The sequence below is a fragment of the Athene noctua genome, chromosome 25, assembly GCF_965140245.1.
Source record: "Athene noctua chromosome 25, bAthNoc1.hap1.1, whole genome shotgun sequence".
Taxonomy (NCBI): domain Eukaryota; kingdom Metazoa; phylum Chordata; class Aves; order Strigiformes; family Strigidae; genus Athene; species Athene noctua.
Window position 1 is genome coordinate 19,747 of NC_134061.1, and position 142,188 is coordinate 161,934.

At 43.7% G+C, this 142,188-nt stretch overlaps 6 protein-coding genes across 14 annotated transcripts in view; 4 read left to right on the plus strand and 2 right to left on the minus strand.

Annotated features, from left to right (window-relative positions):
* Nucleotides 1-30,553: 30,553 nt before the first annotated feature.
* Nucleotides 30,554-50,521, minus strand: LOC141970460 (G protein-activated inward rectifier potassium channel 1-like). Of its 4 annotated transcripts, none has more exons than XM_074927095.1 (5): nt 50,421-50,521; nt 49,626-49,781; nt 43,581-44,760; nt 36,898-37,114; nt 30,554-35,052 (listed from the first exon to the last, which is right to left on the minus strand). In XM_074927095.1, exons 3-5 carry the CDS (start codon nt 44,229-44,231, stop codon nt 34,478-34,480), a joined length of 1,443 nt encoding a protein of 480 aa, XP_074783196.1. In that variant the 5' UTR covers nt 44,232-44,760; nt 49,626-49,781; nt 50,421-50,521; the 3' UTR covers nt 30,554-34,477. The 4 variants fall into 4 exon arrangements, 3 of the variants coding, with proteins under 3 accessions (XP_074783196.1, XP_074783197.1, XP_074783198.1); XM_074927096.1 differs by lacking the exon at nt 50,421-50,521 and adding an exon at nt 49,889-50,169; XR_012635189.1 differs by lacking the exons at nt 30,554-35,052; nt 50,421-50,521 and adding an exon at nt 38,864-38,944 and having other exon boundaries at nt 37,001-37,114; nt 49,626-50,169.
* MPP3 (MAGUK p55 scaffold protein 3) lies at nt 50,245-76,329 on the plus strand. Of its 5 annotated transcripts, none has more exons than XM_074927093.1 (19): nt 50,245-50,367; nt 53,339-53,449; nt 54,005-54,123; nt 54,954-55,031; nt 56,098-56,178; nt 56,682-56,819; nt 57,752-57,833; nt 59,443-59,528; nt 60,961-61,035; nt 62,015-62,211; nt 63,869-63,933; nt 65,100-65,120; nt 66,828-66,869; nt 67,298-67,462; nt 68,099-68,179; nt 69,536-69,629; nt 70,385-70,493; nt 71,377-71,499; nt 72,366-74,278. In XM_074927093.1, exons 2-19 carry the CDS (start codon nt 53,425-53,427, stop codon nt 72,543-72,545), a joined length of 1,761 nt encoding a protein of 586 aa, XP_074783194.1. In that variant the 5' UTR covers nt 50,245-50,367; nt 53,339-53,424; the 3' UTR covers nt 72,546-74,278. The 5 variants fall into 5 exon arrangements, with proteins under 5 accessions (XP_074783194.1, XP_074783193.1, XP_074783192.1 ...); XM_074927092.1 differs by having other exon boundaries at nt 72,363-74,267; XM_074927091.1 differs by lacking the exons at nt 50,245-50,367; nt 53,339-53,449 and adding an exon at nt 50,410-50,617 and having other exon boundaries at nt 72,366-76,329.
* On the minus strand, nt 59,550-86,130 carry LOC141970462 (ras-related protein Rab-18-B-like). 2 transcript variants are annotated; one of them, XM_074927098.1, is made up of 7 exons: nt 85,960-86,130; nt 85,831-85,886; nt 85,612-85,673; nt 83,137-83,209; nt 82,058-82,176; nt 81,115-81,181; nt 59,550-60,033 (listed from the first exon to the last, which is right to left on the minus strand). In XM_074927098.1, exons 1-7 carry the CDS (start codon nt 86,109-86,111, stop codon nt 59,849-59,851), a joined length of 714 nt encoding a protein of 237 aa, XP_074783199.1. In that variant the 5' UTR covers nt 86,112-86,130; the 3' UTR covers nt 59,550-59,848. The 2 variants fall into 2 exon arrangements, with proteins under 2 accessions (XP_074783199.1, XP_074783200.1); XM_074927099.1 differs by lacking the exon at nt 59,550-60,033 and adding an exon at nt 76,490-79,259.
* A 43-nt stretch (nt 86,131-86,173) lies between these two features.
* On the plus strand, nt 86,174-98,511 carry DUSP3 (dual specificity phosphatase 3). The gene is made up of 3 exons (XM_074926766.1): nt 86,174-86,361; nt 93,518-93,744; nt 97,217-98,511. Exons 1-3 carry the CDS (start codon nt 86,240-86,242, stop codon nt 97,420-97,422), a joined length of 555 nt encoding a protein of 184 aa, XP_074782867.1. The 5' UTR covers nt 86,174-86,239; the 3' UTR covers nt 97,423-98,511.
* Nucleotides 98,512-104,264: 5,753 nt separating this feature from the next.
* Nucleotides 104,265-109,687, plus strand: SOST (sclerostin). The gene is made up of 2 exons (XM_074927024.1): nt 104,265-104,900; nt 107,731-109,687. Exons 1-2 carry the CDS (start codon nt 104,684-104,686, stop codon nt 108,150-108,152), a joined length of 639 nt encoding a protein of 212 aa, XP_074783125.1. The 5' UTR covers nt 104,265-104,683; the 3' UTR covers nt 108,153-109,687.
* Nucleotides 109,688-138,794: 29,107 nt separating this feature from the next.
* The window catches only part of MEOX1 (mesenchyme homeobox 1), a 7,948-nt gene continuing 4,554 nt past the window's right edge, over nt 138,795-142,188 (plus strand). The window contains exon 1 of the mRNA XM_074926892.1: nt 138,795-139,375. Coding sequence (XP_074782993.1) covers nt 138,925-139,375 — 451 coding nt within the window. The 5' untranslated portion in view covers nt 138,795-138,924. The remainder of the gene's footprint in view (nt 139,376-142,188) is intronic.

Genomic DNA, 142,188 nt, shown 5'->3' on the forward strand with positions numbered 1-142,188 from the left:
CTGCCTGCCGGGCTCCCTCCCTCTTGCAGCCTGCCGGGCTCCCTGCTTCTTGCAGCCACGCCTCCCCGCCGGGCTCCCTGCTTCTTGCAGCCACGCCTCCCTGCCGGGCTCCCTGCTTCTTGCAGCCACGCCTCCCTGCCGGGCTCCCTGCTTCTTGCAGCCACGCCTCCCTGCCGGGCTCCCTGCTTCTTGCAGCCACGCCTCCCTGCCGGGCTCCCTCCTTCTTGCAGCCACGCCTCCCTGCCGGGCTCCCTCCTTCTTGCAGCCACGCCTGCCTGCCGGGCTCCCTCCCTCTTGCATCCTGCCTTATTCCCTCCCTCTTACATCCTACCTGGCTCACTCCCTGCATCTTGCAGCCTGCCTTCCTCCCTCTTTCAGGTTGCCTGTCTTCTGCCTCCCTCCGTCTTGCAGGCTGCCTGCCTCCCTCCGTCTTGCAGGCTGCCTGCCTCCCTCCGTCTTGCAGGCTGCCTGCCTCCCTCCGTCTTGCAGGCTGCCTGCCTCCCTCCGTCTTGCAGGCTGCCTGCCTCCCTCCGTCTTGCAGGCTGCCTGCCTCCCTCCGTCTTGCAGGCTGCCTGCCTCCCTCCGTCTTGCAGGCTGCCTGCCTCCCTCCGTCTTGCAGGCTGCCTGCCTCCCTCCGTCTTGCAGGCTGCCTGCCTCCCTCCGTCTTGCAGGCTGCCTGCCTCCCTCCGTCTTGCAGGCTGCCTGCCTCCCTCCGTCTTGCAGGCTGCCTGCCTCCCTCCGTCTTGCAGGCTGCCTGCCTCCCTCCCTCTTGCAGGCTGCCTGCCTCCCTCCCTCTTGCAGGCTGCCTGCCTCCCTCCCTCTTGCAGGCTGCCTGCCTCCCTCCCTCTTGCAGGCTGCCTGCCTCCCTCCCTCTTGCAGGCTGCCTGCCTCCCTCCCTCTTGCAGGCTGCCTGCCTCCCTCCCTCTTGCAGGCTGCCTGCCTCCCTCCCTCTTGCAGGCTGCCTGCCTCCCTCCCTCTTGCAGGCTGCCTGCCTCCCTCCCTCTTGCAGGCTGCCTGCCTCCCTCCCTCTTGCAGGCTGCCTGCCTCCCTCCCTCTTGCAGGCTGCCTGCCTCCCTCCCTCTTGCAGGCTGCCTGCCTCCCTCCCTCTTGCAGGCTGCCTGCCTCCCTCCCTCTTGCAGGCTGCCTGCCTCCCTCCCTCTTGCAGGCTGCCTGCCTCCCTCCCTCTTGCAGGCTGCCTGCCTCCCTCCCTCTTGCAGGCTGCCTGCCTCCCTCCCTCTTGCAGGCTGCCTGCCTCCCTCCCTCTTGCAGGCTGCCTGCCTCCCTCCCTCTTGCAGGCTGCCTGCCTCCCTCCCTCTTGCAGGCTGCCTGCCTCCCTCCCTCTTGCAGGCTGCCTGCCTCCCTCCCTCTTGCAGCCACGCTTGCCTGCGTCACTCTTCCAGCCATACCTGCCTCACTCCCTCCCTCTTGCAGCCATGCCTGCCACACTCCCTCCCACTTGCAGCCATGCCTGCCACACTCCCTCCCTCTTGCACCCTGCCTGCTTCACTCCCTCTTCCAGCCACGATTACCTGACTGCCTGCCTCCCTCCATCCTGCCTGACTGCCTGCCTCCCTCGCTCTTCCATCCTGCCTGACTGCCTGCCTCCCTCGCTCTTCCATCCTGCCTGACTGCCTGCCTCCCTCCCGCTTCCATCCTACCTGACTGCCTGCCTCCCACCATCGTGCATCATGCCTGCCTGCCTGCCTCCCTCCCTCCTGCTGCATGCCTAGCTGCCTCCCTCCCTCTTGCAGCCTGCCTGCCGGGCTCCCTCCCTCTTGCAGCCTGCCTGCCGGGCTCCCTCCCTCTTGCAGCCTGCCTGCCGGGCTCCCTCCCTCTTGCAGCCTGCCGGGCTCCCTCCCTCTTGCAGCCACGCCTCCCCGCCGGGCTCCCTGCTTCTTGCAGCCACGCCTCCCCGCCGGGCTCCCTGCTTTTTGCAGCCACGCCTCCCCGCCGGGCTCCCTGCTTCTTGCAGCCACGCCTCCCCGCCGGGCTCCCTGCTTCTTGCAGCCACGCCTCCCTGCCGGGCTCCCTGCTTCTTTCAGCCACGCCTCCCTGCCGGGCTCCCTCCTTCTTGCAGCCACGCCTCCCTGCCGGGCTCCCTCCTTCTTGCAGCCACGCCTGCCTGCCGGGCTCCCTCCCTCTTGCATCCTGCCTTATTCCCTCCCTCTTACATCCTACCTGGCTCACTCCCTGCATCTTGCAGCCTGCCTTCCTCCCTCTTTCAGGTTGCCTGTCTTCTGCCTCCCTCCCTCTTGCAGGCTGCCTGCCTCCCTCCCTCTTGCAGGCTGCCTGCCTCCCTCCCTCTTGCAGGCTGCCTGCCTCCCTCCCTCTTGCAGGCTGCCTGCCTCCCTCCCTCTTGCAGGCTGCCTGCCTCCCTCCCTCTTGCAGGCTGCCTGCCTCCCTCCCTCTTGCAGGCTGCCTGCCTCCCTCCCTCTTGCAGGCTGCCTGCCTCCCTCCCTCTTGCAGGCTGCCTGCCTCCCTCCCTCTTGCAGGCTGCCTGCCTCCCTCCCTCTTGCAGGCTGCCTGCCTCCCTCCCTCTTGCAGGCTGCCTGCCTCCCTCCCTCTTGCAGGCTGCCTGCCTCCCTCCCTCTTGCAGGCTGCCTGCCTCCCTCCCTCTTGCAGGCTGCCTGCCTCCCTCCCTCTTGCAGGCTGCCTGCCTCCCTCCCTCTTGCAGGCTGCCTGCCTCCCTCCCTCTTGCAGCCACGCTTGCCTGCGTCACTCTTCCAGCCATACCTGCCTCACTCCCTCCCTCTTGCAGACAGCCTGCCTCACTCCCTCCCTCTTGCAGCCATGCCTGCCACACTCCCTCCCACTTGCAGCCATGCCTGCCACACTCCCTCCCACTTGCAGCCATGCCTGCCACACTCCCTCCCTCTTGCACCCTGCCTGCTTCACTCCCTCTTCCAGCCACGATTACCTGACTGCCTGCCTCCCTCCATCCTGCCTGACTGCCTGCCTCCCTCGCTCTTCCATCCTGCCTGACTGCCTGCCTCCCTCCCGCTTCCATCCTACCTGACTACCTGCCTCCCACCATCGTGCATCATGCCTGCCTGCCTGCCTCCCTCCCTCCTGCTGCATGCCTAGCTGCCTCCCTCCCTCTTGCAGCCTGCCTGCCTCACTCCCTCCCTCTTGCAGCCTGCCTGCCTCACTCCCTCCCTCTTGCAGCCTGCCTGCCTCACTCCCTCCCTCTTGCAGCCTGCCTGCCTCACTCCCTCCCTCTTGCTGCCTGCCGGGCTCTCTCCTTCTTGCAGCCACGCCTGCCTGCCGGGCTCCCTGCCCCTTGAGGCATGCCTGCCGGGCTCCCTGCCCCTTGCGGCCTGCCTGCCGGGCTCCCTCTCTCTTGTATCCTGCCTCATTCCCTCCCTCTTGCATCCTACCTGACTCACTCACTGTCTCTTGCAGCCTGCCAGCCTCCCTCTTGCAGCCACGCCTGCCTGCCTCCATCCCTCCCTCTTGCAGCCACGCCTGCCTGACTCCATCCCTCCCTCTTGCAGCCTGCCTACCTCAATCCCTCCCTCTTGCATCCTGCGTTACACACGCCCTCCCTCTTGCAGCCAACTCTGCCTCCCTCCCTCCATCACTCTTGCAGCCTGCATCCCTTCTGCAATCATGCAGCCTCCCTGTCAGCCTGCATCCCTCTTGCAGCCTGCCTTACTCCCTCTCTCCCTCTTGCACCCACGCATGCCTTACTCCCTCTCTCCCTCTTGCACCCACGCATGCCTGCCTCCCTCTCTCCCTCTTGCATCCAAGCCTGCTTGCCTACCTACCCTACCTCTTGCAGCCTCCACTTTTTTTCCTGGCCTCTACCTCTCCCCTGGCCTCCCACACACTATCAGCCTCCCACCTCTTTTCAGCCTCCTTTTTTCTGGCCTCTACTGCCCTCCAGCCTCCCACCTCCTTTTGGCCTCCCACCCCTTTTTGGATACCGCAGTTTTCTGGCCTTTATTTCCCTTCCAGCCTCTCTTTTAGGTTCTTTGCAGCTTTTCTGCACTCTTTTTAGTGGTGCCTTGATGTTCTCTTTGAAGAATTGAATCGATGGAAGAATTTGAATCTACTGATGGCTTAATCTCTCTCTCTGTTCTTCACTCTTCCTGTCGATTCTCAGGCTCCAACTCTCTGTACTTCTGTCTGTTGCTCTTGTTGGTTCCAGGCCAGCATCCTACTCCCTGTCTCTCTTTCTTCCACGGTTGTGTCCTGCTCTCTGGCTCCCTGTTGTTCAAGTGTCTTCTAGATGACTTCCTGAATGCCACCCTCTTGCAGCCATGCCTGCCTAACTCCCTCTTCCCACAGCTCATTTACTCTGTCTTTGTACTCTCCACTCATCATTATCTCTCTTCCTCTCTCTTGCTCCCTGACCCTCTTCTTCTTCCAACATGCGCCTGCATGTCTCCCCCTTCCTTTTCTACTGATTTCACCATCTCTAATTCCACTAAGGCCTCTCATCCCTTTTTGGCTTCCCAGACTTTTTCAAACACTACTGCCTATCAGAACGTGCACCACCTTCCAGCATCCCCTTTTTCCTGGCAGATAGTTGCCCTGTGGCATCTAGGCCTCCACTTTCCTGCAGCCTGCCAGTCATTTTGCTCCTTCCACTCTATTTTGGCCTCCACTTTTTCCTTCCTTTCACTTACTGCAAACCTGCCTCCCTCTTGCAGCCTGCCTGCCTGCCTGCCTCCCCTTGCAGCCTGCCTGCCTGCCTGCCTCCCCTTGCAGCCTGCCTGCCTGCCTACCTCCCTCTTTCAGCCTGTCTGAATCCCACCCTCTTGCAGCCATGCCTGCCTCCATCCACTGTTCTGGCAGCTTGCATGACTTCCTCCCTCTTGCTGAAAGCCTGCCTGCCTCACTCCCTCCGTCTTGCTGCCATGCCGGCCACACTCCCTCTCTTTTGCAGCCTGCCTGCCTCATTCCCTCTTGCAGCCATACCAGCCTGCCTACCTCCCTCCCTGTTGCATCCTGCCTGTCTGCTTCCCTCTTCCATCCTGCCTGCCTGACTGCCTCCCTCCCTGCCTCTTGCATCCTGACTGCCTGCCTGCCTGCCTCCTGCTGCATGCCTAGCTGCCTCCCTTCTTCTTGCAGCCTGCCTGCCTCACTCCCTCCCTCTTCCAGCCTGCCTGGCTCCCTCTTTCTTGCAGCCACGCCTGCCTGCCGGGCTCCCTCCCTGTTGCAGCCACGCCTGCCTGCCGGGCTCCCTCCCTGTTGCAGCCACGCCTGCCTGCCGGGCTCCCTCCCTTTTGCAGCCTGCCTGCCGGGCTCCCTCCCTGTTGCAGCTTGCCTGCCGGGCTCCCTCCCTGTTGCAGCTTGCCTGCAGGGCTCCCTCCCTGTTGCAGCTTGCCTGCCGGGCTCCCTCCCTGTTGCAGCTTGCCTGCCGGGCTCCCTCCCTGTTGCAGCTTGCCTGCCGGGCTCCCTCCCTGTTGCAGCTTGCCTGCCGGGATCCCTCCCTGTTGCAGCTTGCCTGCCGCGATCCCTCCCTGTTGCAGCTTGCCTGCCGCGATCCCTCCCTGTTGCAGCTTGCCTGCCGCGATCCCTCCCTGTTGCAGCTTGCCTGCCGCGATCCCTCCCTGTTGCAGCTTGCCTGCCGCGATCCCTCCCTGTTGCAGCTTGCCTGCCGCGATCCCTCCCTGTTGCAGCTTGCCTGCCGCGATCCCTCCCTGTTGCAGCTTGCCTGCCGCGATCCCTCCCTGTTGCAGCTTGCCTGCCGCGATCCCTCCCTGTTGCAGCTTGCCTGCCGCGATCCCTCCCTGTTGCAGCTTGCCTGCCGCGATCCCTCCCTGTTGCAGCCTGCCTGCCTCCCTCCCTCTTGCTACCTGCCTGCCTGCCTCCGTCTCGCAGCCTGTTTGCCTCCATCCACTGTTCTGGCAGCCTGCATGCCTTCCTCCCTCTTGCTGAAAGCCTGCCTGCCTCACTCCCTCCGTCTTGCTGCCATGCCGGCCACACTCCCTCTCTTTTGCAGCCTGCCTGCCTCATTCCCTCTTGCAGCCATACCAGCCTGCCTACCTCCCTCCCTGTTGCATCCTGCCTGTCTGCTTCCCTCTTCCATCCTGCCTGCCTGACTGCCTCCCTCCCTGCCTCTTGCATCCTGACTGCCTGCCTGCCTGCCTCCTGCTGCATGCCTAGCTGCCTCCCTTCTTCTTGCAGCCTGCCTGCCTCATTCCCTCCCTCTTCCAGCCTGCCGGGCTCCCTCCCTGTTGCAGCCACGCCTGCCTGCCGGGCTCCCTCCCTGTTGCAGCCACGCCTGCCTGCCGGGCTCCCTCCCTGTTGCAGCCACGCCTGCCTGCCGGGCTCCCTCCCTGTTGCAGCCTGCCTGCCGGGCTCCCTCCCTGTTGCAGCCTGCCTGCCGGGCTCCCTCCCTGTTGCAGCCTGCCTGCCGGGCTCCCTCCCTGTTGCAGCCTGCCTGCCGGGCTCCCTCCCTGTTGCAGCTTGCCTGCCGGGCTCCCTCCCTGTTGCAGCTTGCCTGCCGGGCTCCCTCCCTGTTGCAGCTTGCCTGCCGGGCTCCCTCCCTGTTGCAGCTTGCCTGCCGGGCTCCCTCCCTGTTGCAGCTTGCCTGCCGGGATCCCTCCCTGTTGCAGCTTGCCTGCCGGGATCCCTCCCTGTTGCAGCTTGCCTGCCGGGATCCCTCCCTGTTGCAGCTTGCCTGCCGGGATCCCTCCTTGTTGCAGCTTGCCTGCCGGGATCCCTCACTGGTGCAGCTTGCCTGCCGGGATCCCTCACTGGTGCAGCTTGCCTGCCGGGATCCCTCACTGGTGCAGCCTGCCTGCCTCCCTCCCTCTTGCTACCTGCCTGCCTGCCTCCGTCTCGCAGCCTGTTTGCCTCGCTCCCTCCCTCGTGCATCCAAGCCTGCCTGCCTCGCTCCCTCCCTCTTGCAGCCACGCCTGCCTCGCTCCCTCCCTCTTGCAGCCACGCCTGCCTCGCTCCCTCCCTCTTGCAGCCACGCCTGCCTCGCTCCCTCCCTCTTGCAGCCACGCCTGCCTCGCTCCCTCCCTCTTGCAGCCACGCCTGCCTCGCTCCCTCCCTCTTGCAGCCACGCCTGCCTCGCTCCCTCCCTCTTGCAGCCACGCCTGCCTCGCTCCCTCCCTCTTGCAGCCACGCCTGCCTCGCTCCCTCCCTCTTGCAGCCACGCCTGCCTCGCTCCCTCCCTCTTGCAGCCACGCCTGCCTCGCTCCCTCCCTCTTGCAGCCACGCCTGCCTCGCTCCCTCCCTCTTGCAGCCACGCCTGCCTCGCTCCCTCCCTCTTGCAGCCACGCCTGCCTCGCTCCCTCCCTCTTGCAGCCACGCCTGCCTCGCTCCCTCCCTCTTGCAGCCACGCCTGCCTCGCTCCCTCCCTCTTGCAGCCACGCCTGCCTCGCTCCCTCCCTCTTGCAGCCACGCCTGCCTCGCTCCCTCCCTCTTGCAGCCACGCCTGCCTCGCTCCCTCCCTCTTGCAGCCACGCCTGCCTCGCTCCCTCCCTCTTGCAGCCACGCCTGCCTCGCTCCCTCCCTCTTGCAGCCACGCCTGCCTCGCTCCCTCCCTCTTGCAGCCACGCCTGCCTCGCTCCCTCCCTCTTGCAGCCACGCCTGCCTCGCTCCCTCCCTCTTGCAGCCACGCCTGCCTCGCTCCCTCCCTCTTGCAGCCACGCCTGCCTCGCTCCCTCCCTCTTGCAGCCACGCCTGCCTCGCTCCCTCCCTCTTGCAGCCACGCCTGCCTCGCTCCCTCCCTCTTGCAGCCACGCCTGCCTCGCTCCCTCCCTCTTGCAGCCACGCCTGCCTCGCTCCCTCCCTCTTGCAGCCACGCCTGCCTCGCTCCCTCCCTCTTGCAGCCACGCCTGCCTCGCTCCCTCCCTCTTGCAGCCACGCCTGCCTCGCTCCCTCCCTCTTGCAGCCACGCCTGCCTCGCTCCCTCCCTCTTGCAGCCACGCCTGCCTCGCTCCCTCCCTCTTGCAGCCACGCCTGCCTCGCTCCCTCCCTCTTGCAGCCACGCCTGCCTCGCTCCCTCCCTCTTGCAGCCACGCCTGCCTCGCTCCCTCCCTCTTGCAGCCACGCCTGCCTCGCTCCCTCCCTCTTGCAGCCACGCCTGCCTCGCTCCCTCCCTCTTGCAGCCACGCCTGCCTCGCTCCCTCCCTCTTGCAGCCACGCCTGCCTCGCTCCCTCCCTCTTGCAGCCACGCCTGCCTCGCTCCCTCCCTCTTGCAGCCACGCCTGCCTCGCTCCCTCCCTCTTGCAGCCACGCCTGCCTCGCTCCCTCCCTCTTGCAGCCACGCCTGCCTCGCTCCCTCCCTCTTGCAGCCACGCCTGCCTCGCTCCCTCCCTCTTGCAGCCACACCTCCCTGCCTCGCTCCCTCCCTCTTGCAGGCTGCCTGTCTTCTGCCTCCCTCCCTCTTGCAGGCTGCCTGTCTTCTGCCTCCCTTCCTCTTGCAGGCTGCCTGCCTGCCTCCCTCCCTCTTGCAGGCTGCCTGCCTGCCTCCCTCCCTCTTGCAGGCTGCCTGCCTGCCTCCCTCCCTCTTGCAGTCTGCCTGCCTGCCTCCCTCCCTCTTGCAGTCTGCCTGCCTGCCTCCCTCCCTCTTGCAGTCTGCCTGCCTGCCTCCCTCCCTCTTGCAGTCTGCCTGCCTGCCTCCCTCCCTCTTGCAGTCTGCCTGCCTGCCTCCCTCCCTCTTGCAGTCTGCCTGCCTGCCTGCATTACTCTTGCAGCCAGCCTGCCTCACTCTCTCCCTCTTGCAGCCAGCCTGCCTCACTCCCTCCCTCTTGCAGCCAGCCTGCCTCACTCCCTCCCTCTTGCAGCCAGCCTGCCTCACTCCCTCCCTCTTGCAGACAACCTGCCTCACTCCCTCCCTCTTGCAGCCATGCCTGCCTCACTCCCTCCCTCTTGCAGACAGCCTGCCTCACTCCCTCCCTCTTGCAGACAGCCTGCCTCACTCCCTCCCTCTTGCAGACAGCCTGCCTCACTCCCTCCCTCTTGCAGACAGCCTGCCTCACTCCCTCCCTCTTGCAGCCATGCCTGCCACACTCCCTCCCTCTTGCAGCCATGCCTGCCACACTCCCTCCCTCTTGCACCCTGCCTGCTTCACTCCCTCCCTCTTGCAGCCACGATTACCTGACTTCCTCCCTCCCTCTTGCATCCTGCCTGAATGCCTGCCTCCCTCCTTCTTGCATCACGCCTGCCTGCCTCCCTCGCTCTTCCATCCTGCCTGCCTGCCTGCCTCCCTCGCTCTTCCATCCTGCCTGACTGCCTGCCTCCCTCGCTCTTCCATCCTGCCTGACTGCCTGCCTCCCTCGCTCTTCCATCCTGCCTGACTGCCTGCCTCCCTCGCTCTTCCATCCTGCCTGACTGCCTGCCTCCCTCGCTCTTCCATCCTGCCTGACTGCCTGCCTCCCTCCCTCTTCCATCCTGCCTGACTGCCTGCCTCCCTCCCTCTTCCATCCTGCCTGACTGCCTGCCTCCCTCCCTCTTCCATCATGCCTGACTGCCTGCCTCCCTCCCTCTTCCATCATGCCTGACTGCCTGCCTCCCTCTTGCAGCCTGCCTGCCTCACTCCCTCCCTCTTGCTGCCTGCCGGGCTCTCTCCTTCTTGCAGCCTCGCCTGCCTGCCGGGCTCCCTGCCCCTTGCGGCCTGCCTGCCGGGCTCCCTCTCTCTTGTATCCTGCCTCATTCCCTCCCTCTTGCATCCTACCTGGCTCACTCACTGCCTCTTGCAGCCTGCCAGCCTCCCTCTTGCAGCCACGCCTGCCTGCCTCCCGCTTCCAGGCTGCCTCACTGCTGCCTGCCTCTCTTTTGCAGACTGCCTGCCTCCCTCCCTCTTGCAGCCACGCCTGCCTGCCTCCATCCCTCCCTCTTGCAGCCACGCCTGCCTGCCTCCATCCCTCCCTCTTGCAGCCTGCCTACCTCAATCCCTCCGTCTTGCATCCTGCGTTACACACGCCCTCCCTCTTGCAGCCAACTCTGCCTCCCTCCCTCCATCCCTCTTGCAGCCTGCATCCCTTCTGCAATCATGCAGCCTCCCTTCAGCCTGCATCCCTCTTGCAGCCTGCCTTACTCCCTCTCTCCCTCTTGCACCCACGCATGCCTTACTCCCTCTCTCCCTCTTGCACCCACGCATGCCTGCCTCCCTCTCTCCCTCTTGCATCCAAGCCTGCTTGCCTACCTACCTACCTCTTGCAGCCTCCACTTTTTTTCCTGGCCTCTACCTCTCCTCTGGCCTCCCACACCCTATCAGCCTCCCACCTCTTTTCGGCCTCCTTTTTTCTGGCCTCTACTGCCCTCCAGCCTCCCACCTCCTTTCGGCCTCCCACCCCTTTTTGGATACTGCAGTTTTCTGGCCTTTATTTCCCTTCCAGCCTCTCTTTTAGGTTCTTTGCAGCTTTTCTGCACTCTTTTTAGTGGTGCCTTGATGTTCTCTTTGAAGAATTGAATCGATGGAAGAATTTGAATCTGCTGATGGCTTAATCTCTCTCTCTGTTCTTCACTCTTCCTGTCGATTCTCAGGCTCCAACTCTCTGTACTTCTGTCTGTTGCTCTTGTTGGTTCCAGGCCAGCATCCTACTCCCTGTCTCTCTTTCTTCCACGGTTGTGTCCTGCTCTCTGGCTCCCTGTTGCTCAAGTGTCTTCTAGATGACTTCCTGAATGCCACCCTCTTGCAGCCATGCCTGCCTAACTCCCTCTTCCCACAGCTCATTTACTCTGTCTTTGTACTCTCCACTCATCATTATCTCTCTTCCTCTGTCTTGCTCCCTGACCCTCTTCCAACATGCGCCTGCATGTCTCCCCCTTCCTTTTCTACTGATTTCACCATCTCTAATTCCATTACGGCCTCTCATCCCTTTTTGGCTTCCCAGACTTTTTCAAACACTACTGCCTATCAGAACGTGCACCACCTTCCAGCATCCCCTTTTTCCTGGCAGATAGTTGCCCTGTGGCATCTAGGCCTCCACTTTCCTGCAGCCTGCCAGTCATTTTGCTCCTTCCACTCTATTTTGGCCTCCACTTTTTCCTTCCTTTCACTTACTGCATGCCTGCCTCCCTCTTGCAGCCAGCCTGCATGCCTGCCTCCCTCTTGCAGCCAGCCTGCATGCCTGCCTCCCTCTTGCAGCCAGCCTGCATGCCTGCCTCCCTCTTGCAGCCAGCCTGCATGCCTGCCTCCCTCTTGCAGCCAGCCTGCATGCCTGCCTCCCCTTGCAGCCTGCCTGCCTGCCTACCTCCCTCTTTCAGCCTGCCTGAATCCCACCCTCTTGCAGCCATGCCTGCCTCCCTCCACTGTTCTGGCACCCTGCATGACTTCCTCCCTCTTGCTGAAAGCCTGCCTGCCTCACTCCCTCTGTCTTGCAGCCATGCTGGCCACACTCCCTCTCTTTTGCAGCCTGCCTGCCTCATTCCCTCTTGCAGCCACACCAGCCTGCCTATCTCCCTCCCCGTTGCATCCTGCCTGTCTGCCTCCCTCTTCCATACTGACTGACTGCCTCCCTCCCTTCCTCTTGCATCCTGCCTGCCTGCCTGCCTCCTGCTGCATGCCTAGCTGCCTCCCTTCCACTTGCATTCTGCCTGCCTCTCTCCCTCTTGCAGCATGCCTGCCGGGCTCCCTCTTTCTTGCAGCTACACCTGCCTGCCGGGCTCCCTCCCTGTTGAAGCCTGCCTGCCGGGCTCCCTCCCTGTTGAAGCCTGCCTGCCGGGCTCCCTCCCTGTTGAAGCCTGCCTGCCAGGATCCCTCCCTCTCGCAGCCTCTTTGCCTCCCTCCCTCCCTCTCGCAGCCTCTTTGCCTCCCTCCCTCCCTCTCGCAGCCTCTTTGCCTCCCTCCCTCCCTCTCGCAGCCTCTTTGCCTCCCTCCCTCCCTTTTGCATCCAAGCCTACCTGCCTCCCTCCCTCCCTCTTGCAGCCATGCCTGCCTCCATCCCTCCTTCTTGCAGCCATGCCTGGCTCACTCCCTCCCTCTTGCAGCCATGCCTGCCTCACTCCCGCCCTCTTGCAGCCATGCCTGCCTCACTCCCTCCCTATTGCAGCCATGCCTGCCACACTCCCTCCCTCTTGCAGCCTGCCTGCTTCACTCGTTCCCTCTTGCAGCCACGACTACCTGACTGCCTGCCTCCCTCTTCCATCCTGCCTGCCTGACTGCCTCCCTCCCTCCCTCCTTGCATCATGGCTGCCTGCCTGCCTCCCTCCTGCTGCATGCCTTGCTGCCTCGCTTCCTCTTGCAGCCTGCCTGCCTCACTCCCTCCCTCTTGCAGCCTGCCGGGCTCCCTACTTCTTGCAGCCACGCCTGCCTGCCGGGCTCCCTCCCTCTTGCAGCCTGCCTGCCTCACTCGCTCCCTCTTGCAGCCTGCCTGCCTCACTCGCTCCCTCTTGCAGCCTGCCTGCCTCACTTGCTCCCTCTTGCAGCCTGCCTGCCTCACTTGCTCCCTCTTGCAGCCTGCCTGCCTCACGGCCTCCCTCTTGCAGCCTGCCTGCCTCAGGCTTTCCCTCTTGCAGCCTGCCTGCCTCACGCCCTCCCTCTTGCAGCCATGCCTGCCTCCCTCCACTGTTCTGGTAGCCTGCATGCCTTCCTCCCTCTTGCTGAAAGCCTGCCTGCCTCACTCCCTCTCTTTTGCAGCCTGCCTGCCTCACTCCCTCTTGCAGCCACACCTGCCTGCCTCCCTCCCTCCCTCTTGCAGCCTTCCTGCCTCACTCCCTCCCTATTGCAGCCATGCCTGCCACACTCCCTCCCTCTTGCAGCCTGCCTGCTTCACTCGTTCCCTCTTGCAGCCACGACTACCTGACTGCCTGCCTCCCTCTTCCATCCTGCCTGCCTGACTGCCTCCCTCCCTCCCTCCTTGCATCATGGCTGCCTGCCTGCCTCCCTCCTGCTGCATGCCTAGCTGCCTCGCTCCCTCTTGCAGCCTGCCTGCCTCACTCCCTCCCTCTTGCAGCCTGCCGGGCTCCCTACTTCTTGCAGCCACGCCTGCCTGCCGGGCTCCCTCCCTCTTGCAGCCTGCCTGCCTCACTCGCTCCCTCTTGCAGCCTGCCTGCCTCACTCGCTCCCTCTTGCAGCCTGCCTGCCTCACTCGCTCCCTCTTGCAGCCTGCCTGCCTCACTCCCTCCCTCTTGCAGCCTGCCGGGCTCCCTACTTCTTGCAGCCACGCCTGCCTGCCGGGCTCCCTCTCTCTTGCAGCCTGCCTGCCTCACTCGCTCCCTGTTGAAGCTTGCCTGCCTCACTCGCTCCCTCTTGCAGCCTGCCTGCCTCACTCGCTCCCTCTTGCAGCCTGCCTGCCTCACTCGCTCCCTCTTGCAGCCTGCCTGTCTCACGGCCTCCCTCTTGCAGCCTGCCTGCCTCAGGCTTTCCCTCTTGCAGCCTGCCTGCCTCACGCCCTCCCTCTTGCAGCCATGCCTGCCTCCCTCCACTGTTCTGGTAGCCTGCATGCCTTCCTCCCTCTTGCTGAAAGCCTGCCTGCCTCACTCCCTCTCTTTTGCAGCCTGCCTGCCTCCCTCACTCCCTCTTGCAGCCACACCTGCCTGCCTCCCTCCCTCCCTCTTGCAGCCTTCCTGCCTCACTCCCTCCCTCTTCCAGCCTGCCTGCCTCTCTCCCTCTTGCAGCATGCCTGCCGGGCTCCCTCTTTCTTGCAGCCACGCCTGCCTGCCGGGCTCCCTCCCTCTCGCAGCCAGTTTGCCTCTCTCCCTCCCTCCCTCTCGCAGCCTGTTTGCCTCTCTCCCTCCCTCCCTCTCGCAGCCTGTTTGCCTCTCTCCCTCCCTCCCTCTCGCAGCCTGTTTGCCTCCCTCCCTCCCTCCCTCCCTATCTCTCGCAGCCAAGCCTGCCTGCCTCCCTCTCTCCCTCTCGCAGCCAAGCCTGCCTGCCTCCCTCTCTCCCTCTCGCAGCCAAGCCTGCCTGCCTCCCTCTCTCCCTCTCGCAGCCAAGCCTGCCTGCCTCCCTCCCTCCGTCTTGCAGCCATGCCTGCCAAACTCCCTCCCTCTTGCAGTCTGCCTCCCTCCCTCCCTATTGCAGCCATGCCTGCTTCACTCGCTCCCTCTTGCAGCCACGAGTACCTGACAGCCTGCCTCCCTCCTCCATCCTGCCTGACTGACTGCCTCCCTCCTTCCTTCATGCATCATGCCTGCCTGCCTGCCTCCCTCCTGCTGCATGCCTAGCTGCCTCCCTTCCACTTGCAGCCTGGCTGCATCACTCCCTCCCTCCTGCAGCCTGCCGGGCTCCCTCCTTCTTGCAGCCACGCCTGCCTGCCGTGCTCCCTCTCCCTTGCAGCCTGCCTGCCTCACGCCTTCCCTCTTGCAGCCTGCCTGCCTCACGCCTTCCCTCTTGCAGCCTGCCTGCCACACGCCCTCCCTCTTGCAGCCTGCCTGCCTGCCTGCCTCCCTCTTGCAGCCTGCCTGCCTGCCTGCCTCCCTCTTGCAGCCTGCCTGCCTGCCTACCTCGCTCTTGCAGCCTGCCTGAATCCCACCCTCTTGCAGCCATGCCTGCCTCCCTTCACTGTTCTGGCAGCCTGCATGCCTTCCTCCCTCTTGATGAAAGCCTGCCTGCCTCACCCCCATGCATCTTGCTGCCATGCCGGCCACACTCCCTCTCTTTTGCCGCCTGCCTGCCTCACTCCCTCTTGCAGCCACACCTGCTTGCCTACCTCCCTCCCTGTTGCATCCTGCCTGCCTGCCTGCCTCCTGCTGCATGCCTAGCTGCCTCCCTTCCTCTTGCAGCCTGCCTGCTTCACTCCCTCCCTCTTCCAGCCTGCCTGCCTCTCTCCCTCTTGCTGCATTCCTGCCGGGCTCCCTCTTTCTTGCAGCCACGCCTGCCTGCCGGGCTCCCTCCCTGTTGAAGCCTGCCTGCCGGGATCCCTCTCTATTGCAGCCTGCCTGCCTCCCTCCTTCTTGCTACCTGCCTGCCTGCCTGCCTCCCTCTCGCAGCCTGTTTCCCTCCCTCGATCCCTCTTGCAGCCATGCCTGCCTCCCTCGATCCCTCTTGCAGCCATGCCTGCCTCCCTCGATCCCTCTTGCAGCCTGCCAGCCTTCCTCCCTTTTGCAGCCTGCCTGCATGTCTGTCTCCCTCTTGCAGCCTGCCTGCCTCACTCCTTCGCTCTTGCAGCCATGCCTGCATGTCTGTCTCCCTCTTGCAGTCTGCCTGCCTCACTCCTTCCCTCTTGCAGCCATGCCTGCATGTCTGTCTCCCTCTTGCAGCCTGCCTGCCTCACTCCTTCCCTCTTGCAGCCTGCCTGCCTCACTCCTTCCCTCTTGCAGCCTGCCTGCCTCACTCCTTCCCTCTTGCAGCCTGCCTGCCTCACTCCTTCCCTCTAGCAGCCTGCCTGCCTGCCTACCTCCCTCCCTCTTGCAGCCACGCCTGCCTGCCTCCCTCCCTCGCTCTTGAAGCCTGTCTGCCTCCCTCCCTATTGCAGCCTCCACTTTTTTCTGGCCTCTACTTCCCCCTGGCCTCCCACACCCTGTCAGCCTCCCACCTCCTTTCGGCCTCCCACCCCTTTTTGGATACCGCAGTTTTCTGGCCTTTATTTCCCTTCCAGCCTCTCTTTTAGGTTCTTTGCAGCTTTGCTGCACTCTTTTTAGTGGTGCCTTGATGTTCTCTTTGAAGAATTGAATCGATGGAAGAATTTGAATCTGCTGATGGCTTAATCTCTCTCTCTGTTCTTCACTCTTCCTGTCAATTCTCAGGCTCCAACTCTCTGTACTTCTGTCTGTTGCTCTTGTTGGTTCCAGGCCAGCATCCTACTCCCTGTCTCTCTTTCTTCCACGGTTGTGTCCTGCTCTCTGGCTCCCTGTTGTTCAAGTGTCTTCTAGATGACTTCCTGAATGCCACCCTCTTGCAGCCATGCCTGCCTAACTCCCTCTTCCCACAGCTCATTTACTCTGTCTTTGTACTCTCCACTCATCATTATCTCTCTTCCCCTGTCTTGCTCCCTGACCCTCTTTTTCTTCCAACATGCGCCTGTAGGTCACCCCCTTTTCTTCTGATTTCACCATCTCTAATTCCACTACGGCCTCTCATCCCTTTTTGGCTTCCCAGACTTTTTCAAACACTAATGCTAATCAGAACGTGCACCACCTTCCAGCATCCCCTTTTTCCTGGCAGATAGTTGCCCTGTGGCATCTAGGCCTCCACTTTCCTGCAGCCTGCCAGTCATTTTGCTCCTTCCACTCTATTTTGGCCTCCACTTTTTCCTTCCTTTCACTTACCGCAAACCTGCCTCCCTCTTGCAGCCTGCCTGCCTTCCTGCCTACCTCCCTCTTTCAGCCTGTCTGAATCCCACCCTCTTGCAGCCATGCCTGCCTCCCTCCACTGTTCTGGCAGCCTGCATTAATTCCTCCCTCTTGCTGAAAGCCTGCCTGCCTCACTCCCTCTGTCTTGCAGCCATGTCAGCCACACTCCCTCTATTTTGCAGCCTGCTTGCCTCATTCAATCTTGCAGTCACACCAGCCTGCCTACCTCCCTCCCTGTTGCATCCTGCCTCATTCCCTCCCTCTTCCATCCTGCCTGCCTGACTGCCTCCCTCCCTCCCTCTTGCATCCTGCCTGCCTGCCTGCCTCCTGCTGCATGCCTAGCTGCCTCCCTTCTTCTTGCAGCCTGCCTGCCTCACTCTCTCTCTCTTCCATCCTGCCGGGCTCCCTCTTTCTTGCAGCCGCGCCTGCCTGCCGGGCTCCCTCTTTCTTGCAGCCACGCCTGCCTGCCGGGCTCCCTCTCTCTTGCAGCCTGCCTGCCGGGCTCCCTCTCTCTTGCAGCCTGCCTGCCGGGATCCCTCTCTCTTGCAGCCTGCCTGCCGGGATCCCTCTCTCTTGCAGCCTGCCTGCCGGGATCCCTCTCTCTTGCTACCTGCCTACCTACCTGCCTCCCTCTTGCAGCCTGTTTGCCTCGCTCTCTCCCTCTTGCATCCAAGCCTGCCTGCCTCCCTCCCTCTTCCATCCTGCCTTACTGCCTGCCTCCCTCCCTCCTTCTTGCATCATGCCTGCCTGCTTGCATCCCTCCTGCTGCATGCCTAGCTGCCTCCCTCCCTCTTGCAGCCTGCCTGCCTCACTCCCTTCCTCTTGCAGCCTGCCTGCCTCACTCCCTCCCTCCTGCAGCCTGCCGGGCTCCCTCCTTCTTGCAGCCACGCCTGCCTGCCGGGCTCCCTCCTTCTTGCAGTCACGCCTGCCTGCCTCACTCTTTCAGCCTGCCTCACTCACTCCATCTTGCAACAATGCCTGCCTTACTCCCTCCCTCTTGCAGCCATGCCTGCTTCACTCCCTCCCTCTTGCAGCCATGCCTGCTTCACTCCCTCCCTCTTGCAGCCATGCCTGCTTCATTCCTCCCTCTTGCAGCCATGCCTGCTTCACTCCCTCCCTCTTGCAGCCATGCCTGCTTCACTCCACTGTTCTGGCAGCCTGCATGACTTCCTCCCTCTTGCTGAAAGCCTGCCTGCCTCACTCCCTCCGTCTTGCAAACATGCCGGCCACACTCCCTCTCTTTTGCAGCCTGCCTGCCTCATTCCCTCTTGCAGCCACACCTGCCTACCTCCATCCCTCCCTGTTGCAGCCTTCCTGCATCACTCCCTCCCTGTTGCAGCCTGCCTGCTTCACTCGCTCCCTCTTGCAGCCACGATTACCTGAGTGCCTGCCTCCCTCTTCCATCCTGCCTGACTGCCTGCCTCCCTCCCTCCCTCCTGCTGCATGCCTAGATGCCTCCCTCCCTCCTGCTGCATGCCTAGATGCCTCCCTCCCTCCTGCTGCATGCCTAGCTGCCTCTCTCCCTCTTCCATCCTGCCTGCCTGCCTCCCTCCCTGTTCCATCCTGCCTGCCTGCCTCCCTCCCTCCCTCCTTCTTGCATCATGCTTGCCTGCCTGCCTCCCTCCTGCTGCATGCCTAGCTGCCTCCCTTTTTATTGCAGCCTGCCTGCCTCCCTCCCTCTTGCAGCCTGCCTTCTGGGCTCCCTCCTTCTTGCAGCCACGCCTGCCTGCCGGGCTCCCTCTCTCTTGCAGCCTGCCTCCCTGCCTGCCTCTTGCATCCTCCCTGCCTCACTCCCTACCTCATGCAGCCTGCCTACCTCACTCCCTACCTCATGCAGCCTGCCTACCTCAATCCCTACGTCATGCAGCCTATCTACCTCAATCCCTACGTCATGCAGCCTATCTACCTCAATCCCTCCCTCTTGCAGACAAGTCTTCCTGCCTGACTCACGCCCTCTTGCAGCCTGCATGTCTGCCTCCCTCTTACAGCCTGCCTGACTACCTGCCTCCCTCCTGCTGCATGCCTAGCTGCCTCCCTTCCTCTTGCAGCCTGGCTGCCTCACTCCCTGACTCTTGCAGCCTGTCTGCCTCCGTCCCTCTTGCAGCATGACTGCCGGGCTCCCTCCCTCTTGCAGCCATGCCTGACTGCCGGGCTCCCTCCCTCTTGCAGCCTGCCTACCGGGCTCATCCCTCTTGCAGCCTGCCTCCCTCACTCCCTCTCTCTTGCAGCCATGCCTGCCACTCTCCCTCTCTCTTGCAGCCACGCCTGCCTGCCTGCCTCCCTCTTGCAGCCTGCCTCCCTCCCTCTGTCTGGCAGCCTCCACTTTTTTCCTAGCCTCTACACCCCTCCTGGCCTCCCACCCTTTTTTTTGGCCTCCGTTTTTTTCTGGCCTCTACTGCCTTCCGGCCTCCCACCTCTTTTCAGCCTCCCACCCCTTTTTGGATCCCCCATGTTTCTGGCCTGTTTTTCCCTTCCAGCCTCTCTTTTAGGTCTTCTGCAGCTTTTCTTCACTGCCTGCATTCGTGCCTTGATGTGCTCTTTGAGGAATTGTATCGATGGAAGATTTTGAATCTGCTGGTGGCTTCATTTCTCTCTCTTGTTCTCTCTTCTGTCTTTTCTCACTGTCCACCTCTCTGTCCTTCTCTCTGTTGCTCTTGTTGGTTCCAGGCCAGCCTCCTACTCCCTGTCTCACTTTCTTCCGCAGTCGTCTCCTGCTCTCTGGCTCCCTGTTGCTCATCTCTCTTCTAGATGCCTCAGTGCTGCCTCCTCTCTTTCCTGATCCCTCTGGCCTGTACCCATCGCTGGCTTGATGCTCTTTCTCCACCTCTCTGCCTCGGTGCTGTCCCTCTTCTCATCTCTCGGTTGCTAATGTTTCTTTCTCCATCACTGCCTCGCTGCCTGTCCATTTTCTCTTCTTCTCAGTCCTCCATCCTCTCCCAAACATTTTGCCTGTAGAGATCCATACCTCTCTCTTTCCCGGTATAAACCAGTGCCCAGCTCCCTGTGCTGTTCTCTCCTGCTCTGGGGCCTTTTCCCCTTTCACCTTGTAGCCCGTCCCGATCCCTCTCCCTTTCTCCCTCTCTCTCTCTCTCTCACCCCTTCAATCCCTCTGCCTTCTTGACCGTCTCCTGCTCTCCCTCCTGACCACCTTCCTTTCACCCCACGCTTAATTTCTCTCTTTCTCTCTTTCTAGTCTCCACCTATCATTATTTCTCTTTCTCCTTCTTGCTCCCTGACCCTGATTTTCTTTCACCATGTGCTGACAGGTCTCCTCCTTGGTTTTCTAGTGATTTCTCCATCCCTTATTCCCCCACGGCCTCTCACTCCTTTTTGGCTTCCTAGCCCCTTTCAAACTCTAATGCCCATCAGAACTCGCACCCGCTTTCGGCATCTACTTTTTCTGGCCTATGTTTGCCCTGTGGCCTCTTCTTTCCTGCGGCCTCCCACCACATTTCAGGGCACCCTGAAATACTGCCCCCAAAAGACTCTCCTGAAAAATCCTGAATGCAGAGCTGTGTGGCACAGCGAGTGCTGTGCTGTTCTCCTGAGTACTGACCCATGCGGTGCAGGCAGTGCCGGGCTGTTCTGCAGTGCTGGAGCCGTGCACTACAAAGAGTGCTGCACTACTGTTTGGTACCTGGGCCTAGCCAGAGCTGTTAGAGATAATCGCAGAGCCACTGTCAAAAAAGATGGATTGCAACTGTTGCCATAACATCGATGAAGAAATCCTGAACCTTAGACGAACTTTGCTTCATTATAATACCAAAACACACCTCCTGGTGGAAGGCTGCCCGCTTCTAGCCGACTGGTGGGTGGTGGGCGACGGGCGGCTGCTCACCCTCCTGCCCCTGATGCTGCTCCAGCACCCAGTAGGGGCGGGGGCCATGTGGGGCACAGGGGGGTGGCCATGGGCTGGGTGCTGTGGGTCACTGTTAGGTGCCCTGGGGTGGGTGCCGTGGGTTGCTTTGGGTCACTGTGGGTCCCTGGGGCGGGTGCTGTGGGTCTCCATGGGTCACTGTGAGTGCCTGGGGCGGGTGCTGTTGGTCGCCATGGGTCGCTTTGGATCACTGTGGGTCCCTAGGGTAGGTGCTGTGGGTCATTGTGGGTCTCTGTGGCTCACTGTGTGTCCCTGCGGTGGGTGCTGTTGTTCACTGTGGGTTGCCATGGGTCACTGCGTGTCCCTGGGGCGCATGCTGTGGATCGCCATGGGTCGCTGTTAGTCACTGTGGGTCCCTGGAGTGGGTGCTGTGGGTCACTGTGGGTGCTTGGGGCGGGTGCTGTGGGTCCCTGTGTGTCCCTGGCACGGGTGCTGTGGGTCGCTCTGGGTCACTGTGGGTCCCTGGAGCGGGTGCTGTTGCTCGCCGTGGGTCTCTGTGGGTCACTGTGGAACCCTAGGGTGGGTTCTGTGGGTCATTTTGGGTCTCCGTGGCTCACTGTGGGTCCCTGGGGCGGGTGCTGTGGGTCACTGTGGGTCCCTGTTTGTCCCTGGGGTGGGTAACGTGGGTCCCGGGGTCGCGTTCTGTGGGTCATTGTGGGTCGCTGTTAGTCACTGTGGGTCCCTGGAGTGGGTGCTGTGGGTCCCTGTGGGGGCCTGGGGCGGGTGCTGTGGGTTGCTGTGGATCACTATGGGTCCCTGGAGTGGGTTGCTGTGGGTCCCTGGGGCGGGTGCTGTTGGTCACTGTGGGTCACCGTGTGTCCCTGGGTCACGTGCTGTGGGTCATTGTGGGTCGCTGTTAGTCACTGTGGGTCCCTGGAGTGGGTGCTGTGGGTCCCTGTGGGGGCCTGGGGCGGGTGCTGTGGGTTGCTGTGGATCACTATGGGTCCCTGGAGTGGGTTGCTGTGGGTCCCTGGGGCGGGTGCTGTTGGTCACTGTGGGTCACCGTGTGTCCCTGGGTCACGTGCTGTGGATCGCCGTGGGTCGCTGTTAGTCACTGTGGGTCCCTGGAGTGGGTGCTGTGGGTGCCTGGGGCGGGTGCTCTGGGTTGCTGTGCGTCACTGTGGGTCCCTGGGTCAGGTGCTGTGTGTCTCCATGGGTCACTGTGGGTCCCTGGGGAGGGTGCTCAGGGTCGCTGTGGGACCCTAATCCTAACCCTAACACTAATTTCAATCTAACCCTAACCCTAGGTCCTAACCCTAAACCTAACACTAATTGCAGCCTAACCCTAACTCTAAACCTAATCCTAACCTTAAACCTAACCCTAATACTAACCGTAACCCTAGGCCCTAACCCTAAACCTAATCCTAAACATAGGGTCTAAACCTAACCCTAATCCTAACCCTAAAAATAATTTCACCCTAACTCTAAACCTAACCATAAACCTAGGTCCTAACCCTAACCCTAATTGCACCCTAACCCTAAACCTAACCATAAATATAGGCCCTAAGCCTAACCCTGATCCTAACCCTAACACTAATTTCACCGTAACCCTAAACCTTACCCTAACCCTAACACTCGGTCCTAAACCTAAACCTAACCCTAAAACTAATGGTAAACGTAGGCCCTAAGCCTAACCTTAATCCTAACCCTAGGTCCTAACCCTAAACCTAATTCTAAATGCACTCTAAACCTAATCCTAAACCTAGGCCCTAACCCTAAGCCTAATCATAACACTAATTTCACCCTAACCCTAACCCTAGGTCCTAAACCTATTCCTAACTCTAAGCCTAACACTAATTTCACCCTAACCCTAAACCTAATCCTAACCCTAAACCTAACCCTAATGACACCCTAACCCTAATCCTAACAGTAACCCTAGGCCCTAACCCTAATTGCACCCTAACTCTAACCCTAACCGTAAACATAGGGTCTAAGCCTAACCATAATCCTAACCCTAACACTAATTTCACCCTAACCCTATACCTTACCCTAACCCTAATTCTAACCCTATCCCTAACCCTAACTCTCACCCTAAGCCTTGGTCCTAACCCTAAACCTAACCCTAATTGCACCCTAACCCTAATGCTAAAACTAACCGTAAACATAGGCCCTAACACTAACCCTAACACTAATTTAAATCTAACCCTAAACCTTATCCTAACCAAAACTGTAAACCTAACCCTAACCCTAATTGCACCCTAAACCTAAACCTTAGCCTAACCCTAACACTAGATCCTAACCCTAAACCTAACCCAAAGCCTAACAATAATTGCACCCTAACCCTAAACCTAAAGCTAACCGTAAACATAGGCCCTAATCCTAACCGTAAAACTAATTTCACCCTAACCCTAAACCTTACCCTTACCCTAACCCTAATGGCACCCTAACACTAGGCCCTAATCCTAACCCTAACCCTACGAACTAACCCTAATCCTAATTGCGCCCTAAACCTAGCCCTAAACCTAACCCTAAAGGCTACCTAAACCTAACCCTAACCCTAGGCCCTAACCCCTATACTTAACCCTAAACTTAGCCCTAACCCTAACCCTAATGGCCCTAACCCTAATGCTATCCCTAATGGCGCCCTAACCCTAACCTAAACCTCAGCCTAACCCTTACCCTCACCCTCACTCTCACTCTAACCCTAATGACCCTAACCCACCCACCACTGGAAAATCATCAGCCAGTGAGGAGTGAACAAGGAATTATTTGCTCAGCTCTGGTGACAATTGGCTGTTGCTAGAGTTATTCTGACACATTGTTTTGCAGAACATCTGTTTCCACTCCAACTCCTTTAACTTTCAGATGTGAAAAACAAAAGCACATTTTCATGCCATTGTCTCCCATCTTCAGTTGGCAACATTTGGGTGATTATGAAGTTATTGTTATGCTGGATGATGTTTGTCAGTTAATATTTTCCTATCATATCTATTTTTAGCTGCTCATTAGTATTACTTGGAGCCTCTCCTATAAATCTTTTAAACATTTATAGCACATCTCAACAATTCATCAAATGGAGCCAACCTCCAAGGAAAGGAAACCGAAACCACTTCCCCCTGCTCAGCTGAATGAGATTCAGATCCTTGTCTTTTAAACTTAACATTTTCCCATCTGCTCTTTATACACACCAGACCTTTCGCTCTGCACCAATATTTTATTCTCCATTCATAACTTTTTACTTCCCTCCAGAGGTTTCCTGATACTTTTAGTCTGCTGGACTCATAGAAGACTTGGATTTTGGAGGATTTCCCCCTCCCCCGCCTCCACTGAAGGGGAAAAATAATCATTCAGCAATGAATGGCCACTTTTCATTACTCATTCACAAGAGAGACACAGCATGATCCCAGGGCTGGACTAAAAGACACTTTTCTTTGCCATTCTCACACAAGGAAAACAGTATTTTATCAGAGACTATTCGAACTAAGGATATTTGGAAAATTAAATTTACTTTTTACACTCTGTTCTATTCAGTGACTTGCATTTCTAATACTCTGTGTGTGCATGTATAGCTATCCATCAGCTGCACAATTTTTGTAGCTGTGACCATGCCTGGAGGTACCAGTGTGATTTGGCCAGGTCACCCATGCAGGGAACATTTCTAAAGGGTTCAGTCTATAATGACTGATGACAAGATGATTTCAAGAAATCAGCACCAGAAGATGTTGCCTGGCCAAGAGTTTTGCAAAAGAAAAATCTCCACTCGTGAAGAAACGTCATCCCCCCTGTCAGTTGGCTGCTGGGATAGGCTACACAGCAGCTCCTGGCTGGTGGGACCAAACACTGCCCCAGGCCAGGGGAGATTGCTCTCCTGCTCCTCGGCTGTCCTGGGGAAATCCCAGCCTTGCATCCTGTGCACATTTGAAGGATAAGCAACACATTTCTCAGATGCAGCTGTTAATTGTCTGTATGCAATTAGCTGATACCCAACTGGAACACATAACTGATTAAAAATCAGATGGACCATCTTTTTAATTTCCTACATATTTGAATCAATCAGAAGAGACATCACATAATAAGAAATTAAAACCGTACCAAGGAAAACAGTTCTGGCATGCATGTCTTACAAGTCTTACAGAATGGCTTTAATTTAAAGAGCTCATCTGATCAGGCAAATAGTTGTATGTTGGTTTTTAGGGAGGTACGGAGTGCTCAGGAGAAGGCAGTAACAGTACAGAGTATTTAGATTTTTATAATTGCTTTCCATCAATTCACGCAATTCTTCAATTCACCTGATGTGTTTTCCTACTGTCTATTTTCTGAGAAAAAAAAAAAAAAAAATTAGTTTAGGCTCAGTTACAGCTCCATGTAGTTACAGCCTGATTTTATGATCACTATAACCTGCAGCAGGTCCTCCAGTTTCTAACCCATCCTGCTTTGCACAAGACATACGTCAACTTACCTGCATCTCTGCTATCCCAGATCCTTTTGGTCATGTATCAGTGCCATAGCAGTCTGTCTGGCCAGTCATCCAAAAGCATTTCAACAGGCAAATACTAATAGAACTTTTTTTAGGCTAGTCATGTGGACAACAGTCATCCCAATGCTCAGAAATACCTGCCTGTCAATAAAGGTGTTGGCTTGCTAAAAAAAATAAAGAAATACGTTTTGGGCCATTTGGAAAAAAAAAAAAAAAAACCTAGGAGGATGAAAATTCTGTATATTCTAGTAGTTATCCCATGCAATGTACTGCAAGAGCACTTCTGGAGTGCTGTGATTGTCCTGACAGAATATCGCACTGTGGAATTATCAGCTCACAATGTGGAACAGATATTTTTGGGGCATAAAAGCAAACTGTGCAGCCACAATGACTCACAGAGATGAGAGATTACAACCCAAGCAAGTCAAAGAAAGTACCATCATACCAGGATCCCCTCCCCACCCCAACCATTCTTCCCATGAAGTGTGCCAAATCCCTTACAATTCTTTCAAATTAAAACATAAGATTAAATTGAAGATTGACACAAACTACAAGGTTCAAATATTATCCAGATTTCCCTTAGCACTAGACACTTACAGATCTGGGATCTTAAAGTTTATTATTGTAATAGCAACCTTGGATCCAGAATCACAGCTAGACTCAGAGACTAGTACAAATGACCCCTGTATCTACCTAAGCTAGAACTGTATTTCTGACAGCCCCAGCTGTTCGGAACTCATGTATCACCCATCCACACCCTTTCCCATTGTGGGAATGTCTTTATAAAGCATAGGATTTTATTATTATTATTTGTCTCAAGGTTCATTGTTTTCATTATTTTCTTGACAAGAGCAATAATCTTATATTCCTCCTCCTCTCCCCTGCCAAGGAAAGCTAAGATTCTCTGATAGATTTAGGAGTGTGTACCATGTTATGAGACATGAAAAAAGCTATGAGAGCTAGAGTACTGCCACCTGGTACACCACAGCCATTCCTAGGGCTAAAGCAGCCTGGAGCACATGCTGTTTCATTTACTTGGCTATGCCTTAAAATGAGCAGTGTCAGGGAAGGATGTATATGTACATATGTATTACAGCATCTTCAACATCCATGACATTGGAACATTTAACAAATCTCTTCCCTTCCCAGCAGCTCCAAGACCTGCTCTGCCAGCTTTGGGAAGGGACAGTCCTTTGTGAGCCATCAGTCATACTAAGATCTCTACTCAAACTGAGATGATTCCCACCAGAAAGAGGAAATTTGACCAGGTCCTGTGTTATCACATACAAACTGATGGAACAAATCTGTATCTCAATTTGAAGGGGATCATTTCTTAACAGAGCCATAACCAATCTATTTATTTATTTATTTAAACATCTGGAAAGCCCATATAATAATACGATTTATACAAGGCTTTAGTCTTTCGAAGGAAGATTTAGCTACATTAGCCCATAAGATACGTGAATTGCCCGGTTTGGAAGCTATCCTTTTAGCAGTGGTGTATACACATACTCACATGAGAGTCTGGTTGCCAAAGCAGGAGGAAAGTTGCATGTCATTATAAATTAAAGTTATAAGATGAACTACTGCATAGTCTAAAGGCACCCACCTGTAACAATGAAAACATAATTCTTCTTGGTAACTAATGGCATAAAGTTTCCATAGCATCAAGAAATATAACTCAGAAACAGAAAACACTTGCAATACACACTTAACACTAGCAAAATGCAAGAGACAGGCCCCACAACACAGCTGGGACCATGAGCTTGCAGCAGCCTGGTGTGTGCCAAGCCACCATGCCTCTGTGCTTACCTTTATATCTTTCTCAGATACTATTGCTCAACCCCATGGGGGCAGAGGGATATTCTGCCTAAGCACAACAGCTGCATGGCTGCAGGGTGACTAAAGAGAGAGAAGAGGAGGACAGGACGTAGCAGGGACCACAGGAGGACAGGCACCCCAAGTTGCTCCCATGAGCTGCAACTCATCTTGTCCAAAGGCCTGAACTCCAACCAGAGTGCAGTGATGCTTCGCCCACGTTGTTTCTCACAAACATTAATATGGGCTTGGGGTTTCCACTGTCCTGTCATGGCTGCCTACAGGATTTGGAGTTCAGGCTGAAGACTTCTAGTAATTTCTGCCACGGCAGCATAGCAGGGCTCTGGAGACACCAGCAGTATTTATAACAGCCTGAAAAATTGTACCTCTTCTCACCAGCTGAACCAGTTCCCTGAGCTGAATGCTACAGCTGATTGAGAGAAGACTGTCGTATACCATCACAGCTAAATTTACTGCTGATCCTCAAGATCAGGATGTGCTGACTGCATTGTGACAGCAGTGTCTAAAGGGAGGTCATCTTAATTTCTAAATTTTCCCTCTAGGAACAAGAGTGTCTTCTGCATCTGCACTGCTACATTTCTTTCTATTTATAGGCTTGAACCCTGTGATGTAATCTTCCTATTTGTTTCCAAGGAAACAATATTCAATGTATTCTACTTTCAAGTTTTTCTTCCTTTAGGTTACTGTGATGGTTTGACTCTGGCTAAATGCCAGGTATCCACCAAGTCGCTCTATCACTCCCCCCCCCCCCCTTCCCCTTGTTTTCGCAACAGGGTAAAGAGGTGAAAAAAGATAAACTAACCCTTGTGGGTGAAACAAAAGCAGTTTTAATATAAGCAAAGCGAAGCAAAGGTCCGTGTGCGGAAGCAAAAGCAAACAGATTTATTCTCTACTTCCCATGAACAGGCACTGTCGGGCCTTCTCAGGAAGCAGGGCTCCAATATGTGTAGTGGTTGCCTCGGCGGACCAAGGGTGACCCCACCCCCTTCCTCCTTTCTCCCAGCTTTATACTGAGCAGACGTCACATGGTATGGAATATCCCTTTGGTCGGTTCGGGTCAGCTGTCCTGGCTGTGTCCCCTCTCAAGATCTTGCCCACCCCATCCCACTGAGGGAAATATCAGAAAGAGCCTTGGTGTTGTGTAAGCCCTGCTCAGCAGTAGCCACAACACCAGGGTGCTATCAACACCCTGCCAGCTCCCAGCATAAACCACAGCACCATGAGGGCTGCTATAGGGGAAAACCAATTCCAGTTCAGCCAGACCCAGTACAGTTACCCACCTCCCCCGCTCTCTCCCTCCCTTTTTAAAGAGATAAGTCAATAGATAAAAACCTGTACTTACTTATCTCTAGCATGCAGCATAGCTGTCTCTTTCTAAAACCAGGCTTATTCATATCATTAAAAAATTCAAGACATTTCAAAAATATGCCTAGGAATAATTTTATGCAGTGTTTATACATATTACTTTTCTGATAGTAAATGATCTATAATTGCAATAGCCAGCAACTCCTATTGATAGCTCAATTTTCTCAAAAATTTGAGTTCTGCATCTCATCTCCAAGTCCTCTTTTCCTGGAAATATTCTCTCACTGACAACCCATTCAGCTTTCCCAGTTTTACTCATCAAGCTGGAGATCCTGACAGCCAGTCCTGTCCCCAGCTCTCCCCTTCTGGTGGGAGGGCATCACCTGACACCTCTCTGCATGCTCTGCTCTGCAGGGTGGTATTCTCAGGTTTATTGTGGCTCTGAGTTCATTTCATTCACATGAAAACCCTCTATGTGAATGTTCTTTTAAAACAATTGGTTGCCACTTCACTGACAGTTAAGAAAACGCAGGAGACTGAATCCATAATTTATACTGAAATCAGCATCTGTAACAGCTGGAATAAAGTGCATTGAATGAATTCTTGGAGAAATGGGGATGCTTTGGAAGTGCAGTGGGCCAAGCCAAAAGCTTTCCTTAAAGTTCTGAGTGAGAGTGTGTTTATGTAGATGGGTTGAAAGGTGTGGGAGAGACTGGCTGATTTCACAAAAAGAGACTATTTTAACACTGCATAAAAATTAAAAGTAGCAATGCTCTAAATGTATTTGATTAATTCTGACTGGGAAACATTTTTATTACTCATGACTTGTGCCTTCATGATATAAAACAGTAAGTGAGCTGGACTGATGATCATCTGCTCTACAAACAGTGAAGTTACAGCCAGAAATTTTTAGGACTACCCATCTTGGAACATAAAAGGACAGGTAAAATCCTATCCAAAAAGCTGCAGGAGGCCAAAAAAGGAGGCTGGTAGGGAAATAGAGGCCAGTAAACTGTGGTAGCCAAAAAGGGGTGGGAGGCTGGAGGGCAGTAGAGGGCAGGAAAAAAGTGGAGGCTGACAGAGGGAGGGAGGCTGAAAGAGGGAGGGAGAGTAAATCAAACAGGGAGGGAGGCTAAAACAAAGAAGGAGGGAGACTGAAAGAAACAGGGAGTCTCAATAAGGGAGGGAGGCTCATACAGGGAGGGAGGCCGAAACAAACAGGCAGGGAAGCTGAAACAGGGAGAGAAGCTGAAACAGGCAGGGAGCCTTAAAGAATCAGGGAGGCTCAGACGCGGTGGGAGGCTCAAACAGGAGGGAGGATTAAAGAAACAGTGAAGGGAGCCTCACACAGGGAGGTTGGGGGGACGTAGAGTCCAGGAAAAAGTGGAGGCCAAAATGGGTTGGAAGATGCAAAAAGGGTGGGAGGCAACAGAAAAGTAGATGTCACTGGGAAAATATAGTCCAGGAAAACGTAGATGCCAAAGAGGGTGCGATTTCTGATGGGCATTAGAGTTTGAAAAGGGCTGGGAAGCCAAAAAGGGGTGAGAAAAAGCTGTATCGCGTCACGCCTCCACACTAGCGTTTCCGCCGCTGCGCTTGCGCCTTGTCTACTATCGACATGCGTATGCGCGATGTCTGTATCGCCACCGCCCATGTACGCCAGAGGCTTCGCGGCCGCGCTTGCGCAGTGTCTGATTCGCCGCCGCGCATGCTCAGTTGTTCTGGTGTCGCCGCGCACGTGCCGTGCCTCTGCCCCTGTCGCGCATGCGCAGTCCCTATGCAGACTCCGCGAACGCGCAGTCCTGGGGGCGCCGCCACGCATGCGCACTCCAAGGGGCCGCGGCATCCCCAGTGCAGGAACGGAGAAGCCCAGCGTCAGCACGGCCTCTGGAAGAGGGAAAGAGGCAGCAGTGACCATTAGTGTCGTGGATCGCCCCTAGCACTTTCCCAGGGGCTTCACCAGCGTTGCCGTTCCGCGCTCTGCGCTCCGAGCGCGGCGGCACTGCCCCGCCGGCCCCGCAGCACCGAGCGCATCGCCGGGACCGGCCGGCGGGGCGGGGGCGCATCACGTGCCACTGCGCATGCGGCATTTCCGCGCTGCAGTACCGACGTCTGGCCGCCTGGTGGCACCATCTCCCCATTTCTCCTCTGAGCATTTCCCGGAAGCAGAAGTGACGCCCCGACCATCCCAACGCGGCACCTGCTCCCCGGGCGGACAGGGCTCGTCTTCCTCTGGCCCGGCAGCGAGCAGCAGGCGCTGCAGAGAGAGCGCTCACACAAACGGGGGAGAAACCTGGAGTGGACACGGCAGGGGGGTCTACGTGTAGGTGGAAACGCGTGTGAGGGGACAACGGGTGGGGGTGACCCGCACCAGGGGGTCCACCCCGGATAACCCGCAGCAGATCACTCACCTGGGACAACCTCAACAGATGATCCACTCCGGAGAACTGAGCCGCACCAGATAATCCACACCAGAGAAGAACTCCCAGCAATGCCCCTCAAACAGCTAGTGCCTCATCCCAAATTTTTCCCAAATTCAGTCTAGGTTGTTTGTTGGGTTTTTTTTTGCTTTTCTGTAGTACAGAAATCAGCGGTTTTTTCTTTTCCGAAATACTCCATTTTGGGTTTTTTCAGCACCTCTCCACAACATAAAAATTGGTGCTTTTTTGTTTTGTGCATGAAAATGGTGGTTTTCTGCTCTCCAGCTGCACAAATCCAGGCAGATTTGGCTTTCGGAGGAGCCCTAAACTGAAGGGTTTTTTCCCCCCATTGCAGACCCAGGATCAGGGGGGTTGGGGTATTTTTGTGCCGTGGTAGCGACCCCTGCTCTGCCTGCAGGACCCTGTAGGGGACAGGCCCAATTTGGAGGAAATCGGCCCCAGACTGGAATGGAAAAGGAAAAAGGAGAAGGGAGAGCAGGCAGCTTCTGAAAGTGCTTTTATATCTTCAATATAGAGATATTTTAGGGGGTGAGGCCAGAGGGGAGATTAAATCCTTTCTATGACCAGGGTTTCTTTGCATTTTACCAGTCTTACAAGACATTTACACTTATGTATCTATTTATACACATATATTGATTTAGGATATATCTATATTATCTATTTCCACTTACAGAATATCTATCTAGACATACATATTTGCACACACACATATCTATTTACACTTACATAGAGTATCTATTTAGACTTAGCTGTTTACACTTACATCTATTTAGACTTAGATATCTATTTAGACTTACATATAATCTCTATTTAGATCCCATATAAGCTACCAACAGCCCTGAGAGTCCCTGACAATGCACCCCTCAGATACAAACCTCCTTCTCTCAGGCGCACTGTCACAGGTTCTTGCCGCGTCAAAGGGACTGCAGGAGCCACAGCCAAGAGTACAAAGAGTAAACCAATCACTTATTAGTCATTACACATAAATAACACTTGGGATTGAGATTTCACAGGGCTTGGTGCCATTATGCTTTCACCTTCTGTGAAATCTGAACAGTTGCTACTGGACTGGCATTCATCAGTCTGGTGGGGAACAGTCAGCTCCTGCCATTGCCCTTGATGTGGCAAGTCACCAAGTGGCCATCAGCCTCCCTTGAGCTTTTTCCTTTGGGGATGGAATTAATTTCTGGTAGTTGAGAGAAAATTGCGTCTGTCTGTGCTTAGACTAGCAGCCTGAAAGCACATTTCACACCTCTCAGCTCCTTGCCACCTCACCGGTCTGGTACCATGTGTCATGCCTGTACAGCGTCAAACCAAGACCTCAGAGCACAGAACTGAACGCTGGGTGACACAGGAGAAAGTTTTTGTCATGATCTTGACCACCTGCATTGCCCAGCACCAGAAGTCACGAGGCGGGTGGTGGGTGGCCACAATGCACAGATGGTGTCTCAGCCAGCCGCCCCGCTGGCCGTCATCCCTCCGATGCTGTGCTGGCGCAGCACATGTCACTGGAGACCCTGGCTGCAGGGTTCCATTTGTAGCCACAGAGCAGGCTCAGAGCCGGGCCACCTGCTGAAAAAGCAAGGGCATGTACTGCTCCCTGCTCCTGCTCGGTCCATCCTACACGATCCTGGAGCTGGGGGATGGTTTGCTCCCACCTGCTTTCCAGTTTGGGGCTTGATCCACCCCGTCATCCGGCTTCTGGTGATGGCACTGGTGACCCCTCGGTCACACACGGCTCTGCAGTCGCCGGGGGCCCCTTGGTGCCCTCCTGGGGCCACGCAAAGTTGGCTGTGCTCTTCCTCCTTGCCCTCTTGTATCTCTGGGCACCCTGTCATTTTGCTTGTTGTGCCATTTTACTTTCCTACTCCTTCATCCTTACTCTCTTCCAGAGCAAATACAGTCCTTGAGGAGTAAGGGTAATAGTAATAGTGTTAGGAGAGATGCGCGCTGCAGCCGTCATTCTCAGGAAGACATCCTTTTGCTTCACACAGTAGGAAGAGAGTCGCCATAGGGTTCCCAGAACTACTTCTGATAATTATTTTTGTCACAGCAGGCATTGCAGAAAACCACCACATGGTTTGCAAGCTCTTCCATAATACATTTAGAGCATGAAGATTCTGCTTAGCATTGAGACCGGTCTACAGGCAAGTCTTGGGAGGCCACAATTAAATCTTCTCTGTAGCTATAGGAGTAGTCCAGAACTGGGAAAACTGAAAATAGCTTAGGACCATCCTCCAGAATAAACAGCAGCCCAGAATACTACTGCCTTATGTGTCTGACAGCTGCATAACATGTGCGAAAAAAGCAGATGCAGGGTACTTTTGCTCATTGTTTCTGTGTCTATTAGAAATGCACTCTGAGCTGACTGACTCGCAGGAACGCTCGAAATACAAGGTGGATGTAAATTTATTTTATACTAATTTTGGCTGTTCTGAAGAGTGGGGAGAGTCATCATCCACCAAGACGTCATGCTGTCATCTGAATATCCCATACTAATACATTTAATAAATGAAAATACAGATTTCAGCACATATATAATGTTGAAATTCACGTTGAAAACAAACAAGAAAAACAACAAGTAAATCCTACCTGTTTAAAAAAATACCACTTTCCAGTTCCACACTGTAGTCAGGAGATCAAAAGATAGAAGTAGCAATTTATGCAAGCTGAGCCATCCCCAGCTTGGATATATCACTTCACCTCTTTTTTCTAGTCATCGAGGCATGTGTCGCCAATCGATATGGCCACGACCCCTTTTAAATTTGACCAAATTCTGTCCATGTAACAGGAGTGCTCTGCTAGTGATAAGCACCCTGTATGCTGAGTGACAGAACACTGCATTTTACAAAACAGCAAGTTCTGATTATGCTTGCTCACCACCAACTGGAAAAAAAAAGACCTCTTTCACAGATTGAGATGGGACAGCAGAACAGCTTAATAGTAATGCAATTATTCTGAAGTGTAGAACTGCAGGAAATCTCAGAAAGTCAAAGTCTAGTTCTCACCATTTCATGATGATCGGTAAGGCAAACAGCAGTCTCAGTTATGCAAGATCTGTTTTAAAACTATAAAAGCATATTTCTCTCTTGTTCAAGGCCAGTCACTTAGAAAAAGCTGTACAACACTTTAAAGACATACTGAATAGCAAAATACCAACACCTCTGTATAAATATTCACTGACATCATTTTGGTCCCTTCTACAGATAAGGTTGCCATCTTCCAGTGATGATCTTCTAAAATATTCATTCAACAATTCAAAGTAAATCACCATTACTACCAGAGGCAATTTGAGAGAATGCTTCATTAGGCTCCAAACCATGGAAGCCCTCTCTCAGCTGCACATTTAACATGCTACAGATCTGAGCTGCCTTTTCTTTCAGTATCTTAATATATTTATGTTAAAACAGAGTTCTACCCTGCAATAAACTGCATAATCCCATAAATGTCAAATCTACAAAATTGAGAATCATACATAAAAGAAGGCAAATGTAACAAAAAAAAAAAAAAAAGAGCAACATCAAAGACCCTAACATCATTAGTAAAACTCTGAGATGTGTACATACTATTGTCCACTCCTGTAATGACAGAGCATTATCTAGTGCTTTGCTTTTGTTTACTTACAATGAGTCTCCAAAGTAAAATTTCATGAATTTGAGGTATGAGACATACCATTAAGTTGGGATCACAAGTTCTCTTCACAGTCATTAAAATTCAACATGTGATCCCCCTGATCAAATGCTGGGGTCTAATTTTGGGCAGGATAAACGATCCTTGTGTTTACGAGAGCTTGTGTGAATCAAATGACACAAATGACTATTGCAAACTGTAAAGTAAAGGAAGCCTTTACTTTAATGACAATGAACGAGATTCGCAGGGCACGGAGCTGGCATGCCACAACCACTGAGAAAGAAGGACGCGTGGCACTAGGCTGAACAGGAATGCCACCTTCCAACGGACTCACTGAGAGAGAACTGGACTACAGCTGAGCAGCATCACAGTTTCTTCCTGTGTTCTGCTGTTCTACAGATGAGGAACGGTCCGAGATCTGAGCTGCACAAAATTGTGTTTCATCTGGTTTTACATCCTTTTTGGCTTGGTCTCTGAATATTTCACTCTGCAGCCAAGGACCTGGTCCCTGCTTCATGAAAAAGCATATGCTTTATGGAAGACAATGTAGATTTGCAACAAGCATGCTGATAAATACCTTTAGGGCAGCTAGCTCTTTGATGTAACGGTCCTTACTGCCCCTCAAAATGCTATTATGTTACCTAAGTTGGATCTGTACAGAACAATGATACAAAAAAAGATCGTTCTTCCTGAAAGGGGCAAAACCAAATTATGAATTTACTGTAAGACTTACTGTAAGACTCTTTCGGGTCACCAGTCTTGAATTTTATCAGCCAACATCTCCTGTTGCTTCTGCTCTTAAGAGAGGCAATCAGAGTTCATTTTTCAAAGTTTGGCAGGAAAATTATCTTCCAGCTTCATCTCTAGAGCGCACATACTTTGAGGGTTCTTCTGTAACTTTAGATCACTGGTAGACTGAGTCAAAGCCTCGTCATTTATTTGTAAGGCTTTCAGCTGTATCCTGTCATCACTGTCTTCACTGTTAGAGATAGGACGTATTTCTTGAATGTTCAAGAGATCTCCCATACTGCAAGTCTCCTCTGTGTTACTGGAACTCATTCTCAGGGCTCTTCTTGGAAGGTCTTCCTTTCTCAAGTTAATCTTCTGAAGTTTAAAAGGAAGCTTGTTTTTCTCTCCTGCAGTATCAATACAGTCAAGTGAACAAACCTGTTCTCTTCTGGTTTTGTTATTATTGCCAGGACTATTCAAAGGAGATGATAGGGACAGGTTTTCTTCTTGCTCTTTAACACTGTAAGGAGGAGTAGGGACTTCAAATGTAGCATGAAACTGAGAATAATCAACACGGAAAAAGCCATCTTCTAGGGACATTACTGGGAGGAATCTGTGACCCCAAAGAACTTCATCTTCTGTATAGGAGGTCCTAGCTTGACACGTCATTCCTACAGAAACAGAGACAAGAGCGTGACGTTCTAATGTGAGTGAGTAGACCGGCATACGAAACAAAAAATATAGCATAAGGCTGACAGATAAAAATCCATGATAGCCCATAAGCTAACAAATTTATAGATTATAAAATGGAGTGATTCTTCCTAGTCAATCTCCTGACAGGCAATGGAGCACCTCTAATTGGTCGACTAGATTTTTGTGTAAATATTGGATTAAATACTGCAGACTCACACCAAGCAAGCAACTTCTGATAGAAGTAAAATATTAAATTAGGACAGTATTAGCTCACTAGCAAGAACAATCTTGTAGTTTGTATGCAATACCATTTCTTGGAAGTCACCTTGGGAGAAAGGAACGTTGCTTGGCAGAGGCTTACAGAATTCTCTGGCAAAGATTGGGTGTGGGGGTAGCAAAGCTAAATGAAAAATTTAATTCTCCTTCTATAGGCTAGACTACATTTTCTCCTGATATGTCAAGACAAAAGCTGTGCAGGGAGCTTGCAGTTGTCTTCCATGCTAAGACACAGGTAGCACTGTAAAGCTTGTAACAGAATTTGTTCCACTTAGTGCAAACATACATCATTGACAGAATTTATGTGTGAAGTGACAGCTAAAATGTGTTCTAACCAAGCCAACAACAGTGCTGATTAGAATTAATACAAATATCCCAGGTGAGTAGAGCTTTAAGACCTCCTGTCATAGTACTCTTCAGAGGCAGAATTAGCAGTCAGTAAGCCCAAACTCTGATTTGCTTTCCAATTACTGCTACATTAGTTCTCAGACAAGTGTAAAATGTTTCACTTGTGATACCCAATTAGGTAATTGCATGAAATGTGGTTATGAACACGTGCTTATGTAAGATATATGGTTCAGTTGCAGGATGAAAAGAGGCTTCTGTGGGGATCTAGACTGACGCACTTGACATGAAAGAGGGTTTTGTCCCGGTGGATTGTGTGTTTAGGGCTCAGTGCAGGACATGGATAGTATGTGGTCAGTTCCATTTCCTGTCCAGCATGAGATGATTGCACTTGGCTGTGCAAAAAGGACATTACTGTCTCTAAGACAGGAACCAGGCAATCAGTAATTTTGTTGAAAGGATGAAAATACTCCTTGATTAATCAAGGTTTAACAAATCCTCAAAAGAAGGGAGAGGAAGATCAGAGTATCAATGAACGTACTGAATGATTTGGAGTTTAACAGTACACATGGATCCTCGATGCAGATCTTTTTACGTAACTGCAGTGTGCTGTCACAGCATCCATTAAAGAATTAAGTCCCCAAAAGACAAGGCCACAAAGTGAGCTGTTGTCTGGACAATGCCATATCAAAATTAAAAAAAAAAAAAAAGTTAAAAAAACCAAATCCCAGCTCACATTTGCTGATAACCATGTGTTGCTACAATCTTTGTGACTATGCAGTCTGCATTTGTACTGTAAAACTGAGTTTCTTATTTTGGATTCAATTTAATATAAGGTAGGTTGAAAGTCATTTTGCAGCACCAGCAACTTTTAAAGTTCAGTGTTCTTTCAGAGAGCTGGTCCTTAAAACAGGAGTCTTACAAGGGTATCATACTCTTCTACATGCCATACTCAAAAAGTGGCGGGATGCATCTCTTCCTGAACGTACTGGTCACTTTGGGCATCAGTAACGCAGAGCCCTGTGGGGAAAGGAGGTCTCCTCTTGACTGGTAAAGGCCACTGAAGCTCTGTAGCGTATGGCAGGATATTCTGGACCATCCCTGATTAGCATCCCAAAAGGATTAACACCTGCCTCACTAAAAATATCAGTACTGAAAACAAAGATTAAAAATTAGAGCATGCATATTATTATAAATCTTACCAGTAGTCTCAACAATTCCTTCAAGGATGACAACTATTTCAAATTGCTCGCTTCTTAGTGATCTTTGTGACAGACAAAAAAATGGGCTCTTTGAATTAATTTCATGACAGATGGTTAATGGGGAAACTAAAAACAGCTGGTCAGCTCCAGTTCCAAATCCAACATCCAGTTCACACTGGTCTAGCGGCAGAAATTCTCCCTCCGGTGTCTGTCGGGACTAAAGATTAGAAGATGATTTAGCAATCACTGTGTGAGGCAAAACATGAATTCAATGCAATGAAATTTCAGCCTCCCTCTTTCATGACATCATCTATGTGTTCGGTCTGAGGTCTTCATAATGGAGATAAAAGTAATGCTAAACACTGTAAGACTACTACACATGACCAATTTTGACTTTTATTAGCATGCCACTAGATCTCATCATCATCTACAAACTTTACTAGGATATAGATATATATTTTGACAAAAACTTTGGGTACCAGACTACATGCCTTATAACAGACGTTCACCACAAACATCTGTATCAAAAGTTCCCATTAATGAGACCAAAATCTACAAGCCAGGCGCATTTCAATCCGTTGCCCAAATTCACATTTCATTATTTTTATATGTTACCAATTTTTGTTTGGGAGATACTGTGATGTACTAACTCAAAGGTAAGCATCATAGTAATTGTACAGTACGGCTGGTGACATTTCCATAAAACCATCTGAATCAATATTAACGATGCTATCATCCCTTGCCAGTCTGCATGTATCACCTAGTGTATGTTGATCTTAATAATGAACTTATGATCACTGTTAAGCTAAGTGCCGCATTTTTATTCATGTCATTACACAGGTCCATTAAAAATAACTTCCCCCTGCCCCATAGTGTTCCCCCCAAATCTTCCTGGTACTTAGAGTATAACTAAAAATTACATCAGCTGGCCAGGCAGCTCCTCAGCTGATTGCTTTAAAAGTCTCTGGTGGAAACTGCCCATTAAAATTAGAAGCTTTGCAGAGCCTATTTAAAATCCTTTCTGCTTATTACTTGATTAGAAAGCACTTAACTCTTTAAGAAGATGACTACAGTTATAAATTATAGACTACTCCGTAGTTACTAAATAGTTTTAAATGTGTTACATTGGTACTGACAAATGTATTGGTTCCATTGCTTGGAAATGCCATCCATTATTCCCGAGAGCAAGCCAAAGCTAGCAGTTTTGCCGCTGACTTATATCTGATCGGTATTCTTTTAAGAAAGTTTCTCTCTTTAAAAAAATTCCCTAAGCAACAAGCATACCTTCAGATTGTCTCTCCACCTGTATCTTAAAAACGCTGCATTTTTAATTGCCTGGTATTTACTGGCGATTACATAACCAGTTGGGTAGCTGGTAGAGCACAGCTCCTTATTAAATACAACAGATTATTTCATTTGTGTGCTATGTGTCTGTTTTTCTGCTGAGGAAAAAAAAAAATCTTCCTATTTAAATAACCAAGTTCTCCCTCACTCAAAAGTCAGTTTCTCCACTAACAATGAGGACAGGGAAAGTATCAGCTGATTGCTTGTAAAAGTATTCTTACGGATTATTTGTGCTTTGAAAGGTTAAAGGCAGTACTATAATATAAAAGCTATCAAAACCACTACTATGTATCAATTGTGACCGTCTCTTTTATAAGCAAAGGTGTAATAAAACTACCGCAAAAACATTCTTTCTCTTCTCCCGAGGGAACCTGCTGAACTAAGCTGCAGGCTACACCACTGCTTTTGTTGCCTGGGTATTCTTCTTTCAGCAGGTGCACAAATTGGTTGGCAACATACGATCTCTGCTTCAAGGTAACAAGGCTCAACATGAGCTCTATGAACCAATGTCTAAAACATCACATTTCCCCAAAGTTTTATCAAATACAATTACCTAGACAAAGATGTGCATATTTGCACAAACTACTGCCTGAATGACTTAAGAACTGTTTCATCTACAAACCATTTTTCTTTGTGGAAGAGTCTTCGATCAAATCCACTCAATAGTAAACAAATCCAGCGAGGATGATTAGAGGTAACAGATCTGGGAGAAAGCAAAAGGTTGTGTTTGAGGTATTCAGTATCTTACATACAGGACTGCTTTATTCAGGGCATGGAGAATTTTTTAAAGAAACTTATTTGTTAAATAACAAAAAACTAACCTGAATTAAGATAGCTTAGCAGCCCTATAATATGTTAAGACTCCTAGACAGGGACCTTTGTTGCATATATATAGCTTTACTCAAAGGATCACAAAACAAAGCAGAGGACTATAAATTATCAACAGTAAATTTGGAAGGAACACTTGTGATTCTTTATTTTGACCACCTGTGTAACACAAAATCAAATGTACTCCACAGATTAATACATGCTTGAACAAGGGCACAATTACTTAGAATTGCCCCATTTCAAATGTGGCCAGAGATGGAGAATCCAAAAGCCTAGCTGAGTTCTTCCAAAGGTTAACTGCCTCACAGCTAAGGAAAAAAAAACACTCCTCCTGTGACTGGATTTTTCCACCTTTAACTTTCTGCCACTGGATCTTTGTCTTGTTTCTTATTACTAGGCAGAATTCCATTGCATCATCGCTTAGTCGGTTTTCGTGTCTGACCAAAAATTTTATGCCCTTCGAGTATTTGCTCCTATCCTTTTCATTTTCCGTGCTTCTCCAAACCCTGTTGTTTATGCACATCCTTCTTTAACTGGACACAATGCAGTTTTATTATTATTAACCTGCTTTCAGTTTACTTGTTTAGAGAACTCACATAATTATGTTTGGATACCCAGGTGGACTAATTAAGCACTGGAGCAGAAAATGCAGGATGCAAAAGATAGATGACCACCGAGCTTAATACTGCAGTACGTTGTAGAGAAACTCAGAATCTAAGAAATGCTAAACTGGTACGTACTTGGGAATCTAGATGCTAAACTGGTACATTCTAATTTGCCATTAAGTGCTACTGTATTTTCAGTTCTAGTATTCGAGAGGAAAAACCCTGATCGCACCTACCTACGCTTATGCCCCACCCTTAGACTAGCAACTTGCAAGAACGTTTATTATATATTACATTGCTGAAATAATATGAACTTGTTACTTTGATACCACTGTTAAAGAATTGTATGGTTTTTGCTAGTGACACTATACCTGGAGTTGTTGTTTAGATATTTCCCAGGATGACTGCTATGTTTTAATATAGTCCAGTTGCTCCAAACTGTAAATAAGACCTGACTGAGCTGGGCTCGTTCAGATGGGAGAAGAGAGAGCATAAAGGGGGATCTAATAGCAACCTTCCAAAACCTAAGAGGAAGGTATTCAAGAAGATGGAGCCAGGCTCTTCATAGCAGTGCATAGCAGGAGCAAGAGAGACAACAGGCAAGTTGAAACTATAGAAGTTCAGGCTTGATTGAAGAAACATTTGTCCATCATGAGGACAGTTAAGCAGTGGAAGATCTTTCCCAGCAAGGATGCGCAGCCTTTGTCCTTCAAGGTTTCCAAAACTAGACTGGAAACAGCCCAGAGCAATCTGGTCTGACCTCCTAACTCACCACACTTTGAGCAAGAGGTTGGACTACAGACCTCTCAAGACCCCTTCCAATGTGAATGATTCTATGATATTAAAAATTGTATCACATGCACCTTCTGCACATCAATGAGATCACAATATAATGGATCTTCTTACTTACTTGCAATGCCTGTCATCTGCCATTTGTGAACTTTCTATTATAATTGTTTGCTTTCAGCTTATTCAAAGCTGTTAATTAGTACAGCTCAAAGAACAGGTGCCTGCTGGTCATAGCCCCAAGTGCACTGGCTCTATGGCTCTATGCTTCACAACTGTCTTTTCAAAACTATTGCCTAGCACATGTTGAAAACAGGCTATGACAATTTTACATTTCTCAGCTTTCTGAATCTAAACATCCTACGCTACTAGCTGAAATACTTTACATACCACCTTACACACCAACACTATTATGTTTATCAGTGATATCTGTAGTCCCGTCAAGAGCAGATCAAAATAGGTATCAAAACTAAGTTTTAACAAACCAATACTGATCACCATGTGGTGGATGCTGGTTACTGCCACTATCACCAGATCATTCGGCCATACTAGTGATGTATGAATTAACAGGCAGAAAATTACAGTCCACTGTGACGCTGAAAAGGCCAGGACCTTTCCACATTTCACTAACTACACATTTTCAGCAGCTAGTTCCGACCAGCTTCTTTCTCTTTACTGCCTCAGAAGCCTGCTTATTCCTGTTTCTAGAGCACTGAATTAGAAAGACTGGTTTCTGGAAACGTTTTTGCTGAAACACAGACACTTAGTCTTGTAACTGTTTTCCAAACTCTCCACGACTCAGTTCAAAAAAGGGCCCCAGACTTTTCCATGACATCAGTATGCCATGCTGCTGGGCAGTCCCCTGGACCAAAAAAAGAAGCCAGCACAGTGTGGTGGTACCACTGTAATCTACCAAATATCCTAGGGCATATATCATGCTTCCAGTAAATGCCATTCAGACAGACTCAGATTGGTGTGCTTTCATTACAAAAGTAAATCCTCAGCGTTCCATTGGTCCAACCAAAACACTATGTTCACTACTAAATATGTGTCCTATCTCAAGTACAAAAGGGTGATAAGACATATTTCTTCACATTCTTTCACTGTGACACAAGTAAAAAAATTTCTAGCTATGTGATTGGCTGCAGAAGCATAACAAGATCAGCTGTCAACAGCACTGCAGACAGTACAGTGGAAAGAGCACAAATCACAACTAGGCAGAACTCACTGAAGATCAACGGTAAGCAAGTTTCAGCACATTCACCAGAAGTTTACAGGACACAAAAAGCTACTTCAAAGCAGCTGACGTAAACTCACACACTGCCAGAAAGGCCACTATGACTGCTGGAATGGTGTGTCCAGTTCAAGGGGCACCTTAACAAACCAAGGAGGATTTACAGAAAGACACGGGAAGTAATACCACACCTTGTAATGAGGACTGAGGGGGCAGCTACTACACTTTCACTTCTAAATTTCCCTGTGTCCATAACTTATATTTGCCAAAGGTCACAAAGCAGCTTGAAGACAAGTCATGAGCGTGATGACCGTTGGAAGGAAATCAACTATTACTCACTGATACACTATCTTGTCTATGAAACAGCTATCATAAGATGAATCAGTCAAGCAGGTCCATCAAATGTTCTTATGTTTTCTGTTCCAATCATCTGCATACCAGCACTGTGTAGCAATAAGTTTATCAGCAGAAAGTGCACCAGGTTGTGTGTTCCACGTTTTATTTCAAAAGTCTGTAACAAATCACTGTCACTGTAAAAAACACACAACTGTGACACCGCTTTTATTCCACTTTGACTTGCATTCCATCTTGGATGATGGACAGAATTAAATGCCTCAGCAGAGGCTTTCTGCTCATTTTTAATAGTTAGAGATCAACAAAAATCATGGTTTAGCTGGCTTTTCGATTCCTACCAAAATTGGTCCATTGTAAATCCTGACAGCTTGTTCTCATATATAAATATCCTACTTCTTTTTGAATCTTAGAAGATTCTCCATTTAAAATGGTATTCTGAGACAAGAAAAATTAACAGCTCGGTCAGCTGTTCTGCACAGAAGGAAACCAACCTTTCACATTTACCATTGTCCCATCACCTACTGTATCATGCTTGTTTCTCCAGATTATTAAAATGGCCGAACAGTTGCTTCAAAGAGAGGATTACCGTAGAGAATATAGAACATTTAAAACATTCAAATGTGATATTCTCAAATTAACATTGTCACTGGGATTCAGGTTCCAATGCTCCCCATCAAGCATGCTCCCATGAAAAGACATAGCTGCTATGAGCTGCTACATTGCTTCATCTCGGCATGCCACACACAGTGTTTTCCTTCCATTGTACTCATGCCTGATGTATCTTCCAGAATTCTGTGCCCAACAAACTCTACTGTCTCCTTATGATTACTTTTTTTTGTTATGGCCTCCTTTGAATTCCAGTTTTCTTGCATTCTGAATTACGCTGACCATCGCCAGTGATTAATAAATAGCTACTTGTGACAGTGAAAGGGTCTTTCTACTGAAGGACCTGCACAATCCCTCTAAAATGCTGGGAGGCCACTGCCTGGAACCATGGGGTAAGGAACTGCAAGTATAAGCTCTCCAGGTTTCCCTGAGAGGAAGAGGAGGTCGAGGTTGATCTTTGTCCTAATTTAACGTCACCACAAATCAATTTCTTATTCCCAGCTGAGACCTGTTAAGGGAAATGCCTTAGTATCCCTCCCTGTAGTTATCCTGTATGTAGCCTGACACATCCATCCTAACCAAACTGGCCTCCTGTCAGCCTCACAATCCACTGGCATGCCCCTGGGAGGTCTCTCATGAGACCATCTTTTCCACTACGCCTGCTTCGCTCTTTCGTGGTTCCTACTATTGACAGCCGCAGCAAATTTTTCCAAAGTCTGTCATACTGCCCCAGCTGCATCATCTTGCACATGCGCCAAGGGACAGGGCAGGGCAGAGCCCACCAGCAGGCAGCAGCAGGGGCTGCATAGGGGAAGCCCCATGCTACCCATACTATGGGTACATGGTTGCACTTGGCCTGTGCCCTGCTCGCATCACCCACTGCAACTCGGGTGCCCCATCCCACCAGCTGTTGCGCCAGGCCTCACCTTGATCAGCTTGCAGCGGATCTGGGCAGACACCATATGGCTGTTGCGGAGGTTGCCGACACGGAACATGAGGCAGAGCTTGCCATCCCGCTGCGAGACGACTGCAGCATGGCTGAACATGAGGGTCTCAGCTCGCTTCTTGGGCTGGGACATCTTGATGAACATGCAGCCAATGAGGAACGCATCAACGATGGAGCCCAGCAGTGACTGGAAAAGGAAGAGCACTATGCCCTCTGGGCAGCGCTCGGTAATGTAGCGGTGCCCGTAGCCAATGGTGGCCTCGGTCTCTATGAAGAAGAGGAAGGCAGAAGGAAAGTTGTACACGTTGGCCACACACGGACTGTAGGTGTCATCGTGCGCCCGGTGCAGGTCACCTCGCAGGTAGGCGATGCCCCACCACATCGAGGCCATGACCAGCCAAGCGACTGTGTAGGTCAGCAGGAAGATGAGCAGGTTCCAGCGCCACTTGAGGTCCACCAGTGTGGTGAAGAGGTCGGACAGGTAGCGGCTGCTCTCACCACCCAGGTTCCCGTGTTGCACGTTGCAGCGCCCGTTCTTGTCCACAAAGCGCTGCCGCTCTCTGCGGGTGCCGCTGCGAGCCGGGCCCACCGCCTGGTACTCGTCCCCAAACTTCCTGCGCACAGTTGACATGCTGCCGGCTGCCAGGCCCTCTGCGAGCACGGCGAGGACGCGGCGGGGCGCGGCGGCACCTCGCCGCGGGCGCGAAGCAGCCGTCAGGCGCGGCGCCGGCCCCCGGGAAGGACCGCACCCTGAGGCCCGCCGAGCGGCAGTCGGCCGCCGCCAGTGCGTTCCGCTCGCCGGCAGCGCGGGGAAGATCCGGCAGAGCAGCCAGAGGAGACCGAGAACGCGGCGGCGGCTCCGCGCAGCCGGCGGGTGAGAGGGACCGGGAGAGGAGCGGGGGCAGAGCCGGGCGGGCCCCGGGGGAAGCGGAGGGACGAGTGTCACCCCCGGGCTGGGCGACGGGCCGCCGACCTCTTCTTGCTCCGAGCCGACTGAGGTCCGCGCCTCTTCCGCGCTCGGAGACCCTCGGGCGAGCGTGAATGAGTACAAACGCCGTTTCACCGTCACACCCTGGTAGCGGAGTTCAGGCTGCCGGAGATTGGATGTATAATGTCAGCGGCACCGAGTCATCTGCCGAGAGGCCGTGCTACGGGCAGCGCTAGGGATTTTAAAAGGAAATCGTGAGATAGGTCAGCTCTTAAAGAAAGGAACGCAAAGATGCTAATCCTCAATCCACATTTTAAAGAAACTCTTCCAAGAAACCAGGCTTAGTCCATCGGAGTTAGACCGTAATGACCACTATCCATTCTCACCACTGAAGTAGCAGAGAAGCTGCTTGAAAGACTGTTCCCTAGAAGCTTAAGCAATTTCAATGCAGCTCTCGTGCTTCTGGATAGAAAAGATCTGAAATCAGCAGTGCTAATTACTAATAGCATTAGAAGCTCAAAGTGGGGCTATGTGGCCGAATTTCCCTCCAACTCCCCTTATTATTTTTAATGTTGTTTCTCAATCAGTACTAGAATTTAATTCTCAGTTATATAAGAACTGTAGTATGATTCAGGTCAGTCATTTCGACCCTTAATTTTCAGCATTACAAAACCGCAGCCCGCAGTTACTGAGTTTTTAGAAAGTAAGTTGGTAATAACTAGCGATTGCGTTTTGCTTCACTTCTAGAGTAAGAACTGAATAAACTATTAGTCTGTCTGAAGTCTAATTTCAGTATTCTCACCAAACACTAAAGCATAAGCAAGTATTTTTAAGATGTTCGTGCTATGTCTTGACATTACTTCACGTGCCTAGCCGCAGTAAGTGCTCTGTGGTATTTCAGGAGCTGTATTTCCCAGAACTCAAGAGGATTACGGTTTTCTTTCCTCCAATTTCCTGCCAATCAAGCATATAATTTTCTCTGCAAATATGTGAAGCAGATATCAGATCAGCCGAACAATTTGAGATTAATTTCACTCGTCAACCAAGCTTAATAAAAATACTTCCTCATCCCTAAGCATCTGTTAGCAGAAGAGTATTATCATTTTGGTATTTCCTGCAAAAGGACTACAGCAGTGGAGTCGGTGAGAAGGCACCTTCCCTCTCATTTATTTTTTAGTGGTGTGTCTCTAGGCATGTGCCCACTGGTTAGACAGTTTCTTAATACTCAGAAGGGGGAGACGGTAACAGAAGTCTACTTTCTAACTCTACATTAATTTTTAAAATCATATATTGTGTCTTTCAGGGAGAGGTTTGCTATCTAGCACACACTGAAAAGAAATTTGATTACCTTGCTGTACAAGACACAAATATCCAGATTTGGTAATTCCACACTCCTTCCTTGCAGGTTAAGCAGATGATGCCAAGCCTTATCACCAAGAAGTGCCTGATGGCTTTTGTCATGTGTTTTCTATGCTACATGGTGCAGTGAGGTGGAGAGAATACACAGCTCACATCAGTGTTTCAGCACAGCTGGTCCAGCACTGTACAGATGCTGCAGCTTCTTGGCTCTCAGCAGGGCTCATCAGTCCGTATGTAGTACCACAGTAACAGTTACACTCCCATTCTGGAGCCAATTCAGACTTTGCTAGGTGCACAGCATACGCCCAATTTTTAAATCCTGCTCCGCTCCTGGGGAATAATGTCTGCATTTCTTTTATTGTTCTCTAACTGTGCAACATTTTCAACCACCTTGTTTTCACTCACCTATCTCCTCGAAGTAAAAAAACAAAAAAGAGACCCAAAAACTCTCAAATGCCCTCAACCAACCATTTCCAGAATAATCTGCAAGAGCTAAGCACATCAGCCTTAACAGTTTGATGATTCTTAAGACATACACTTGGCTGCATCAGTACATGCTGGATGTTATTGACGTAACTCCTCTTCCTCGACATCCATTCTTTAACTCTTCCTCACTCGTGTGCTACATCTAGAGTACAAATACATGGGGAGGGGGAAACATTTTGGGGTTTATTTGCTATCAGTGGCATAAACCTCAGCTTAACTGGACTCCTTTCAGACACGCAGAACAGACTACGGATGATGTACAGTTTGAATTCCCTTTAACATAAATCTTTGGCTTAGTAGGGAGGTGCACTGTTAAGCAAAGTGGCTACTGACACTGTACAATTCTGATACATCTTAGCCTATCCAAACAGTAATACGCTCATTATGAATTTTTGTTTACCACTACAGGTAGTAGCATTACTGCTGCCTGCAGCAGTGAAGGTGTATTCCAAGATAGCATGAGTTCTGTCTGTACTGCTGTGTAAACAGTACCTCAGGGTACACTGGAGGTTAATTAGCAGAAGACCCATACTGCTTACATGCAGACACCATGTTCAATTGTGAGATGACCTGATGCTCTTTTGTTCATAGGAGGAATATTGGGTTTGCCCATCACGGGAGCACCTTCCTCAGATTTCCTCCTCCTGATCCCCCTACCCAGGTTGCACATATTAATCATGTGGATACATCCTGACCTTCAACTGTACTAGCTGCTTTTCATAATGTCAGGTAGAAAGTAGGAGCCTGGGTCTTCCTGGACAAACTCCTGTGTTGCTTACTGCCAGGGCAGATGGGATTTGTAGATAAAATACAAGGCTAGTAGTGATGTGCAGTCACATCTTGGGATAACATAGATGTGTATCGTGGAGCTTGAGTATACATTACTAATGGGCTGGTCTTTCAAAACAGGAGTCATGTTCCTATTGAAAGAGCAAACTTGTTAAACTCAGTCTGACTGAGAAAATCCCCACTGCCTGGAAATATCTCTTTCATGACATATGAAAAAGAAACCAAAAAACCAACTACTCCTGTCAGTCAGTAGAATAATTTATGTTCACTCACCTGCTGCAAACAAGTTATTGATTTATGCTTCCAGTGTTAGTAAGGATGGTTTGTACCCAAGAATTCCAGTCGGTAGCCTTCGTTTGCCAAAAGATAATTTTACAGAATTGTTTTTCTTATTTTATGTTAACTGCATATCAACATAGCACTGAGTAACTTGAAGTCTTTCAAGATTAGACATAAGAAAAATTCTACAGATGACTGGTCACAAACTGAATAACCCTGACTGTGTTTTCCAAATCATTTTGATTTTTGATGCATTTTGATGGCACACACTGGAAAAGATGTTATCTATAAGTAAAGTGGGTATGATGGAGGCCAGTTCTGCAGAATCCATAGCAATATTTCAATCTGACTCAGCTACTGCTGAAAAAAAACAATATAGGCAATACAACTCTTCTAATTCTAGCCAAAGGATTTATCAGATTGTGAACTTTGGATCTTTTTCAGGTTGTTTTCAACCTGACACTAGTGTCTGAAAACATATTCATCTGAGGTTCAAAGATTTTTATCTCCTAGATCTTAAGCGGACTTTCTTTCAGAAACTGGATTTTGTCATTATTTTACTAAAAGCAGACAAAAGACACGCTTTCACTTTATAAATACTTGCTTACTTTCTGTTTGAAAGGGTAGTTGTCAGGAGAAAGAGCAGTCTTTAAAAAGGCAACGCATTCACCTTCAAAATTTTAAGTTCTCCATTTCTGTAAGAAAATTCTGCACGTAAGAATACTCTGCGTGACTGACAAATCACAGAAACAGTACCCCACTAGCGACAGGTTTTTTAATACGGGTTTCTTATCTCCCTGCACAATTCTTCCCTCAAAAAAAAAAAAAAAAAAAAAAAAAAGTAGTTACTAAATACATTAAATCTTTACAAAATACAGTTGTTTAAAAGAAAACCCTCCCACTTCATGCAATAGTCTACAGTATTTCAGAATCATGTTTGCATTCAGTGATGCAATCAAAGCATGGTAGTGTAAGTTTAAGACTCCTATAACTGCACAGAACCAAAAACTAATTTGTAGGGTTTTGTGTTTCATGGGATTTTCATTCTGCTTGTTGTTTCTTTTATTATTTTTTCCTTGTAAAATAGTAAGTGAAAGTTGTTTCAATAAAAAAAAGTCCAAGGATACAAGTAAGAGCATTTTGTTTGATTTTTTTTTTTCTCCTGGTAACTGCACCAGACTGGTAAAGTATTACTAGCTGTTCTTGTATTGATTAACTTATATCTGAATAAACCAGCCAATCCTGTATGCATTTAGTAATATTGCTGACATCATATCTGCAAAACCACAGACTAAACCCTTAACCCATCTGCAGTGAAGAACTAACTGTAAAGAAGTAGATTTGCCAATAACATGTGTAACTGTAACTTGACTAAAGACACTGTATTCATGTATCCATTTTTACACATGAAAGGAAAATCTACTTAACAATGATCAAAGCGGTCTACTGACAAGTCTGCACGTCTTTTTCACTCTATTTGACAAATTCTGTAAGTTTTCCTATACTTTTACAATCACAGCAGTGATTGCTGCAGATGAAAGCACTGCTGTTTGTACCCTGGCTTGGAATAAGGAAAATGTTATTTTCTTTCACATTAATCTTTGTTCAGGTGAACGTCAGGAGAATACTTGGAAGAATTTCTTCTTTAATTAGTCACCATAATGACATATCACTAATGAAGAGCTTTGGAGAAATTAGTATTTAATTATACATTAAATTCTATAAAGCATAAAATTATCATCAATGTTTAGTAAATACTTTGATAAATAGCTTGGTTATTCTTTCCAGAGTAATTTTCTGTGCTGCACACTAGCCTTTATATACATATATATTTTAAAAGGATGTTTTACTCCTAAGAGCCTGACTGACCAAATTAGCTATACTCCTAAATTATTACTTAGTACTGCATCCGGTAAGTGGCTAATAGATCGTCTTATCCTTACTGAGGAGAACTTTTAAGGACTGAAGAGCTAGAGAGTGTACTCTGCAAGCTAAAACTCGTGTTCCTAGCTCATCTTACAAATAATACAATTTTTCCCCGAGAAAAAAAAAAAAAAAAAAAAAAAAAGCGCTACCTCTGTAGAGCCTAACGGATCTTCTGCCATACTGCTGTGATTTTTATTAACCGTCTTTTTGCCTCTCCATTGCTACCCATTTTACTTTACTGAATACAGCTGTCTTTACCTTTAAGGCCTGGGTCGCTTCTTGTCCGTGCCCCTGCCCGCTGTCCTATGCGATCAGCCTGTGAGATTCTGCACCAAACGTCCACCAGCACGATTTGCCCCCCGGTATTTCTGTGTATGCTCCAATGCCGCGTCCCCCCTCTTGGGATGAATCCCCCTATAAAAAAATCCAGAAAGCCACTGCAGTGTCCTCCGAGGCCACAGCACACCTGACCGCTGCTAGCTACGGGACTGACGGCTACGCTCACCGCCATCAACACTCACTCCCCACGGGTGACTTCAGGAAAGGGGGCTCTGGAGCCCGGCTGGCGCAGAGCAGGGCTAGGTCGCGGCAACGGCCCAGGTCGGTATAGCGCCCCGGAGGGCCCCCGAGCTCCCCCGGAGGGGCGCGGGGCCCGTCACGGGAAAGAGCGTGTGGCACCGCCACCTCTGGGGCGAAATCCCTCGCTCGCAGCCGCTGGGCTTGAGGGTGCGCTGCCGCCCCGACTCTGCGCTGCGGTTTCGCGGCGAATCCCCACCGCTGCACTACGAGCCAGGCGCGCCGCAGCCGGCCCCGGCTAGGCTGGGCGGAGGGAGGGAGGAAGGGAGGGAGGCGGCGCGTAGAACGGCTGCAAGGGCGCATGAGCGAGGCGCGCAGCGGGCTGCAGGGACGCGAGCAGCAGGGAGCTGCTCCGCCGCCTGCCGGGGCAGACAGGCAGCTAGCACCGCACGGGCCCGGGCTTCGGCCCGCAGCCCAGCCGCAGGTAACGGTCGCCCGGCGGCAGCATTGCTCCCGGAGCGCGGCGCGGCTCCGTACCTGCAGAGGCGGGTAGGGCGACGCCATTTTGTAGCCGGGCGGGGCCGCGCCGGGCTCTGGCGCTGCCTTTGAGGCGCTGGCCCCGGAGTGGTGGGAGTCCGCTATGGTCTGCCTGTCGGGCTCTGGCCGAGGGCTCGGGGCCGTGCCTGGCGGAAGCCCTGCGCAGTCCTCCGGATGGCGGAGATGGAACAGGAGAGGTGCTGGCCTGGGGAATGGGTCTGTAGAAGGACGGCGGGCGGGCGGGCAGCCCAGCCCGGGGCGTAACTTAGCGCCATGCGCGTTGGGCGGTGGCTGGGGCTGTGAGGAGGGTCGGCCGCGCTGGCCTCGCCGCCGGCTGAGTCGTCGGTGCGCACGGAGAGCTCTTTTCGGAGCGGGAGAGGCCTGACCCGGGCAGCCGGTCCGCTTCGCCGTGCTCCGCCCCTCGGGTTCCCGCCAAGCCCTCAGGTCGCCTGAGGGGCGTCCGGCTGAGCCCAGGCCGCCGGCCCACGGGCGGCGTCCGGTCCCGAGCGCGGGGCCGTGGCGTTGTTACCCGGAAAAGCGGATTCTTGTGGCGTGGCCGGTGTGGGAGCTCGGACGAAGCACCGGTCCCCGTGTTTCGTTTGGCCATCGGAGCAGTTGCTCTCGTAGTGCTAAAGTAGGGATAGTCCCAGTGAAAGACATTCAGTCACGTTTTGGACGCTTATTGTACACAAAAAGAAAGTGAGGAGAAATCCTCTGTCACAGCTGTCAGCTGTGATCTTGTTAGCATGCAGATATATTTTCCGACCTAATCATTGGGGTGATGTCCTGGAAAGATGTTAAAATGAAAGTGCTTTCAAAACTGCAATCTACCGCTTTGACCAATATAGCTGGATTGCAGAAACTTTATGTTGTATTAGGCACACTAGGTTTATTTTCTGAGGTAATGGTGTTACGCCAAAGCATCTGTTTAATCTGCTTCTTTGACCCCATGCAGAGTATCAGTTTATTTAGCCCTTTCCCAATATTAATAGTCCAGGAAGGTGGCTCAAATGTTCTGTCTTGCAAACAGCTGGGCAAGGATAGGTGTGAAAAGTGAATTATGGTTTAGGGTAGATATTTTTAAAGAGGAAAAGTCTATTTGGATCTATTCATAATACAATGATGAAAGGATATTTTGAGCTCCTCTTGCAAAATATCATATGCTGGGGCTGAATTTAATACCTTGAAGCCAGCCCTGAGCATTGATACGGAGCATCCGGGTGTCATTACTGAATATGGAATGCTTTCAATTCTTTTGAGTGTTCGTTCCAATCAGTCCTGGCTAACAGGATTTTTACAGAGCATGGGAAATGCCTCTAGGGGAAGCTTCCATTTTGATTTCTGTGCCTAACTCATTCATCAAATTCTGGTGCTCCTGAGTTTACTTTTGGGGTGTTGAGATGTTAAAACATGTATTTTCCAGATTCCCCTGTGGGATGCCTTTTCACTAAGAGTCTGGAAAATAACTTGGGTTTTCTTGGGGTTTGGTGCTAAATAAGTTTGACTAATAAGCACACATTGTTATAAAGAGTACACAATTAAAGTTCCCTTTCTTGATAATTAGAGGAGTCTTTAAATACATGTCAAATGAGATGCAATAGTGAAGGAACCAGAGCTGTTGAATGAATTGCCTATATGTTTCTTTCAGCATGAAGTATGTGGGGGGGTGTGTGAAATGTTTATTTCTTCAAAGCAATAGGTAATAAAAATCCTTCTGAAAATTCATTAAATAAATGTGTGGTATATGTAATACACAGGAGTACGATCCGTGGATTAGAGTGAAATTTCAGCACTTTCAGTTCACTTGCTTAAAGAACTCAATTATGTTTTGATACCCGGGTGAACTGATCAAGCATTGGAGTAGAAAGTATGGGGTGCAAAAGACAGGTGACTTTTGAGCTTAGTATTTCAGTATGTTGCAGAGAAACTTGGGAATCTAGAAAATGCTGAACTGGTATATGCTAATTTGCCATGCACTACTATGGTATTTTCAGACAGCTAATCAAAATGGAATTGAATTACAAAACCATCAAATTTGTGTCATGTGATAAAAATGTCAGAGATTTATCTATAAAGAGAAATGCAAGGAGCATCCTTTATTGCATTTAGCAAAGAGTTGGAGTGTGCCACATTTCTTTCTAATCCTTTTTGTGTGCTATTATGGCTGTTTATATTTCTGCAAGCATTTTATGAGCATGACCGGGATTTTAAATGCCCTGGAACACACAAAGTGTTTCCTCTTGGACTGGTGATTATAAGCATAGATTCCATTTTTCAGTTTGAAATGAATTTGCTCTGGAGTCATTTGCTCTTGATGACAAGAAAAATCAGCAATAGAATCATCTAATGGAATTTCTGAGCAATGGAAGTAGCCTTATTTGTTGTAGCATCCCTAGTACCCATGACAAAGGTTTGTGGAATGACACTTCTGCTAGCTTTACTAAATTGCACGTAGTTGTAGCACGTCTGCATCAGAATGCTCTGGGGGATGTAAATTCCTTTGAGGCGTGCTTTTAGGAAGCCCTGGAACATCTTATTGTGACAGCGTCTTCTTGCATGCTCTCTCTATTCCTGTGCATACTGTTTATTGGTGCTTTATCGGTGCTTTTAGACATCCATTCTGCAGCATCCTTTTTTCTGCCTTTTCAGACAGTTACTTAGGCCTTCTAAAACTATCTTGAGAATAGAATACGGAAGCATCTGCTCGCTTCAGCATCAGTTTTATCCAAGATACCGTATGGTTATTATATAACATATTTTTCATGTTGTTACTTGCGTAGCAGAATAACTGCAGAACTCTGCCTGATTCAGTTTAAACTGGACATTTGAGAGAAAAACATACTAGGAACTTACTATTTTTATGTAATTGACATTTTTCTCACATGCTTGAGCTTAGGTATTATCTTTGCTCATTTTAGGACTGCCTCTGAATCGCAGTCCAGAAAGAAGAAACAATCGTGTTGATTTAAGTTGAACATTTGTCTCTAAGATTAAGAACAAAGCCATGCCAGTGCTTTCGGAAGACTCAGGTAACTAATCTGCATGCTTTCAACAGATCAGTGACTGAAATCTTAGTGTATGTGTTCCACACAGGAAACTGATTCAAACTGGAGTTAAATAAAATGGAATTAAAATAGTTCAACTAGATTTCTTTAGCAGTTAACCTAAAAGCATACAAGGAAGGTGGAGTATAAAAAAAAAAAAAAATAGAGCTGATAACTGTGCAACAAAGGAGGGAGTTCAGTCATTTTGCAAGTCATCTGTGGCATTCCAGTAACCCAGAGTTTGTTGGAGGGCTAGCTGTTCTAGAAACAACGGATGATTAACATGAATGAGGAAACTTCAGAAGTAATGTCTTTAAAAATACACATTGTTTTGGTAGCTTAATATATGTTACATCTTAAACTGTGTTTGCTGCTTAAGAAGGAAGCGTTACAAAATGGGTGGAAGATAAGCATAAGTCTCTCTGCAAACTTGATGATCACCAAGATGGTACCCAAGTAAATGTAGCTAATGTTAAGTCTGCAGTAGAAGGTGCCATGAGATGTGCTATCTAAAAAGCTTTTGTTCTGTCCTAAATTTAGGATTGCATGAAACTTTGGCCCTTTTGACATCTCAGCTAAGACCTGATTCAAATCATAAAGAAGAAATGGGATTCCTTAGGGATGTCTTCAGTGAAAAGAGTCTCAGCTATCTGATGAAGGTAAAAGTGCATTTATGAACGTACCTTTTCCTTACAGGTTACCGATTCTCTGTTCACTGTTCACTGTTAGGGGAGGCAGTGGGTCTGCCGAATGCCTGACAGAGAGCTAACAGTTTGACCTTGACCAGCTTGTTGTGTACCCCTGAGCAGCTGGAAAAGTCCCGGAGGAGCGCTGTGTCAGCCTGAGAAAGGAACTGAAGATAAGGAGAAAGAAGAAAAATACTGTGTTTGTCAGATACCTGAACAGTGGGGGATTTCAAGAAAAGTATTACAATAAAGTAATAGACAAACAAACAGCCATGTAACCAATGAGAATGATGTATGGATAAAAGGATAAAGTATATAAGATATGAGAGGAGTAATAAAGATGGCTATTCTGCTGCAAAAACATTGTTGTGTCCGTCTCTACCGCGACAGTTCACTTTGCCAGAGATTTTTTTTAATATACTGACCATAGCATGTATTTATTTAAGCACAGACATTAAGAACATTTGTTGACAACTAACGTATGGTGTTCAGAAAAGCTGTTTCTCCGTTGATTGTCAAAATGCAGATACAGTGCCCTGTAGCTAAAAAGCAGTGTGAAATATCTTCACTTTTGCTCTTATGCTGCTGAAGTCTTGCCAGATTTTCTGTCAGTCTGTGAAACTAAGGTGAGCAAGAAGAAAACTAAAAGACTCCTAAACAAAACAAAAATAACTCTAAGAAAGGATATTTTTCTGACACTTGCCTCAGAAAAATTATTTTCCTTAAATATAAAAATATTCCATTGTAGGTATATTTAGGAAGTTTTGTATCTCTAAGTAATATACCTGAATAATCTTTTTCAGATTCATGAAAAACTCCGTCATTATGAAAGACAGAGTCCAACTCCTGTTTTACATAGTGCAGCGGGATTGGTTGAAGATGTGAGTAAAAATTCTTGTCTCCTTATTTAAGTCTGCTTTTCTAACAGATCAAAGTCCTTCTCTGCAGGGCTGCTCTCAATCAATTCATCCCCCAGCCTGTTCACAGAGCAAAGCTGTATCTTAGATTTGTTTGTAAGATGCCACATGCCTGAAAAAGTGAAATTTATACTGCCTTTGACAACTCTAAGTGGGTTATGCCTGTTTCCTTCCAAAGTGTAGAAAAGGGCTGTGAAAGGTTTCAGAGCTAGAATTCCTTCCTTTGCAAAGCCACTGCCCCATCTTAACCTGCAGCATAACCCCTCTCACCTTTCCCACAAATAGCCTAATGCCTCCTTAAAAGTTTTGGCACTGCTGACTGTCAAATCGTACAAAATTACTGTCTTCTAAACAAGCCAAAGAAGCAAGTAGAGAAGTTTTATATAGGACTATATGACTTTCCTATCTAGAAGCCTTTACAGGGAAAGGAAATCTCTCTTGCCTCAACTCCTTCTCTCTTTTCTCTCTTACTCTCTCTTCCCCCCCCCCCACTTTCTTTTCCCATGAAACCAGCTTAGTCCAAGAGTGCTTCCATTATTTCTCTAACCTTTTGTTTGGAAGGCCTGAGACTCCAGGACATATTTTGGTATCTAGGCATTGCAGGGGAACAAGGGAACTTACGTTGCATGTTCCACATGGGTAATGCTACCTGCTTACAGAGAGGGTTAACCTCCTTTATCATAGTACAAGCACAAGAGTGTTGTTTTACATATCACTTGCGGATTCCTTATAGAATTTAAAATTTTAGAACACTTTCCTGAAATTGTATTGGTGGAATCACTCTTAAAATGTATGCTTAGGGGCTAGGATCCTGATTACTGATGATGTCTTTCTGCGTTTTCTAATAAAAATAAAACAGATGAAGAAGCTTTCCTTTCTTTTAGGATTCATGCTCTATTGATTGGGATTGTTTTTCACCTGTACACACTACTTTGAAGGATGATAGAAGTTAGCAAACACTCACTTGCAAATATACGATCTTGCTTGGTGGAGTCCTTTTATTTTGAGGTGATTCATTTTTATTTTAAAGGTAATAGAAGAATTGCAGACTGCACCAGTGAATAATGAAGAAAAAGAACTACTTCAGCTGTTGTCAACACCACATCTCAGGGTAAAGATACCAGAGACCTTAACAGAATTTCTTTGCAGCATTCTAGTGTAATGGGAAAGTTACATTGGAGAGTCCCTAAGAGAAAGGAAAAACCTTCTACAAACTGTAGTTCTTTTGCACTGATTTCCTGCACAGGCTTTAGGATGTGAAGGAGATTGAGAAGATGCAGCATAGGTGTTTCATGCATAATGTACCATGTTGTTTTCTCTCCCCCGCCTTAATGTTTTCTGAGGGAGCAGAAAAGGATACCATTTCTCCATTTTTTGCTTTCCACAGTTGACCTCCATTCTGTAGGATGGATTTAGGCTGAGCTTTTTTTATTGTCTGGATTTACTTTAAATATCAACATATACCAATAGGGTAAGATAATTGCTACTTTTTTTTTTTTTCTGGATTTATGGTGTGGGAAGGGAGATTTAAGTTTGCTATAATGTTGAAAACATGAGAACTGGAAACTGTAATATTGCCCCATTACATTGCTGGTTCTTATTTCCTTTATGCAGGCAATGCTTGTAGTACATGACACTGTAGCACAGAAGAACTTTGACCCAGTCCTTCCACCTCTACCTGATAACTTTGATGATGATTTTGATGAGGAATCAGTGAAAATTGTTCGGCTAGTGAAAAATAAAGAACCCTTGGTACATATAAGATAATTCATCTCTAGTCATAAAACTCTAGTGAAAAAGCGTTATTGTGAGTATGGGAGAGATACTTGAAGATGTCATCAAATGGTCTGTGAGAACTAGGAGTGTTAAACTTGGTAAATAACACCTTCACAATTTTGTGTGAGAGGTTTTGTAAGCACGGGTTTATAATGCCAGTTAACCCAGGAAACACTATCTCTGAGGAGACTGTGTATGTTGGAGCAATTGTGCTTATTAGACATACTAATTCTTATTGTAGCTAATGTTCAATGAATTAATACCCTCATTTGCATGAACATCAGTGATGTATGGTAAGACTATGTTTGATAGCTGTATGTAGACATTCTATTGACAAGGTAGTAATCTTATACAAATGGAAATGGAAGAATTGATTTCCTAAGAAAAAGCAATTGCCTTGGGGAAGAAATCTGCTAAAGTGCTTTTTCTATATGACAGTGGGTAGTAGAAGAGAGCAGTGACTTAATTTCTGATCAAAACTATATTGCCAGCAGAGGTATGAGAAGGAAAAAAAAAAATACTTCGCTTTCCTTGCTTGTATATGCTAAAGTGCTGGCTGTGTTGTATAAAGATTCAGAAGACACATAGAGAATGTTTGTTGTAAGAAATTCCGTTTTGCACACTTGACTGACTTTGATCACCACAATAATGTAGGTAAGCGTAAGCGCTTGGCAAAGGTAGCAGAAAGGAAGATGCACGCACCTGCCCACAGTCACATGACATGGGCACGGGCAAAAGTTGAATAATTGGTGAAAACCGTCAGGGACGAAGACAAAATTTATAGAACAGGTTCATTCAAGTTTAAAAGATATATTGGCTTACATGTTATTTCACCACTCAATGTATTCTAAGAAAATTTCTTATGACAGTTTGGGGGGGGCGGGGTGGGGCCTTATGTTTTATTTCAGGGAGCTACCATCAGAAGAGATGAGCATACAGGAGCTGTGATTGTAGCAAGGATCATGAGAGGTGGTGCAGCTGATCGCAGTGGTAACTGTCCGAAGAAAAGGGGATTTAAAATTGCATTTGTGAACTGTTTTAAATTTCAAAAATTATGCACGCATGTACTGTATACACATACCTAGGGCGATAATCTCTAACTAAATCTGATGGTTATTCATTCCAAAATGAGTTCTTTGCATGTGGTGGTTTAAATTATTTTTTTTAATAATCTATACATATATAACAGCCTATCCATCTTAATAGGCAACTGTTAGATGTCAAGTCTGAACTTGTATGTAGGCACCCTGTGTAGTCAGTGGAGCGAGGTGTACATTGCTGGAGAAACAAATCATGCTAGCAAGCTTTAGAATGAGGCAGGTCACTGCTGGAATTGCCTTTCTTCCTCACTGATTATAAAGGAAGCCTACATGGTAAGCTCACTTGACAACCAAATTTCTGGTGCCTAGAGGAAAGATCGGCTTCTGCGTGTAGGTTGTCATTCAGTATGCTTTCAGGATCTACAGGATTAATGCACGTAGTAGTTGACCTTCCATTTTCTAGGTGGTGATCATCCAGATTTTATTAAACAAGCTCAGGTGGCCTTATATGAGATTGATAGAATCCAAGCCTCATGCTTTCAGGATCTACAGGTTTAATGCACGTAGTAGTTGACCTTCCATTTTCTAGGTGGTGATCATCCAGATTTTATTAAACAAGCTCAGGTGGCCTTATATGAGATTGATAGAATCCAAGCCTCATGCACTTTTTTTAATATACAAGTAATGCAATCCCAAAATCAATGAATTACTGTGATGAAAAAATATTAGCTAATTACTGCTTTCTTCTTGACTGTTATCATTCTTCAAATTAGTGTCTGATAAATGTAATGTGAAATGACTAGAGCATGCGCTTGGCATTTCTGCATTTCATCAGTTATCTTTTAATTTCATTAGATATGTTTTTCTCTAAAATAGCTGCTAGGAAAAAATGAAAAATGAAAGAATGAAAGAGGCTTTAGAAGAAAGAAAGAATGTTTTTCACATTTAATCTAGTATCTTGGTTTATTCAGTATATTGTGTTGTTTTCTGTTTGCTTTACTCAGAAATTCTTTTATGTCAGTTAACATAAGTTATATAACACAAGTACAACATTTGTTACTGCACTGGATAAACAAGCCTAAAACTTTTAAGGGTGTCTTCATGTCATTGTTAAAAAAAAAAAAAAATTAGTCCAACATTCTTTCTGGGACACTGGAGTGTTGTTCTGTCAGTTGATGGCCATGTCCTTTCTGCCTTTATATTCAGCAGTGTGTCTCCTGACTACAAGTTTTGATCATCCTCATGAAACTATTCCAGGTTTACATTCTTAGTGCTGATCCAAATATAGAGGCAGTGATTTTGAAGAGTGTCTTGCCACATGTTCTCCATCTCCATGTTGGTATCCTATGAGACTGTGCTGCATGAGAAAAATATGCCACTCAGAGTAAGGGTGGGAGACTTCAGCACACGTTGCCAATGGAGGCAATTGGCTCTAGTAGGAAATCTGTTAAGCTGGGGGAGGGAGGAGAGGAGGTGCGTGCTGTTGACTTAGGTCAGACATCAGAAGAGTGGTGCTTTCCAGTCTGTAGACTAATGTAATTTATTTACCATCTTTTCAGGTCTTGTCCATGTTGGAGATGAGCTAAGAGAAGTCAATGGTATTACTGTGCTTCACAAACGACCGGAAGAAATAAGTCAGATTTTGGTCTGCACTGATTTTCATTTCAGTATCTTTTCTGTTGGGTGATCTAGTAATTACAATAGATGATGAAATTTAACCATGAGTTTAAAATATGTATAGAGCTAAAAGATGCAATGCCTGCTTGTCTTTGCATTTAGTTTTTCTTCTCCCAGTGGATTAGTCTTCTCCTTTTGACTTCAGAAACTTCTGTGAACTGAATTGGTACCAAGTAAGATATAAAGTTACCTGTTGCTCCGTCAGGAACTTCCCTTTCATGCTTTGTTTAGGACGAGCAAATTGCAAATTAAAAGTGCATTCCTAGAAGATAATATTCACAATATATGTTAGGAATCTGAAGAAAGTCTCAGCTGTGTGTCCAATAGAGCTGTCAGTCTGTTCTTTACCAGCAGATCTCTTGCGACATTAGCAAATTCTTTGATCTTCTCTAACATTAATGCCCACAAGTCTTGGTAGAAGGTGTCATAGCTCTTAATTGTCTGTGACTCCCCTCTTGTGGTTCTCCCTTGTCCTGGTGTGGAGTAGAGTTAGGGACATGGTTAGAAGAATGGCAATGCTAGGAGACTAAAGTATCTGGCATTGGTTCCATCACACAATTTAAATTTAGATCAAAATAATCCTGAATAAGGAGAATGACTGCGTTTAACTTGGGCAGGGGGAGGATCAAAATAATATTTTGAAATACTGTGTAAAGTTTTATTTGTGAGGACCCTGGGATGCTATTCATCTGTCCTAAGTGCCTTCAATGTAATAGTTTCTTTTTTTTTTCTTTTTTTTTTTTTTTTTTTGAGGAATAGCTACAAATGTTGCCCAAGTGGATTGTTGTCTGGGTTTCCTTTTTGATTGGTGCAGAATAGCAGGCTTCTCTAGGACACAGTTCATTTTATCCAAATTAAGGCATCTAAAATAGATCAGAGAATCTGTTCCAGATTTTTTCAAAGCACCTAGAAGTGCTTTTTAATTTACTATAACTAATAGTTGAAATTTACTAGCAAAGATTTTTAGAGTGAAAGTAAATTTTTACTTTGTAGATGTTTACATTTCATCCTAACCAGTTAGCCACTCTGTGGGAAAATGTAGCAGTATTTTTCAAAGGAGCACTTTGAAGTGGTTAGTCTGCAAAAACTTAAGTCTTTAATGCCCTGTGAACTGTAATCCAGAAATTAATGCAGTTCCTAAAAGCAACTGAAGCAATTTTAAGGCAGGTCTTAATATGTTCTCGCCAAGTAGTTACTGTAGATGTCTCCATGGGGAAGACACTTATGTGGAGGATTTATGGAACACCATGATCATCTCTGTAATGAAGTTAAAATAGTGGATTAGCTTGGCCTGTTAAAGTTCTGAGGAGACAGACGCTAACTCCTAAACTGGAATTTGAATAGTCTGCATTGTGTCCTTGGCCTACTTTCAAAGTAAAAAACATTTCTCTCTTTCTCAGGCTCAGTCTCAGGGATCCATAACATTAAAAATAATTCCAGCCATCAAAGAAGAAGATCGTCTAAAAGACAGCAAGGTATGCAACTTAGTGAAATACTGAAGCACACATTTTCACATACACACAGTTCTGACATCTCTGTAAATGCAAGATTCCTGCTGTTGCAGTGAGGAGTGTCACAGACCCATAATTGAGCTATAAAGATAGTAGAGCAGTTTCTTGTAAAATGCGGTGCCCTTTTTATTCAGTTCATAGCATTTCTGAAATCTAGCCTCTTCTTTTTGTTCACGTAATTAAAATTGGTGTTCCTGCCAGTCTCCTCTTACCATGACAGCTGCTATCTGTCCGTTATCTCTGGGCATTTTGCCATTCCTTTGAGTCAAAGCAGACTTATTTGCAAACAGAGCTGCATTCATCATTTGACCCGTTAGCCCACTACAGACATCAGCATGCCTCTCTGCATCGTTTGCCCTCCTTGATCAGCAGTGGCTTACTGTTCAACTGGTCCCTTTACAGGATTCCTCTGTTAACCTCTATTTCTGCTTCCCTGCTCTCAGTTGCCAAATTTCTCCCTGAAACCCTGCAAATCACTTTTAAAAGGAGTTCTGTGATGTGTTAAATAATGGTAAGATACAAATCCAAAGTTGAATAGTAGATTTTGATGCATTAAAGGATTATTTTTAAGGACAGTCTTTGTAATTGGGCAACTCTGCCATAAGTCCCTTTTTATTGTTTTCTTCCTCCCCTTAATCTTTTTTCCTTTGTTGCATTTTGTACTTGCATAGACTGTGAACTGTGTTTCTTGGGACTTTGAGTCCCATGTTCCACAATGCCACTACATAATGGGTGGATATGTGCTTGAAAGTTAGCTTATTTTTCTGCGTGAGCAAGTGAGAATACAGGTGAAGCTTTCTAGGTTTCAGTATTTTGGAGTACTGTAAAGCATAAAGGAGAGATGAAGAGTATAGTTAGCAGTGTAAGCACTGTGGAAACCTTTTAAAAGTAGTTTGAAATTCCAGACAGGAAAAGAAGAAAGGATATATTCTTTGTTTTAAAGGTGTTTATGAGAGCGCTTTTCTGCTATAATCCCAAAGAAGACAGAGCCATTCCTTGCCAGGAGGCTGGACTGCCATTTAAGAGACGACACATCCTAGAAGTTGTAAGCCAGGATGATCCCACATGGTGGCAAGCAAAGCGTGTTGGAGATACCAACCTCAGGGCAGGCTTGATCCCCTCAAAACAGTTCCAAGAAAGGTTTGTCAATGAAGATTACAGATTTTTTTTTTTTCCCCCCCCACACAGTGTCACACTGATTTTATGCTGGTTTTTTTCACAGGAAATGAAGGGCAGGATCATGTCAGGGTGCATACCAGATGTTTAGAGAAAAGTGCTAAAAAGCTGCATCTTCTCCAATTATATAATAAACTTCCTAGCTTTCCTTGGCTAATTTGTCATTGACTTACGCTTTGTAGCATAAGGACAGAAGCACTTGCTACACAAGCCTGTATGAAATGAAATGTGGAGTATCAGTCTCTTGACCCTATTGGCTTATGGAGGCTGCATTTCAGAGACCTGTACTTTCATTGGATAAGAGGAAATGCCAATTTATTGTAACAGTTTTGAATTTATGCATGTAGTAGTAGTAAAAAAAAAAAAAAAAAAAAAAAGTGTGTGATCCTTTTTCTGGTCCCTAAAAGTTTTTAGTTTGGACCTGGATTCCTTCTAGAGCTTGAAGTCTCTTTGTTTTCACAGAAAGACAGGTGTATCTTCTAAAGCAAAAATATCCCTCAAGTCTTGTATTTATAGTACAGAAGTCTTATATTTAAGAAGGAATCTGATTTAGACCAGTGGTCTCATTGTGTGATTCTTACTCCAAAATTACTGGATATGTCTTCTAGGTGTTACAAACGTGGGGTGTTCAAAAATTAAACAGTTCCGATGCTATTGCTGGCCTCGCAAGATTTACGTAGGGTTTCTGATAGAGGACTTTACACCACTGTATGAATGCTCCTTTGAAATACTAGTTAAATTCTGCCTGAACAGCGAATGCGTATATGTCAATGTCTGTTTCCCTGAGTGACTGTAAATGCCTGAGCCTCTTTAGTCTGTTATGAATGTTGGTCTGTTGCAAAAATCACTTGGGAAGAAAATGTGTTTTCCTTTGCTATCAGTGAGAGGTTTCTTGGGGTTTGTTTTTTTGTGCTGGGTTGTTGGGGTTTTTTTGGGGTGGGCTGGGGTGGGTCTTTTGAGCAAAGACTGGGAGATTAGGAGTTGAGCTCTGGTTCATGATTTTAACACTTCAGATATTTTTACTTGATATCCTGTTCTTATATTTCTACACAAGCTGGGTAACTTGGTTTGTTTACTAGTAAATTACAGAAAACTGCAAACTGATCTGGAAAGCAATGGATAATTTCTAAGTGTGCATAGCTGCAGTGATTGTTTTGGACAAAGGTTATCTACTTCTGAGTTCTCTTTGAGGTTAGTAGTTTTAGGATTGTAGCAGACAGGAATTTTGCCCATCCTTTGTAAAAATGGCAAGTAGAAGTTGGATTCTTGGCAGAAATAGAATAGAATACAATAGTTGTTCTCTTAATCTTGCAAAAAAGATTGGGTGGAGAAAAGGAAATTACATTTTAAAATATGTTGAAAAAAGTAATGTGCTGTTGATTTTTGTGCTCTGATGTATGAAAACCTAAAATGTTTTACTATCTTCTCTCTCAGTCACTTATCAGTGGCAATCTGGGACTGTCACAGCTTTAAAGAAAAACTCTTTTAAAATGTTGAATCAGACATTTATATTTTTCAAGGAAAAGCAGTATTTCATTTTTTATTTTCAACGTTATAACATGTTACACATTCTTTGTAATTCTGAGCTTACATGGCTAACATATAATTATTTTCTGTTTAGACGGTTGAATTACAGAAGAACAATAGGCACTCTTCAGAATCCCAGAACTGTGAAGAAACCATTATGTAAGTTTGTTCTGTTCCTTCAGTGGTGTCTTAGTTGATACCAGCTTCTCAGTATTTTTCTGTTATGTCAATAATGATGTGTTTGAACATGTTTTGTGTAATCTGTCATGGATTGATTTGCATGGATACAAGCTGCCACGTGAGATGATTTGGGTTTGAGCTTTATCCAGTGTTGCTATTGCCTATTATTTTCAAAAAACGTGGCTGTCCCTCTTCCTGCTTTCAAGAACATAAGGCCTTACACATTGTTTAGATGCTTTAAAATATGCTAGTGTTCACATTTTTTCTATGGTTTGAAACTTGAAAGCTGCAAAAGTAAGCCACTGCACACTTCTTGAAATTCTTATATAAATGCATGAAATGACTAGGCTCATATGAAATTAAGCTGTAGCTTTAAGGCAGATAAAAATCACTGGAGCTGGCACTACCATCTGCATTTCAGACTTAGCATTACAGAGCTTGTCTTAAGTAGACTTTGAAGTGATTCTTGTTTACAGCTCTGAAGCCTCTTGTCAGTGAATTATTCACACAAGAACTGCCACTTGTGATGAAATTGCTAGTCAGTGATGAAGGGCAGAAGACATTCTGTATTATCCCAGAATATAATGTTCCTCTTGCTCTTGGGTACTTCACTACAGCTGTTACTGATGGTGGGGCAGCCATGTGACACTGATGCCAGACATTGTGCTAAGAGTGCCACCCTCATGTAGGCTAGGAATCTGGAAACTGCCCATCTTCAGTGATGTAAGTGAACTGACCCGTGGTGCAAGGCGCATGTAATGAAGAGATACAGGTATTCTGCTACAAAGAGGGGGGAGGATGCTCAACCAAATCATAAAATAGCATTATTGATTTAAACGAAGCTTTTCCAAATTAGTTTCCATTACATTTAATGTTAGGAGGCATGTAATGAGTATTGCTACTTAGGCTTTTTCTCAGATGTTCGTAAGACAATTAAGCTGATAACTAGTTATAATATACTGAATTTTAACCAAAAAAATCTTTAATCACTTCATAAGGGTACATTACTGCATTTTTTTTAAGATAGAAAAGCCTGTTAAGCAAATCAGCCCAGAAGAACCTTCCATTCCATTCCCTCTAATTTTACTCAATCATTTGCCAGTCTTTTAATATCATACCAACTCTGCCTTTCATGCTAACTACAGATGATCAGTCTTCTGATAAAGGTAGGTACCCTGCTAACTCATTTTCTGTCTGAATATAAACAACCAATGCATTTTCTAAAATACTTGCTAAGCCCCCAAGCAAAGGGAATAGTAGATACAGCTTATTCCGACAGCAGTTTTTTTCCTGAGTAATTTAAACTAATTTAATTTGGATTGATGACATAGGTAATGATAACTTTCAAATTTACTCCTGATTCAAGAGAAAGGATTTGTGTCTTCTGATACTCATTTACATGTTCTGTAGGTTTCTGAGTGAGGTTGAAAGAGTTGCAAGTTAAATGCGGTCTTTATCTGGTACTTTTTAACAAACATTGGGGTTTAATAACCTAGAGCACCTGTTTAAAACCAAACTGATTTTTCTTCACTGTTCATTTGGACTGTTTTCTGTGTTATTTTCATTATGAACAACTGTGTTGGGCCCATGCAGTTTATATGTCACTGTTCCACACGCCTTTCCAAATAGCAGGTATTTTCTGTTGAATTCTGCATGCTGTGATGACTGTTTTTTTCTCCCCACATTACACATGCTTCTTGAGAATAACATTCTAAGTTTTGGGGTTCCATAAACTTTGTTGAAAGTACTAATCATACTGTATAATTAGCTGGCTGTGACTGGTATACTCTGTTGAAGCACGAGTGTGAAACTAGAGCCTATCTTCAACAGTAGAAAATAGCTCTGATCTTAGCTATTGCTACTAGTATCTTCTGTTAATGTAGGCATAATGTTTTATGAGTATACGTTGGCATTGCTTGATTACGTAACTGCATGCAACTATTCATTAAAAACCAAAACCTTCTCTGAATTGGTGCATTTTATTAAAAGTTTAAGCTGCATATATTTTTGCCTGTGGTTGGGCTTGTCCCAGAACCATACACCTCCTTCTTAAAATGAGTGGAGTTCTGTGGCTATTGCAGTGCACAGGTGCATAAATTTTAACAAGCCATATAGTCTTCTTTCAGGAAGTACAAGAACCTGGTATTTGTCTTAGGATAGCAGCATAGTGTTTTGCAGCTTAGTATCATGGTTTTATTTTGCATACTTTTAGGGGCCTTGGGGGTGGTTGTAGTTTGAGGAGGGATAGGTTGGCTCTTTTTAACATATATTTGCAAATTATTTTGCATATGTCTATGGCAAACGCATCGACTTTTAATTCTTAATAATAATAAGCAATGATAATTTAGCTTTGTTAAAATGAAGTTGTTTAGAGCTCATATTTCAGTCATCTCTGATTCCTTTTTTTTTCAAGCCCAAATGATACTGAAATGTCAGAAGAGGCAATTATTCTTACACAATCATACCCATTTATAGTCATACATTAAAAAAAGAGCTCTGTGTTTGCAGAGTTTTCTTTTTTACTTAAGTCCGAATGTTATACTTCTCGCAGCAGTGCTGATGAAATGTCATAAATGCTGAAGAGCATAAATTCCGGGATCGGTAACTACTGAGATGTAAAATTTTCTTGTGCATTATTGACATCAAAGATTTTTTTAAAAACACAAGCCACTAGCCAAGGCAAATAATTTTTTTGTATCACTAATATTCATGTTAGAAAAGTGTGTGTGTATAATGGAGGATATAAAAACTTCTCCTTCCCTCAGCAATGAACCAGACTTGTATCACAGGCACTGTTTAAGATACCTCCCTCCCCCCTCTCACTTGTATTTCCCCTGTGCCTTTAACCTCCCCCTCCACTTTCTAATTTACAGAAGACTGTGACTGCGAAGGATACTTCAATGGACAGTACATAGGTGAGAAACGAAATTCCCTTTCCTCTTCCCTAACACCCTCCCACCAAAAAAAAAAACCAAAAACATAAAAACCCACAAATAAAACAAAACCCCACTCCAAAAAAACACCTCCACATTAAAGAAGAAAAACTAGCTTATTTACGTTAATTTCCCATATATTCATAAATTGAATTATCTCCGTGCAAAGGCACAGCCAACACTTGGCAACTCAAGGTGATACGAGGGGGATTTTATTATAGATTGGGTGCTTGGTTTTCTACCTAATACACAGATTTTTTCATTGATAAGATTAGCTTATGAGCACTGATTTGTTTATAAAAAAAATTTGTGAGTAACTCATATTAAAAGGGTAACTACTAGCTGAAGGAGATTGAAAATTTAGGTGAGTAGAAACATGGCGTAATATTATCTTTTGTTTTCCTCTACAGCTGGCTTACGCAGGAGCTTTAGATTAAGTCGTAAAGAGAAGGAAAACAATCTGAATGAAGGAAAGCAAGCTGAGCAGGCAGATGCAGCAGAGTTCCTAACGTATGAAGAAGTCACGAAGTATCAGCAGCAGCCTGGTGAACAGCAGAGGCTGGTAGTTTTAATTGGTGAGATACACAGTTGGTTCAGAATTCTTCACGTATCTCCCTCTTCCCTTACCAGCTGCACTCCAAGAGGCTTTCTTTAGGTGTTTGGTTTTGGTTTTTGTGGTTCTGGTGGGTTTTTTTAAAGGTTTTTCTGGGTTTGGTCAGTTGTTCTTTTCTTCTAAATGACATTTAAAACAAACAAAAACCAACCAAAGTCACCAAATCCTCCTAAAAATAATGATGCAGGACCATTTCTCATTTTTCTGATTCACTTTCCACTGTTTTTTACTCAAACATGTGCATACTTATGCTGTGGATGAAAAGGTAGATGTTAGAATTAACTAACAGAATTTTGCATGCTATTTTAATTCAGTGTGCTTAACACATTTGTGTTAAGCCAGTTTTTCTAGTATCTCATAAAACTGACTGCTAAGATGTCAGGTTTTCTGACAGATGTTTTTCCAACAGCTGTTCAGGATTCAGTTTGTTCTTAATGATGTTTTTCAAAGCACAATGTGGCAGGTCATGAGGTCTCTCATGTACAGGTTTCTTCAAGCACACTCCTGTTATCATTATTTGTGTGAAATTAATATTATTTATTGTCTTTGCAGTATTTCATTCCACACAGAAATCTGTTGGTTGGTTCTATTTTATTAGGTTGTTTGGGGGCCAAGTTAAGTGAGCTCAAGCAGAAAGTTGTGTCAGAGAACCCACAGGAATATGGTGTTGCAGTTCCACGTGAGTAAAATGACTTTTGTGTGTTGCCACTTTATTTCATAGATGCTGTCTAGTAGTGTAGTGCTAGGTGCTTTGATGCATGGTAATTTGTGGTTTGAGTATTGATTATATGCGTATTTCAGAAGTACTTCGAATTATTTTTTTCATGGTTATATACTGTGTTTGCCCTTAATAACTGAAGAGATCACTACATAACTTGGCACATACACACTTTGGAATTTTGTCAACTCAGTTGATTTTTTTCAATTGTGTTTTCCCAGGTGAACAGATTGCATTTTCTGTGTCCATTAAAGAAATGAGAAACTGAATGCAGGAACAAAAAATAAGGTTGTAAATTGCAAAAAGAACTAGTGTGAAAAACTAGTAACATAATATTAAGCCAAAACATTGTATGTGTTTAAAAGAGGATGACTTTTCTTCAGAGTATACCAGCTAAAGTTTAAAAAAAAAAAAGTAGACAGCAATAAACCAAGTCAAAATTTTTACAAGATTTAAAATCTTTGATTAGTGTATTTAGGCTGTTCAAACCAGCAGTCACAGTGACAGAGGAGTTAGTGATTCTGCTGCATAATTCTGTGGCACTGAAATTTTTTTCTGGGCTATTTTTAAAAAAAAAAAATATTAGACACAAAAAAGATTCCATCAATATTTGTATTCTCCAGCAAGCTACTTTTGCAATCAAAAAATCGTTATTTAAGACTTTTAAGAAACATCAGGCAGACATTCAACTAGTTAGCAGTAGAACTCATATGTGTAATTTTTATTTGAATTTCAACATGTACACAAAAAATAGCAGACATCACTTTTATGGCCAGGCATAAATTTCTAGCATGATTACCAAAGCTTCTCCTACAGTAATAACAATTATTAAAAGAAATTAGGACATCAGAGGCATGGGACATACATAATTATGTAAGTTTCACAGAGGTGTAGGAAAACAGCCAGGGATGATATTTAAATTCAGAAGCAACATAATAGGACTTCATATGTTTCCTATTTTTATTCTCTAACTTTCAAAGAAAATGAGAGTCCAGTATTCCAAACAGGTAAGACATACTGTTTTCCACAGGATATACTCTACTGCTTCTATTGGATGTAAGAAGTGTGTCTCCTAATTTTTGTGTTAGTTATAGCATGCTTGGGAGCAAAACAACTTCATTTTTGGTCTAACAATTTTTTAGATTGAGTTTAAAACAAAATTGTAACGTTTAATGTATGTTTTCTATTAATTTGAATGTGCCAGTGTGTAACTAACTTGTTTGAGGTCACAAAAATGTGACTGAAACTAAACAGAGAAAATATAGTTGTGTGTAAAGGCTGATGTGTCTCCTGTGTCTTGCTTCCATTCTTTTGTAGATACCACCAGGTCAAAGAAAAGTCATGAGAAGGAGGGAGTAGAATACAATTTTGTCTCTAAGCAATCATTTGAGACAGATGTGCAGCAAAACAAGTGAGTTCATTTTAAAACTACAAATAATATAGTATATTATATAGTATAAATAATATATAATAATAATTAAAAATACAGGCATAACTGACTGTATTCAAAAAATATTGCTAGTTAAATTTTACATCATATGAATACCGAAATCAGGTTGTGAAGTTAAAATGTGAATTCCAGATGTATTAGAAGGGTTCAGCTTTCCAGATAAAAAGCTTTTTATTCAGTTTAGACAGTGTGAACTCAGAAGTTTAGTAAGAAGCAATTTAGAAACAACACAGGACTAGTAGGAGGATTGTAAGTTAGAATTTAAGCCTGCATATCATGATGGGTAACAAGTTTCATAAGTCCACTTTAAAGTGTGTTGTAGACTGAATCTGTGGATATAAAGGACTTTCTGTAAGATCCAGTGTTTTCTGAAGTACAGATTTTTGGCTGTTGTCCCAGGAGATTGAATTGGAGTCTGTTTCCTTACCAGCTTTGATCTATTTTCTGTGAAAAACATTCTCTTTCTTCTGTTAGGCTTGAACACCAGTCAACTGAACTAATAATGCAGCTTCCTCCCCTATTTGTCAGTACCACTGATTAGCTATTAGTGACATGTGAAGACTGTTGCTACTAAGCAACCAGAAGGAAAAAAATAATCAGGAAAAAGAAACACACACACACACCCTTTGACTACTGTGACTTCAGTAAGCAGCTATCAAATATTATAAGTTAAATATTCTTTGTGGATGATATTTAAAAATGCATTGATTTTTTAGATTTGTGGAACATGGAGAATACAAAGAAAATCTGTATGGTACAAGTCTTGAGGCAATCCGGTCCGTGATGGCCAAAAAGAAGGTTTGTTTGGTGGATGTGGTACCTGAAGTAAGTTCTGCAGCTTATTTTAAAGAAAGCAAGTACTTTACTAGGCTGCCAGCCTAAGTAACTGATCTGTTTGCCATTTGTGGCTACTTGCCCTGCAAAAAATACTGTTCTCAGAACTTGAGTTTCTAAGAGGTAGCCTGCATTGCTAGCTAAGGAGAATAAGGTCTTTAGAAAGCAGTGCAGTGTTTACAGTTCCTAGATGTCTGATACAGCTTAGATGACACTTTCAGTTCTGTGGGATTTTTCCCTTGCTGTAGGAGAAATGTGCATCACTGTCCTAGCCTACTCAAGTTGTAGAGAGAATACTTAAGTGTGTGTGGATGGGTTTTTCATTCTTGTTCCTTCCTGTTGCCTCTGAAGCTTTGCTGGTGTTGTAATCAGTGCCAGTATGCCTGCTCTGAATCCCTCCATACTGGGATTTAATCTTTGAAATAATTGATTCAGATTTTGTAACTGGGCTAGGAAAAAGACTTGTAATACCACCTCAGCTGAATTCTGGGTTTAAAATTTCCAGCGTTTGGCCGCTTAAGCAAAGCAAACTATAACTTGCCTGTCAAGTCAGGCTTTTTTTTTTATATATATACACTTTTCTTAGTATGTTTTGCCATGTCCTTGTTGATGATATTGCAATGCATAGCAAAGCAGGTGTGCAGTTAGACCTTGCTCCAGGAAGCTCATGTGCTCTTGTAAGCTAGCCAGGACACTGACATTAACCTTTCTTTTGAAGAGCAAAAGGTTACTGTGGCCAGATGTATAGTATGCAGGCCTTCACACCACACTGTGTACTGTACTAATGAAACTGTTGAATCCAGTTTGAGTAGATCATTGACATATAACCAAAAAAAAATTTTTAAATGGTGTAACAAAAAATACCTGTTCACAGGCAGTAAAGCACTTGAGGACTCCTGAGTTTAAGCCTTATGTTATCTTTGTGAAGCCTCTCATTCCAGAAAAGAAAAAATATGTCCTAAAATCTCCCATGTCAGAAGAAATCTCAGCCCCCCTTGTAAGTATTCTAACTTTGATCTCTTCTTTTTAGACATGAAACAACTATTTGGGCTAGCACTTCTATGATATGGAAGAGCTTCTCTTTCACAACAGTGAGATTTTTGACTCAATTTAAAATTTGACTAAGTAACATGAACCAGTCTTCCATGTGGATCTGTGTACACCACTCAAGGCTTCAGCAGGGGAAGCTGCTACCAAACTCAGATAAACTAATAATCATTTTACATTTCTGATAAGCAGCCCCATCAAATGGTAAAGGTAGACACCTATTCCTGATACTTCCAGAGTGACACCCACCCAGGCTGCTAATTATGTACACACAAAATGTAGCATGTGGATGTCTTACAAGGACCAAACCTAGACCAACTGCAAATTGGTGATGTGTAAATGTGAACAGAAATACTGAGAGTGCATAATATCATTACTTTGGATAACCCGATCTTGAATTTATAGGTAACAGAACGTAGTTCACTTGTTAAGTTTTCATGTAAGCCCTTAAAATTACTAAACTTGGGAACGGTGGGTCAAGCATTGCTTCTCAACTTTTGAGGAGTACGATTTCCAGGTGTAAGATTAGGCAGAGACTAACTTCATAAAATGCAGTGTCACCATCTTATGTCCCTCCTGTAACATTTTTTTTCCCACTCCCTACCAGTTCTTGCATTTTTGAAACATCATACCACATCCCAGCAGTAGCATACTGCTCCTTGATCTCAGTTGTAATATCTTACATACCTTTGCCTAATGATAGCCGCTCTTGTTTAATTTCCTTTCCAAGTAATGACTCGTGGTTGTATACCTAAAAATGCTAGAATTAAAGGACATGCTGTAGATTTCATACCATCTTCTTGTGTTGATCAGCAGGATGAAGAACAGCAGGAAATTATTAATTCAGCAGCATTCATTGAAGAGCAGTATGGCCATTTAATTGACACTGTACTGGTGAAAGAAGATCTCCAGAGTGCATGTAATCAGCTGAAAACTGTGTTAGAGAAACTAAACAAGGATTCATTTTGGGTGCCAGTCAACTGGGTTAGGCCATAGCTTGTTATCATCTGTTTAAGGGAAAGATTGTGTAAAAATATCTTGTAAATACATGGATTAGAAAAGGGAAATACATCAAATTCACTTCAAAACTGCTGGTCTATCTAGGAGACTGTATGAGGAAAACCTAAACAAAGACGGAAGCTGACACTGCCTTCCAGAATCAAAATCTTGACTAGCAGCTGTCATTTAAAAGTGAATACTCAGATTAAAGCGATCAGTAAAAGGTTGGAGTGACTTTTAGACTGTAAATAGTGCACTTTGTACAGTAGAGTTTCACAGAGGAGTCCCATACTTCCAAAGAGTTTAAGTAGTGCTAGGACACTAACCAGTTGGAATTTTCATCCTTTGGCCACAGACTTTGTGGCTAAAGGTGTATGAACAAAGTACTTTTCAGAAACCAGTATGCCTACAGCACAAGCTACTTCAGCTAGGTGAGAGGGATGTCCTTTGGAGAGTGCTTAATACCATAACAGTTACTCAGAAGTTCAACTGGCTTTCAGGCCAGCAAAACATGTTTCCCTGCACTCATGATCATTTGTTGCAAATCCTTTCCAGTTAGGCACTAAAACTAGGCCAGTTACATTAAGTTGTAGCTATTTTAGTGGCTGAGAGATGGGGATTTTATGCCCATCCCACATTTCCCAATGTCTCCAAGTTGTCTTCCCACAGGTATTAGTCTGCTTATCCATAGCATATGCCCACTTTCCTGATCTCTTCCTACTGACACAGGACAAATGTTAAACCACATCTGAATACATTTGTGTGATGAGCCAGCTCATAAATGAGATGCTTTTTAGTCTACATGAAAATATGACTGCATATGATTTAAAATAGGACTTTTAAGAAGCTTATTTTCTACAAGACATCTTTGCAAATGCCACCTGATGAGATACCACCTTGACACCAACGTAGCAGCTCTGAAAAGTGCGCTAAAAGGAGGAGGCTGAAGTACCAGACAGCTGAGCTACCGGTCTAAATCATCATCCTTTCAGCATTTATGACTTGCTCCAAATTGGGTAAAGGCTTCTAGAGCATCTAACTGGCTACATCAGGTCCTGAAGAAGAAATCTTAACTGTTAGAGGACATATGTATTTCAGAAAGCCTGAATATACAGGATTTTCAGATGGGTGTTAGCAAGAAAAGGCAGATTCTGGAAGCATCTATGCTTTATAATTGTTTGAAAAAAATTGATTGTTGTACAGGTGCATGTTAGCTGAAACTAGTTCCTGTTTTCCATTCCCTGATGAGGTCTAAGCTTCCCTCTGTGCTGTGCCCTTTAACAAGACCTTTTGCTGCACCAGTCTCATTCCTTGCATCTTAACAGTATGATGTTATTATTGTTCCACTGCATTCAGCAAAATTTCAATGTTGTATATTAAAAGCACATTTCTTATATACCAGTGTCACTGAATCTACATTAGCTCTAGTCAGAAAGTTGTGTAGAAGAGTCACCTCCTTCTCCAACTGTGTATGCAGGCACCTTTTGTGTATTGTCCTGCCTCTAGGCATTGAGGTTCCCATTCCTACAGTAAACACTTTTCACAGTCAGGTATCTGCACAGCTCTGCTGCCAGTCTGGTGGCTTCAGCAAATGTACAGGAACTCCTTCACACGCAGGTGGCCTGTCAGCTCTGCCATTCACTCTGCGATCTTGCCACCACAAGTAATGTGCCTTAGAGACACACTGCCATGTAAATTGTGACAGATGTATGACCATCCTATGAAAAACTGAGTGTAATTTTTAAAACTAAGTAACAGCATTCCAAATTAAGTCAATTTATGAAAATAGGAAACAGGCAGACTGATCTTGCCATACATCTATACTGTGGATTACAAGGAGGTTTTTGTAGTCTGCAAGACATAAACACACTTAGAGGATACAAGATTTAATTTAAAGAAAACTAGGTAAGATACTAAGGGTCAGATTTCACTTAAAGCAAGGTCACTATCTATCATCTTAGAATATTCCAAATGACTAGCAGTAACTAAATTTGTACGCTACATGATCTAACAGTCTAATAGCAGAAATCTGCATTAAAAAAGAGAAGCAAGGTAAATGACAAGTAGAAAGACAGAATGTTCTTAAAAGTGGACTGAAATATTCAATATGAGTTAAGTGTATGCAGATACTCCGTATTGATGTACACTCACAGATGACTTGGGATGCTATCAGAAACCTTTGTTTCATTTCAGGTTCAAAGTGAAGGATGGTGAAAGGCTATGTCCTATATGCTGAAGTTTGCAGGTAGCTAAGATGAGCTGCAGTTGTAGGGTAAAAAAAAGAACACATGGCTCCTATCATGGTGCTTCTAGTTATTCTAAAATCCTAGGAAGAGGGTATGTGCAGATGGTTGTTATCAGTCAGGACAAGATTCCCATTCTGACAAAAATACTGAGTCCCTGCTGCATTAGCCACACCTGGCACATGCTCCTGCCCATAGGGAGAAAAGACAAGAAGATATTCTAAAGAAAATCAGAAGGCAAATTTAATTCAAAGTCCTGATTTGTAAATAGTGCCAAAAGCTGTAAGGCAAAGTACTTAAGCAAACTCAAAACTCCTCTCCCTTATGCCTCTCCCCTGCCTTGCTCACACTTCATATTTCCTTTTATGGTTTGTAGTATTCCAGAATGAGCCTTGGTTAACATCTACAGTTTTCAGGTGGTCTTCCATACACTGGCTGTATCTGAAACTGCTTCCCTTTTTAGAAAGCAGTTGTGTACAGTACATCCAGGGCACACTTCAGTCATCGAGCTCAAACATACATTCAGATGACTTTGAAGAATCCATTTCTCCAACCAAATTTGCAATGGGATTAAGATGACAATTTACTATAAAATAAGTACCTTCAATATAGCTATGAGAAGTGCACAGATTAGAACCCTGATACCCCTAAACCAGCTTCTTACAATGTGTACATTGTTTTTATAAAGTGAAACCTGCGTTAAAACAGCATACCTATCGCTTGTGAGAATGTAAGAGAACTTGTAGCAGTCTGCTTAAAGGGCCTGGTGTTGTGCCATGAAAAGAAAAAATTGCTATGGATTTTTCATCAGGGCTAATGAGGCACTGTAAGAAAATTGTAATTAGTAGAAGTATACTTCATCCTGGTTTTCCCTACTCTTGCACAGCCTGTTCCCTCTGTACACCAATGATTTACTTAGTGGCATTCTCAGTCATGTCTTCTGCAGAATACATAGCACTTTGGTAATATGGACTGTACATTCTTCTTCTTCCACTTCCTGCCTGAGAATATGCCACATGTTACCTTAGTGATACCTACAGATTTGTAATACATAATATTTTAATAATCAGCCACCACTTCCTTTTTCTAAATGATAAAGATCAGCTTTTTCTTTTGTAATAAACACATCTTAGTTTGTCTAGAATGAGATAAAACTTATGTAAGTGCAAAAAATGCCCATTATTGGCTACCTTTTACAACCAGGTATCCCAAATACCTCACATTTGAGGCATTAGGAAGGCATCAAAACACTACTTTGATTTGTCCTTTCAGATAGTATACAAAAACTTGCAGAGAACCTGAGGAGGAGCAAGGGAAATACAGGGTACATTTACAAAGATGCTTTCCCTTACAGCTGTCATTGCTGATTGAGCACAACCCATCATAAGCTGTGTCTCATGAAGGGGAGAAAAAGGCTACAATTATTAGAAGGGAAACCTGTGAACTTCTCAAATTTCTAATCAGCAAGTTGAAAAGACACAGCAAAAAAACCTGCCTAGGATTCAACAGCTCCCTAAACTTTCAGTGAAAAGTTAGCTGGGGCTGTTACTGAAAATGTTCCACTTCTGTAATGCAAAAGCTAGGTTCTTGTTTTGGTGATCTTTTTATAAATAAACAGAACACTATGGCTCATTGCTCTGCCCTAACTGAAATTAATATTTTTGCTTATGCATGTGAGTAGACAATTAAGTCTTGAATGTAATATATTGGCACATTTTCTTTATACAAAAATACTGACAGTATTTATTGAGAATATCAGAATAAAATGGCAACAAAACACAACTTCAGCAAAGCAGCCATTAGCACTAAGACCACACATGCTTTTTTTCGTCTAGGCAGCCCTTCAATGCAAACTTCTGAATTAATTTTGTTCTAGAAAATGCTTCCCCCTTGGTCCCTTTCTAATTACCTAATAACTTTTTATTACTTTCAGATTTTTTTAAGGTATATTTTTTCTAATTCAATACACAGTTAACTAAATAGCTATAATTTTAAAAGCACCCCAACACAATTTAGCTTGAAGTTATAGTAATACTTACACAAAGCAAAAATTAAAATACATCCCTGCCAACCAGTCTTAGAAATCTTTGGATCATAGGTGGGTTAAAGTTAACAAGCCTCTTCAAAATTGGTTTTCCACAGTGAGAGTCATTTTCCTGTTCTGCTTTCCTCTAAGCTATAAACAAAAATGAGCACATTTGAAAACACATTTTCTGGCTACAGGAATGATACTTGTAAGGCACATATATATACAGTTAACAAATGCCTATAGTCAAACTCCTGTTATCTACTCCCACACACACACATACACCCCACAGCCTTTCAGTGAATTCTGTAATCAGACATTGGCTTTGGTCAACATTTCTGTAACAGAATGTTAAGGGCTGTACCTTTTATCGCAGGTCATTGTCATATCCTTTCCCTGCACAGTTCTCTCAAGTTAGACTTAATGCCTACATAACTTCAGTTACTCTTTCACAGCATTCACTACAGTCACCACAGAATAGGTAAAGTGATCTCACTTGTGAAGGTCTAAAAGTCTATGCAGAAAGAAAGCAACAGCTGTTGTGAATAGGTAAGGGGAGGCAATGATAATACACTGCAATTCAGTAAAGGAATGTACTGCATGTGCAGGCTCTTTCAGTGCAAATACGCATCTGCAAATACAGAATCAGAAATCACCTTGCTGGCTTGCCCTGGATGGCTGGTTGTAGAGTTAATCAAGTGTGGGGAAATCACAATGACAAAGCAAGTTTGTGGTTGCAGTCCATGCATTAAGTCGGTTTGGAAAAAAACTTTAGAACTAAGGTTGCAGAAAAAAAACCCAGGACAATAGCTAGAGAAAGATGCAGTCAAAGCTCTAGCAAGGATCAACTTCCATGTCTGGATGGTATAGGATGATAGGCAGCATAAATTTACACAAAGTGACAGTGACTAGTGGAAGCTCTGGAAGAAGAATGCAACATAGCAGCATTTCAGTAGACACATTTTATACACAATGAAAAGGGTTGAAATCTCCAAAAAGTGGGTCACTTGAGTGTTTGTTGCAGAGGGTGTGCACATGTGTATGAAACAAACTTTGTATACAGAACCAACTGAAAGCAAAACTCCGTAAGGATGCTACAGCAGATGGGCCTACAGGGAGCTCCAGGTTGAAAACGCAGTTGAATTCTAAAAGTAACAACAGAACAGAACTCTCAGAAGGCATTTAACTCTTCAGGGGATGAGGTAGGAAGGTACTGCCACCTAGCAGGTGCTAATTTACTTATTATAGATGGCCCCTTCTGAAGCTGAAATGTTTCATCAAGCACTCTTTCTACAGGAGCCCTTCTGTGGATATAATTTCATGTGGCACGGTGCAGTTTTTCCAAACATTGTGAATCGAAATGAAAGGCTGGCAGCTATACTTCTACTTTTGTAAACTATGGATCCATCCCATAAATTTATGCAACGCCCTTCCTTTCTACACACATGCACACACCTGCCACCCCTCAAACAAATGGGAGCAGCTACCTCCTCTGAAGTGCTCACTCCAACAGTCCACCCTCCCTGTCCTCCACCGGACCTCAGCTAGCCTTTCCAAGAGCTGCTTTGTATCTCTTCCAATCTGGCCAAGCCACTTTTGATCCTCTTGTGCAAGGGGTAACAAATCTGTAGTATCATTCTCGTAAGAATCTTCAGTGGGCTACCTCTCACAGTTGTTACATTGCCCATCTATATTTTTTAAAAAACAACCACCTGCTCTTCATTTCTGCACTTGGTCACATGCAAAGCCACCACATTCTCTTACTGTTCTTTGTAACTACTTCGTTTTCCTTCTCCCAGCACTCCCATTTATATATGCATATGAACAAACCAACAAGATAGGAAAGCAGGAACACATTCAATTTTCTTTTTTCCAGTCCTTATCCCTTCTACCATTACTTTTATTTGGTGACTCAAAGGCCAAGGCAAGCCCCCTGCTCTACATTTACCTGAAGACTTCCCTAACACCTGAGGCATTGTCATGACACAAACTTAGGGGTTCCTAAAAAAAAAAAAAAACTACACCACAGTATTTTAGTTATTTACCAGAACTATATCTGGAGATACTATATCTGGAGATATCAGCCATGCATAAGGGAAGGATAAATTGTATTTTGTTAATGAACAAAAATGGTTTTTGTTCATCCGGTTTGTATCTATAGAACTGGTGGCAGGTCAAACAAAGCACAGGCTAGTGCTTGGAATCCACCACCCCCTTTTTTAAAAAAGTAGTCCACTCCATTGAGACAGAACAGTCACCTGTCCATTTACAAAAGTGGACAGTATGCACCACATAAGCTTTTATTCTCCTGTGCTGAAGATTCCATTAGCTGGACTCCCCGCTTCTCTGTGCTTTTATCCCAAAGACTTGGTGTCTGCAGGATCTTTATGACTAGTTCCTCAAAGGCATGTTGCACTCCATCTTGTGTCTTGGCACTGGTCTCTAGTGCAGGGGGAAGAAAGGGGGAGGAAGAGAGTATTTTATCTTATTTGCAGGGAATATTGCATTTTGTGAGAAGTTCTTTTGGGACTAGAGAGAAGAGACATTTTTTTCAATGGGTGAATCTCCTCTCCATTCTCCCTTAAAGACATGCTTAAGGTGAATATGATAAAGACAAATGCACCCCAGTCTGAAGCATCTCATTTTTTCATTTAAAGGAATTCCACAGCTCCCCATTCTCTCCATAATGGAGAAAGAGAAATTGCTTTCAGGTTGTGTTAGTAAATCTACAAGATGATTATTCCTTAACTAAGCTGGGAAACAAACAACGCAAAGGGAATTACATGTTTTGCCCCCATGTCTTTGTTCCAGTTCCTTCTGGAAAAGTTTTCAAGAAGTTTCATTTAAAAGGTACTTTTTTTAAAGAAAAAAATACAACACAATTTGTTCCCCATCTTTATATCTTCACATTGTACATTTTATAGTTAGTCTAAGAATATTGTGTAGCTGCAACAGAAACTTGGAAATCAAAAAGAGATGACCCAAGGTCTTGCTGACATCAGTCAGGAGAAAAATTCCAGTCTTCTGGGCTCCAAAATAAAAAAACCCTGCTAGTTTCAAGAGAATATAACATTCATGCCTACAGAGTATATGAAGTAAATCTCTTTCAGAGAAAAGTACTTCCAATTTCAGTCAATGCAGAGCATCTCAGAAAAAAAGTTAAAACCTACATACAAGCATATGAACTAATGCAGGAAAAGGAAAAGCTCTTTTTCAAACTGGCAACCTGTCACAAGTGGGGTCCCCCCAAGGTTCGATATTGGGCCCGATGCTGTTTAGTATCTTCATAAGTGACCTGGGATGATGGGATCAAGTGTACCCTGATGAAATTTGCAGACAATAGCAAACCGAGTGGGGAAGCAGACACTTTGGGAGAGCCACCCTGCAGGAAGAGTGGGCTAACAAGAACCTTATGAAGTTCAACAAGGCCAAGTGTAAGGTCTTGCACCTGGGAAAACATAATCCAGGAGTGCAGCACAGACTGGGATCTACCTGGCTGGGGAGCAGCTCTGCGGAAAGGGACCTGGGCGTCCTGGTGAACAAGCAGCTCAATGCGAGTGACCAGGGTGCTGCTGCAGCAAAGGAAGCCAATGGGATGCTGGGTTGCATCAACAAGGGCATCACCAGCAGAGATAAAAAGTCGCTACCCTACTCTACTTGGTGCGTGTCAGGCCGCACCTGGAACACTGTGTTCAGTTTTGGTCCCCGCTATACAAAAAAAGATGTGGCCAGGCTGGGGAGGGTCCAGAGAGGAGCCACAGAGATGATCAAAGGCCTGGGAAGCCTGCCATGTGAGGAAAGGCTGAGAGAACTGGATTTGTTCGGCCTTGGGAAGGGGCGACTACCGACTGACCTTATCCCCGTGTTCCAGTATTTAAAGGGTGGCTACAAAGAAGAGGGAGACTCCCTTTTGACAAGGAGTCACATGGAGAAGATGGTGGGTAGTGGGTTCAAGTTACTCCTGAGGAGATTCCAACTGGACACAAGAAGAAAAATTTTCACATTGAGAACAATCAGCCACTGGAATAGTCTCCCCAGGGAAGTGGTGGATTCCCCAACACTGGACGCTCAAGATTTAGCTGGGCAGGGTGCTGGGCTATCTTGTCTAGACCGGGCTTCTGCCAAGGAAGGTTGGATCCTTGAGGCCCTCCTCCAACCTGGTATTCTATGATTATTAGGTACTGAAAAAGTCGTATATCAACCTATCAGCCTTAAATACAACTGTACATTTAGTTCATGATCAGCAATACCAAAATAAACATAAGAATATACAAGGTTTTGGCACAGGTTTACATACCTATGAAAAGCAGCGAGCGTTTCCTAGCAAACTGGAGTCCTTCTCTTCTCTCTACTTCACGATCAGGCTGCAGACACGAATGAAGAACATGACTAAAATAAGTTACGCTTGCCACTTTTAAGAAGTCCCTGGAAAAGCACCACTGCAGAAGTGAAGTTTTGCTGAAAACAAGAGTCTATACAACCATGTAGTAATCAGCAACTGGATTTTCACACTCAACAGACAGCTTACTGCTAGGCAGACTGCTGGGGGTCAAACTGAACAGTAGCAACATCAAATCAGTAGGAACTGAATGTGTTGCTATCTTCTGAATCAACTAGAGCAAGATATATGCCAGAAAGAAGGGTTCAGTAGTCAAATAGCTGAAGAGGCACATCAAAGGTGCTGAAAATTGACAGATTTGCAAGGAGACAGAAGAGAGCCTAGTTCAGGATAGCCACACTGGAAGCCTCTTGTAGTAAAGCAAGAGTGAAACATTTCACTATGCAACAGGCATCTAAGGTTTGTCAAAACACCCCAGAAACAGACAGCAAACAATACACCTCACACCCACACAGATGCATACTCTGTTAGCTATCTGAAAAGCTAAATTATTCTTCCCCACCACCTGTCTGAAACATAGTTCAGTCAGAAAGCAAGCAACAGTTATCCTGTTGCACTGAAGTTAACTTCAGTGGCATACAACAGTTTTTTGGCAGAACTTCTCACTATCTTATGGGAATCTCTCTCATCAATGGCATCTCTCCAGGGGAGGTTCCACAAAAGTCTTTAACATAATCTGCTTCTAAAATGACATACTAAGTGGAGCCCACCCAACCTAGGTTCTTCAGTTACAGAGCATATCACCTACTCACACAACAGATGTGTTAGTTTCAGCACTTCTCACATTTATATCATGACCGAGTTATCTGTGGAAGAGTGTAGGAGTCATTTCTAAACCGACCTTATCAGTTTTATTGCCAACTAACATCTTCACAGTGTTGCTTTTGGTGGTATACATTTCCAGCTCATTCAGCCAGCTCTCTAGTCCTGCGAAAGTGTCTTTTCTTGTAACATCATACACTGGTAACAGAGAAAAAGAAGCTTAACAGCTGTAGAGTCTTGAACAATATTTACTTCATTATGGAAGAACGTGGTCCCTACTGGCTAACTACAGCCCCCTCAAAAAAAGCAGTATTAGAGAATTACAGAAAGATGCATCAACTGTATCCTCTTCTCAGAACTGCAACACACTGTCCATGCTCACCCCAAGTCACTAGGGATTACAGTACACAAGCATCTCTGAATTAGATCTACGACTGCAATCAGACTTGTCAGTTGAAATCTTAGACCTGTTACTAGTTCTGAATTGGGCAAGAGTATTTTAAAATAGTAATTTTGTCACCCCGTTTAATGTACAACTACATGCACGCACTGCTGGTAAAAACACAGATTCCAAGTAGAAAGTAACTTTTGGTCACGAGTAACTTCATAACTACAGTCACTCAATCACTAAGGTTTAAAAAAAGCTGCATCATAGTCAGAAAGAGGATTTGGTACAAGCAAGGTGCCTTCACAAACCCTGAGAATAAGAATCCCCTCTTTTTCCAATTGGTGTTGTCACACAGAAAGGGACTAGCCATCCATTTCTTGTGCTACAAACCTCATGTATTACAGTCAACATCAATAGTTTCTGGAAAAAAAAAAGTAAAAACATGGTGGGTGGGGGCAGAAACCAACACAAAACCTAGTTAGCCTTATTATCAGAAGCTCAAGGTAATAACTACAAAACTAATAATTCATCCACTCAACAGCCTGTAGCATGACATCTCTATTTAAATGAAAATTATTCTGAAGCAGCACTATTTCCTGCCAGTGGTTTTGCATACTCAGTGTTTGAACTAATGATGTAGTAATGTTTTAAAAACTGTAATATTTCCTCTGATTCAGTAAGACAATCTCCTTTTGTAAAGACACACACATTTAGGTAGTAATAAAGACCACATTTTTCGTAATCATGTTTTTCTTCCATATATGTCCTACCTAAAACAACCCCTTGAGCTCCTCGGTAATAACTGGGAGTCAGCGTTCTAAAGCGCTCCTGTCCTGCTGTGTCCTACAAAGGAAAAACAAAACAGAAAAAAACCACACAAACTCAAATATATTTAGAACAAAAAAAGGTATTTTAAACTACACAAGCTAAACAAAGTTAAATTGTTCCTGACCAGTATGAATATGTGAAACCGTAAGACAGTAGATGAGAGAAGCAATCAAACATCAGCAGCAGCAAAAGAAACAGTAAGGAGGCGTAGAAAAGCGTCGAGAGGATTTGATCGAAGGTTAAAGCAGTAAGCACAAGAACCTGTAACGTGAGAGAGACAACAAGTCAATGGGGCTCAAAAGAAATACGTAAAAGCCTATTGCTGTAAGCCAAGCAGCTAGACTTAATTAGTTAACAACCAGCTGAACTGAATGAGGTGAGGAGTAACCCGTTTTCCAGTGAGAGACACTGCGGGAAAGGAGACATAGTGGTTCCAAAAAAGTCTCCCTTTGCTCCTCCACAGCAGGAAATAAGAATGCAGTCAGAAAGAACTACTTGAGGTTTGCTAAGATTTTAAGCAGATAAAAAATTTAAAATCAGTAGTTTCATTCAAATATTACTGAAGTATGTCACGCTTATTCTCACAAATCTTCAAAATAGCTCCTAAGCGCAACATGAAATTAAAAAACCCTGAGAACAAACAGTACGGAGGCAAAAGAATTACACATACTATTTTTACCAAAAAATGTATTTACAAATTACAATAGACAAGACTAACAGCTATGTTGTAATTTATTTCTTCTTTGTTAAAAAAAGAAACTGAAATTGGCAATATATGTACTTAATTTGGGTCACCATGATACAGAGAAATGATTACTTGTTTTGAGATTTATTTACTTATAGAAAACTGCTTAGCAACTTATTTACTTATTTATAGCAAGTTATAGTATTTTTTTAATATTGCTAAGAATCCTGCTTGCCTAGACTGTTCTGTGGAATTTTACCAAGGACTACTGTTTATCAAAACAAAGCAGTTCACTGTGAAAATCTGCCAAGGATTACAATGTTCAGCAAAATATTATACTCTTGTCCTTGAGTAGCAAGTGGCTCTAACTAGTTGGAATTTTGCTCATGAGTCACGATAGCCATATATGAATGGCAGAAGTTCTATTGGCTTTGTGGAGATCCCCTTGCACCCCGGCGCCAGAGTAAACATACCTCTATATAGAACTCTATTCAAGTTGTAGAGTCTTATTTCCACGAATCAACCATTACTAAGGAGATTGTAGTTTTAGGCATCTATGCACAAATGAACACTGAAGTGGAAGCCTGTTTTTGACCTTGATGCACTGTACATGCATTAAAGTTTTTATTTAATATTGCACAACTGCACTGCTTTTTCCTCCCTAATTAGTAGTTTCTCCTGATGCTGTTACAGACTGCTGCAAAAGTGCCTTTTCCAGCCATACAACTTGTGCAAGTTCTGGCCTTGCTTTTGATTTCACAGCAAGGAGACACACCCCTGTGTGATTGTTAGGGCAAACATATCTTGGTTACTCTCAGCAGAGCTTCTGCTTTATGTGCAGCATGTTCAGAACACAGCCAATACATATGGTCACTGGCTACAGCAAGTATGACTTTATCACTCTTGCTCTGCATTCTGTATACAAACTCTGAATGAAAACAAAAAAATAATTCAAGTTTTGGCATTTATATCACTTTTGTTAATACCAGCCCAAGGCACATTTGTGTTCTTTCCAAGAGTCCCAATTACTTAATTAGTAATGGCACATTCTTTCTCAAATAGTTATGACCATACACACAAAATCTCTTCCTTCTAGGGCTCTTTCATGCCATTTAGGAGAATAAATGTGGTGCTTTAATATAAATAATCCTGATCACACAGCTGCAATCTGATTTCCCAGTTTGCAGGTGCTGTGAATATAGCATCAGGAAGTCAGAACAAATGCTCAAGTCTCTCAGTAAATCCGAGTAAATAGTTCAGAACTAACTATATTTTCTTCCCCAGGATTTTAACCAAAATAAAGCACCTGGACCGTTTCTGGTATAGTATATACACAGAGGTGCGGCGCAGCCCCTACAGGAAACCGTGCAACCCATCACCCAGAACATCACTTCTCTGCAGTTTACTCCACTTAACTGCTGTCTGTCCTGGCAGTGCTTGCCTGCCCTTTCTTACAAGTCCAATACTTCACAGAGGATTTGAGAAACCCGGTTGTACAGGTGCAGGAAAGAGCAGTCAAAAATCTCTATTACAATTGAAGAAGTTCCAAACATCGAGCAACGAAGCATTTATCAGTGTTTTGAAAGAACTCTGCCTTCAACGACTGTTGTACAATCATGACAGACACTCATTCCATAGGGCGGGATGGAGGGGGAAGAGGGAAAAAAAAAAAAAAAACGCACCACAAAAAGCAGCTCTGGAAGTTTTCACATCTGCCTGGAACAAAACCTACCCATATGGCAAGCTGCACTGCATGGCCGTCTACCACCATCTTCTTCACTTTAAAATCAACACCTGAGACGTAGGAAGGGAAGGCTCGTCAGGACGAAGCGGCGAACGCCCGCTCCCGCAGCCGCCCGCCCGCCTCCCCATCGCCGCCTCTCGCCGACGGGACCCGAACGAAAGCAAGCGCAAACGCCCCCCGGCCGGAGGCGGCGGGTCCCGGGCTCACCGATGGTGGGCTTCAGGCACGGCTCGAACGCACCGTCCGTGAACCTCAGTAGAAGGCTGTGGGGAAAGAAAGCAAGAGTTCAGCCCGGTACCGAGCGCGCCCCGCCCGCGCGGCCCGCAGGGCCCGCACCTGGACTTCCCCACGGCGCTGTCTCCGACCAGGAGCAGCTTCAGCGTGCGGCCCGCAGCGTCCATCCCCCGCGCTGCGCGGGCCCGGAGCGGCCGGCGCGGACCGGAGCGCGGGTCCCGGCGCGGCCCCTCGCGGCGCCACCCGCTCTCCATGCCCGGCCCGACCGGGCGCCGCCGCGGAACCACCTGACGCGGCCCCGCCTCTCGGGGGCGGGCCGGGCCGCCGCTGCTGCGCCGAGGGGCCGCGGGCCGGCGGGGAGCGGCGCGGGCGCGGCCCCGCCATGTCCGACTTCCAGATCTCGGTGGAGGAGCTGAACGACCTCCTGGCCAACGGCAGCGGCTGCTACAGCCTCCCCAGCGCGCACAGCAACGAGGTGGTGCCGCGCATCCACGTGGGGAACGCGTGAGTGCGCGGGGCCGGGGCCGGGGCCGAGGCCGGCCGCGGTGGGGGAGGGCCCGCGCTCGCAGCCCCGGGGCGGTGCTCCCGCGGGGTCCGCGGGCCGAAAGCCGCTGGAGCGGGCCGAGAGCCAGAGGGAGCCGCGCTGTGGGGCGGGACCTGCCGCCCCGGCCGGCCCCCGCTGAGGGGCGCGGTCAGCCGGGGGCTCCCGGCAGCGGCCTGGGGTCCCCGTTGGCTCTGACACGGCACACGGCGAGGCGCAGCTCACAAACGGCATCAGCTGAGATGTGCCCTGTCGAAGTCCCGGGTCTAAGCCAAAGTAGAGCTTGAAACAAGGTTAAGACTGAGCTGCTTAAGAATGAAATGCACCTGCTCAGCTGAGTCAGCACTGGGGATTTTGTTTCTCCTGATACTTCTTACTTCTGCCATCAAGTTGTGGTCGTCCACAGAGAAGAGGGAGGAGAGGCAGGTGTGCCTCATGTGACATGAGGTGCATGCACAGTATCACCCGCAGGAGCCCCATCACAACACCGTGTCATAGCTGTGTGTCAGATGAGTGGAATCAGCGGGAACCCGAGGAATGAGCAGAGTAGCTACATGAATATTAGATCTCAGTTTAACCACGTGCAAAATGAGCTAAAGGAAGCAAGACTTTAATAGGAGTTGCCACCCCGTCAGTGATAGATCAGACGAATGTTTCTGCACTCTAAACCCTGAAAAATCTCACCTAATCCCACCATGCACATGATGGGAGCCAGAGCAATACAGGTATGGCTATGATGAAAGCCCTTAAATGGGAAAACCGGTCAGGGTTCCACCACCAGCCGTGCTTCTTTTCTCATTTTTATGATGTTTATTCTTTGCACCAAGATTATGATTTCAGTTATCTGATTCAACACCATCATATTCTGCTGATTGTCTTTCCCTATTTTGTCCATCTTTGTACACTTTATCTCTGTGAAATTGGGGACTTCTTGATATGTTTGTAGTATATTGGATCCCTATTCTTATTTGAAGCTTGTAATTCCTAAAGAAATACAAGTCAAACCCATAGGTTTTCATTAACTTTCTTCTAAGCCAAACCAAGTGATGTTTGTCGCTCTCAGTTGATGCGAGACATACGTGTGTAGAGATAGAACCAAAATTATTATCTTAATGGCCAATCTGACAAGCCACCTTCTCCTTCATATTTTTAGCAGTTACCTAGAAGACAAAAAGTCATAGCCTGCAAGGTGATTTGTGCAGTAAATAATTTCAAAATAACTTTGAAGATAGTTGGCTACTACAGAGTAGTTTTCATTGTTCAGTAATTTGATTTTAATTATGCAGTATGGACTTTAATACATTCAGATGCAAGGTTGTCTAGGAACAGAGAATGAATGTAAATTGCAGGATGGAAAATGTCTGTCTAGTGGAAAGCTTCACCACTGAGAAGGGCTTTTTGTTTAATAACTGACAACCGTAAATATCTGGAGCACCAGTGCAGTTTGCAGCATTAGAACAGTTTAACTGTTAGTTGGACTAACAGACAATGTGCAGTACGACTATCAATGTTTTTAAAAGGATGCTGTAAAATTGTGGAGGACAGCTAGAGGTAAGAAATTATTTTGTGGGCTGAAAAAGCTGTTTCACAGTGGGAACAGATAACCTTAATTTATCAAGACTTAGTAAGCAATAATACGTTTGAAGCATTCACAGGGAAGGGAGGGAAGATAATGCTGAGGTCTGTTTGAATGTTTGAATGTCTATTAAGATTGAGTCACTGCAGGGTGAACTTTGATATTCGCAAACTGGAAATGATACTAATTCTTAAGAGGATTTTTTGCATCAGGTGAGGTTGTGGTATATTGCATTGTAAGTAGCATTTGCTACATTAGTTATCATTCTGAAAGAATTTGAAACTGTGCAGATCTCATGCCATTTCCAGCTACATGTCCCTCCTTTGTACTCTCCTTGTTTAAAGGTAACGCTGAAGAGAGATCTGTTTTTCTGACGACTCCTCCTCCTACAAACTGCTGGGGAAGTGAACCTCCGTTGCACTCAGCCTCTCAGGCTTTGTGCGTGTGTGCGTCCGACAGTGTCCAAGGCATCGATAAAGCTCCCTACTGCTGTGTGCAAGAAATAAGCCACAGCTTTGTCTGGGGCCTGTATTTGCAGTTCGTTAGCCTGTCTTGCTCTGCTCTAGCATCTGTGCAGAGCTTGGAATACATTTCATATTTGAAGCTGTCTTGGTGCAGTGCATCTGATTGGCGCTCACCTCATATCTCGGTTTTGGCCTTTGTAGCACAGATCTCCTTACTGAATCTCTGAGGACCTGTTGGAAGCACTTTGTATCGGGCTCCAGGGAAGTCTGGGAAGGCAGTATAGCCGGAGAACTAAAGCGGTTGTTTGATCTGATATTCAAATCTCTGCTTTGGCTTGGATGGATCAAACCCCTCTGCAGTATAGGGCCACGTTTATGACTACAAGTGGCAGAGATTTTTACAACAATAAGAAATCACAGAGTAGCCATGTATGTAGAGTTTTAACAGGGGGGAACTGGAATCCCAATACATGGTATAAAAGCAATAGAATTTGAACAGGAACTCAGAGGAAAAAAATAAAATGTCTGAGAGATTCAGAAACTTCTGTTGGAAACCTTTTAGAATATTTTGTGTAGGGGTTCTGCCGTCTCTCCTTAAGGGTAACTCACTTTAGATAAAAATGACAATGCAGAGACATTCAGGTGGATGAGATTAAATTGGGTCATAGTGCAGAATAACAATTTATCTGTCAAATGACTTCAAGTTACAGGCAGAGCCAAAGTACTAGATCTTCCATGCAATACATGAAAGTCATGCTTAATGAAAACACAGAGGTAAAATGATAAAATACTTTGAAAATAATGATTTTGCATATTACAGTAGACAGTTCTCTCAAGAAGATTAGACAAGATTTGTGGAGACGAGTAAAAATGTAATATCACAAAATCAAGAATTATTATATAGGTGACAGACTAGCACAATTTGTATTTTTTCAAGCAATAACAAAATAAGAATTCTGGATGCACTGGAAGTACAAATTATTTTCTATTTCTGTACAAGTCAAGATGTGTTTAAGTGTAACATCTTAATTGGTGACCAGGACAGTTGGACAGAAGGCATCTTTATCAGGGTTGCAGATGACACTGAAATGGGGGGGAGCAGTCAACACACTGGAGGGTAGGGTATTTATTCAGAGGAACTGTGTCTTGTCAAAGCCAGTGTTTTGCTAGAAAGCAAGCAAGCTTAGCTTTCTGAAGTACTGGCTAAGGGAATCTTTTTGAGGGTTTTTTTCACAGACTATTGCAAGTCTGTAAAAATTCAAGCCGTGCCTCCAGAACTGTATTTGGTAAAAAGGCTCTGGTTACGAACGTCCAGTCTGAGTTTTCTACTTTGATGAGTGTGGGGAACCGAAGAAGCAGTTCTTAATGTACCCGACGTGCAGGTGTGTTGTAAAGAATATGAAAGGCATTGTCCCAAAATTAATATTCAATTTAGTGACTGCAAGGGAAAAAGTGGTGAGGAAACAATTTTTCATGAACATAACATTGGAAATTAAAATGTGTCAATTTTTTGCCGTTATGACTTGGTTTATTTGCTTATAATCCCATATGGCAATACTTTAGAGCCTCATGTACCCTTAATTGCTGATGCATGGTTCTCTAAGATCCATGTTTTGTGACTGGTAAAATTGTTCATCTCTGTTCAGAAGAACTTTTAACCAATGTTACTCTCAGAACAAGGAACTCTCAGTTTTCCATATTGAGAACAAACAAGATGCTCTGATTTTTCTATGGGAAACAGAAGCAGCTGATGTTATTGTCTCTCTGCTGTTTGGAGGAGCGAGTGTTTCAGCACTGAACAGCTGGAATGAAAAGTTAACGATGGGAGAGATCCAAGGACTGTTTAGAAAGGGAGAAAAAAAATGGCATGTAATACTGTATTTTTCACTTCTAGCTATATAAGAAAATGATCTACAAAATCTGCAAAAATCATTCGCTGAGAATGAGTTTGCCTCCAGGAGAGCCAGTATGTGTTGCCAGATTCAACCGTGATTCCAGGACGTGAGTTCCTGACCACTATCAGATATATACTGACCTATATACGATTACTTAAGCCATATACTTACCCCACTAGGCATAGGAACTCACAGCTGAGTTAACACTTTTTGTTCTGGCCTTCCACTGTAGGATTTACTTTTATGTTGCAAGCAGAATTCCCCAGGCACTCATACTTTGCCCCCCGGCATAGATGATGTCCTGCCAGATGGAAAATCTGTCAACATTTGTTTGGGTAATGAAGTCTTTATATATATTTGGCTCATTGCCATAGTTGTTTGGCACAGACAGGAGAAAATGTAGAAGCTTCACTCATGCATAATGCTTCATCTGCTTACACTACAGTTTAAGGGGTGAACAGTCGTTAGGAGAAAAGGAATGCTCTAGATGTTCATATAGCCTTGAATTACCTGAAAATTGTGAGTGAATGCATTCAGAGATTCATATAGATACAAACCAATGAATTTGGTTATTTATTTGAACTTTTTTAGAATAGCTACGTGTTCAGCCAAAACCCTTAGGTGCAATGCTATCTCTTAGAAACTTGTCCAAAAATATACTGCACAAATACTTATCTGGGAGCTCAGTTTATATTAAGACTCCTTGTATTTGCAATTTATTACTTGAGCTGTAGAGAGGTTTTTTTAAAAGATTTCTGTTTCCACATCCAGTTAGACACATAGTGAAAGCCGCCTTTAAAAACAATAAAGGGTTTTATGTCGGTTTAGGCTACCTCCCTTCACAAAGTGTGGAGGAACTGAGTTATCTTTCAACTAAAGCCTTATGTCACATTCTGCTAATGTTGACCAGTGGGCTCAGATTTTTCTAGGAGACCACACGGTGTGATAAAAAATACAGGTTTTTTTCTTCCCAGGAAAGTGAGGCCAATATTGGTACTGACATACAGAAATAATCAGACTCAGAATGAAGAGCAGTGGTTTTACAACAGAAAGGAGTCAATGATCTCCTCGTGTTATTTAATCGTTATCTCCTACTATAGATTGTGTTTCAGTGCACAAGTAGAAATTTGTGCATAATCAGATGTGTTACTAAGCAGATGGATTGTTTGCCATTGTACAACCTGAAGCTTTTATCAGAGCTTATGGCATTATTACTGGATCTAATTCATTGTCATCATCAAGCCTGAAAGGCATGATTATTACATGTCATCCTGCTCAATTGTTCACTAATAGGGTAGCGTGCTCTACCACTTAAAGATGGAAGCAGGTGGTTTTGCTACAATTACTTGATAGAACTGAGGAACTGGAAAGGGCTTAGCTGACCTAAAAGTACTGAGTGCTTTCTTTAGCACTTACGCATCTTAAACATCACTCGTCTGGATTCTTTTCCATTCAGATATTGATTTCAATTAAGACACTAAAAATTATAATACTTCTGATGAAAACACTGAGTGACAAAGACTGAATTATATCGCTGTATTGCTACCCTTTGGTAGCCTTACCAGATCTTTCCATGTCTTCAAAGATGTTGAATAGCACAGGGACGGTGGACTATACCTCATAGGAGTCTTCAGATGAGACCTTTGAAGATGCAGGAACATTTACTCATCGTTACTTTCTGTCTTGCTGTGGCCAGAGAAGGAGCCAGTGCTGTTTCACAGTGGTTAAAATTGCCCCCTAAAATGTCTGTTTGTCTGGACTGTCTGCTAGAGTAGCGAGTAGTGCTTACCTAGCCCTGCAACACTGGTAGCCGACAGTAGAGGCTTTTTATAAATGGTTTTTAAATTACCTTATGTAGATAATGGCTAATATTAGAAGTTACTATCCTGGACTTTCTGCTATCTCTAGTATTTCCTACTTCAGTGAGAATTTTATGTTCAGAAATACTTATCATTTTATGCCATAGTAGGGTCTGCTGTGCTTGATTGTCAGCCAAGACAGTAGCATTCTCTCATGCACAAGTAGTGACCATGGCTCTGTTTCTGTGAATTTATAACCTGTAGCTAATTCACTTCTGGGCACAGTATATTTAGCATCCATTAACATAAAAAACAAAGGTTTTAGTTACCAATACTTTTTGGAGACCAGTGATGCATGGTATTCCTCAGGGGTCAGTATTGAGTCCGGCGCTGTTTAACATCTTTGTCAGCAACATGGCCAGTGGAATCGAGGCACCCTAAGTCAGTTTGCCAATGACACTGAACTGTGTGGTGTGGCCGACACGCTGGAGGGAAGTGATGCCATCCAGAGGAACCCTGACAGGCTGGAGAGGTGGGCCCATGCAAACTTCATGGAGTTCAACAAGGCCAAGTGCAAGGTCCTGCACATGGATCGGAGCAATCCCAAGCACAGATACAGGCTAGGTGGAGAATGGCTTGAGAGCAGCCCTGAGAAGGACATGGGGCTGTTGGCTGATAAGAAGCTCAACATGACCTGGCAGTGTTTTTAGCCCAGAAAGCCAACTGTATCCTGGGCTGCATCAGAAGAAGTGTGGCCAGCAGGTCAAGGGAGGGGATTCTCCCCCTTTACTCTGCTCTCGTGAGATTCCCCCTACAGTGCTGAGTCCAGCTCTGGGGACACCAACATCAGAAGGACATGGACCTGCTCAAGCGGGTCCAGAGGAGGCCACGAAGATGATTGGGGGCTGGAGCACCTCCCCTGTGAGGACAGGCTGAGAGTTGGAGTTGTTCAGCCTGGAGAGACAAGGCTCCGGGAGGACCTTAGAGCAGCCTTCCAGTACCTAGAGTGGGCCTGTAAGAAAGCTGGAGGGGGACTTTTTACAAGGGCATGTAGTGATACCACAAGGGTTAATGGCTTTTAACTGAAAGAGGGTAGATTTAGAATAGATGTAAAGAAGATGTTCTTCCCTGTGAGGGGGGTGAGGCCCTGGCAGATGTTGCCCAGAGAAGCTGTGGCTGCCCCCTCCCTGGCAAGGTTCAAGGCCAGGTTGGACGGGGCTTTTGGCAACCTGGGCTAGTGGGAGGTGTCCCTGCCCATGGTAGTGGGGTTGGAACTAGATGATCTTTAAGGACCCTTCCAACTCAAACCATTCTGTGATTCTATGATAAATACTGAGATGATTCACCAAGTTCTAATCATTTTCTTGACACTTTCTATCATACAGGTTCATAGCTAAGAACATTATGAAGCTGCAGCGTCTGGGGATAACCCATGTTCTGAATGCAGCAGAGGGGAAGTCATTCATGCATGTGAACACTAATGCAGAGTTCTATGAAGGCACAGGCATCAGATACCATGGCATTAAAGCTAATGACACACAAGAATTTAACCTCAGTCGCTATTTTGAGGAGGCAGCTGATTTTATTGAGAAAGCACTCTCCCAGAAGGATGGTAAGGCAAACTGAAATATCTTTCTACTATGTTTTCTGTGCACTGCATATGTTTCTTAGCAATTTATTTTACTGTTTGAAATGGTTCCTTGCTCAGATTATCAGCTGAACAACCAAGTCAGGAATTCAGATTGAGGCTCTGGATCAAAGACACCAGAATACACAATAAGACATCTTAATCTTCTGTCTATACCTGTAGTTCTCCAGTATATGACAAATGGAAGTCTGTCACTCTAGGGGTGACTTTGAAAAGTGAAACAGCTAGTGCATCCTATAATAGTGCCTTTTTGGGAAGATGTGTTCTTATTTTTCCTTAGAAGTGGTAAATCACATAAAAAATAAAATAAGTTCAGGATCTAAAAGTTGTTGGGGGCCCCAATTACCATAAAACTTTGAGAACAAGGGCACAAAAAAAGAAATCAACATCCGCTATAGTTCAGCAGCCAGGAAGCCCCATTTTCATCAGGGTGGGTGCACCTGCCACACACGCCAGAAATTATAAATTAAAGGCAGAAGTGATACAAGTAATGCATTGCTGAAGAGTACACACACAACTTGCTATATGTTTTCTTTTCCCAAATGTACAATAAGGATAGAGAATGTGGCCTTCCAATTTTTGTTACATTTAAATCATTAAATTAAGATTGCAGGAAGGCTGGAGATGGTACTTGCATTGTTGTTGATTGCCACATTTCTCTACAGTGTGTTGCCTCAGAGCAGAAATCCTAGGACATAGTGCAGTGGGCCAGATGGTGTTTGTTGTTGTCTTACTATTTCGGAATACCAGTTATTTCTACACGTGCTTAATTTCTTTCTTGTTTCATGACTGAATGTGAAAAAGGAGGAACAAGAGCTCCCACAATTCTAGAAGTTCTGTCTCCAAAATTGACAAAAGGGGTGCTAGAGCTGTGTTGTGCTTTTGACAGGTGAAAAATTTTACCTCTAATCTGGTGGACTATGAAAAATTCTAAAAATTGAAATGCAGCTCTTGCAGTTAGCATTGTGACTCACTGAAACAGGTTAGTTAGTTACTTCCGCAGTGGGAAGGGTCTAACAGTGCCAGCTGTGCCGTGACTGTCCCTACTCAGTTTGATCTAAACAGTTGCAGAGGCGATCTGAATTTACAGTAGCAGTTCTGTTTACTGAACCTTTCAGTCTTAGTAGTTGTCTACCATGCCTGCCACTGTTGTTTTACTGTGGTAAAAAAAAGAGGAGCTTTGTAGCTGAGTGATACTGGACCCAGTTTTAAGATTAGCTAGCGACTGAAATTTGATCGTTTTGTTTGACATTGAAGTATAAAATAAGGACAATGAAGTGGGATGCAGTAGTATTTTCCTTCAATTTTATTTTAGCACTGCAGTTGCATGAAGTTCTGGACAGCAGGTCTGGTGTGCTAAAGGTCTGGCAGGCAGCCCTTAAGGCAGTGCCTTTCACAGAGGAAGGCTAGAAACCCTTCTGCTTCTGACCATTTGCAGAGGGAAAGTCAATTGTCTTACACATACATGACCAATAATCTCTAAATCTTGCTCATTTATGCCTACGGGCTCTGAAGAAATGTTGAGGATTAATTGTTGAGGATTAATTGTTGTAGCTGTTTTAACTTGCTACTGATTATAGAGATTTGCCTTGAGATGAGAAGCCTCTGCAGCTCAAGGTAAATGTGGTAACAGGCTTGCTGTTGCTATAGTTCAAAGCAAGTTGTGGTTATGATGAAAATATGTGTGTATGGTTCAGCTGTTCTCTTGTCTCAGAAAAAAATTCACTCTGGAGAGTAGCCTTGGGCCATATCTCCCACAGCATTTGGGAAGGGGAAAATTTTTGTGTCTGGAAAAGCAGGTCAAAGAGGAAGCAGCTGAGAAGCAATAGAATCGAGTTACATTTCTCAAAGGGAGCAGTGGCCTGCTTTACTGTTGGATACCTCCCTACAGGATTTACCCATGTGGTGGTTTAACCTTGTCTGGATGCCAGGTACCCACCAAGCTACTCTATCACTCACCCTCCCAGTTGGAGAGGGGGAGAAGACTATGATGAAAGGCTCATGGGTCAAGATGAGGACAGGGTGATCACTCAGCAATTACTGTAATGGACAAAACAGACTTGACTTGGGGAAATTAATTTAATTTATTACCAATCAAATCAAAGTAGTATAAGAAGAAATAAAACCAAATCTTAAACCACTTTCCCCCCACCCCTCTTTTTTTTCTGGGCTCAACTTCACTCCCACTTTTCTCTACCTCCTCACCCTGAGTGGCACAAAGGGACAGGGAATGGGCACTGCAGTCAGCTCATTACATGTTTTCTTTGCTGCTTCCTCCTCCTCATTCTCTTCTGCTGCTCCAGCGTGGCATCCTGTCCACAGGGTGCAGTCCTTCAGGAGCAGACTGCTCCCGCATGGGTCTCCCACAGAGTCACAAGTCCTGCGAGGAACTTGCTCCAGCATGGGGTTCCCCATGGGCTGCAGGTGGATCTCTGCTCCACCGTGGACTTCCATGGGTGCAGGGCACAACTTGCAGGGGAACCTCTGCTCGGGTGCCTGGAGCACCTCCTCTCCCTCCTTCTTCGCTGACCTTGGTCGCTGCAGAGTCATTTCTCTCACATACTCTCACTCCACTCTCCCAGCTGCTGTTGCACAGCACGTTTTTTCCCCTTCTTAAATTACAGAGGCGCTACCAACATTGCTGATGGGCTCAGCTTTGGCCAGCAGCAGGTCCATCTTGAAGGTTGCTGACACTGGCTCTGTCAGACATGGGGGAAGCTTCTGGCGTGTTCTCACCCCTGTAGACCCTCCCACCACCCCAAAGCTGCCATGCAAACCCAATACAACCCAACAAATAATCTAGAGTGAGTTCCCTAATCATTTAGCTGGAAGCATTTTATTGATGCTGGCATAGGTGTGATTAGACATTTCTGGTTCTTGTCGATGCACAGTCATCAGTTTCATTTACTTGAGTGTTAATGTAGCTTCATAAATAGGCAGGTATGATTCAACATGGAGTTAGCATAGGAATTGGCCGCAATGCAGCAAAAAGGCCGGATATCTTTGAGATGCGATATATGACAAATAGCATATTTCTGTCTTCAGTGTATTTAAACTTTATTTATTTGTGTCTTCATAGCACATCTTTGGGGGTCATCTTTAGGAGCAAGGCTTATTCTAAACCACAAAAGATTGGAGAAATGTAGTAAATAGATACAGTTTGACTCTCTGTAATATAGTAGCAAATATGACTTAGTATGGATGTTTGATATACAACCATTTTTTTTCTGCATTACCCTTGATGACAGACTGTGTAGTTACTAACAGTGATAGCACTTTTCGTCTAAGTTCTGCATGTCTTCTGCAGCATTCGGAATTTACAGTTCTCAAGCTGCTTAACAACTAAGATTATTACACTTTACATCCCAGCTATTTCATGTTGATTTTCAAACATATATTCCAGTATAACCCAAATTATGACCTGTCTTCCCTGCAGGACAAGTGTTTGTGCACTGCCGTGAGGGCTACAGCCGTTCTCCTACACTGGTAATCGCCTACCTCATGCTTCGCCAGAACATGGATGTCAAGTCTGCACTGAGCACTGTCCGGCAGAAGCGAGAGATTGGCCCCAATGATGGCTTTCTCAGGCAGCTTTGTCAGCTCAATGAGCAATTAGTGAAGGAGGGCAAACTGAAGCCCTAGAACAGAGCACCGTAGTATTTTTTGAAGTTTCTCAAACCATCAGAGGACATCTTAGGTGCTTTAGATTTCCAAACCCCAACCACCAAGCTAAATCACGTAACGTGAGAGAGACAGAATTCCTGCTCTTGTCTAGTGATAGTATCTTTGTCGAATTCTGGGTCTGTCTTTCAAGATGACACAAAACTGTGTCACTGTTTGGAGCTGTTGCAATAAAGAGATGATTTAGAGGGGTAACTCCAGTGATAAAAGCTGTCTTCACATGTATTTCAGAGCCCCCTGCAGACTCTGTAGCATGTGGTTTGCATTGATATTGAGTATGATTCAAGCCTTGTCTTGTATCCCACCAGAGCACCATTTTCTGAGAGCCCAAACACATCTCTTCACTCACTCTTAATTGAAGTACTGTATTTTCTAAAGCTTCTTCTTCATGCACACAGGTGCCTAAAGTTTGAGTGTATGAGCTTCAAGGAATGGAGAAGCGTCTATGCAAATGCACAGATGCACTCACTTGTAAAATGACGTGTATGCAGTGTTGTGTTTAGTAGATTTATACAATACACAGTGTGTGGTAGTAAAGCCATTCAGAGCCCAATCTTGGTGCACACTGTTTTCCCAAGAATATTCGTACCTCTTGCTGTTGTGATTGACATGAAATAGTCTGATATTAAATGCTCCCTTATTTTTGTTTTGAAGTCATACTAGAAAAAAATGTCAACAGCAAATGTTGAGGAAAAAACACCTCAAGAAAGGAAGAAATCATGTCTCTATTTAGGAGTGCTTGTACTGGATGTATGACAAAATCCTAAAGTATCAGAATATAATGGGTCCCGAAGCTTGCACTGAATTACAGTATCTCTCTCCCTTCTTTACTATCATTGTTTATCAACATAAAATGGAATGAGCACATATGCAGATTACTTCCAGTAGGCCAGCACAGGTGTGCTTACAAAGCAGTTTGCAGAAGTAGACTCGAGTTCTTGGATTGCTTGCGTGGTATCGTCAAATACAAATTAGCACTGTTACATACCACATGGAATAGGAAACATTTCCTTTCTATTAAAATAAATGACATCTTGATTTGACATACAAGTGAAATGAGTCATTGCAATGTTGAGAGAGCGCGTTGTTTACAGTATGCCTGATGGTGTGTAAATGTGTACCTGTGAGTTACGGCACTGTATTAACACAAAGGATCTCCCAGTGCAAACTCGGAATTGTTGGTTAAACGAACAGAACCTGAGATGTATGTTTTCCCTTTTTATCTGTGCTTTAATGTAGTTTTAGATTGAAAAGCTTAACACTATTTTAAACAGAAACACTGTTATATTAGTAACACATGTAAGCCCAGATCTAGTTTTATATATTCAGTTCACTAATCAAAAATCACAAAGGATGTACATTGTTTTACCTCTTGTTTGGCTTATGTTGTATCAGGGGATGGCAGGGGGGAGTCCTGTACAGCTAGATGACTTTCTTGAAATTAAACTCCAGAGGCGATTCTTCTGGTTGAAGATCAGGCTTATTTCTGTTTCCTTGCACAGGATGGAAACTGCCAAATCAAGTAGCCTTTTCACTTTTGTGTCCTTTAAAGGGACAACTGAGGACCACTGCATAGTGTTTCCTTTCACCTCCCTACAGTCAGTCAGTATCTAGTGCTTGCTTTGAATCAGGATGGTTCAGTAATAATAAGCAGTAGTCATTTTCACTGGCTAATTACATACATGTTTGCTTTCTTCCATTATACCAGTATTAAATGAATTGCTTCCAAATTCTAGTTACTAATTTCATGCTGTGTAGCTTGGGGAGAAGGAATACTGGCCTTATCTTTTCTACTGTACTGACTTTTTCATACTGCAGTCCTATTTATAAATCGTAATTTTTAAAATTTTTACTGTAGGCAGAGATATTTTTTTTCTGTCTTGTCTCACACCATATATTCATAATACCTATCTGCACTACATTTAAAAAAAATAAAGGAGATTGATATGCATGCACTTTTCTCTGACCTGTTACTTAGAAGTCAAAAGTTACAGTCCATTAAAGAGCCCAGAAACCATTAGGCATTAGATTTTTTGTTACTCTTCCGTAGATTGTAAGAAGGCTAATAGTTGTCAGATTAAAACTGGAATGGTTTACTAAAATTGAACCTGTTTACCTATGGTAATTTGTTCTTAAAATCAAGATGTTCTTTTAATTCGTAGGACACTGCTCACTTCTAGTGGTAATTTCAGTAGTACTCTGGCCTGTTTATCTCAGTATAACAAAACTGATTTAACAAACATTTTGTAATATGAAGGTGGAGAGGAATAAATAAGACAATACTGATTTTTAAAATTGAGCTGTAAAACGGTAGATCCTATTTCGAGTTACTGATAGGTGACTCAGTAATGAAACCATTTCTAGCTCTGCTTTTAGAGTAGGTTAAAAATAGAATGTCATACCACTGCTCCATTAATGGATCGTACCCTTCCTCCTTTAGACTTGTCTTGCTGTTCAAGTACAGTAATGTTGCAAATCCCTCTGCCTGTTTTAGCTGGCCAAGAAGAGGTTGTATGCCTCTAATCCATAATGATATGCTGTATCATTATGGATTATTTATTTAAATTCCTCTTAGTGATTGTAGAAGGAAAGATTGGATAAAAACGAATGAGCGCTTTATTTCCATGTAATATGAAATTGAGAAAGTATTTTTTTATTCCTCTGAAATGACTGCGCACCTGCCCTTTTTTTAAAACAACTATTTGTTTCACATAGCAACACTACATTTTTGGAGTTGAAACCTATTGGTTATAGCTAAACCAGTGTGATCTCAATTTACATTAATATGCTTATGCTTAATAGCAGTGTGGTACTTTTTGTGTCGATCACACTCTGGAGAAGGGATGGGGTCTCTGTAAAATATGCATATATCATAGAACAAAGATATCTACCATGTCTAATCCAGCACAATGAAAGAAAAAGCAATAGCTTGGGGGTTTTGTACTTAAGAGTTAGTGAAGTTGGAGAGGGTGGAAGAGTGGAGGCAAGAATCTGTTAGCATGTTATAGCAAGAACAAAGAAAGTCCAGATAGATAAAATTATATACATAAAATTCACCTTCTGCTCATGCCGAACTAAATTTTTCTCAGCTGTTGCATATGCACAGAAGAGAAGTATCTAACTAAACATTAAAAGCAAAATTAACTTCTCTAAGCACTTTTTTCATCCTTTGGTCCTTTAGCTGAGGCTACAATGTTGACAAGTGTTGTATCTAGCATGCCACTCTGAACCATAGGTACTGCCAGAAAATACTTCATGAGAGAATGTTGCTGTATGTCACTGCTGAAAAGTGAACATTTCATGAAGTTATTTCAAACTTAGATTTAATTGCACCCAAATGCAGGACTAGCAGCCACAGTATGTTGCACTGTAATTCCATTTTTGGATGTTGAACACGTTAGTATTGGACATGTTTTTGTCCTACAACATGAGTATGCCTGGCTTACCTCTCTTGGTGATGTGAGAATTAATTAATTTTCATAAAAGGCTTTGAAGATGAAAAGCACTGTGTATAAGAACACCACATGCTCTTTGAGTTGAAAAATTAACTTTTATCAAATACATCTTCCTCCTGCTGAGCAAAGGAGAACAGCAGAAAGGATATTTGCAGTGTTTGTTTTCATCAGTTAAATATTTCCATTGAGCTGTTTTCTGTTTTCATAATTTAAATATTTTCATTGGGCTCTCTTCTGTGTCCAGAACTAATTAAATCTCTGATGCTAGAACTAGAAGCAGGATTTTTTCCCTTCTTTTTTTAGATCAGTTCTGCTAATTTACCATAACGTTTTTGGCACAGAGGGGCTATCTAATGGAATCTCACTTAGTATAGCACAGAGATTTCTTCTAAAATTACTTCCTGGGCTTGGCCAATGAGTAAAAATGAAAACAGAACAGGCCTGAGAGGTATCTTCTAAGGATTTGGTTGTAGAATTAGTGTCCTATTCATTTCTTTATTCTGCAAATAAATCCTGGAAATCAGTTAAGTGTTGGGTTAGTTTTGTTTTCATTCCAGTATGCCAAGGTCGCTGGCTAGCTGACTCACCAGATGGAGCTGTAGGCTTGTTATTCTTCACTAGACAGTCATCATTCCATCCCTGAACAATGCTGTTGTGTGAATCTAATGTATCCTTGTCTTATAACTGAAAAAGGCAAGCCACCAGAATGATTTATCGGTGCCTTTGCTGGTCTCTAGTGGGAGAATATTAACATTCCATTTATTCTTGGCTACTTGAAGATCACATCGTAGGATTCAGACTTATATTCACAAGGTAGTTTGTGACTCAGCAAAATTCTTAGGAGACAAATAAGTTGTTTGGGCAAGGGTGGCTTAGCAGCATCATAGAAAAAGAACTGTTTGAGAAGCTAACAAGTTCTTGAACGAGTCAGAAACTGAATTCCTGGGCAGTGTGTAAATTACGAGCCATTGTCCACATAAGCTTAAATTGCACATGTATATTTTAGGGCCTGGTAGCTAACAGAACACCCCTTGGCCCAGGTGTGGGCAGAGGGGGGGTGCATAACGAGCACCAGAAGGTACAAGTGACAGAACTGATTTCAGAAACCAGATTTATGTGCATGCCTTCATAGTACAGCATTGCCATGCAAGCACATCAGACAGAAGTCTGAGTCCAGAAAGCAGCAGCAGGGGATTCTGGCTAAGTGTACGATACCAATTTACTCCTTGTACCTGCTTCCCTAATATGTCTGTCTCCTTCTTAGCATGGCTAAGGGTGGTGTTTTTTCAGCTCAGAAAATAGCATCCCACATCTGAATATAGAGGATCCAAACTCAATTCCACCCTGGTGGGTGAGGGTTCATTCTAGAAGCATCTTCTAAATGTCTTTTTTTTTTTTTTTTTGATCTGTGCTTAAATAACAGTGCAAAAATCAATTGCTTGTGCAGGGCTGCAGACCAGACCATGCCTAAGTATAGCTTAATCATTGTAGTCTAGCCTGTTCTTTAAAGGAGAAAAAAAAACCAAACTCAAACCATCCAAAATTTGCAATGAAAGTGGTTCCACAGCTTTCCAAGCTAGTGTATGCCTTTTCTTCAGAATCCTTTTTATTTGGTGGGCAATCATGTGATGCCCCTGTGAAGCTGTGTATCACTTTCTGTTGAACAGATTTCACCTGCAGCTCTAAGCCCAAAACAGACTTACTCATAAGTGAGAAAATCATGCTTGGAAAAACATTTGCAATGGCTGAGTGTTTGGGTTTCCTGTATTGGTGAGATTGTCCTTAACTGCTTTGAGCAAAGGAGGCAGTTATTAATGAAAGATTGTGATTATAGGGAAAAGGGAATCAGCACATCTGAAGCAAATTATGTGACAACAGCCTGTATTAAAGAATGATATTCTGACTGGCTGTGGAGAAAAAAAAATCTTGTAAAAAGAATAGGATGTTGCATCCCTTCATAAAAACAGACATTTCTAAGATGGTAGGATGCATAAGATGAGAAAAGGAGGAAGGGGAACAGACAGCAGGGGTACAGAGTTGTATGCAATACAATGCAGGATTGCTTTTAGAGATTCTTTAGGGTATTTGGAAAGGAGGGCTCTTCTGAGAATGCTAATCTCTATAATTTGGGGCAGAGCAAAAGGGTAGAAGAAAAAGCATGTCACTATGTCAGATGCTATTATTTTAGGAAGGGACCATTGTACAGAGGCAGGTATGCTAAAGCTCATCGTCAAACTCAGCACTGCTAGTGCATCTGCTGTGGGTGTCTCTGTGTATGTGTAAGGCTGAAGAGTTTAAATGTGCTCAGGGCATTGCTGTTGTTTATTATTTATCATCAAGGTCACACTAAGGGAGAATACATCTCCACTTTAAATTTGGTGACACCTGTTTTCCATGCTAGGTCAGGGGAATTGTCACAACGGAATGCAAGCCTTAGGTAATAAGTCTTACAATAGTAGGGAAAAGTCAGACAGTGAAACACTTTTGAACTCTTCTACATGAAATATTTTCATGAAAATGTACATGACAAACATTGCACATGTGTGCACTCTACCTCTACCACTTTAAGCAAACATTTTGCTTTCAGTAGCTATGATGAGCTTAATGTAGTATCTAACCTTACTAAAAGCCAAGATGCTTTCTGATTAACGTATTTAGCCTGACATCATTTGCAAATAACTTGAAATTGTATGTGGTCTTGACACAGAAATTATGCAACTATCACCACTATCATCTTATTTTTGCAAGGAAGAAGTATACCATAGATGAGACTTTAAAACATGACACACGGATACATCTTCGGCATAGGTGCCCTAGACATAAGGTCATCAATTTTCCTTTTGTTGGTTGCATCATGAATGAAAATCAGTCTGGTCATGTTCCCATGTTTAAAATAAGCAAATGCCCTATATTCAACACTTGCACAGAATGTCAGCAGAAGTAGTAGTACCGCATGAATTTAAAGCAAATGCTTGCTTTTCTTTTTTTTTTTTAAGGGAAAAAATGTGAGAAAGAGCACATCAAAAAGCACGATGTACAACATCCTGGCTGTTTACCCTAACTAACATATGCCAAGTAGCCTATTTTTAAAGGAAAACTAAAAAAAAACACCTACTTTTGAAAAGAAGCTATTTCCTCTTTCTTCCAGCACATTTGCAAAACAAAATGTAGAGCTTCTTGTTTTCTAAAGAAAAAAAAAAAAACAAAAACTAAAACCTACACCCCCCCACCCCCACCTCCACCTCCATTTGCCTGCAGAGAGTGAAAAGCATAACTACTGAGCTAGTTTGTAGATTTGGTTACTTTATACTCGGGGGGGGGGGGGGGGGGGCAGCACAGGGAAGAACAACAGTAGAAATAAAAAGTCTGAAAAACCTTTGGAAAAGACAATAGCCAAAGATTGAAATACAGAGGTAAAAGCAGGTTTTAATAATACCATTGTTAGAAAAAAACTGCAGAAAGACTTGTCATGTTGCAATTTATCCTAGTCTTGTCAATCACCATTGTTTCCAGGCTCAAAAATGAAGCACATATGAGAAGTTTTTACACAGAAGTTGTAGAATATTGTCACTAACCCACCCCCACACACCCATTTTATTTAACACTGACAAAAGCTGAGATGAATGAGTTGTTGTCTGGCCCTTCCCACTTTGTATAGTCATTGGCTGGCTTGGTTCTAAAAAGGATTTAAAAAAGGGGAATAATGTGCCTTTGCCTGGGATCTGAGACTGTCAGGGTGCTGAAAAGCTGATCTGTGAGCTACCACCATGCAGATCTCTTGGGTTATGTGCTCTGTATGTGTCTTAATACAAATTGCATTTCGATCTGTGGAAGGGTGGCAGATGTTTAAAAATGATGCAACAGAAATAATTCCTGAGATCACTGAAAATACAGAAACACCGATGGAGCAGACTGTCAGCAACAACACAATGAACCAAGCAAAGCATGGAGGAAGACACATACAACAAGCTCCAGACCCTAACGGTAAGAAATATCATCATTACTAGTTTGGACCCTAATAGACAGTTTGTAAAAGAATACCTGTTATCATACATGCTTATTTATTAAAACCTTTAGGTGTGGACCTAATGCTGTAAGTGATAGGGAGTTATACCTACTGTTGAAGAGGTATCAATGTAAACATTAGGAGGGATATACCAGAGTTTACTAATGAAAAATGTGGTCTATCTATTGAGTAATCCTTAGGTACTACAGTATGCATTCCTATTCTGCCTAGCTTTTTCTCTGCAGACAGGACTCCAATATATAAAACCTGTAAGAAGCTACTACTTAAATTTCTCTGTATTTTGTGCACTGTGAGGAAATATCACAAGTCATCTTTCTCTGATGTTAGGATGGGCCAATGGGTTGATGGTGGAGTTAGCAATGTAAATTCTTAATATTTAGAGTCACACAAGTGATGTCTAAGATCACACAGCAAAAATGGCAACATGGAGGTTGCATCAGCTAGATAAGAGAAGACTGCTGCTCACTGTCCTTTGCCAACAGCCAGATTTCAACCAGATTCCGGCAGCCCAAAAAGCTGTTATGGAAAGTTAAAGCACTCCCAAGGGGAATTCATGTCCAAATGAACTGGAGGGAACTTTATTTTGCAGAGGTGTGCACTCTTAGAATCAGTTTGGCTACTTAACAGCACTGACATACTTCACAATACGTTGTCGCTACATTTGGCCAAATGGCTAATGTTAGCAATGATCCAAACACAAGCTTTGTGAGGAGAGATGGAAGATGGGAACTTAGCACCGAACAGAGAAAGTTAGTTTTAAGTAAGTGTTCTACTGGTAAATAGGGCAAACCTGGTCATCCAGACTGACACATTTGGCTACTAAATGCACGTAGCAACAAGTCAAACTTACGGTTTCCACTACTGTGCACTGCAGATCTAAGCTAACCTTCTTTTCCTGGGGACAACTGGAAGGGAATTGTGTTTTTCTGCTGCTGCAGCTGTCAGTTAAGGTGTTTAAAACCATAGCATTAACAATATTGGGGTTTTTTTAAATGAAGTAATGTTTTTGAGAGTGTAACTTTATAAGGGTCTTAAATCCCTAAAGGGGTAAGCACTCTGATTCTCACAGGCAGCCCCACCATCCACCAGATCAAGGCAGGTTGGTTTTGTTGTTACATCTGATTACCCTCAATTTTTATCCACTTACTACTCTGACATCAACTGGGGGGAATCTGTCCCACTGATAAATGCATTATTTTTTGAGGTGGAAAGGACATTTGCTTAAGAGAGTGGAGGAGACTGGAGTTATTCAAGGTACACAATGGTCTTGCATACTTACATTAACATCTTTGACACAAGGAATCATGATGATGATCCAAGGTGGCCAGACCTTCCTAGGACACATGATGTTGCACCAGATCATGGATCATTTTGCAGTATGTAGAACCTGCACACATACAGGACATATATGTACAGAAACTAAACCTATATAGCTGAGACAAATGCCTGTCTATTTAACTGTATCTACCTATGTGCTATGCTGACACAATTTTTTGACCATTACAGAACATTATTTTTTACATAGACATAATTTTCTTAAGTGCTTAGGGAACTTAGGAGGATTAGGCTAAGTGTATATGGAGTTCAGTTGTCAGCATTTTTGTCACAGCATTATGACAAGGATCGTTTCATAAATGCAGTCCTTAAAAAAAAAAAAAACCTTGCTAGCTGTACTTTGATAAATATAAACCTGAGGCCTAAAAATCATGTTTCTGTACTTCACAGGAAAAACAAATATTAAAATGTGTGTACAAATATTGTTATATCACTAATGACACAGGTTCAGAATTTTTTGATGTACTAGTGAGGGAACCACCTTGTGCACAGCAAGGAGAATGAGCCTAACAGACACAGCCTTCTATTTGTAAGCTGACCTTTGAGGATTTCCACCACAAGTAACATTTCTGAGTTAAAACTATCCTTTTGACTAAGAGAAAAACATTAACATGTGTTTATCTAGATGAAGTTTTTTGATAAACACCTTCAAAAATCAAATTCTGTGTCTTCCAAACATGTCAATTATACATGTTACTTGGCAAAAGAGACACCTTCAGAAAAAGTTTACAATTGGAAAGCTTTTCTAAATCCTTAATGCTTAAAAATCTTGTGTTTCCTAATGTTTCATTTGCCTGTAGCTATCCATTAAGAAAAAGGGGTGAAAAACCACTGTAAGGTTTCTAATCAGCCAGAAGATGCCTCTAGCTGTCTGAAGGAAATTAAGTGGGTTGTTCAGAGAGAGCAGTAAACTTGGAAAACCTAACACCTGAAGAGTGGCAATTCCTTAGCACTGTTGTTAGCTGCTATTTTCCTAATCTGGAACCCATTATGCTAGTTAAAAATCACTTAAGGAATACCTTCTTTGCTGGAAAAGAACTTAAATCTGGAGTCAACCTTTGAGTTAAATTAGAGCAGTGGGGGAAGGTTTTGCCCACAGTTAAATGAAGCCAAGAGAATTCCATCAACATTCCCATGAAGTAACCACTGCTGCTGGGGTTACACCTTAGAAGCTCCACTGCCCACCTGCACAACCTTGACATGGAATTTACCTAGTGGCAAGAGAAGGATTTTATTCATCAATCTGTACTGTTATTCAAGGGTCTCATAACTAGAGTAGCCAAATAAATTCATAAGCTGCATGATTGAGTCTTTGGAGATACTCTTACAAAATCTGCTGTTCAAGATGTCCCACTTGTATCTAGCTCTAGCTAGATATCTGCTAAAGAAGTAAAAAAGTGCTTTCTTAAGGATGGGCAAGAAAATAGTAATTAATGTGTTTCTTGTTTACAGATGCTTCTGACTTTAGCTGCAGAGAAATGCGAACAACACGCTATGTCTCAGAGGGGCCTTGCCGCAGCATCAAGCCTGTCAAGGAACTAGTCTGCTCTGGTCAGTGTGTCCCCTCACACCTCCTTCCCAACTCTATTGGTAGAGGGAAGTGGTGGCGTCAGAATGCCCTGGATTATCGCTGCATTCCTGCTCACACTCGCATGCAGCGCATCCAGATGGCTTGTCCTGAGGAAGAGACTCGGACTTACAAATTCCGAGCTGTCACGTCCTGCAAATGCAAGCGCTACACTCGCTACCACAACCAGTCTGAGCTGAAGGACTTTGGAAAGGAAACTGTCAGGCCTCAGAAGAACAAGAAGCCCCGTCTCTCCAGAGCCAGGAGCAGCAAATCTAACCAGCATGAGTTAGAAAATGCTTATTAGAAGGTGGATCTGAGTGATACAGCCTAGCAGCTCTGGATATTTTACAAAACATCAAATGACACTCACAGGCCACAGCATGACGTTCTGACTGCAGTAGGTTCCAATTCCTTCTGCTAAGATGGGTCTAAGACTCACATAGTCAAAAATCTATCAGATTATAGCAGTTATGGTCTGATAAGAGAATGAAATAAACCGAGCTGGAGGTAGCAACACCTAAATTCAGTCTGAGAGGAGAGGTACACCTTGGAGATTCATGGGAGGTCATATGGCTTGTACAAGTAGGAAGGCAGAGGAAAGTGAAGCTGTTGTTGTGACAATCACACTTTGTTTGAAGTCATTCTACTCAGTTTATGTGAAAAAAACACTGAGATCCCTTTCCCACTTATAAAAGTGCCATGATGCAGGACAAGCAAGCTGTGAGGAAGCAGCAGGAGAGGTACCACTCTCTGAATGAGTTGTGGAAAGTTAGTGATAGCAGGGATTTCAACAGTTATGGTGACTGAAGTCAAATTGCTAGGAAATTAACATCCTATCAGATGTCCTCATGCCCTAGGTTTTTTATCTAAAACATAAAAATCAAAACATTATACTCAAAACAAAAGGAAAAGTATGACAAATCTAGTTCACACTTTTAATGAAAAGACTGTAGGATCAACAGATTCAAAACTGTTGATTTGACAGCTAAACCCATATTTGTTTTAGGGACAATGATTTGGTTTAGAAACAATTAAACAAATTCTACTAAGTGGAGCAGATTTATGAAATGGGTGCTCCTCTCAAACCGGATAACCTCACTGATGTTTGTCTTATAAACAGCTAACAATATGCATAGTTTAACATAGAAGATACTGATTATTCCTTATTTCCTAGAACACAACTGACTTGAGTATTGTCTTAGGTATCTCAAATGACATTTTCTGTTCTGTAGAGTTTAGATTATCTGGCCACACACTTCATAGCACTAAGGCTGTGTAAGCCAAGTTCTGGGAGTAAGGTGTGGCTTCTGCATTAAAAGTGAGCCTCTGCTAATTTTAAAGTCATGAATTCCTCTAGAAAAGTCTTTGGTATGTGCAACATTGGTAAGTCTTAGTTTGACAGCAACTTTCCTTTACTCAGCTTCTCAACATTCAGACTAATGTTTGTGTTTTTACATTAACTAATATTATTAGTGAATCGTCACATGCTGTATATATCCTGTAGAAGTGCCTAGCATCAGATTAACACAGTTTGGGATAAAGAGACTTCCTCACTGTTCTTATATTCTATGTAGAATTTATGCTGAAATCATATAAACTATGAAAATTTGTGATGTTGATAGATTTTGCAATTATTGCAATTTGCAATATGGGACCAGAACCTAGAGAGAAAAGGTATTGTTTCAGAGAGTGAATTACGTATTTATTTTTTTTTCTCAGAAATTATTTATGCAATGTTTTTCCTTGTAGAGAATGAGAAGTAATATGGCTTTAAAAATAGTAGTCTGTTATTTTTAATTTGAAATACGTTGTTAATAAAGTAGAAACAATGATTAATTATAGGAAGACTCATTGATTTCCAGCTATAGTATAAAGGTGATTTGCTGCAAAGCCATTGAATTACAGAACAGTCAGGGTGTCGACTCCCATTTATGATAGAGAGTGTCAGAGTTCTTAATTCTCAGTCAGTAACCCACACGTCTCGAAAGAAACTCCATTGTGCAACTTGTTGCTCTGATACATGTTTCTCATGGAAAAGTCTTCCTGGGCAGATGTGGAGCTCAAACTATTACGATATTCTCACTTCTACTTCCCCTAGGGAAGAAAAACACAGCAAATTTCGGTTTCCCTCCTTTTCCCAGTGACATTTCCATTCGTATGTTCACAACCTGATAAAGTCACCAAGGAAAGAAGTCTGTGAAATGTCGATCAAGAGTTCTTGACTGAAATGTGATTGCTTCAGATTTCTCTCATTGAAAAAAAAAGTGTGGACTCCCCTTGCAAGTGCTGCTAAGCAACAGTTAAACTTTTCAACAATTTGGTGTCATAGACCTATGCCCATTTTCATTTATAAGGCCATATTCTGTAAGAAAACATTTTCCAACGAAGTCAGGGAAAAGTGAGCTTGGATTGCACATTTGTGGAGATCTTTCAATACAGCTGTAAAGATGAACAGCTTTTTCTAGACAGCCAGTAAATAAGGTGTCATATCCCTACTATTATCTGATACGTCATCTAAAAAACTAATAAACAGTTGTCATACCTGCGACAACATTTTTCAGACTTACCTTTGACTATGAATTTGGCACTTGGGGCTTAATTTTCAGAAATCAACATGAACACCTGCAAGTGCTTCTTAAGAAAAGCAGTTCAGTTCCTCAAAAAAGCTGTTCCTGTGATAAACCAGTGAAAGAGACTTACTCCACTTAATCTGAGACTTCATGCTGGATTCCAGGCAGTTTAGAAGTATTGGGCCTGCTGCAGGTGAACTACTAATATCTTTCTCCCAGATGTTTCACCTTAAAGACATCCTCTTCCCCAAAAACCCCCCAGACCTCCCACACAGTTCTTTTCCACCAAAAGTGCCAAAGTTTCCTGCTGTTAAACTGCCATTCAGAACCTGCAGTTTTCTGACTTACAATGTAATGACTGGTTCTTTGCATGTTATTAAAGCTTCTACAAGAACATCAATGTACAGGGAGTCCTGAGGCACTTATACTACTGTATTTCCTCTCAACGCCCATCCTGTTTACAGTTGCTTGTCACCAGTTTCTTACCATAGGTTAAAAGTGGATTAGATGAGCAGTCTGCAGATATGCTTCTTCTGTAATCTTATTCCTGAAAAAGTCCACTCCAACCACGTCTTTTGCAATTTATGTTATCAGGAGAGGAACACAATATATTAGTGTTCTGCAACAGCTGGAAAAATCAAAATGTGGCATGTTTCACAGAGGTAAATGGCTACATTCCCCTCCTCCCCCATCCCCACCCCTGTATGGGTTCTTTTCAAACAGAGTTGGTTTGGGGTTTCTTTTTTTTTTTGGGGGGGGGGGTGGGGGTGTAATCTCTAGTAAAGGTGTACATGACTTTAGCTTCATGTTAGTACACATTACTTACAGCTCCTCTAGTAGGGTTCTAGAACAAGACAGAAATTTAGGGAGTGACTTACTGGTCTAATAACGTATGTCAGTGCTGAAAGAATTATTTATGACTCAAAGGACATACTGTACAGAGAAGATGCCATCTGTAACTGGGAGTTTAGAGGAGGAGTGTCTGCAGGAAATTTCAGTTTGCCTTTCACACCAAATCTATACACTTCCAATTCTTTCCAAAGAAAAACACTTGATACCGTACACAGAGGAAAGAATTGAAAACAAAGTGACTTTAGAGATTGTCCTTACATCAGTGAAACATTGCTGGACACAGGACATACATGGGACAGGGTCTTTCAGAGTAACAAATACTCCAAAGGGTCTTCAAAATGGGCAAAGAGCTGCTGCATGCTCCTTTTCCAGAAGCATTAAATAGTTTTTCTTCAGGACTATAAACTCTTCATGCAAGAATGAATTTCTTCACTGTAATTTTTGCAATAAAATAGCACAATGGTACATAATTCAGGTGCTACTATAAATAGTAACAGGTCACTGAATTTACTTTCACTTGGCTGGAGACAGCTGCCTGTCAGTAACTGAATAACTGTCATAATGGGGAGTCCACGGAAGAACACTTAAGTTGCTTTTTTCAGACAGGATTCATGATTTCTCAAAATCAGCTTTGAACATTTATTTGTCCCCTGTTCTTATTTCCAACTTGTGTAGACAATGAACAGTGGCGCATTCTCTACAATACACTCACAGTAATCAGTGTGCCTACCTTATTTCTTTTTCTGGCAAAAATACACTTCTGCTATCATTCAGTGAAAGATAAACTTACAGGCAGTACAAGGAGCCTGCTGTTATCCACAAAGTCCCAAAGATTTTGCATGACGTTCAACTTTTTAATTACAAATTGAACAATAAAGAACATAACTTCATCCAGCGAGGCCCTAGGCCCAGAAAATACATTGTGTGTGTTCTGCAAATGTGGTTGAGAAACTCGGCATTGTGAAATACGGAAAGAATAAACATGTATTTTTTTAGACATATGACATCAACTTATAATTAGCTTGTTTCACTCAAATTAGTGCAGTATATGGGTGCACAGAACAACTTTTCTATAGTAAACAGGCTCAAAAGCCTTAAATTAACATAGAACATCAAAATATATAGCTTGAGTTTGGATTGAACATACTGTGCAGTTCTAACCTGAAATTTGAATAAACTGAGACTCCCCTTGCCAGGCAAGTAATGGAAGTCCACCTTTAAAACAACACAGTTTAAAATAAAGCCAGTACAAGTTGCAGAACTTGCAACAAATGCAGCTGATGATTCAGTTATACAAAACAGTGCTCCCCTTTCAGTGTTAGAGCCATCAAAGAACAATTCTGAACAATTTTTTGTCCAGTTATGTACAAAGGGATTGACATTTCTGTTCACAGAATTGTGGGAATAGTTTTTACACTGAATATTGGAGAATTGTAACATCAAGTGCAGTGTTTCATGGACAAGGCTCATGATGCCTTGTCTTTTAATTGAATTAGGAATATGGTGCTTTTCTGTATTTTTTGATGCCAAAATGAATTTTATTCTCACTAGAGTATAATAAACATACTGTGCCTGAAGCCCAAAGGGAAGAAAGTAATGCTGATTCTTCTGTCTCCATTAACCATTCCTGACACTATATCATGAGCTAGCTATTTCTTTAAATCCTAAAAGCTCTCACTGCTCTTTTTAGGAGGACAAGTTATTGCTGTGGAAAGAGAATAATAATAGTAAAACCTGAGTAGAGGTAAAACTCATGAGCACAAGCCCTGCTAATTCTGAAATAAAAGTATAAGGAACACAATCTTCAAAACATTATCTCCCTGCTACCACGTCACAATGTATGGCTGAATTGAACTCTTCCAGGGAGGAGGCATCCACCACTTCTCTAGGCAACCTGTTCCAGTGTCTTACCATGCTCACAGTAAAGAATTTCTTCCCAATATCTAAACTAAATCTACCCTCTTTCAGTTTAAAGCTGTTACCCCTCATCCTGTCCCTATGCTCCCTGACACAGTCCCTCCCCAGCTTTCCTGTAGCCCCTTTAAGCACAGGGAGCTCACTATAAGGTCTCTCTCGAATCTTCTCCAGGCTGAACAACCCCAACTCTCTCAGCCTGTCCTCCTAAGGGAGGTGCTCCAGTGCCCCAATTATCTCCATGGCCTCCTCTGGACCCACTCATGGAGGTTCTTATCTTTCTTATGCTGGGGCTTCCAGAGCTGGACACAGCACTGCAAGAGGGGTCTCATGAGAGCAGAGCAAAGGGGGAGAATCCCCTCCCTTGACCTACTGGCCACACTGCTCTGGATGCAGCCCAGGACACGGTTAGCTTTCAGGGCAGTGGGTGCACATTGTCAGCTTGCAGTCTGTTTTCCGTCCACTAACATCCCCAAATACTTCTCCACAGGGCTGCTCGCAATCATTGCCCAGCCTGTGCCCATGTTTGGGATCACCTCAACCCAGGTGCTGGACCTTGCACTTGACCTTGTTGAACTTCATTAAATTCACACAGGCTTACCTCTCTAGCCTGTCAAGGTCCCTCTGGATGGCATCTCTTTCCTCCGGAGTAGCAACCACACCACTCTGGCTTGGTGTCAGTTTGAATACTTTAGAATCTAAGCTTGTAATCCATCCCAGTCCTGCTTCTGCCTGGTGCTAACCAGGGGCTGACTGGCTCATGTTGATGCCATGAACATCCATTTTAGCCATCCCAGGTGAGGCAGAGTGTGATGTAAATCGCTTTTTTGACATATATTGGCTACTCAGATTCTAACTGATATAGGTGAGGCTGTCAGCACTAGAACTTTAGGTAAAACTGTCATTTTCTCACGAATATGTACAGCACCAGGATGTGGAAACATTGGTCTGTGCATGGTGTCCATAAGGGTAATACCATCATTTTCATCTCAAACGAAACAGCCTCAACTCCTTGACTGAGTTACAAGTCCAAAGCCATGCATCTCCCACCTGAAGAGTCCCACATCAGTCTGTTTGTAGTATTAACCTTCAGACTCAAGCTTTCTTGTTCATAGCTTTCCAGGCAATTTAAATATCCTCCCAAACCAAGGAATAAAAGTGTATTTATTTCATGGTTATCAAACCCCTAAATTAAACAGACATCTTTATCACTTCATCAACAATGTAATGCTTGTGGCATGAGGTTATTTCAGTGTCTTAAGAAAACAGCTCAGTTCTGGCTACATAAATAAGTGATGTCATTCTTCATTCAGGCTACCAGATTCTTTGGTGTAAAAACTTTCTTTAGGAGAGGCCTTGGGACATAGTGGCTCCTCTGAGACTATTTACAACTGTCAGATTCTCTAATCTGTTCTTCCTTCCTTCCTCCCATCTATTTCCTTCCCTTTCACTATAAAATGGCCAGTATTTAACTCTAGTACTTCCAGTCTGCACAACATACTTTTAGAATTGGGTGGTTGTTGTTTTGGATTTTTTTTTTATAACCAAGAATAAGGCTTAATTTAAGGTAATTACTCTCCCATTTGGAGGGTTTTGCTATTTGCAGGGCCTTATTTTTTCTAGTCAAATTAGCAGAAGTTAGTTTTTAAAGTGATAGTTCTTTTCTAAAATTGTTCTTCAGATTAAGGGTGGTGCTCAGAACCAGAAACTTTTCATTCATGATGAATTTCTATGTGTCTAAAAACAAAAGTAGTGCTATCAGGAAATCATTATTGAGGAGAGAGAGAGGACAAACAATTGCACAGACTTCCAATGAACAAAACATGCTTGTGAAATTTCAGCCTGCTCATCAATTAATATGGGCCTCTGAATAAATTAATCTTCAAAGCAGATGTGTCTGATGTGCTCCTAGGAGCCAAAAATAGACTCAAGTAATTTTAAAAGATACATTTTTCTCGAATTAGTTTTGCCATTACCATCTCTAATATGGTATCACAAGCTAACAGTCTATCAGAAGTATTATGCTTTGGACTTGCACTTGCAACAAGAGAAGAGCAATAGAACTTGGTGGAGTGAAGAGTGTTATTAAATGCAAACGTTCAACGGAGCATAGTTCAGTGGCAGTAGGAATAAGATATCCTTACTTGGAAAACTAGTATAATTTCAGAATTTAAGCATCATATCTTCAAACATGTCCCCTTCTTCCAGTTGGAAATGCTGTCTGTCTAGAATTTAAGGATTTTAGCTAGTTTTTCATTATTTTGGAATGTTTGGAACCTCAAAGTGGCCATCAAGTACGCAACTGATTCGTAGCATAGTCTGAACAGTCTGCATGTGAGCAATGAACTCAGTCCACATTCAATTTACTTTTAAGCTACACAGCTCTCAAATATAGAATTCTGTCTTGGTCAGCAGTATCATCACACTGTATTTACTGAAATACACTACTACTATTTTGAAGTATGTGTTACATACAGATGTAATAACCAATGGCTTTGAATTTACTGCATTTCTCTGCAAATGGTGAAAGCACAACTTCTAATATACATAGAATGCTCTGCTACTTAGAATGCAAATAGAAGGCCCAAGAGCAGTGGAAAGGGCACATGCCTACGGGCATTCATGTAAAACCCTCTAAGTTATTACAGAAAGTTTATGGGTGGTCTTTGGGGCAATGGTAGGTATGCTAAAAACATATTTGGAACTGGCTATTCAGTGGGACCTCACACACAAGTCTGATGAGAAGCTGGTCCAGGAAATTTTTTTTCCTTTTTTAAAAAAAAAAAAAAAAACAAACCTAAGAAGAAAATAATTTCCAAGAGAAAACTGCAACCAGTATGGGGTTGGTGGAGATGTACTGATTTTTGACATCCAGATCCTAAGACAATATTTAAAGGACAATCAGCCAGATTACATTTATGCTGTTTAAAAAAAGATCTTTCTACTTATGAAAGGTCAAAAAAGTCACACTAATCAGCAAAAATAAACGCATTTAACCATAATAATGGAAGGATTCTTCACATCTGCAGCACCTGAAAACTTAGGATGAGTTAACATTTAAGAAATGCACTTAACAGAAAAAAAATTTCAGAGAATCTCTTGAGTCATGGGGTATGAACACCTAGACTCTAGGGAATATTTCTAAGGGGGGGTGGTCTGGAAACTGACTGAGATAAATGACCCTGTATTAAGTATACCCACTATGCAGGAGAGTATACCTACACTGGGAATTTCCTGGTGTCTGCAAATTTTAAAAGCTTGAAAAAACTTTCTTCTGATTAGGTATCAATACAATCTCAAATATAATTATGACATGTTCCCAAGTAAAATTTTAAAATCTTGCAAAATGCTTCATCTATGAGCTATTCATAGTTCCAAGAGAAGCCTTTCCTATTCTAGCTATGTCTGACCTTCTCCATGCTAGCTTACATTGTCACACCTTTCATATCACAAATACAGTGGAGAATCACATTTTAAATTCAGTGTTCTTAGAAGTCTTCTGTTGTACCCTCAGAACCCTTTCTACTCACTCTCTGTTCTTTCTATTTTATAGAATGGACTTCTGTGCAGCTCACACGATGGATAGATTAAGCAAGACCCATGTTCTTAACAAGACAAAAGCTGTCTGTTAGACTCAGCTGTATGTCTGCGTGTTGCACTCCTGGAGAGATAGCTTTCTCAGTACCAATGAATGTAGAATTAGCAACAGTTTGCAGAATCAAACATCAGCCATTTTAGTCCAGTTAAATACACAGGCATGAGTTACATCTGTTGAGAGCCAAAACTGAGAAATTCTCAGTAAAGCTTAATCTCAAAAATAATCTTGACATACGTAACAGGTAAGAATATTTGGATTTAATGGTTAAATTTAATAACCTCCAAGAATATGAATAAACAAGGTTTAACTTGTCAATTGGTTTAATCTGAGTTCTCTCCATTCACTTTATTTCAATTACAGTTTTTGCAAACAGTTGGGGACAAGGCAAAGTACATGGTTATATATGTTAATTTTGAACATAAAGCTTGAAAATTACCTACAGTGAACCATGTAATAATTTAAAATGTATAAAGTTCTGGTTCAGAATATTTCTTTTTGACTACAGAAGCCAAATTGAGCAAGTCAGATCAAATCATCTGAGGTACAATGTTTTCCAGGGGTTGCAAAAAGCAAAGAGCATTTGCCCTGATGGACTTGCCTAGTGGCTTGTCACCAGTATTTGCAGCCTTGGCATGGCAGAAGCTGGGCATCTGTGTTCACAGCACTAGCCCCCAAATCCTGACAGAGGAATAGGCTAAAGTCAACTGCCATTAGACATGTTTGCACCACTACCATGAACTGGCAAGCCCAGACACCAAGAACCCCAGTGCTTCAGTTTTGTCTCTTGAGGATAAAGATGATTTTATGGGCAGACACTCCAACCTTCTTCACTGTGCTGAGCATGGGTCCAAACCTGTGTGTCTCTAGTTAGCATGGATACTGAGTCTATGTCTAAGCCGCATTGCTTTACAATTTCAATATTTCAGTCTTGAACTACAGGCTCCTGATTACAAGATATTGTATAAGCTTTCCTTATCCTTCATTTCGGGTCCACAGATGGTAATACTGTGATGGTGGTCAAACACTGGAACAGCTTACCCAGAGGGGTTGTAGAATCTCCATTCACAGAGCTATTCAAAACCTGACTGGATACAGACCTGGGCAACCTTCTCTATCTGACCTTGCTTGAGCAAGGTCTAGCTGGACTAGACGTTTTCAAGAGATCCCTTCCAACCTCAACAATACTGTGATACTGTGGTTGTGTAATGAGCGGATAGTCTGTTGTGTTGTCACTTTTTCCTCCTCTTTGGAACACTTCTTTGCCAGTGCTTTGTACGGTGTTCTAAATTCACTGAAACATAAAGCTTGAAGAGACTCTCCTGGCCCATTTTAAATAATAACAACTAATAACTATTATTTACAGCACTGGAAGTTTGTTCATTGCTTTATGAGGCAAATGCAGACAAAAAGCATCACTGTCTGTATTAGCTAATTGAATTAGCTCAGCGGGCTATTCTTACACAACATAAAATTCAACAGGGACTCTAAAAAGAAAACTATGGCTTCATTAGACAAGTAAGCTAATGAGAAGTTGGGTATATATTAAATTCCGAGTAATTGAGCAGTATATAGACATAATTAACTCCAAGTAGCGCATACATAAAGGGTATAGGTATAAAAGATATAAATGAAAGTAGAAGAGGATAAATGCATTGCAATTGTGGGGCAATGGATTTTTTTTGAAGGAAGAAAAGCAGCTGAAATATTGGCAAGTCAAATCAGAGAAGCTGAAATGGGGTGTGAGTTACTCCCCTGCCTTGCATCTATTCTGTTTGACTGACCTTGAGTCCTGTGTATGCTTGGTGTTTTGTATCCTAAATTACAATATCTGGCAAGAAAAAAACATTTCTGACTTTGATCCTCAGTTAAAGCAGACTGAGAAAATCCCTTTATAATTGGTTAATAGTTCATGGGGCTAAAATTGTTGTTGTAGCAAATCTGTGGGAACAACACAGGAGAAGCATTTCCTGCGGAAAGAATGCTGAAGTTTAATTACTACACATTGCATGAGAGAGGATTTCAATTTTTAGGGCCCTGTGTTCAGGCAGTTACTAGGTAGCCAGCTTGTACTGGAATATTGATGCTTTAGCCTAATCTCTGCTGTGCCAGAGAACAGTGGAGGGGCCTCATTCTCATGATGGGGTAGAAGGAATGCTACACATTTCTTAGGTCTTATCATCATGTACATTGCTATGCCAAACAGTTTAATTAATAACTGTCGACATCTTGTCATTTATCATTACCAAAACGGGAGGTGAGGACCCTTCCATATGCATGCTGTACAAGTAAATTAAAGTTGTCTCAACCAGTCTCACGGGTTTGCTGCTGTCAGTCACTTTTGTTGTTCTTCCTGCAGTTCAAAGGCTGGCACCTTGCTCTCAACGCTGGGTAGCTATTTATATAATGTAAACCAAAAACACATGCACATGCAAGCCTGGTGGATAGTCAATCTCAGTTAGTATTGTTGTAGAGAGTTGAATTACTGAGTTCATGGTAATACATCTACTGCTAGATTTGAAATGTACATCAAGGAAGAATGTTTTAGGAGCAAAGACACGCATAGCAATGGGTCCTTGAGATGGGAGAATGCTGCAGTCAGATAATGACATCAGTATAAGCTTTTTCACTGACTTCAGATGTCATTATAACAATAGCTTCTTTTCATATCACAAAGCTAAATAATAAGTAGTTCAGTATATGTAAATTGTTCATCTTCCTTTGAAATCAGATTACCATTCTGCATGTGCTTTAAGAATACTCATAATGGCTCTGGCTACTAGACAGGATTTCATTTCTAAGAGTCAAGCAGAAAAACTTCCTCTCTGTGAACACTTTGAGTTTTGGTAGCATTTTACAGGAAAGATCAATTCCAGCTGAAATGAGAAGATGGACGTAACTGGAAGTGTGAGTTACACACTTCCAAACAAAATCCATTTCTGGTAAATAAAAATAAGCTGATCTTCAGAGGTGTTGCTTTATCTTCAGGGGCACAGTATGACAGGGGCTGTACACAGAGAAATAAGAACCCCACAGATTTTATTATTTAAGTTAAAAAACAATAAACTGAACTCTGTACAAGAAACTGAACTGTGAGAAAGTTTCCTGTTAATTTGTGGATGCAGACAGAGCTTTCTGTGCCTGCAGAAGACAAATGATGAGGCATCTCTGTTTTGGTATTGCAGCTGTGTTTGTCTGACTCTGAAGGAGCCGCATCATTCATGGCTATTGAAGGCCAGTAGGAAGCGCTGGATTCCTGCAAGGACTGCCAGAACCTTCCTTCCAGAAGGAGGGTTGCTGGCTACCTTTAAAGAATCATATTAAGCTGTGACTCACTAAAGGACTTGTTGAAGCCACTAGCATGATTCAAGTCACACTTTCACTCTCATCAGGAAAATAGTTAAGCAAATTGTGGGATATGGCAGTTGGGCCGTACTGAGTGTCCTAGCTCTGTTCCTTGTACTGCTTTCATGTGGGAGGTGACCCTACGTGCAGGAGAGTTTGTGTAGCACTGGATAATATCTGTTTCTTACAGACAAACTATACATTACACTAAGATTTCTTGAGGAGAAGAATATGATCAGACACCAGCATATAGATAGGTGCAAACAAGAAAATCCTGGATCAGGGCTTATGAATTTCCCATATTATAGAATGTCAAAGGGACAAAAAGTAACAGGCATAAGATAGGCCAAAAAGAAAGAGATCTTTCACATGTCATCCTTAGCAGAAGCACATGGTAGACCTAATACTCAAGGGTCAAATGGCTGAACTAACTATGAGACCATTTTAATAATGCGATACGGTGGTAATTCTGGCCCCTTCTGGCCACAGTAAATTGCCCTATTTGGATGGAGCCAAGCTGAAATAGCACGTTGTGCATGCATCAGGAAATGATCTCATAATATAGGAAGCCTCAGTCTGTAGGTGATAAGTAAGGACCCGACAAATTAATCTCATCAGCTGCATTCATCTCTGGATGCTACTCTGTGCCAGGCCACAATGTGTGGGCTGGAGTCTATTTTTTTCATTTGTCTAACTTAAACAGGCATTTTGAATTACTATGATACAAATGTTCTATTCTGTGCTGTCTGCGTCCTAGATTGTTCTTACTGAAATAGGAAGAAGTATCATGTCATATTTTATGGACAGGGAGACAAATTATTATGCTGACAACTTGCTTTTTTCAATGTATTTTAAATTATACCTTCTATAAATCTAAGGAAGTGAAATGATTGTTTTCCTTAGTATTTTCCTCTTTAACGGCAAGCATCTTTATTAATAATAGTAATTTAATTATACATTATACTATTCAGAATGCCCTACATTCTAGGACCTATACTTTAATTGCATTCCTCACTATATTATTAAGTCCTTGCAAGATCAGAAATCACATCTAAGTCAAATGGAAAGGAAGAGTTGTCACCTTAGGCTCAGGTTTGGAAATTAGGAGATGGTATGCTATTAAAAAAAAAAAGGAAAAAAAATTTCCACATTAATTTATCAAGAACAACCCCACCCTCCATTTTAAAGAGGCACATTTCTTTTTCCAAAATATGTCAATAAATTTTACTGCCAGGAGGGCCAGTGACTGGATCTGCACCCTCAGGGGTGCTCGCTGAAGACACTTGCAGATCCTATTGCATGACAACCCAGCCCATGTGGCTTCAGCAAAAACTCCAGTCTTCAAACTCTAATTACCGTGCTGCCACAGTACTCTGAGTGGTTTTCTAATTGTTTATATTTATTTGCAAAGTCTCTACAGCACAGGGTCCTGTGATAAATATAATTCTACTCACGGCTCATTCGATGTTTTTTTGGGGGGAGAGGGAAGAAGGAAGGGTAATTTAATGGTAAACCATAATTACTAGTACAAGTAGTACCTTAATTGCCAACCCAATCTGAGGGGGTAGCTGAGGCTCAAATCAGCCTAATTAGAATTCCACTTGTTCATAATAAATAAGTGGTAATTGCTAATTGGATTTAGCCTACATTATTTTCAGATGGGAACCATCTGAAAGTGGGAATTTAATGTCAGTGTTTAATTTTGGCCATTTCCTAACAGCATTAGGCTGACAGTCTAGCACAGAACTGAACAGAGTACACATCTAAGTCCTCCAAGTCTACTGCTATTAGCTTCTAGAGCACAGACCTCTGGAAAAACAGAGGACTGGATAAAGCAACCTGTTTTGAGTGTTGAGCTTTTTGGAAAATCTAGTTCCAGCTGTAAGACATGTGCATAGAAAATTTGGTAATAAATTAATTGTCTACAGCTATATGGTAACTCAAACACCATGTGGAAATACTCTTTTGACTTCCAGGTTCCTGTTCCTCACCTTTACTAGTGAAACCACACTCCATTCCAAGTTAAAAATTTCATATTTTATTATTTGGGTCATTCATGGCTAGAAACCATGATTTCTGATTGATGCCAAGTAAAAAGAGGAACTATCATTACAATATACTGGTAACTTGACTCCAGCTGTATATCCAATACATATTTAATTCCAGGAATAACACAAGTATATTTTCCACACAGTTTACTGACCTAAATACTGGAGATATTCTTGCAGGCCTGAAACAACACTAGCAAGCATTTCCTTCTGACATTTTCCCTTCTGTTTTTTTCTCCAGGAACTTGAGTACTTGGTACTATAAACACATTCTGACTTCTGATTGATACATGTGTTCAGCTGATTTGAGAATTAGACCATTACAGTAATGAAAATTCAGTGGGAGGTTTTTCATTTCCAGTGAATCTTAGCGTTCTATTCTTTCTATTGACCACCAACAGGGAATGGGTTTGTTAATTACAGCAAGTATAGTAGCAGTAGCTTTATGAGTCCCCCAAAAACCTTATGGGTGAGAAGCAATGGTGGGAATTAGAACAAACAGCACTTAGGCATCAGCCTGAAGTCCTGTAGCTCTTTTTAATGAATAAGAGTAACATTAACTGCAGGACTGACTGGCCAAAAGACAAATATCCTCTCCAAATCCTATCCAAAATGTTCGTCCTTAGTATAGTCTAGAATCTTTTGTATATCAACATGCTACTCTTTACACAAGTAAGAGAGGTCTCTGACTTTTAAGCATACCCAAATATATGGTAGATAGAGGAAAAATACAAGTGTCAGGGTCTTAAATCTGCCAGTAGCAGTATATACTCCTAGCTGCAGAAAGTCACAGTAAAATATATAGAGTGGATGAATCAGTAGCTCCTCTTTGCCCCATTTTTAGCTCTTTTGCACAATTTGGAATCCTTCAGAGAGACATGGAAGAATTCCTTGGGTTTGTTAGATAAGCTTCTGTTCTCACAGCATCTGGGCAAATACCTCCTTATTTGCAAGAGGGCTTAGGGCCCTGGGAACCCAGCGAGGGGCAAGTGGAGGAGCTGCTCACACTCTTTCTTACCGAGCTAAAAATCACTTTTTCTATCAATCAAACCCTACATGAGGCCTCCTTCAACTTACAGGCTCCTCACCTTTGTATTATGATCCTGCTAGTCACTGTCATGGCAACCGCAGAGGCCATTCCAGCAGAGAAAACTGCCTTGGCGATTAGGGGGGAGCCTGTGGACTGGGAATCCATGCTCCAGAGTTACAGTCCTGTGTAAAGGATCACAGGGCAAGGGTGAGGAAGGAGTCAGTACAGTGGGACTTTTCCATGATAACTGCCAGTAAATTTTCTGTAAGTAAAAACAAACAAACAAAAACCACCTGGAGAAGACAGTGGTTTCCTTGAAGATGAATCTGGGTTCAGAGAATCATTCTGGCTGCAGCTAATGGGAAAGACTGCACAAAGATCCAGTCCCTACCCTTCCAGAAATGCTACCCGTCTTGTTATACAAGTCTCCCTTAGCACCTACTGCTGATGTTCCCCACACAGACTTTGGAGAATCCTCAAAGACATATGTGCCATTCACCACATTCCTCCAACTGCCTATGCAGGGGCATAACAGTTCCAAGAGAACAAACATTATCATCTTGGAGAACTCACATACCTCACTGGAAATTTATTCAAAATTCTGATTTAGATTAGGCTTATCAAGCTGTTTCTGATACTATGGAAGACGGCTGCACTTGGATTTCTTGCATCTTCTTTTCATTACCCGAACATATTTACTTGTCCTTCTCTTATGAAGCTCCTAAGAATCAAAGATAGCTTTAAACCATAGAAAATAAAAAAAAACCTGTCTCAGTTTCATGTTTTGCAGCATTAGGACTGATCAAAGCCTCCCAAGAGCTTCACAGCTTCTGATATAGATAGATTGATCTAATAGATGGTGCTTTGTATATGATATTAAACTTAGAGCATTCTGGCAATATCTGATGCAATTTATCTGTGGCAAATTCTGAAGGAATAAAAATCAACCTAGTTCCACTCTAAGCTTTTCAAAATTTTTGCTTTTATTTAAATTTGATTTTATTTAAATATTTTACTTACAGAAGGACATTTACCTTCTGTGGAAGTCCCAAGTTTACTTCCTTAGGTGTATGCTTCTTAACATTGCTGGCTCTCTCTCCTGGACTGAAGAAAAGGGTTCTGTGCATTAATGCTCCTCAGCATCTCAGGCTTTATTTCTAGTTTACAGACACTGCTGCTACTACGAATTCTGACACAAATGCTGACAGCCATGTTTTTGATGTGAACCCTGGCTAACTGGTGGGATTGATATACAGGTGTCAAGCCTGAGCTGGTAGTGGTTGACATTATGAAATAGCTGTTGAGTGACCTGTACAAAAGGGGTTGGTTGGTCACAGCCGAGTTCTGCACATGGGCTCTGTCACCTGCTGTCAGAGGAGGCAAAGTTTGAAGTAGTAGCCAAGGGCAGAGGTGAAACTTTAAACTCCTGTGGTTGGTTTCATCTTCCCAGATGAAGGCTAAGCTTACAGTTCTGGAAAATGATAATTTATCTTGATCAAAATATTTATTCAGCCAGATGGTGGATCCTCCTCTGTCAAATTTAATATTGATTCATTCCTTTAGTGGCTGACTGCAATGTACTCTCCCTTGGTCATTCCTTGTTCTGGCCCATCTCCTGCAATTGCTTAGTAAATCTATGCTGGTGTAACCAAGGTTCTTAGTTCTAAACTATCCTGTAGCATCATTATCCTATGCACTTCTGCTTCATTGGCATGTCAAGCTCTGCATGTGAGTGGTTTGTGTTGTGCGTGTTAACAAATTTCACCTCAGTTTCCCTGATCCTAAAGTTGGGTTTTTTGGGGAGTCAGTTGCTTGACATTTTAAAAAAATAAGGCATCCACTAGAAACATTTTACATTTTCTTCATACATGGAACTAAAAAGAGCAAGACATGTAGAACTCAAGAAAATGTGAAAATCAAATTTTTTCTCCATAAACCATAACTGTTACATCCTGAGTCAGAGCAGGAACCATGGTGCCTCACTGTCTTCAAGCAACGAACCGCAGGAGTGACTGTCGTGGTCACCTTCTAGCAAAGGATTTTGTTCCTCAGACACATTTCTCCCACAATAGCAACAGTACAATGACAAGAAAAAAAAAAATAGCTTCTTTCCTTATTCCCAGACAACAATCTGGCAAACACACTTATAATTTGCTGAAGGAGCCTGGAGTGCATAAATTATAAACATAAAATAAAACCAAATGAGGATACAGCCATGAGGCAAAGGTTGTAGCTAGGGAGAGGGGGAGCATGAATTCAGCAAATCTGAAAAAATTCAGAAACCCTTACCCTGGAACCGATGGCAACAAAGGAATCAAGGAACATGAAAGTGCACTAGCTCCTGAGCTTGCCCTTGTTTTCCTGTTGTAAAAAGTCTTCAGATTTCTCTTTTGAGTAACACAGAATAATTGTCCTATCTGAAGCCATGATTTCCCTCAGCCCTTGCTGTAGTGTAGGGCGTCTGAACTTGTTGCCTTTGCTAACCAAAACACTAAGGCATTGCCCTTTCCTAAATTATTTGGTCCAGCTGGTAATTTATTAGCTACTTCATATGCTTAGATGTGGACTTCTTTCATGAAAAGGAGTTCCTCACCCGTTTTCCTTGCCGCTCAGCTTGAAAGCATGCTCCCTGGCTCCCAACTGCAGCTTGGAGGTTGTCCAAGCAAATCTCACCAGGGAGTCTATGGCACGGATGCTGAAAAATTACATGGAAATGCCCATGTCCATCCAGCAGTGGACAGCTGCTACAGTTTAGTGTTGTTTTTTTTAAAGTGCAAAACAAAAGAATAATGGAGCTTCTTGATAAAGCATCTGTATATTTTGTTTTATTTTATTTTTTATTTTATGGAAGGAGGGAAGGGGAAAGGCAGCCTTTTAGTTAAACCTTAGCTACAATTTTACAGTTAAGTATTGGGATCATTTTACCAAGAATTGCAGGTAAACGTCTCCACCTCGTGGTATGAAACTGAAGTATCTTTAGAAAAATTCTGAAATGCTACTTTATGCAAAGGCAACACGTTAAATTCACCTTTGTAAATTATTTTCCAATGCAAACCGTGCTGGTCACAGCGCGCTCATGCAAAAAGGGAGGGAGAAAAAAGGTTTTACGGAATGTTGACCACATCCTCATATAATGTAAGCATGCTTCTCAGTTACCCTTGCTGTATACAATGATCCATATCCTGAACACCATGAATAGCTTTCTGATGCCAGATTTAAAGCATTCTTGTATTTTAACAATCCAATTTGTTTTTGTTTTTTTTTTTTTAAAAAGGCATTGCCCTTTCCTAAATTATTTGGTCCAGCTGGTAATTTATTAGCTACTTCATATGCTTAGATGTGGACTTCTTTCATGAAAAGGAGTTCCTCCTTTTTGTTTTTAAAAAAAAAAGGAGTTTTTTAAAAAAAAAAAGTGTTTAGGACAGTTCTTTGTAATTTAATACTGAAAACAAGCCCCCCAACTTTTCCTAAAGTCACTTGAGTCACTTAAGTATTTAGGCTTTTAAAAAGTATTTATAGGTATAGCCTCATTAACTCTGTGCAATTATGGAACATATATGATTTTTCATTACCATATTCTGGACAGCTCACAATCATCTTAGAATTATCTTATATACCCCTGCTCCTGTTCCCCTGTTCCATCCCATTTATTGTTTCCAGCTGGTAAGCTCCCAGTTTATAACAGAAATTCTTGTTTGACAAATTCATTATCTGTTTTTTGTAACTGTAATACTCATGATAAAGTAATAATTAATCAAAAGAAATAAAATGAGTCAAAGATCAGAATGGCTCAGTTTTCTCAGGCTATTAAGCAAGCATCCACGACTTTAAGGCACGCACCTGCTTTGACCTGAAGGAGAGCTATAATCAGCTTCCCAGAGCACAGGAATTGCTGGTCACAGAAATGGATTGTAACATGGGATTGATCATATGTCCTACGGGTTATTAAGCCTTCCTTCGTACTGACTGGTTCCTAACTTTACATCAGCATGCTTTGTTCTTACTTGTGGCCTTTAATAAGGTCTTGGTGTCACATTACTCAAATACATAATAAAGCATCCATTTATATCGTATGTATAAATACACCAAAAAATGAGAAATGAGGACACAGAAAATTGAAGCACTATAAAAAGGATTTACATAAAATAACGCAGAAGATCAGTGGCCAAATCAAGATGAAAATACAGGTCTTAAGTGCTAATTCATGAACCACATTGTTACTACACGAAAAAAAAAAAAATCTAGCAGTTTATGAGGACCTTGCGGTTTTGCACACTTCTAATCAGTTATTGAGCAGTGGATGTGGGAGTCTTTTGACTACATCCAGTCTCCAGGTGTAGGGATAATCATTGCATTTTGTTTCTACTTACATTGATGGGACGGTGACTTGCAAATACTACTGGAAAACAGATCATTAAAATGAATTCTAAAAAAACATCAAAAATCCATTTTTTTTTCTCAGTCTCTTTCAAAATATACTTTTCCCATGTAAGACGACAGGCTGTAGAAAATTCCCAGAATATCTTCTAATTTTCTACCTGATGCTCTATGAAAATCCAAACGGCCTTTTCATTATATATACTTGAGAAACTTCCTCTGAATTTCCTTTAGAAATCACTCATTTGGAAGGAAGCTCTAGGAGGATAGCTTTATCAGGCAATGGAGCAAGGAAAGTACAGTTCGAGGCTTTGGCGACATCAAAATATACCAAGAGGAAGGTCAGCACATGACCTCCGTTTCCGCAAGCAGGCACGATCAGCGTCCATCAGGGGCTTTTGTTTCAGTACACGGGCTGTACACATTAGTGTAAATTTGCTTTTAATGGGCTACCTAACTTACAATGCTGCAAAAACAGTGGAATTGGTGCGCAATTAAATGGAAGCCACAGTTCCACTGCACTTACACAGGCTACCAGTAGAGAGCGATACTCCACCACTAACAATTAATTCCTTCGCAGCAGAAATTACAGGACAGTTTGAGCAGAAATATATCCTCGTTGCTCTTGCTCTAAGGTGTAAGACAATACAGTAAAATAGCTGCCATGTGTCCTATGGTTTCAGCAGAATTTTCTAATGAAATGACAAATAGTAACTGATTGAACTTTAATTACTACATAGGATTCCATAGGACATCTTTAATACCAGAATTTATGCCAATCTCTTCAAAACTATAAATGTCCTGTGACTATATTCCAAATGAGAAAAACTTAAAGAATTTAGGCAAATTTTAAAAGAAAAATAGTTATTTCATTGTCCATAACAGCCATTCATCATAGGAATGAATCTGGCTCTTAGGAAAATCTTTTCCAGGATTTTCATTTAATGGTGTTTAGGTCAGCTAGCTCCAGTGAAAGAGATCAGCACCAGCACCATGACAAAAGCAGCAGCAAAGGATGATCTGAAGAAAAATAGTGTAGAAGTTTTAGCACCGAAGAACTTTAAAAGCTTATCACTTGGCAGATGATCCTATCAATTTATTTACTGGGATTTCCAGAAACCTATGGGATTATTACAAGAAAAATTCAAAATGAAAATGTGGCACTCTGTTCCACCTCAAAATGCATGAACCATGCACTAAAGTATAAGTGTAGTTTTGTTAATCTATACCCACAAAAAATGGTTTGAAAAGGTTGAATGTTCTGTTCCTATCTGTTCCTTGGGGATGCCATGGTTCCTGTTTCTTTCGTGTGGTCTGATGAAAACAGCAGATGAGTTTTGCAATCTGCCAAAAGCTGAGCTAATTTTGTGTTTTTCAAAATATTTGCCCAACAAACTCTTTAACTGTTCCTTTGCTGATCCTAAAAAATATTCTTGGTTTGATAGAAAGGTTTTGGTGCCTAGGACCTTGCTCAGGACATCCAGCTCTTCATGAAGTAGCCACAACAGCATACACAAATGTAAAGACAGGACTCATTACATTAAAAAAGATGATTTATCAAAGTTTTTGGCAAATCATCTTTCCTGTACTAAGGATTAATGTTGTAGCCAAGACACTACTTGCTTTTATGACCTTTCAAGGAAAGGATATTCCTCATCTTTGCATGGCACTGGGCCTCAAATAAAAAATAAAAAATAAAAATAAAATTAAAAAAAAAAAAAAAAAAACAACAAAAAAAACCACCTCCAAAAGAGGAGACAAGCAAGGAATAGAGAAGTTGTTGCCTAGACTTGCAAGCAGAGATCTTTGGTCCCTTGGCACAGCTTAGCACACAGCTGTTGAAACAACTGAACATACTCTACCTCCTGTAATTGCTAAATCTCAGGACATGTATATATATTTACCCATTTTTATTCATATTTGTTTCTTAATAGTAGAGAGAAACCAAAAGACAATGTTTTAAACAAATTGAAAAAGAAAATCCCAATTAGGTGGGAACAGAAACAAGGTACCGGAAAAATGTGTACACATCTACCCATCCTAGAATTTACTGCATCAAATTTCCCTGTTTCAATGACAGCAGCACCACCAATTTATTTGAGGGTTTCATGGAAATTTTTTTTAGGAACAAGACACTGTCAATGTCTCTCTGCCAGAGGTTCTTTCTTCAGAGGTCAAATAATATTGCTAGCTGTTTATTCATCTTCAGCAGACTTCAAGTTTTTTGATCATCTGCATTCTTAGCTACTCACACAGTTGGATGAGGTAGCAACTACTTCAGTGATAAGAGCTGGGATATTATTTTTACTCTGGTACAAGAGAATTACCAGGGAAAAATAAACTGAGAAATGATAAGACAAAGATAGAGCTCATTTATTCAGTATAATTATTGCAGATGCAACTGAATTTTTCCTGTGAGCAAACCCGCTAAATCCAGTTAACCTAAGTTTGCTGTCATTTGCCTGTAACTCCTATCACACCTTCCATTTCTAAAACCCAAATCCCTTGTTCTAGTAAAAATAGTAACAAAACCAGCTTAAAAACAAAACAAAAAAAGTGATCTTTCAAATAAAAAGTGTTCAGACTGACGAATTATGCATTGAGTAATGTGATTAAGCAGTTTCCAGCTACTGTTTTTTTCCTTTTAATATTCCTGCAAACTTAAAGCTGGCCACCTCTTTCTTCTGCTTTTTGCTTCTACTGCTCTCTGTCCTAAGATAAATAATCATGTGTCTCTGAATACATGTTGATGTTTCCTGTACCTGAAGCATTACTATGCTTTTTCACTACTGTGAAGCCATCAAATATAATTAATACCGGAAATATTGACTTAGTGCTAAGAGAAACATGATCATTACATCAGAAATTCCTGTGGTAGTGATGCCAGCTCCCCATCTGCAGAGCAAGTCAGACACTGAATCTCAGAAAAAGTATCAGACAAGACTGTGGAAGGAAAAAAGCCTTCATAGTTCTGCTCAGTGGCTGACTGTACAGCTCCTGCCAACTAATGAAGATTATACCAGCACGCTCCGATCTTATAAGGAATGATCCTGCCAAGGTCACAGAGATGCTTTTAAAAATGTAGGGGAAAACCTGAGAAAGTTAAGGAAAGTGAAAAACTCAAGCAGCAAAAGATGGATAGAAATTGACGACTGAAAAAAAAAAAGTATGAACTGAAACACAGCAGTAGGGGATGAAGAGATGTAAATGGAGGAAAAAAGCAAGGTATTATAAAATACTGTTGCGTTCAGAGTGAGTACATTACTGCATGTACTTCTTTACTTTGAAGAAAAATTTTATAAGGAGAGAGGTTGACAAATGTGCAAATGTACAAGTGCTTGGCAAATCGAACAATCAGAAAGTCACTTCAGTCTATTTGAAACTGTGAATGTTACAAGCATATTGTCAGAATGTCAGATTCAATTTGCAAATGACTCACCGCAAAGAGCAAAGAAGCAGCAAATATAATTCTTCAGTCCATGCTTTAGCTGGTATGGATATGAATGAATATGAAAGTATGCATTCTGTTCAATTTATGTTCAGCTACTTTTATTGAGACCTTGCCAATACTACAGTTAAAACAGCTAAGATTACATGGCAACAATCTTAACCTGACACACAACGTCTGGGTTGGGAAGAAATTAATTGGCATAGGATGGATTCAACCAGCTAATCTGGTGAAAGATCCCCAAATGCTATATGTGGTCACTTCTCATGATTGCTAGAGTATCAGTTTTGAAAAAAACGATAGGAAGGAAAACTGGCCAGACAAAACTTCCAAACTCATGCAGAAACAACACTCAATCATTTTCCCCTTCTTTTAATCAACTGTTGGGGACAGAACAGGTGAAATGTGGATAAGAAAAACTCAAGTCACTAAATCAATATGAACTGAAGTATTTTAATAAGGTCAGTCTTGAGATACAGCTTTTAAATGTACCATATTTACATAACAAAGGAACCCTCCAGAGGAGAATGAAATATATACATTAAATAGAGTTGTACCTGATTATGTGGTAAGTTTAATTAATGTACCAGAAGTAACTGATCATCTCTATTCAAAATTCTTGGTCATCAGGTTGCCTGTATCTCTTAAAGATGCAGCTAAAACATTAATCTAGGAGATTAACAGGCTCAAAAATAGTATGTTCACAATTTGCTTACAAAACCATTTATTTTATATTATTTTATAATTTTAACCCATTACTAATCCTGAATGGCTTGTTCTCAGATCATGTGCTGGGCTAAGAAAGCACTAATTCCATGTATATTCACTTCAAATCACCTTTTTGTGCAAAAGAAATCAAGAGTGTTGCAGTCTGTGACAAATACATTGACCCAAAACTCAAGAAATGCAACAGAAGCCTGGTTTAATCTACTTATGAATTTTATGCCTGCAGCATAGAAATGATTTTATGACAAAAACATGGCCAAAACCAGATAATCATATTGGGTTTGTTTTGGTTTTAAGTGTACTGTGCTTTTGGTAAAACTTGAGAAGCTGTTCGGCATCTTCTCTCCAATGTTATTTCTCTGACATTACATATAATTTCTGTCTGAATGTTCCCTACAAACTGACTGAAAACCTGTTCCTAGAAGTGTGGGGAGAAGAGAGATAATTATATCGTACAACCATAATATCACTGTTACAAAACAGCTGTTGGTTGGTTTGTTTGTTTGGAGAAGGAATGCAGATTTTATCACTCTTTACATCTCCTCCCCAAAATGATCAAAAACCTAATACTGATTTCCTGCCAATACAGAACTTTTAAATTGGACTAATTTGTCATATGGCGTTACAGCAAAATGTGAGTTAGCATCTCCTGATGTTTTGTCCCATATCTAACGTCTTTTAGTACAGCTCTTAACTTTCAGTGGTAGGACATAATTTTTCACTTCTAGGTACACTGTCTCTGTTAGTCTAAGCTTCACTCTTTCTGTTCTTTTATTTCTTCTGAATGGCTGAGAAAACTATTAAAATGACTAATAGACCCAAAGAGCCCATCTTTGGGCTTGGCATTTCCTTTCTAGCACTCATTGCTGCTTTAGCCTCCTTCTTTCTTTCACAGGTGCCTGCTGTTTCTATCCTTGACATTCCCCTCTCCAATCCTCTACCCTCCACTGGGTTTCCTGCATTGGTTCAGATTCAGCAAAGTTCTCAAGTGCCTAATTCTTCTCTCTTCTCTCTCCTGCTTCATGCTTCACTCTCTGTATGTTTACCACCTTACCTACCACACAATATTCCTATCCACATAGACTGTAATTTCTCAAGCACGCTATGTTTATGCACTATTTAGCATGGTAGTATAGACATCCCTATTCTCAATACCTACAAACCAACAGTCACAACAAATGGGATAACAATTTTTAACACATGCAGTGTTCTGCAAAAGCAGCTGCTGTGATTATTAATCACATAGATATATCTATGTCAGACATTAAACTCTACTACCACCCCTAGTGTATCCCAGGGCTTCATACAAACTGCAGCATAGATATAACCTTGTTGTGGTAAGGTATTAGCTGTCTTTCTATCTGCCAAGCCACAGAAATGCGGCGTCCAGGTCACAGCTAACCCCTGCAGGAGGTTAAAACCTTTGCGGGAACAAAAGCACAAACGCTAATATGGTGGTTGCTATTTGTTCAATTTATTAACTGTGCAATTGCCTTATATACACCATTCTGTACATCGTGAGATCTTTAGTTCCCTGTTCTTTCCATACATCGCGAGATCTTTCATTCACCTCTATTCTTCCCGTACATCGTGAGATCTTCTGAGCGCCTCTCCCTACATATCCTTATACACCACATCAGCTACTTAAGGATACAAAATTAAGAACAGATAGAGAACCCAGGAGTCCTGTCTCCTAGAATTCAACTATATATCACTTGCTTTTTAGTAAGTAGGCCGGATTTTGTTATTAAGAAGTAAAGTTCCCTCAGTGAATTGCTTGATGTCTCTATGTGTCAGTTAACCCATCTCCAAGCTTCACTGGCCAGTTGTTTCCCTCAGAAGTTAAAATGAGCTTTAAGTCATACAATACCGTCAAGTTCTTTGAGCTCCTCATATATAAAATAATCTGCAAAACTGCAACAGCCTTAGTGTGTGAGCAGATCCCTGGGCGAGACTCACTCCATCACTGACTCAATGCTGGCTCTCGAGTGCTGAAAAATCCCTGCTGCAGCTCTGCTTCCTACCATGGCACGTATCTGATGAAGCTCACTACAGCTGAGAATTTTCTGCAGTGTATGCTAAAGACATTTATTCTTGCAAGAAAGATTTTCTGCTAGCATGGGACCTCACTGTCTACAGAACTCATGCTGACTACAGTGGAAAAGACAATGAATGCTGGAGGCTGAATTGTCTTCATAAGTGCACATGCAGTTAAAAGAGGCCTTAAGATTCCGTTTCAGTATTTTCAGTTTGGTGCTAGTTTCAGCACTTTCAGTTCTCCAGGCAGACAAGCAATGGTGCTAAGTCCTTGCCTATGAGAGTCAAAGCCTATGTCCTACTGACTTCAGCAGGTGTAAGCTTAATCAATCAGATGTAGGAGATATCACCTACTCAGTACCACGTTTCTGTCTCAGGTCAATCTGTCTTGGCCTTTACTCAGCTGTAAAAGGGAACTACACTCTCTGACACAGCTCTACTTCAGCCTCTGTAAAGCTAATTAACTTTTTTCTCCCATGTAAGAATAAGAACTGTAAATATTCATGAAGCATGTCTGCAAAATGCCCCTGCAAATTAACTTAAGAGATGCTGAGTATTATGATCCATTCTTGCAATACTTTAACATGTCAAAAATTCCCAGCAGATGAGGCAAACCCAGGGCCATCTCCAATCTTTTATTTAGATTCTGAACAAATATGATATTGCCAAATGACCGATCTTATATATGAGACCAGCTCAGGAGGATTAGCTTAGTGAATAGTCAACAACAACTTTCCCTCACATTGCAATGATTTTTGTGTGGCAGAAGACTTCCTAATGGAATATTGAATTGCCTCCAGGAGCATCTGCCATGCCAATGAGTGTAATCTTGTTTCAGTATCCGTGCACTTATCACTGGGTCTTTGCTGACACAGCAGCTTCAGACAGCAGTATAATTTTTTTTTAATCTCTATTTCTGAACAACTTGCTGCAATGGCTTTTAGCCTAACATCACATTCATTCTTTAGGGAAATGCTGCTGTTCAGCAGATATACAACAACTGGGAGCATTTGCAAGGTAGGTTCTAGGTATAGAGAAGCACATCATCTCACACAGAATACCCTGAAAACTTGAGCTTCGTTGTCCTGCAGTGCTGCAGTTTCCTTCAGCAATTATTCTCCCTTCTTCACTGAGAGAAACTGTACCAACAATCTCAGCTTGGTGCTTGTGAATGTTCATTCCTAACACTGCAGCTTGGAGAGAATTCAAAGCACTAGAAACATGATTAAGAGACTATAGTGATTGACTAGCCAAAAAAAAAAAAAAAAAAAAAAAAAAAAAAAGCTGAAATACATCTGGCTTGTGTTTAAGGTGGTTTATCAAAGACAGACAAAATTTTAAAACTCAGTTGAATAATTGCTCTCCACCTGCACAGTGCCAACAGGTTGTTACTCAGAATAATGAGATGGTGTCAGTAAAAGTGAGAACTGAGTCTAGACACTAGGAAATAGTGAAGAATTGTCTTCCCCAAAGGGAAAGTGGAAGACTCAAACTATGACAGTTACTTGGGTAGGGGCAATATCCTAGAAAATGACACTGGAAAAGGTTGCCCAGAGAAGTGGTGGCTACCCCCACCCTGGAAAGTGTTCAAGGCCAGGCTGGACAGGGTTTTGAACAACCTGGTCTAATGGAAGATGTCCCTGCCCATGGCAGGCAGGTCAGAACTAGATTTTTAAGGTCACTTCCATCCCAAAGCATTCTAGGATTCTAAGAAAATGTCTAATAGAGAACAATAGAAGAACTAACTATAGAAGACTAATAAACCTAATTAACCTAATAAACATCTTCTATCTTTAACTTCTGCAACTAAGCAGCAGCTTCCTGAGTTTAGTATCAGCTATTTGTTGCTCTCCAGCTTTCTTGCATCAGTGCTATAAATGTGCAATGGAGTTAATAACAAGGGTTCTTCCATGTATGAGGAATTCCTCAGTCTTGGTGCAGTACCCCCATGGAGGAAACCTTTTCCAGTGACTTCAGTTGCACACATGGCAGGTCACAGCATGGCATTGTTTAGAATTTATTTTTAATAAGTAATTTTGGAGACCACTACTTAATAATGGTGGGTGTTATTAACTTAAATTTTAGCAGATCATAAAATTTCAAGAGTAGACCTTGGTGCCTAGAGTTTTCTCCATAACAAGGTGTGTAAATTTTTCCTGAACTTCTGACAAGATAAACGTCTAGCCAGTGTCTCTCTGTTACGAAGTTAAATCTTGTGATCAGAGTAAAATCTGTACTCTAAGAATTAATCACACTGGATTTCAGGTGCAAAAGCACCAGACACAATTGTACTGGGTCAGGTGCAGCAAAACCAGAGCGGGACCAGGGCTCCTGCCCCACACAGCTCCTGTGTTCAAAGAAATGGCACAAGCATGAAGGTGATTTAGAAGAAGGCTACATTAAAGTGGCATGAGATGGTTCGGGTCTTTCTTTATTGAGAAGGAAAATTGCCTTTCTAGAAAAAAAGAGGTTAAGACATGGCATAACTTTTGTCATTTCACCTTCATGAAGTTATGCAAATTACTCTTCAAGGTCTCTGGGGAGAACCTGGAGGTTTTTTTCTCTCTGAGGCTTCTTCATCTGTGAGACAACTAAGAAATGCTTTCCTGGGGGAGTCACAGAATGAACTGATAGGAAGCTCAAGGATAAATACCCACTCCCCAGCCTTCAGCTTGTTATGGGAGCATTTGTTACAAAACCTAATCTCCATCCATGCCATTTTTTTCTACCCAACGCAGTGCTTGACTGAAGAGATGTTGACTTTACAAAGGTTAAAGGTGGCTGCCTCAACCAACAAATGGGATTTAGCAAGAGGGGAGGATTGTTGTTCTTTCTTCTTTCAGGAATGAAGTGTCAGGAAGATGCAGGGGTCAAACAGGCCCCTGCTGAGCAGTGGAGTGATGGCACCAGCTGCAAAAGGTGCTGGAGCAGTGCAAGGCCCAAGCATTCTCACACTGGGAAAGGGTACGCCATCTCCTTTTCCCATATCTGAAGTTAGAGGAGTAACAGTGAGAGCTCCACTGGGAAAATAGGGTCTGAACAGTTTAACTCAGAATGCAAGGTGATGTGCAGGAATTGTCATGGCCTACAGATACACCTCTGCTTGGACCTTGTAGGGATTCCTGAATGGGAGCCTAAAGCTACTCCTCGATGAAGTGTATACTAGACTAACAGACAATCCTCCCTTCCCTTCTATCCCCCCAAGTATATGTGCAAGGACACAGATGTTGCATAATTAGCTAAATCTGTTTGTAGACTGAAAAACAACAGACGTAGGCTTGAATACGTACAAACCCCTACTAACCTGTGTGACTGAAATGAGTGGGTGCTATATATATGACAACACACAGAGAAAGTAAATTAAATAATTTGCATTGGTAAAAAGTTCTGGACTCTAACTTAGATTCTGCAAGTGCCTGGAATATTTGCAGCATTCATAAATTCATTATAACCTGGCATTTTAGAAGAGCAGCAGTCTGGGGGTTTTCTTCCTGACAGTGAGTAGAAAATATGCTTTAATGTTTATTCTCCAATACAACGCAGCAACGGATTTAGATATTTAGGAGAGTTCTTCCTAAAAAATTAATTAGATATCAGATATTTAGTATTTTGCAACAAAGTCAAGATTCAAGTGATAGAACAGAATACTATGCTCTTGCTCAGGAAGATCTGGACTAAACCCACTTGATTTCTTGGAAAAGACTAAGCTCAGAATGACAAATATATCAGGATAAGCATACACACACACACCCCGATTCCTTGAAATGTTACCATTTTGAACTATACAGAAGCCAAATAAAACTAGCACTTAAGCTTCTGTGAAAAATTAAGGCTCTGTGTCCATCTGCTAAATCTCTGTCTATGAGAGAACACAAAACCCAGCACAAATGGTGGGAAGAAGGGAAAAGGAATGCACAGAACATACAGACCTAGGGGGATAAGTATGGGAAATGGTTGCAAGCAGATTATGGAAACACAGAACACATGCATACATAAATTGTCATTAAAAACATGGAGAACAACATTAAGAGAAGTTGCAGTAACCCTAGCATAGCAGAATTTTGGGCATTCCCAGATGCCACACTTCCGTGAAAAAGAGATTGAGAACAGATTCCCTGTTAATGTCTTTTCAACTGTGATGGCTCTAGGGTCTAAGAATCTGCTTTCTGTTAGGAAAAACTATAAAACTTTCAACGAAAGATGAAAAACATGTCTTCCATTGGCATAAAAGCAGGAGATTTTCTTGCAGGAAGGAGTGACATCTTGAAAATTCCCTGGAAAGTATACTACAGAAAGAATAACTGCCACTGGCAGCAAACTCCAATTCTCAGCAAATACATGTGTTACAAACCTAACAAAACAAACAAACAACCACTCAAAACCTTACATGTGTGCACAAGCCAGGTTTAATTTATTTTTTTTTTAAACTTAAGATTGGGCCTTGAATTATATATAATGAACTCCTTTCTTATTTTTATTTCCCACTTTAGTTCTTAAAATTTGGCATCTGTTGAATTCTGTGTTAGGGCTTCTTCCAAATTCAAGACTTGGGGAATTTTGTTAACAGTGCAATAAAAATAACTTCATAGTGTTACAGGGAAACATTAAAGCCTTTTTTGTGTGCTCTTTCCCTTTAAAAAAAAAATACAGACATTGTTTCTTTAAAATGCTCCATCTGCAAATCCCATTAGATGTGCATATAAGGTTTCGGATGATTAATAGTTGCCTGCTTTGCTTTGGTTGGAGGGACTGAGTGTATGTATGTTAACCCCTCCCTCCCCTCTCTCACATTTCACTTCACAAACTTGTCACTCTCTCCCCAGCACAGTATTTAAAAAGTGTTTCACTCATGTCCAGCACTTCACAAGGAAGCAAGCTTCAGGCCTTGGGAAGCAGTTCGGGGCAATCACTGCATAGATCTGATTACTGTTTTCCAATTGGGACAATGAAGATATTTAGAAGAGTTCCCAAAGTACCAAATCTGCAACTGCATAAAACCCTCAAACAAACTGTTGTTTAGGGAAGAAATCTATTCTGTAAAATCTGAAAGATTTCCCCTCTGCTCCTCTTCTGATTCTGAAGCCTGAGCTATAACCAGTCAGGAACACTGGAGTGCGAACAGGATTGGAAGCAAATGGATCCCACCAGCAGCAGCTGCATGCGCAGTCCACAAGCTCCTGCCCCACTTTGGGGGTGCCTGCGAAGCACCCATGCGGATGTCACCTCAGCTTCAGGGCTGAACCACTACCCACCAGCACCATTCTCTTTCCATCAAAAATCAGATTTTGCTACTTACTCCGATTTCTCAACTTCCTGCCTGGTGACTGCTCCCCATAGTTTCCCATGTGAGGAGCGAGCGTTTGTGGAGCAGCACCCCTCTTTCCAACACTCTGACTGGCATCTTGCAGCAACTGAGGCCAGAAGACGACTAAATCCAGGACTGGCTTTGGGTTCTGGGGAGTCAGAAGGCAGCAGCCCAAATCTAGTGAGCGCAGCAGTGGGTATGAATGAAGATGATGAGGTACCAGTAAATACTACAAATGAGACTGAGAAAAAGTCATCCAAAAGAAAAAAGGAAAACTCAGGTAGGTGATATGAAATCAGGGTTGTGGGACAGTACATGCTATAGAATCAGAGCACCTATGAGAATAGAAATTAAGAAATAAAGCTGATGAGGAAAACATTCTGTAATTCTTGACTGGAAAAAATTACAAAATAACAAGACTGAAACTAAACTACTTATTCTTTGATGACCTCTGGTGTTTGTATTTCAGTCCTGCAGATCTTGTTTACTGAACCAGGCATTTTACTCACCAGCAAAATACACATTTGCTGTAATTAAACAGGAACCACATGGCATGTGTAAACTGAGCTGAAAGGTCTAGGATTTGGAGTTATATATTGCCCACCTTGCCATTTGTCCAAGCGTAAGAGAACAGCAGTGAAAGAGCATCTTGAGCTGCCTGTGCTAGTTGGAAATGTTATACTAGGATTTTGACATCTCAGTTTATCATAAGAAGTACAAGATGCAAAGTATCCCTTTAGATATAAATCCTATTTGGCTTCACTAAATATTAAATGTTTTTACGTCAAAACAGGAAGTACTACGAGTCTGCCTATCAGTACAACGTCCAACAATGCAGACAATGTAGATAGTTTTCACTGTGTCATCCTAGCTAGCGAAACACATTCTTTCTACAGTGCAATAATTTCATAGTTATACAACCTCTGGTGTGCTGCTGTCTCAAATCCAGATATGTGACATATTCATAAAATTGTTTTCTCCCAAGGAAGCTGGTAAATTTTAAGATGCTTATATGCATTCATTTGCTACAGTATTAATTCACAAGCTACAGTGTGTTTTTTCCCACAGCACTGCTGTGAAGTGGGAAATATTTTTCAGTATCCTCATTTTACAGGTAGAGAACACAGTGATAAAAAGATTTATTTATTTTTAGGTTTTACAGGCTGGCTACAGAAGAGCCGCCTCTAATACAACTTTCATTTACCCATTTTGCCATTTAAACAAGCTGGTATTCCTGCTCTCTGTCACACAATTAGTCCTAATCTCTGTTCTCTTCCCTGTGAGGGAACACATAAAATTACTAATATTCCAGACCTCTTTATGCCCAGAATCTAGTTTACTGCCCTCAGTTAACTGTTTTTTTCTTTAGAAACCGAGCTTTGTAGAATTTAAATTCATTTCTATCGAAAAAGCATGTTTGGGGCAAAAATTTCCAAAAATCTCAAATTCAAAGAAGCTTAAAAAAAAAAAAAAAAGTTAATAATAATGCTTTTATTAAAACATTTGCTAGTCATAGGTAAACAGCAGATTTCAGTGTACTCAGGTTAGAGGGATATCCTTATTCTTTGACTGTTTTCAAAGCACATTTCCTGTTAAGTAGAAGACAAATGTTCCTTCTATTCTCTATTACCAGCACCCTTGACATTTTCTTTTCATGCTTGCTGCTGTCCCATATACTTTTCCTTACTGGGGAGCTGTAAGAAATGACATCACTGGAAGGTATGGTGTCTCCTACCTTCTAGCAACTGCTGCTGTCTGTTGAAGTTGTTACTCTAGCAAATGAAGAAAAATGAAAACATCTCAAAGCGGATCCCATGGCTTTTCATGTCACTCCCTTCTTCACTTATCAGACAGCAGATAGAATTATTTTATATCCCTCCTATAAGATTTTCCTTCTTTCTGTCCCCAGACAAAATAAAACAAATGAGGGGAAAAAAATCTACAAGCAATTTTATTGTGATTTCCTCCACTTTTACAGCCGTTCCAGAAATGCAGCTGGACATATCACATAGTGATTCTTTATTCTAAGTAGAACATAAGTCTTTTCTCTCCTCTTGAGAATTTTCCTTCATTCCTTTCTAAAAATCTCTTTTTATAGTAGCCCTTTTTTATACTAGCCTTCTCTTCAGAGATTAGGCTAGTAAAGAAAAATATATTGAAATCACTTGAAGACAAAACAGACAAGATAAACTGTTTTCTTTAGTTGGTGCCTTATCCACCATAATTTTACCTGAACTATAATAGAGATACAGCATTACCATGATTTGTACTAGTGTGTGCAAAAACCTTTGGTTCTTGTGAAGACCCTAGTCGTTATGAGACACACAGTGAAGATCTTGGAACATGGCTCTTTGCAGAGTGTTCTGAGAAAAGTCTAAAATAAACATATTTCTCAGACAAACAAGCAGAATGGTGCAAAAATAATGAAAAAGCTTGTCAATCTTTAAAACTTTCTTTGAAGCACAGATATATTAAAAACATTTAAAGAATGGCTTTGTTATGGCAACAACAGTGGCATCTGCTACAAGTGCTCAGGAATAAACATACACACACCTTTCCCTTCCACTACAGACTTCCGTTATTTAGATGCTGTATTCAGTCTTGACTTCACAGGCTCACCAAATGACCTGACGATAGAAGTTAACCTAGTGTTAACTTTCACAGCTGCCTCTGCTGTCCGTCCACAAGCCACAGCCATTAACATTTTCAAATAAAATTTCAGTAAAGTTTGTCTGACCTGCCCTAAATTGTACTTGCATTATTATGCACTTTAAATCTCTAGATCTCCAACAATAGCAATATAATACATAATAGAATTCATACATTTATTTTATATGAATGAAACAATACAGAATGTTAGTGAGGCTGCAGTAGAAACGAGAATGTGATAACAGTGTATAATGACTCCCTTAATAACATTAGACATACAGTGTCCTTAACTGAAGAATTCTGAAAAACTTTGTATTAAAATGTCTAGAGCTGATATGAATTCCCAAATCTGCCAACTTTTCTCAGTCTTGCCACTAACTTAGAATCTAACTCTTAGAAAAATAGGATTTTTTTAAGCTTGAAATTCACATTTACAGTCATGGT

What these genes read in the sequence shown, in the direction of transcription:
- DUSP3 (XM_074926766.1), top strand. Translation starts at nt 86,240, where the DNA reads ATGTCCGACTTCCAGATCTCGGTGGAGGAGCTGAACGACCTCCTGGCC. An exon ending in CGCATCCACGTGGGGAACGC is followed by an intron (nt 86,362 to 93,517) that starts GTGAGTGCGCGG and finishes TCTATCATACAG; the next exon opens with GTTCATAGCTAAGAACATTA. An exon ending in AGCACTCTCCCAGAAGGATG is followed by an intron (nt 93,745 to 97,216) that starts GTAAGGCAAACT and finishes TCTTCCCTGCAG; the next exon opens with GACAAGTGTTTGTGCACTGC.
- LOC141970462 (XM_074927098.1), bottom strand. Translation starts at nt 86,111, where the DNA reads ATGGAGAGCGGGTGGCGCCGCGAGGGGCCGCGCCGGGACCCGCGCTCC. An exon ending in CAGTGCAGCTTGCCATATGG is followed by an intron (nt 83,210 to 85,611) that starts GTAGGTTTTGTT and finishes TTTCCTTTGTAG; the next exon opens with GACACAGCAGGACAGGAGCG. An exon ending in TTGGCAATAAAACTGATAAG is followed by an intron (nt 81,182 to 82,057) that starts GTCGGTTTAGAA and finishes TCGTGTCTGCAG; the next exon opens with CCTGATCGTGAAGTAGAGAG.
- SOST (XM_074927024.1), top strand. Translation starts at nt 104,684, where the DNA reads ATGCAGATCTCTTGGGTTATGTGCTCTGTATGTGTCTTAATACAAATT. An exon ending in ACAAGCTCCAGACCCTAACG is followed by an intron (nt 104,901 to 107,730) that starts GTAAGAAATATC and finishes TCTTGTTTACAG; the next exon opens with ATGCTTCTGACTTTAGCTGC.
- MPP3 (XM_074927090.1), top strand. Translation starts at nt 50,524, where the DNA reads ATGGTCTGCCTGTCGGGCTCTGGCCGAGGGCTCGGGGCCGTGCCTGGC. An exon ending in AAGAAATAAGTCAGATTTTG is followed by an intron (nt 59,529 to 60,960) that starts GTCTGCACTGAT and finishes TCTCTTTCTCAG; the next exon opens with GCTCAGTCTCAGGGATCCAT. An exon ending in CACGCCTTTCCAAATAGCAG is followed by an intron (nt 65,587 to 66,827) that starts GTATTTTCTGTT and finishes TCTAATTTACAG; the next exon opens with AAGACTGTGACTGCGAAGGA.
- LOC141970460 (XM_074927095.1), bottom strand. Translation starts at nt 44,231, where the DNA reads ATGTCAACTGTGCGCAGGAAGTTTGGGGACGAGTACCAGGCGGTGGGC. An exon ending in TCCGCTGCAAGCTGATCAAG is followed by an intron (nt 37,115 to 43,580) that starts GTGAGGCCTGGC and finishes TCTAATCTTTAG; the next exon opens with TCCCGACAGACACCGGAGGG. An exon ending in AGGAATTGTTGAGACTACTG is followed by an intron (nt 35,053 to 36,897) that starts GTAAGATTTATA and finishes CTGTTTCTGTAG; the next exon opens with GAATGACGTGTCAAGCTAGG.